The sequence below is a fragment of the Dendrobates tinctorius genome, unplaced genomic scaffold (genome assembly GCF_039654945.1).
Source record: "Dendrobates tinctorius isolate UK_male_01 unplaced genomic scaffold, ASM3965494v1 ptg000003l, whole genome shotgun sequence".
In the NCBI taxonomy this organism is placed as follows: Eukaryota; Metazoa; Chordata; class Amphibia; order Anura; family Dendrobatidae; genus Dendrobates; species Dendrobates tinctorius.
The window spans coordinates 102,767,277-102,911,455 of NW_027361671.1; positions in this window are offsets into that span (position 1 = coordinate 102,767,277).

Here is a 144,179-nt window from a genome sequence, read left to right on the forward strand (position 1 = left end):
TGGTAACAGGTCGTCTTTAAATTTATCCTAAATCTTCATTTGCATTTTTAAGTCACTTTCTATTTCCTTTGTCTTGTGGTAGTTGCTGATGGTTTTTTTGTGCCAAGTTCTGCAAAATTTTGACACAGGGTTCATGAATTGTGTCTAAAATAAAAATGCTGTTTATTTTTGTGACCAGTTTTGCGACTGTTTAGTGCATAAAGTCACACGTTTCTCTAAGTGTATCTGATGTGCATAAAATCATTCCAGGGTGACACTGGAGGACATTTGTGCCAAATTTATCAACTTTTTAAAAAAAGTTGATTATTAAGCCGAAAACATCTGGAAACCCCAAACCTCGCCCACACTGGCATACAAAAACATACAGGTGAATAAATATAGGAAGGTTAAAATTAAAATTGGTCATAAGCAATATGTTCCGGCATAAAAAGTCTGATTATATCCTTAGTCCATAGTTAATGCTTGGTATATACCTGCATTCATTAAATAGTCCAATGTCTATAGTCGTGGGGAGAGCTGCCCCGGCCGGTGACAGCTACTCCCAGTACTTTCTCCAATGAGTGGAGGGCTCATGCCCAGTGAAATAGCGCGCTGAACAGTACAAGGTGATTTCACCATATATAGTTGTATGCGAGTGTTACTACTTACAATACCTCCGATGGTCTGCGTAGGATTCGGTGACTGCGTTCTGTCTGGTGCAGTAAAGTTCTGACCTGGGAGATGCGGCGATATGCTGAGGTGTAGTGTGAGATCAGCGCTCCTGCCCTCCAGCGGTCGGCGGGGATCCGGTCACTATGGTCGATAGCTGCGTCCCGGAGGATGTGCAGTAGGAGCAGGACCAGTGTGATGAGGTGGATCATGTGGTGCCGCGTAATTGCTGCTGGATGGAAGTACGGGTGGCGAAGAGGGCCAAAACCAACGCGTTTCGGAAAATTCGGTTTCCTTCATCAGATCGTGGACATATTGCTTTTATGACCATTTAATATTTTCACCTAATTGTGTGTTCTATGTACATATTAACCCTTTACTTCCTGCCGCTCTTATTTGCAGCCTCTAGGAGAATTCTATTCGGGTACATGCCATCTCTCCTTGGCTAATCAACTGTTTGAGTGCAATACTTGCTATTTCCATTAACTACCATTTTTCACAGCTTTGTACTGGGCGAGTTGCAATATATTTATTAAGATATATTAATCACTATTTTTTCATTTACTCAGGCGCCACTTTATCTCGCTCCTTCATTTTTTGTTTTTAACAATTTTTCCCTGGACCTGTAGAGGAAATTTCCTTAATTTGAATTGCCTCCTATATACAATATGAGGCCGCATATAGCCTCTTATATACAATATGAGGCCACATATAGCCTCCTATATAAAGTGTTTGCCTCCTATATACAGTGTGAGTCCCTATATAGTCTCCTATATCTAACTGCATTCACCTCGGTATCATTCATTTTCTATGAGACTGCTCTGTTCTCATATTGAGCATTTATGCATTTAGTAGGGCTTAATGGAATTCTTGTGCTTGTTACACATCAACTCTGTAGATGCGCTCACTTAAACTTTGGTTGGGGCAACTTTAAAATCTAATAATGATAATGGTCCTGTCTAGTGACAAGTTTATTTTACAGGCTTCTGGAGAAAGGCACAATGCCAGTCATTCAAGGGTTAATTCTTTGGAACATTGTGAGGGACTTTCTAGCCAATGAAACAACAGTATAAAACACCTGTGGTAACTATGGCAACTGTGCTGATGTCATAAACACATGCATCTATGATACAGGAGAAGACTCCAGAACCACAAGTCATTCAGCCGTAGGAGGAGCCGTACTTGATGTGTCTGGAGACCTGGAGCTTCATCACTCCACAATGGGAGGAAGGGGACACCGCCTAGCCAGCCAGATCAGCCATACCGCCTAGCCAGCCAGATCAGCCTTACCGCCTAGCCAGCCAGATCAATGGGGTGACAGATGTTGCAGCCAGATCTCCCTCACGTCCGGTGCTCGCCGCCTTCACCTTTATGTGTACGGCCTGGAGAGGTCGCATTAGGCTTCTCCATAACAAATATGACACAATGTACAAATTCTGGTACAATTTGCTGTTACATGTTGGCATTAACCTTCTAAGCCCAAGGGAAGGGCAGTCCTACAGCCATGGTTCCCTAGAGGTTTCCTCCACAGGTGGTTTTTCCTCTCCTGAGTGCTGAAGGATGATTCTTCGTGAGTCGGGGGTTCTGCCATTTTCAGTGTCTTTTTCATAGTAATTGGCTGATTCTAAATTTCAGACACTGAATTAAATAATAATTATGAGATTTGGAATAAAATTCGGTTGATTTAACATCCAATAAAAGTGTTTTGTGTGTTTCTTTCACAATCTTGGGTTGGTGGGATTTTGTTGGGGATCAGGATCCAGCATCTATGATCAAGCCAGATATGGAGTCGGAGCAATTTAACCCTGTGCTGGAAGACAGGACGGAGCAGAGATGACAAAGTCTTACTGCACAATTAGCACAAGTTCACACTCTTCTTTGCATTCAGATACACGAGGGGATTCAGGGCCGGACTGGGACTAAAAAGCAGCCCTGGCACACAAAATTCACCAGCCCACATACAATAAGTGTCCTCAACCCAAATCGTAGAACACTGATAGGTCATGTAGGAATTTGCTTTATCCATTACCAGGGCCAGAACAAAGCATTTTGGTGCCTAAGGCAGATAAAGCCGAAGGCGCCCATTTTGCCTTTCTACCCAGCTAATTGTTCCCTTTTCCATTAGGTCTGTGACATCATGTGATTAATAACTGACGAGCAGAATCCTTCTAAGTCAGGGACATATACAGTGCCTTGCGAAAGTATTTGGCCCCTTGGAACTTTTAAACCTTTTCCCACATATCATGCTTCAAACATAAAGATACCAAATGTAAATTTTTGGTAAAGAATCAAAAACAAGTGGGACACAATTGTGAAGTTGAACGAAATTTATTGTGGAAATTCAAAAACTGAAAAGTGGGGCGTGCAATATTATTCGGCACCTTTACTTTCAGTGCAGCAAACTCACTCCAAAAGTTCATTGTGGATCTCTGAATGATCCAATGTTGTCCTAAATGACTAATGATGATAAATATAATCCACCTGTGTGTAATCAATAATCGTATAAATGCACCTGCTCTGTGATAGTCTCAGGGTTCTGTTTGATGCACAGAGAGCATCATGAAGACCAAGGAACATAACAGGCAGGTCCGTGATACTGTTGTGGGGAAGTTTAAAGCCGGATTTGGATACAAAATGAATTCCAAAACTTTAAATATCCCAAGCAGCACTGTGCAAGCGATCATATTGAAATGGAAGGAGTATTATACCACTGCAAATCTACCAAGACCCAGTCGTCCCTCTAAACTTTCATCTCAAGCAAGGACAAGACTGATCAGAGATGCAGCCAAGAGGCCCATGATCACTCTGGATAAACAGCAGAGATCTACAGCTGAGGTGGGACAGTCTGTCCATGGGACCACAATCAGTCGTACACTGCACAAATCTGGCCTTTATGGAAGAGTGGCAAGAAGAAAGCCATTTCTCAAAGATATCCATAAAAAGTGTTTAAAGTTTACAACAAGCCACCTGGGAGACACACCAAACATGTGGGAAGAAGGTGCTCTGGTCAGATGAAACCAAAATCGAACTTTTTGACAACAATGCCAAACGATATGTTTGGCGTAAAGGTAACACAGATCATCATCCTGAACACACCATCCCCACTGTCAAACATGGTGGTGGCAGCATCATGGTTTGGGCCTGCTTTTCTTCAGCTGGTTAAAATTGATGGGGCTGTGGTCTACCAGGGGATATGGAACACATCTGGTGGACTTGTCCGGCGGTCTCGGACCTCTGGCATAGAGTGAAACTCATAGTAGATCAATTGACAGGCAGGAAAATTCCTCTAGAACCTCAGGTTTTTCTTCTTGGGGCAAAACTCCCATCTCTTCCTAGAGGTCTCCATAGATTGGTAAACTTCCTTTTCATGGCTACCAAAATTCATATAGCAGCAAAATGGAAATCCCCAACGTTATCATTATTACTTGTTAAAGAAAGGAAGAACAATATTATGCTCTATGAACGCATTGAAGCTACTAGAAACGACATGTGGGATCAGTTCTTTAAGATTTGGGGGCTATGGATGGATTTGGAATCAAATACACAAATGGACCAGATCTTGCGCATATCACCGTAATTAGAGTTGAGCGAAACAGGTCGGCCAGATTCATAAGTCGCCGACTTATGGCAAAGTCGGGTTTCTCCGACCGAAACCCGACCACAGCGTGAAGTCGGCCATGCGGTCGGCAAAACGAGTGCTAAAGTTGGATTTCCCATAATGCTTGCACGTGCACGTGACTTTTTTCAGCCACTGAGCAAGGACGTACACTGTGGGCAACGAGATGACATGTGCAGCATCCGGGGAGAGAGAGAGAGATTTCGCGCACTTTAAAAAAGCAGTCCGGCATGTAGGTGTGTTTACTGTCCTCCACTGCCGACTTTGCTTCCCCATTGACTTGCATTGGGTTTCGTGTTTCAGTCGGACCTTCGACTTTTCCCGATAGTCGGCCAATTTCGTTCGACTCGACTTTTGAGAAAGTCGGGTTTCATGAAAAAAAGGCAAAGTCGCTCATCTCTAACCGTAATATCTCCTGACTGTGAAGGTGGAGAGTTGGATCTAGACTTAGAACTAAAGTATATAATCATTATATGTTTGTCCTTGGTTCATGGTGCAGTTGAGGTCAGACTGAAACAACCATTAAAACTAGGCTATCGAAAAAATACTAAAGTTACTATAATGTACACTGTGGATTTAATGTTCCTTTTCCCTACTATTTTATCCTCTTGTTGTAACTGTTTTGTCTTTCCCTCTATAGGTTATATGTTTGTCATGATAAGTTAAAAATTCCCCTGCGAGGGAATATGTTTCTAAGTATACTGTTTTCTAAAGTTATAAATTTCAATAAAACCATTTTGAAATTAAAATTGATGGGAAGATGGATGGAGCCAAGTACAGGACCATTCTTGAAGAAAACCTGTTGGAGTCTGCAAAGACCTGAGACCGGGACGGAGATTTGTCTTCCAACCAGACAATGATCCCAAACATAAAGCAAAATCTACAATGGAATGGTTCAATATTCCCATCGTCCTTTATTAATTACTGCTAACGTCACTTCAATTCATACATTATCTATAATCAATTATGGGAGGTACCATAAGAGATAAAAAAGTGAAAGGGACAAGGATATATAGTTAAAAATCAAATTTTTATTTAACAATTTTAAAATAAGGGGTGAAAGGAATAAAAAGACAGGCCTGGAATGGACCTCCAAAATAGGGGGGAGATAGGAGCCAGCAAAAATGTGGAATAGATAATCGACTAGTTCTTAAATACGTAATCAATAAACATAAAGTGCATAAGTTGCAATTAAAACTAAATAAATTCATAAATAGTTAATTACGTAAGACTATACATATGCAAGGTGCACAGAGTAATTGTGTCCCTTACACAAAAATTGAAGGTATATACTATGCTGAAAAAATTACAACATAAGTAAATATACAGCTAAGAGTAGTAGGGTACCGTCACATTTAGCGATGCACCAGCGATCCCGACAACGATACGACCCGGTCAGGATCGCTGGTGCATCGCTAAATGGTCGATAGGGAGCTGCCAAACAGGCAGATCTCACCAGCGACACAGCAGCAGTCGGCGGTCATTACTTACCTGTCAGACGCGGCGATGAAGACGCCCTCCCGCCTGCGTCCACGCGTCGCTCGTCGCCACAGCAGGAAGCCCAGCAGGAAGTGACCGACAAGAAACGGCCCAGGACGTTCTCGCGCGATCAGCGATAGCCAGCGGGGGAGCCGGTCGGAGGTAAGTATCACACATAGCGATATCGCTAGCAATATCGCTGCTGCGTCACAAAATCAGTGACACTTAAGCGATAGCGATAACGACCTCGCTTAGTGTGACGGGACCTGTAGTGGTAGTAGCAGAATGTATGCTTAAAGACCACAAGTGATAACTGCACTATTCATCCAAGAGGATTAACTTAGCCAAAAAGAAAGGTGTAAAGGGCCCATTACACATAGCGATATCGCTAGCAATATCGCTATAACGTCACTGGTTTTGTGACGCAGCAGCGATATTTCTAGCGATATCGCTACATGTGATGCTTACCTCCGACCGGCTCCCCCACTGGTTATCGCTGATCGCGCGAGAACGTCCTGGGCCATTTCTCGTCGTCAGCTTCCTATTGGGCTTCCTGCTGTGGTAACGAGCGACGCGTGGACGCGGGCGGGAGGACGTCTTCATCGCCTCGTCTGACAGGTAAGTAGCGACCGCCGACCGCTGCTCTGTCGCTGGTGAGATCTGCCTGTTTGGCAGCTCACTAGCGACCACTTAGCGAAGCACCAGCGATCCTGACCGCGTCATATCGTTGTCGGGATCGCTGGTGCATCGCTAAGTGTAACGGTACCCTTAGAGGCACAAATAAAGGACATACAGTAGATAAGGTCTAAGATAAACAGGTAGCAGGATATTCCATTACCTTAATATGGCCGAATGAGTGAATAGATGTCACAAGAATCTGTGCACCAGAAATAGATGCTGGACAGGCTCCCCACCCCCCGACAAGCGCTGTTTCGCAAGTTGCTTCTTCCTGGGGCGCTCATCGGGCGGTGAGGAGCCTGTCCAGCGTCTATTTCTGGTGCACAGATTCTTGTGACATCTATTCACTCATTTCTGACTTTTTTCCCATGCTCATCAGTTCACCTCAGGTCAATCCCCTGGTTGACCTAAGGTGAACTGATGAGCGTGGGAAAAAAGTCAGAAACTTTCCCACGCTAATTACTTCATCTCCAGGCAGCGCAGCAGGGAGCTGAACTAATTCATTCTGAAGTAGTTTACAGTGGGGCTGGTCACATTAGCACCGGTCCTCATTGTAAACTATTTAACCACCTGTGAAGAATTACAGCGTGGGACCTGACTGAATGGCGGAGAGGTAAGGATATTGTTGATTTTTTATGTTATTTTTTTTGCAGATCATGGTTTTATTTATGGATTAGCAGAGCAATTAAATGTGGTCAAAAACTAGGTGTCTTTATTTCATTAAAATAATTTTTAATTAATGTCTGTGTGTTTTTTAACCATTTAATAGTCTAGAGTTAATAATGGATAAGTGTCTTATTGACACCCCTCCAATATTAATCAGCTTAATGTCACCTTCCAATTGCAAGTTGACATTAAACCAATAATGTTAACCCATTCGCCACCGCTACAGGGTAATGGGAATAGAGAAGATAAGTGCCAGATAAGGCGCATCTTATAGATGTGCATTTTCTGGGGTGTCTGGGGGCAGATTTTTGTAGCCGGGGGGGGCAAAAACAATGGTCTCTCTCAAGGCTATTAATATCTGCCCTCACTCACCTGCTTTACCTCTCTGGTTGCAATTTTACAGCGGGAGCCACGCATTTATTCCAATTAATTAACCCCTTAATTTAACACCTAGACGTCCCAAATTTTACACACAAACCCTAATCTAATTATTAGTCAAGGACGTATAAAAAAAATATATGAAATTAAATGGTTTACTGTATGTGAACCATGTGTCATTTCATGTGGGGTTTTAGAATGATTTTACAAAAGCCGGCAATTGAATTAGCGCCTTTTGCCTTTTGTTCAATCTTACTGTGCAATATAAATATATATACTGCATGGTGGCCCGATTCTAATGCATCGGGTATTCTAGAATATGTATGTAGTTTCTTTCTGAAGATTTAATAATAATGCAATAATGCACCCCCCAATCCTGGTATGCATGGTCCTCTCACCCCCAGTCCTGATATGCATGACCCTCTCACCCCCCCTTTGCTGGTATGCATGGTCCCCTCACCCCCCTTTACTGGTAGGCATGGTCCCCCTCACCCCCCTTTCCTGGTATGCATGGTCCCATCACCCCCCTTTCCTGGTATACATGGTCCCCTCACCCCCCTTTCCTGGTATGCATAGTCCCCCTCACCTCCCCTATCATGGTATGCATAGTCCTCTCACCCCCTTTCCTGGTATGCATGGCCCCCCTCACCCCCCCTATCCTGGTATGCATGGTCCTCTCACCCCCCCATCCTGGTATGCATGGTCCCCCTCATCCCCCTTTCCTGGTATGCATGGACCCTCACCCCCTTTCGTGGTATGCATGGTCCTATCACCCCCCTTTCATGGTATGCATGGTACCCCTCACCCCCACATTTATACTCACCCATCTTTCTTGTGGTCCAGCGCTGTCCCGTTCTGCCGGAGGCTGGGGGAGGAGTGTGGCACTGGAGCTGGAGTACGCGCATGCCCACACCGCGCTGCCCGGCGCCATTTTCCTGAAGACACACTGCGAATGTGTGCGCGTACTCCGGCGTCAGTGCCACACTCCTCCCCCAGCCTCCTGCCCCGGTCACCGTAAGAAGAGAAGCGCCGCAGCAATGCTCCTCCCGGTGAGGTAAGTATGTAAGTATGGCACCGGAGATCGCGATCTCCGGCGCCATACCCATTATCATACAGTACCTGTCTGTCTGTTTGTCTCGGAAATCCTGCGTCGCAGATTGGTCGCGGCCGGCCGGGCTCAACCAATCAGCGACGTGGGATTTCAGTTACAGACAGACATGATAAGATGATTATATATATATAGAGATATATATATATATATATACTGTATAATATACATACATATCATATATATATATATAAGATATATAATATGTGAAAAAAGGGAAAAAGCAGCACAAAAAATGAACAGACAATGTGGGTGCAAGCCTTCCAGGCATATTCCAAACCTCAAAAATAGTCTTCAAGACGAAAGCAGCACACCAAAAGAAATCCAGTCAAAGTGCTATTTATTAGCCCATCTGGCTAGTTGCCCATACAGCGACGTTTCGGTCCTGGGAGTTGTGGACCTTCAGCTTGAGAAAGGTCCACAACTCCCAGGACTGACACGTCGCTGTATGGGCAACTAGCCAGATGGGCTAATAAATAGCACTTTAACTGGAATTTCTTTTGGTGTAAGATATATAATATATATATATATATATAACATATATATATATATGTAGAATCATAGAATCATAGAATCGTAGAGTTGGAAGGGACCTCCTGGGCCATCTGGTCCAACCCCCTGCTCAAAGCAGGATTCGCTAAATCATCCCAGTCAGATGTCTGGCCAGCCTCTGTTTGAAGACTTCCATTGAAGGAGAACTCACCACTTCTCGTGGCAGCTTGTTCCACTCATTGATCACTCTAGCTGTCAAAAAGTTTTTTCTAATATCTAATCTGTGTCTCCTCCCATTCAGTTTCATCCCATTGCTTTTAGTCTTTCCTTGTGCAAATGAGAATAAAGTTGATCCTTCTACAATGTGACAGCCCTTTAGATATTTGTAGATGGCTATTAAGTCTCCTCTCAGTCTTCTCTTTTGCGAACTAAACATTCCCAAATCCTGCAACCTTTCCTCATAAGACAGGGTTTGCAGACCGGTCACCATTCTGGTCGCTCTTTTCTGAACTTGCTCCAGTTTGTTGATGTATTTTTTAAAATGTGGAGCCCAAAACTGGACACAATATTCCAGATGAGGTCTGACCAAAGAGGAGTAGAGGGAAATAGTGACTTCACGTGATCTAGACTGTATGCTTCTGTTAATACATCCTAGAATTACATTTGCCTTTTTTGCTGCTGCATCACACTGTTGACTCATATTCAGTCTGTGATCTATTAGTATACCCAAGTCTTTTTCACATGTGCTGTTGCTTAGCCCTATTCCTCCCATTCTGTATATGCTTTTTTCATTTTTATTGCCCAGATGTAGTACTTTGCATTTTTCCCTATTAAAAACCATTCTGTTAGTTGCTGCCCACTTCTCCAGTTTATTTATATCTTTTTGAATCCTCTCTCTCTCTTCTCTAGTATTAGCTATCCCTCCTAGCTTTGTGTCATCAGCAAATTTAATCAGTTTACCCTCAATTCCTTCATCTAAATCGTTGATAAAGATGTTGAACAATACAGGGCCCAGGACAGAGCCCTGTGGTACCCCACTTGAGACATTCTTCCAACTGGATGTGCAGCCATTTACGACCACTCTTTGGGTCCGATCACTAAGCCAGTTATGAATCCACCTAACAGTTGCCTTGTCCATTCCATACTTAGTCATTTTTTCAATAAGGATTGTATGAGATACTTTGTCAAATGCTTTGCTGAAGTCAAGATATACTATATCTACAGCATTTCCTTGATCCACCCAATCAGTGATTCCATCATAGAAGGAAATTAAGCTAGTCTGACATGAGTTATTAGTTACAAACCCATGCTGACTCTGTTTAATCACTTCATTCTTATCCAGGTACTGACATACATGTTGTTTAATAATTTGTTCAAAGATCTTTCCTGGTATAGAAGTCAGACTCACCGGCCTATAGTGGCCTGGGTCCACCTTCTTCCCCTTTTTGAAGATAGGAACAACATTTGCTCTTCTCCAGTCTTCTGGGACTTCTCCTGTTCTCCAAGAATTTTCAAAGATTATGGAGAGGGGTTCAAAAATTTCTTCTGCTATATCCTTCAGTACTCTGGGGTGTAATTCATCTGGACCTGGAGACTTGAATTCATTTAGGTTAGCTAAGTGTTTCCTCACTATCTTTCTGTTTATAGATATCCTGGATTCTTCTATTCCCTTAAAAGGACAGTGAAGAACAGTTGATGTTACATTTCCTTTCTGAGAGAAAACAGATGCAAAATAGGAATTTAAAAGTTCGGCCTTCTCAACATCCTGTCTTACCAATTCATCATTTTCATCCTGTAAAAATCCTATAGCATCTTTGACTTTTCTTTTACTTTTGACATATCCCCAAAATCCTTTATTATTGTTTTTGACATCTCTTGCAAGCCTCAATTCATTTTCAGCTTTAACTAATCTGATTTGTGCCCTGCAGGTTCTGCAGACAGCATTACATTCTTCTTTAGATATGCCTCCCTCTTTCCATTTTATAAACATTTCTTTCTTCCTTTTTAGCATATATATATATATATATATATATGTCAGTGACAAATACAATTACCATAGTATAGTGTTGCTGTCTATAAATAATAAGGGGGACCCCACACCATTTTGTTCCTTGAAATAATCATTTATTAAATAAATACATGTCCATAATTTAGAACCAACACTAGAATAAGGCCGGGGTCACACTGGCGATTAAAACGGACGAATGCAATGCGATAAAAAATCGCATTGCATTCGTCCCAATGTTATTCTATGGGGCAGCTCACATCATGCGATTTTTGATCGGATCCGATCCTCGGACCGAGACAATCGCAGCATGCTGCGATTGTCACCGATTTTCGGATCGGATTCGACAATGCAAGTCTATGGGGGCGTGAAAAAATTGGATTGCAAACGGACCCGATGTGTGAGTTGCGATAAAATCGCACCAAAAGCCGGCATTTTTTTTTCCAAAATACAGTAAAATCACAATGACCGGTTAAATAAAGAAACAAATTAATAGATCTTGACACATTAAATAAATATATATATTTATATATATATATATATATTTCATACATGTCATAGAGACAAATTTATATATATACTTCTAATTCATACAGTTCTTAATTGCAGAATAGCCGCTGAAACATTAGCCGGCTTTTGTATAACATTCTCACCCGCTGAAGTCCCCGTAATTTAATACAACAAATTAACCCCTTAAATGAACCCCTACAACTCCAAAATTTTACCCACAAGCCCTCATATAATTAATAGTGATAGACATAAAAAAAAACATGAAATGAAATGGTTAACTATATGTAAACCATGTGTCATTTCATGTCGGGCAGGAGAATGTTATACAAAAGCCGGCTAATGTTTCAGCAGCTATTCTGCAATGAAGAACTGTATGAATTAGAAATATATATATATAAATGTGTCTCTATGACATGTATAAAATATATATATATAAATATATATATATATTTATTTAATGTGTCTAGATCTATTAATTCGTTTGTGTGCGGAAACCTGTCATTGGGCTCCATTATATGTCCATTTAGCTATCCTGCGAGAAAATCTCGCAAGAAGGATGTCAAAAGGATCCTTACATGCGATTAAAATCGCATCAATGAAGAAAAATCGCATAAAAAACGGATCACTGGTTAAGATACTTTTGTGCGATTTCGGACCGTTAAAATGGGACCGATTTTTTATTCGTTGTGTGTGACTCCAGCCTAATTGTATTTGTCACCAACATGTATATATATATATATATATATATATATATATACACTCACTGGCCACTTTATTAGGTACACCTGTCCAACTGTGTGTTAAGACTTAATTTCTAATCAGCCAATCACATGGCGGCAACTCAGTGCATTTAGGCATGTAGACATGGTCAAGACAATCTCCTGCAGTTCAAACCGAGCATCAGTATGGGGAAGAAAGGTGATTTGAGTGCCTTTGAACGTGGCATGATTGTTGGTGCCAGAAGGGCTGGTCTGAGAATTTCAGAAACTGCTGATCTACTGGGATTTTCATGCACAACCATCTCTAGGGTTTACAGAGAATGGTCCGAAAAAGAAAAAAAAACCAGTGAGCGGCAGTTCTGTGGCCGGAAATGCCTTGTTGATGCCAGAGGTCAGAGGAGAATGGGCAGACTGGTTCGAGCTGATAGAAAGGCAACAGTGACTCAAATTGCCACCCGTTACAACCAAGGTAGGCAGAAGAGCATCTCTGAATGCACAGTGCGTCGAACTTTGAGGCAGATGGGCTACAGCAGCAGAAGACCACACTGGGTACCACTCCTCTCAGCTAAGAACAGGAAACTGAGGCTACAATTTGCACAAGCTCATCGAAATTGGACAGTAGAAGATTGGAAAAACGTTGCCTGGTCTGATGAGTCTCGATTTCTGCTGCGACATTCGGATGGTAGGGTCAGAATTTGGCGTAAACAACATGAAAGCATGGATCCATCCTGCCTTGTATCAACGGTTCAGGCTGGTGGTGGTGGTGTCATGGTGTGGGGAATTTTTTCTTGGCACTCTTTGGGCCCCTTGGTACCAATTGAGCATCGTTGCAACGCCACAGCCTACCTGAGTATTGTTGCTGACCATGTCCATCCCTTTATGACCACAATGTACCCAACATCTGATGGCTACTTTCAGCAGGATAATGCGCCATGTCATAAAGCTCGAATCATCTCAGATTGGTTTCTTGAACATGACAATGAGTTCACTGTACTCAAATGGCCTCCTCAGTCACCAGATCTCAATCCAATAGAGCATCCTTGGGATGAGGTGGAACTGGAGATTCGCATCAGGGATGTGCAGCCGACAAATCTGCGCCAACTGTGTGATGCCATCATGTCAATATGGTCCAAAATCTCTGAGGAATGCTTCCAGCACCTTGTTGAATCTCTGCCACGAAGAATTGAGGCAGTTCTGAAGGCAAAAGGGGGTCCAACCCCTTACTAGCATGGTGTACCTAATAAAGTGGCCAGTGAGTGTATATATACATATGTATTATATATATGATATTTATATTATATATATATGTATATATAATATATTAATATATTAAATATATAATATATATATATACTAGCTGCTGGCCCGATTCTACAGCATAGGGTACTCTAGAATATGGCCAGCGGCAAATTAAAATAAAAAATGTGATATACTTACCATCCGACGGCCCCCGGAATCTGTCCCTCCTCTCCACGCTGCCGGCATCTTCCGTTCCCAGTACTGCTTTGCGCCAAAGACCGCTGCTGACGTCCTCTCGTGAGAGCGCGACATCATCAGCGGTATTCCGCGCAAAGCAGTACTGGGAACGGAAGATGCCAGCAGCGTGGAGAGGAGGGACAGATTCCGGGGGCCGTCGGAAGGTGAGTAGATCACTATTTTTTATTTTAATTCAATTTTTTACACGTTTATGGTACCGAGGGTCCGAAGGAGTCTCTTCTCCTCTGGACCCTGGGTACCGGCTAGCGCCGGGCATCTCCGGCTGCGTCACCGCTGACGCCCGTGCGCCCGGAGATGACCTGCGGCAACCATCGGGAAATCAGTGGCTAGTGCCGCTGATCTCCCGACGGCACGATAGCGGTGGCGTGTGTCCTGCTAATTGCGGACTGCGCCTGCGCACTGCGCCTGTTGCTGATTGGTTGCGGCCTGGCGGAGGCTTGGCGGCCGCGACCACTCAGCGCAGCGGGATTTCGGTTACAGACAGACATGATAAGGCGTTTATATATATATATATAGATATATATTGTTTGTGACTATATATATTATATATATATCATGTTACATATATAATATATATTATGTATATATATACCTATGTGTGTGTCACTGACATGTGTATATATATATATATATATATATATATGTACTCTACTTGTATATATGTACATATAAAAAACTAAATGAAATAAAATGGTTTACAGTATGTAATCCATGTCTCCTATCATGTCGGCTTTTGCAATCATTTTACAAAAGCCGACAAATGAATTAACGGTTATTCTGCTATCTATGTCTCTCTCAAATATATATATATATAGTTGTGGCCAAAAGTATTGACACCCCTGCAATTTTGTCAGATAATACTCAGTTTCTTCCTGAAAATTATTGCAATCACAAATTCTTTGGTATTATTATCTTCATTTAATTTGTCTTAAATGAAAAAACACAAAAGAGAATGAAGCAAAAAGCAAAACATTGATCATTTCACACAAAACTCCAGAAATGGGTCAGACAAAAGTATTGCCACCCTCAGCCTAATACTTGGTTGCACAACCTTTAGCCAAAATAACTGCGACCAACCGCTTCCGGTAACCATCAATGAGTTTCTTACAATGCTCTGCTGGAATTTTAGACCATTCTTCGTTGGCAAACTGCTCCAGGTCCCTGATATTAGAAGGGTGCCTTCTCCAAACTGCCATTTTTAGATCTCTCCACAGGTGTTCTATGGGATTCAGGTCTGGACTCATTGCTGGCCACCTTAGAAGTCTCCAGTGCTTTCTCACAAACCATTTTCTAGTGCTTTTTGAAGTGTGTTTTGGGTCATTGTCCTGCTGGAAGACCCATGACCTCTGAGGGAGACCCAGCTTTCTCACACTGGGCCCTACATTATGCTGCAAAATTTGTTGGTAGTCTTCTGACTTCATAATGCCATGCACATGGTCAAGCAGTCCAGTGCCAGAGGCAGCAAAGCAACCCCAAAACATCAGGGAACCTCCGCCATGTTTGACTGTAAGGACCGTGTTTTTTTCTTTGAATGCCTCTTTTTTTCTCCTGTAAACTCTATGTTGATGCCTTTGCCCAAAAAGCTCTACTTTTGTCTCATCTGACCAGAGAACATTCTTCCAAAACGTTTTAGGCTTTTTCAGGTAAGTTTTGGCAAACTCCAGTCTGGTTTTTTTATGTCTCGGGGTAAGAAGTGGGGTCTTCCTGGGTCTGCTACCATACAGTCCCTTTTCAATCAGACGCCGACAGATAGTACGGGTTTACACTGTTGTACCCTCGGACTGCAGGGCAGCTTGAACTTGTTTGGATGTTAGTCGAGGTTCTTTATCCAACATCCGCACAATCTTGCGTTGAAATCTCTTGTCAATTTTTCTTTTCCGTCCACATCTAGGGAGGTTAGCCACAGTGCCATGGGATTTAAACTTCTTGATGACACTGCGCACGGTAGACACAGGAACATTCAGGTCTTTGGAGATGGACTTGTAGCCTTGAGATTGCTCATGCTTCCTCACAATTTGGTTTCTCAAGTCCTCAGACAGTTCTTTGGTCTTCTTTCTTTTCTCCATGCTCAATGTACACACAAGGACACCGGACAGAGGTTGAGTCAACTTTAATCCATGTTAACTGGCTGCAAGTGTGATTTAGTTATTGCCAACACCTGTTAGGTGCCACAGGTAAGTTATAGGTGCTGTTAATTACACAAATTAGAGAAGCATCACGTGATTTTTCGAACAGTGCAAATACTTTTGTCCACCCTCTTTTTTATGTTTGGTGTGGAATTATATCCAATTTGGCTTTAGGACAATTCTTTTTGTGTTTTTTCATTTAAGACAAATTAAATGAAGATAATAATAACAAAGAATATGTGTTTGCAATAATTTTCAGGAAGAAACTGAGTATTATCTGACAAAATTGCAGGGTTGTCAATACTTTTGGCCACAACTGTATATGTGTGTGTGTTTTGAAGATTCTTTTGTTTTAAAACGATGTGTACAGTTTGTTTTTTATAATGCTATTTTAACATGAGTTTTTACATGGAGAGAACTGCTCTATGTAAAGCCTCATGTTAAAATCACATTGAATATGGATGTCATATGCACGTCATATGGAAAAAATCGCACTGAAATCGCATGACACTCGCATAGAATCGGTCCGTTTTTTTCCATCCAGAAAACGGACCGTTTTTTTCTCGCAAATGGGGATGAGCCCTAAGATGGATATTTTACCTAGAAATAATATACTAATCACTTACCTGAAACTCTTGAACAAATCACCTAGCTTTGTATCTCTCTCCGACTCTCTTTATATATTTCTGCTATTCACACTCGGCGCATCATCCATATACTGAAAAAAACCTCAACTATGCCTTGGTCAAAGCAAGAGAGACTGCCAGCATAATAAGGTGTCGGATACTGGGCAAATTTAAGTCTATGGAGATAGAAGGGGGCCAGTAAGGAACATTGAGCACAGTAATAAACCAGGCAGATTGAGCTGCAGCTTCTAGCAAATTTATTTTACAGCTAATCAGATATGTACCACTGTATAATTGTGGGATTAATTCTTATTATTGTATTTATTGCATCAACTACTATTTACTGCTGTTTTGTAGTGCATAAGTTTCTGTCTCCAGCAATAGAGTTATATTGCCAGTAAAGCACTATTACTAAAAAAAAAAAAGAACCAGGAAGTTCCTGCGCTCACTGTGTGTGTAGCTGGAGCACATTTTACTTTCATGTTGACAGACAAGATGCTAAGATCTTAAGCCATAAGAAATACCAGTTGTAAGCTGTGTTATCTTTGTTCCTGAATAAATATAAATTCACTGTTGAATGACTGGACAGTACAGAGATTAATCCACTGCCAATAGGTTAAGGGCCCAGAAACCCAAAGATACAGAGAACAGAGCAGGAGAGAGAGAACAACAGTGTACTAAGAAGAATAAGCAACTCTCCAAATCTGACTAACCAGAACTTCAAGGTTTAGATGCTGCTGATAAGAGAAGGTAAGTGGAAATACTCACAGGTGTCTAGACCTGACCAACTATTAAAAGACTTGGTAAAGAAGGATCAAAAAGCACCAAGCGCTATCTCCCTCAGTATAGATGATGATCAGATGTATGTAAATGTGAAGCTGCAAAAGAAATGTAGGAACCGCTACAGAAAGTGCATGAAAGCATAAATCTCAGCAATAAGCTTTATTTAATGGGAAAACTGTATCAGTCTAAGCCAGGAATCTCAAACTCGGCTGGGCATATTGGCCGCATATAGAAAAAATTTGAATTTGGGCGGTTCGCATTCTTTGAAGGACAAAGTGACATTTTAAGTGTTATCATTTTTCTATACACCTTTTAAACATTTTTGCCGTGTTTTTTAAAAAATTTATAGAGCTTAGTTCATTATGGATGTAGTGATAACAAATGTGCACTCATATAGTAGTTATGTGCCCATATCCAGATCCCCATATTGTAGTTATGTCCCCATCCTGGTCCTCATATTGTAGTTATTTCCCCATATTGTAGTTATATCCCCATCCAGGTCCTCATATTGTAGTTATGTCCCTAGGTTTTGGAAGAGGAAAACAGAAATGAAAAGTGAAGCAAAAAATATGGTCAATTCTAATATCCCCCATCCTGGTATATATATGTCCCCAATCCAGGTATACATGGCCCCCTCATCCCTACCTTGGTATGCATGTCCACCTTCATCACTATTCTGGTATGCACGGCCGCCCTAATCCACATCCTGGTATGCATGGCCCCTTTCCTCATCCTGGTATTCATGGCTCTGTCATCCCTATCCTGGTATGCATGGCGCCCATCCTCGTTCCTATCCTGGTATGCATGGCGTCCATCCTCATTCCTATCCTGGTATCCATGGCACCCATCACCATCTTTATCCTGGCATGCATGATGCCCATCCCCATCCTGGTATGCATGGTCCCCTCATCCCCTTCCTGGTATGCCTGGCTCCTCATCCCCATCCTGTTATGCATGGTCCCCTTTTCCCCATCCTGGTATGCATGGTGCCCTCATCCCCATCCTGGTATGCATGGCCTTCTCATCCCTATACTGATATGCATGGCCCTCTCATCCCTATCCTGTTGAAGGCAGAGCAAAATACTGCAGTGCACAGTCGCCGAAGCTCTCTGACCTTTTTCAGACTCTTGCGCACTGCAGTACTTTGCGCTTCCCTCAACAGTGCAGAGAAGTACGTCTGTACAGGAGCGCAATGCCGAGGAGACTTCTGTGGATGACGTGGGGATGCGTCATCCATACAAACTAAGAAAGAGGACGCATTGTGAAAAGTTGAGAGGCGCCGGACCAACGTAGAGCGACACACCTCGGACCGGACTGCCCCACAGGTGAGTATAATAAAAGTTATTTTTCTTTTCTTGCAGGTCAGGATGGGGGGAAGACATACAGCATTATAGAACGGTCAGTGATAAATCGACCAATAAATAAGTCCAGAGTCTACTGGGAATCGATAATGATTGGAGAGACCTAGACTGACAAGTATGAGAGGTTTTAGAATGTGCAAAGACACTGCTGGTGGATACATACTCCTGGACATCCTGATGTTTCCCTGATCACCAAAAACACTGAGTAAGAAGAAATGTGTTGGCTTTGTTACCGGGATGTATGGCCAAGACTGAATCATGATGATCACTAAGAACTATCAGACAGAGAATCATATGTACAGTTTCAGTAATGGACAGGCAGCAGGGGTTTCCCCCTGAGCCTCAACAACCTATTTCTCAAGATCGGAGCATATAGACGTAATAACCATCCCTTTTAGTAGCATAGAAATCGGTTCACAATTATCTCCACCCCCCCCAGGAATACAGCGAGATAAGGCATCCACCTTAATATTCCTGTTCCACAGCCTATATTTAACAAAAAAGTTAAACCTGGTGAATAACAATGCCCATCTTGCCTGTCGAGGCCTTAGACGTTTTGCAGACTCTAAATATACAAGATTTTTATGATCTCTGTGATTGCCATAACCGGATGAACAGCCCCCTCCAGAAAATGACGCCACTCTTCAAAGACCCACTGGACAGCCAAGAGTTCACTGTTACCAATGTCATAATTTCTCTCCGCAGAAGACAGATTTTTAGAAGAGTATGCATATGGACGCCATTTACCAGGAGAAGCACCCTGCAACAATACAGCCCCCACTTCAAACGCGTAAACTTTTACAATAAAAGGCTGAGTGACGTCAGGTTTTATGAGAATCGGTGCAGATGCAAAATACTCCTTCAAGGTATCGAATGCTTCCCTAGCCAGACTGGACCACTTGGAAAAGTCTGTGCCTTTTGGGGTCATATCCGTCAAAGGTTTGTCCACTACCGAAAAGCCTTTGATGAACTTACGGTAGTTGTTGGCGAAACCCAAAAACCTTTGTAATGCTTTCAAATCCTCAGGACGATCCCAATCTAGTACCGCCTGGACTTTTGAAGGATCAATGTGAAAACCGGTGGACGATAAACCATATCCTGGAAAAAGGATCTCCTTATTCGAAAACATTAATTTCTCTGGTTTTACAAATAATTTATTGTTTCTGATTATCTGTAAGACCTGCCTCACATGTACCTGATGTGACTCAAGGTCAGGTGTATTAATTAATATGTCCTCAAGATAGATTAAAACAAATCTACCTACCTGGTGATTAAAGATGTAATTTACAGAGTGCTGAAAGATGGTGTGAATATTAGTCAACCCAAATGGCATAACAAGGTTTTCATAGTGTCCCTCAAACGTATTGAAAGCTATTTTCCACTCATACCCCTCTTTAATACGAATGACATTATACGCCCCCCTGAGATCTAGTTTAGAAAACCATATTGCTCCTACAATCTGATTAAAGAGGTCCGGGATAAGAGGGAGCGGTTATGGATCCTGAACCGTGATCTGAGGGAGTTGAAAGAAATCTTGGCATGGACGTAACCTCCCGTCTTTCTTCTTTACAAATGCGGATGGTTGAGGATGGTCTGATATGACCCTTTGCCAAACTTTCCACTATATAATCCTTCATGGCCTGTGTTATGAACTGACCTGAGTTGGAGTAGTTATATTGCAACCACTAGGGGCAGCACCAGCAGGTAGCATTGTCAGGATGTAGCCAGAGGTCGGTACCCGGAACAGTAGTGTAGTTGGGAGAATAAGCATGAACCATAGTCAGGAGATATCAGGGCCAGCTGCCCAACAGGCACTCACCGGCGGCAGAGATGGGGCTTGTCTGGAAGTCCAGAGCCCAGGACAGTCAGCGATGGAGGGGTGCAGTGGATGGGAGTGGTGCTAGCGATGCTGTAGGAGCTAGCCGCTCACAAGAGGAGGCAGATAGGACCTGAGATCATGTGACAGTGGGTCAGAGGAGGCGGGTGGAGCCTAACGCCGCTGTTATAGCTGACAGAGCGGGGCTGCTGAGGCTTCGGGGAAATGCTGACGGGAGAGAGGAACTCAGAGAGGCTAAAGGGGCGACGGAGAGGAGATTAGTCACAAACAAGCCAAGGTCAGACACGGAGAGGACGTGGCAGTACACAGGGGCAATCAAATAGAATAGTCAGGACGTAGCGAGAGATCGAATAATCAGAGAGGGCAGTAGACGGTACAGAAACAGCAGGCAGAAATCACAACGGGGAAAGAACCAGATCAAGAACCAGACAAACAGATAGTAGCACAGGCACAGCAGGGTCAGACACACTCAGCCAAGGGTCAGAGTATAAACGACAAAGGATGGCCTCACAATGAGGCTATAAAAAGCCTCCCAGGACCCAGAAAGAGGCCATCCGGATTAACCCTGAAATCAAGTAATCCGAGAACCCAGTAAACCATGACAGTACCCCCCTCTCAACAGGGGGCCTCTGGACCCCCAGGTTTCTCAGAATTCCGAGCATGGAATGCCCGAACCAGATGGTCAGTGTGTACCAATCTGGCCGGCACCCAAGACCAGTCCTCCGGACCGTACCCCCTCCAATGCACCAGATACTGTAAAGACCCCCGAACCCGCCGGGAGTCGTCAATGTGTTGTGCCTCGAAATCCATATGTCTATCGATCAAGACTGGGGAGGGAACGGAACCTGGATCTTCTACCATCGATCCCACGGGTTTGAGCAAGGATCTAGGGAACACGTTATGGAGTTTTAGAGAGGGGGGGAGGTGAAGACGATACGCTACCGAGTTAATAACCTCGATGATCTCATAAGGACCTATGAATTTAGGCCCCAGTTTAGTGGAGGGCAATCGAAGACTTATGTTCCGCGTAGAGAGCCAAACTTTGTCCCCACATTGCAATATCAGACCAGGGTCCCTTTTTTTTATCCGCAAAACGATTAAATATTTCCAGGGCTCAGGAGAATTATAAACGGACTTTTGACCATAGCTCCCTGATTCGGTTGACACAGTCCTCAGCCCCAGGACAATCTAATATAATCGCGAGAACTCACCAAAATGAGGGTTCAACCCATAATTAATAAAAAATGGTGACCTACCGGTAGATTGATTTATGCGGTTGTTGAAGGCAAACTCCACTAACGGCAGGGCATCACACCAGTCGCTTTGCAAGGTAGCAGTCAAGCATCGAAGAATTTGTTCAAGCAACTGGTTGGTTCACTCTGTTTGCCCATTAGTCTCAGGGTGATAAGCTGAGGAAAAAGACAAAGATATCCCCAACCTTTTGCAAAACGCATGCCAAAAACTTAGCCACAAATTGTGCCCCCTATCAGATACAATATTCATAGGTACCCCATGCAGCCGTACAACCTTTGAGAGGAAATGCCTAGCGAGGGTCTCTGCTGACCATAAACTTGCCATAGGTACAAAATGCTGCTAACTTAGAAAACCTGTCTACAATAACCCAGATTACCGTCTTACCCCGGGATGAAGGAAGGTTGCTAATGAAGTCCATGGACACGTGGGTCCATGGTCTTCCCGGAACTGGCAAAGGCACCAATTCCCCGGCCGGCTGGCAATGAGAGCTCTTAGAACGGGTGCACACCCCACACGCAGCGACATGTTTCTTTATATCCGATGCCATTAAAGGCCACCAAAAGACTCTTGCTACTGCTTCTCGCGTGGCTGAAATGCCTGGGTGAGCACTCAATTTTGAATCATGGAACTCAAATAGGAGCTTGTTGCGCAAATGCTTGGAGCTAAAGAGTGGGCCCCCACAATTCTGACGATACTTAGGCTATAACGATACTGGGTTTAAGAAAGGAGGACGGCGGATCGGGGACAGACAGCGGCTCAAAACTACGTGACAACGCATCAGCCATCACGTTTTTAGACCCTGGGCAAAAAGTTATCAAGAATTGAAATCTGAAAAAAGGGACCAACGGGCCTGACTGGGAGTCAGTCTTTTGGCAGATTTAATATACTGTAAGTTTTTATGGTCAGTGATGACCGTGATGGGGTGAGCCGCCCCCTCCAAAAAATGCTTCCATTCCTCGAATGCCAGCTTGATTGCTAGGAGTTCTCTATTACCTACGTCATAATTTTTCTCAGCCTGAATTTTTTTTTTCGAGAAATAGGTGCAAGGTTTGAGATTAGTCAAAGCAGGTCCTTGCGACAACACTGCCCCCACCCCCACCTCTGAAGCATCAACTTCAACCACAAAAGCCTTGGATGCGTCAGTCTGCACCAGAACAGGAGCAGACGTGAAACATTGTTTGGCTAACTGGGACCAGTTTCTAACATCCGCCCTTTTACAGGTGAGATTCGTGAGGGGCTTTACTATCTGTGAAATGCCTGCGATAGTAATTCGTGAATCCCAAGAAGCGCTGGATTCCCCTAAGGTCCCAAGGCTGGACCCACTACATAATGGCTTGCACCTTCTTGGGATCCATTTGAAACCCCTGTGGAGAGATTATAAGACCCAAAAATGATAATTCCTGAACGAAAAACTAACATTTCTCCAGCTTAACAAATAATTGATTTTCGCTGAGTCTCTGAAACACCATTTTAACATGCGATAAATGAGAATGTCTGTCAGCGGAATATATCAGGATATCATCCAGGTAGATTACCACAAAGCGACCAATAAGGTCCGAAAAAAAACACATTAATGACATTTTGTAAAACAGCTGGAGCATTGGTGAGACCGATTGGCATCACCAAGTTCTCAAATAACCCCTCTGACGTCATAAAAGCTGTTTCCAACTCATCCCCTTCCCATATTCTTATCAAATTATAGGCCCCTCTAAGGTCCAATTTTGAAAACCACTTGGCCCCAGAGAGCTGATTACAGAGATCTGGAATCAGAGGCAGAGGTATGTGTTCCTGACTGTAATTTTATTACTTTCTCGAAAGTCGAGGCAGGGGCGTAGGCCGCCATCTTTTTTCTTAACAAAGAAAAACCCACCGCTACTGGGGACACAGAAGTTCTTATATGCCCCTTACGAAGACTCTCCGTGATATACTGCTTCATAGCGAGGCGCTTAGGGCCTGACAAATTAAATAAACGGGCCTTGGGCAATTTGGCTCCAGAAATAAGGTCAATAGTACAGTCAAATGGCCTATGCGGGGGTAACGCCTCAGCCTCACTTTCAGAAAACACGTCCTTTAGGTACTCCGGAATACCCTCCAGACCAACAGAAGACACCGAGACAGGTTTTGCAAGTTTCACACAAAAACAGATTTATGGCAACAATCGACACATTTGGATCCCCAGTTAACAATCTCCCCTTTTTCCCAGTCAATCACCGGGTTATGCCGTTGAAGTCACGATATGCCTAACACCAGCCCTGCGGGCAGTTTGTCCATAACAAAACAATCTATCTCTTCCTTGTGTGAAGAATCGATTTGCAAAGAAAATCTTTCTGAAACGTAAAGAATCCCTGTTCGGGTAAGAGGGGAAGAATCGATGGCCACAACTTTAAGTGGTGTCTCCAGCTTGACTGTCCCTATCTTGTGTTGGGAGACGACACAGAAGCTGACCAGGTTGAGAGATGAACGACTATAAAAATGATAATTGTCTACCAACAGTTCCACCTTTATCAAGACTTTAGGACATGAGGAAAAAAGTACCTGAAGGTCTGGGCAGGCTCCTCGACCAATACCCCGACCTAGTCGTTTCCCGTCATCTTAGAGGATGACAGACAAGAGCTCCGGGCTCCCCCAATAGAAACAGAGTTTCTCCCGGCGACATTTTCTCTCTTTTTCTTTAAGCGAGGTGACGCCAATCTCCATGGGCACAGGAGTGACCTTAGTCTCTTTGCTGCCAGAAAATAGTGATGTTTCACACTGCATGACACCCCTGGCCCGTAACCTGCAGTCCATTCGCACGGCCAGGGTAATGGCGTCCTCCAAAGAGTCACGTGGAGGATGAAGGGCCAGAGCATCTTGGAGGCATTCGGACAACCCTCTGCAAAATAACCCTCGAAGGGCAGCATCATCCCAGGACACATCTGCGTCACACCGTCGAAACTCCGAACAGAACCATTCGGCTGAATGTTTATCCTGTCGAACATTCATAACCATGTCCTCAGCCATATGGACTCTGTCAGGTTCATCATAGATGCGACCCAGGGCTTCAAAAAAGGTATCAACAGTCATCCTCTCAGGAGCAGAAGAAGAAAGAGAAAAGGCCCAAGCTTGTGGAGCCCCCCTAAGTAGGGAAATGATGACCCCCACCTTCTGGAATTTGTCTCCAGAAGAACAAGGCCTCAGGGAGAAAAAAAGTATACACCCCTCCCTGAAGGCTATGAACTCCTTTTTGTCCCCTGAGAAGGGATTGGGCAGTTTTACTGGAGATTTGGGAGACACCAATGATACATCCCTACCCCCAGCACCCAGAGTCCCCGTGGCGACAGCCCCCTGTACGGTATCCACCAGCTGCTGCTGGGTATGGGCCATCGTGCGCTGCTCTACATTTCATTTCTGGAACATTTGCGACAGATGTTTCACCTTATCTGCTAATGCCTGCATGGGGTCCATGAAGCTAACTCTCCTTCCCCTCTCTCCTGAGAGAAAAAAACTGTAACGGTCGTTTATAATATCAGGGCCAGCTGCCCAATGGGCACTCACCGGCAGCAGAGATGGGTCTTGTCTGGAAGTCCAGAGCCCAGGACAGCCATCGATGGCGGGGTGCAGTGGATGGGAGCAGTGCTAGTGATGCTGTAGGAGCTAGCCGCTCGCAAGAGGAGGCAGATAAGACCTGCGGTCACGTGACCGCGGGTCAGAGGAGGTGGACGGAGCCTAGTGCAGCTTTTAGAGCTGACAGAGCCGGGCTGCTGCAACTCCGGGGGGGGAATGCTGAAGGGAGAGAGGAACTCAGTGAGGCTAAAGGGGCAGCGGAGAGGAGAGTGGTCACAAACAAGCCAAGGTCATACACGGAGAGGACTGCGATGTACACAGGGGCAATAAAATAGAAAAGTCAGGATGTAGCGAGACATCGAATAACCATAGAGGGCAGTAGACGGTACAGAATCGGCAGTCAGAAATCACAACGGGGACAGAACCAGATCAATAGCCAGACAAACAGACAGTAGCACAGGCACAGCAGGGTCAGACACACTCAGCCAAGAGTCAGAGTATAAATGACAAAGGATGGCCTCACAATGAGGCTATAAAAAGCCTCCCAGGACCCAGAAAGAGGAAATCTGGATTAACCGTGAAATCACCTAATCTGAGAATCCAGTAAACCTTGACAGGAGATAGCCAGAGGTTGGTACATGGAGCAGCAGTGTAGATGGGAGGATAAACAGGAATCATAGTCAGGAGATATCCAGAGGTCGGCACATGGAGCAGTAGTGTAGTTGGGAGGATAAGTAGGTATTATAGTCAGGAAATAGCCAGAGGTTAGTACGCAGAGCAGCAGTAGAGTTTTGAGGATGAGCAGCAGGTGGAAAGAAGCTAGACTAAAGGCTGGAAGCTCAATAATCTCGCAAGGAATGAAGTGCAGTGCCAGGTTTAAGTAGGGAGTTAAGTCAGGAGATCACAGGGTTGAGCGAATCAGGAACTTGGGGTGGAGCCAATTAGAAACTCAATGTTGAGACCATCAGGAACAACAAAGGTACTAGTATCTGATTTAGCAAGGAACTGTCCAGCGAGCTGAATAGCTCAGAGGGAATAGCTGCCACCTGGTGCACAAGAGCTGCTGGGTTTGAATCCTGACAGCCTACCTCTCTGGATCATATTATATAGTCTGCTCTTTGGTAGCTTGGCCTCAGGGACAAGATTAACGGCGCAGTCATGAGGATGATGGGGAAGAAGTTCTTGGCACCCCTGCTCTGAAAACACAACCCCAAAGTCAGACAGGTATTTAGGCACAGACTGGGTACCACCCTTGCAAGCCCGATATCCAACCAGTGTCCTTGACAATACTCTCTCCACTTTACCACTTTCCGAGTCTGCCAATCTACCACAGGGTTGTGCAGAGTGAGCCAAGCAGGTCCAAGAACCACAGGAAGGGGCAGACCGTCTGGCACATAACAGTCAATACCTTTTGAGTGCATGGCCTCTACCATTGGAGTAAAATACCCCTGTCTCAAGGGTGCAGAGTCGATGGAGATTATGGGTATAGGTCTGGACAGTGTCGAGTGAGGCCCTGCACCTGGAAAATCCAGCGTCGATCAAGTTAAACTCCACCCCACTGTCAGAAAGACAGAAATAACCACCTTTTTTTGCCCAGGGAGATTTCAGCATACAGAAATAATTGTGTCATACCCACGGAGGAGATATGCTCACCCAGGTTGCTAACCCCCCTGCATTCTGGGAACTGTAGTCTTCCGGTGGCTGTTTAGAGTGAGATAGTCAAGGACATGCACCCACAAAATGACCCCTTCTTTTACAGTAAAAACATACTCCCCCTTGGTGCCAAACAACAGACTGCTTTCCAGAACGAGTTGCCCCACCAAACTGCATAGGTTCCTCAGATGACTCAGACCCGGTTTCCCTTGGTCCCTGAACCTCTTGCACATTGGGATGTCTCTTTTATCCACCCGGATAGCCAGAGACATAGCTGCCTCAAGGGAAACTGGAGTCTCATACAGGGCTAAGGCATCTTTCACCCTTACTGATAGCCGTTCACAGAACTGGCTACAGAGCGTGGGGTAATTTCTCTTAGTGTCAGTGGACCACCTCCGAAACTCGAAGCAGTACTCCTCCAACGGCCGGTCTCCCTGCCACAGCTGGTGTAGTGTGGATTCAGCTAGGGGTTGGGTCGTCGTATATATGACCCAGTGCCAGAAAAAATCCTCCACTGTCTAAAGCGACTTGGAGTCAGACGGGTGAGAGAATGCCCATACTTGGGGGGTCACCCTGAAAGAGAGAGATTATTATCCATGCCTGTTGCTCCTCAGTTCCTGAGATACAAGGACATACCTTCAAGTATAGTTTACATGCCTCTCTGAAAACGACAAACTTGCCACACCCCCAGAGCACCTGTCCACTAAGGGCTGCATGGGAGTCACAGTCCCCAAACCTGATGTGTTAGGATACTGTAAAACCACAGTGCATAGCTCTGCCACCTCCAGGCTGAACTGCTGCAGTTGACCTGTCAGAGCAGTGATAGGATCCATAATGGATCAAAAAACGGTTTCTGTCAGAGCTAGTGTCACGACTCAATTGTCGGGTGTACCGGGACCAGGGGCTCCTTCCTTGTCCCTAACCCTAGGGGCACCCTTGCTCGCCCTGCTCCCTAGAGTACTTCTGGTGGTGAAGACGTCGGGGTCTCGTAGCTTGCTTTAGCTCCTAAATCCGCCCTCAGTCTGCAGCCTTCCCCCACCCAGGGAATAAGGGAGTAGTAGTGTAACGTAATCCTGAGAAAATTAACTTCTATCACCCGAGGAGCCGCCTGCTTGAAGTTATATTGCATAGCGAGCTCTCAATCAAACTGCGCAGTAATGATTACAGTCGCTGCTCACAGTATAGTGAGCGATGGCTGAAAACTTTCTGTTAATGACAATGTGAAGAGGCTACTTGGAGGATATAAGTTAATTATCTCCCTGTAGCCATGCTTTCAGTAAGGAAGCCAGGCAGCATTTTAATGCTATTTACCTTCAAAATAACTCTACATCTACAGGTAAATATTTTTGAACATGACAGATTTCCTTTAAGCAAATATTAAAATAATTTCACCTGACGAATGAGCATTTTGCTCATTAGTCGTTTATTGGCCAAAACGTTCCTAGGAATGCTTGTTACTGATTACACAAGTCTAAAAATGTTTAAAAGTTGTCTGGTTCAGAAATAAAAAGTTCCATTTCTCAATGATTTTAATGTGCTGAATTCAAATATCGCAATGAAGACTACCAATTAACTCTTGTTTCTATAGCTAAGAGATTTTGTTTTACTACTACGTAAATTATGTAAATAACTAGAGGTGTGCCCGATGCTATCGCATCGGGAGGGAAGTGTGGCTGTGTGAGTGTGTGTGTGAGTACGTGTGTGTGCGTGAGTACGTGTGTGTGAGTACGTGTGTGTGTGAGTACGTGTGTGCATGTGAGTACATGTGTGTGAGTACATGTGTGTGTACATGTGTGTGTGTGAGTACATGTGTATGTACATGTGTGTGTGAGTACATGTGTGTGTACGTGGGTGTGTACGTGTGTGAGTATATGTGTGTGTGTCCCGCAGCTGCCTGCCCACCCACCTCTGTGCAGTCACAGCCAGCAGGAAAGAGGGTGGTTTGCGGCCTGTGCTGGAGATGTGAGTACGTGTGTGTGTGTGTGTGAGAGAGAGTACGTGTGTGTATTTGTGTACGTGTGTGTGTATGTGAGTACGTGTGTGTGTACATGTGTGTGTGTGCGCATACATGTGTGTGTATGTACATGTGTGTGAGTACATGTGTGTGTACGTGGGTGTGTACATGTGTGTGGGTGTGTACATGTGTGTGTGTGTGTGTGTCCCGCAGCTGCCTGCCCACCCACCTCTGTGCAGTCACAGCCAGCAGGAAAGAGGGTGGTTTGCGGCCTGTGCTGGAGATGTGAGTGCATGTGTGTGTGTGTGAGTGTACGTGTGTGTATTTGTGTACGTGTGTGTGTATGTGAGTACGTGTGTGTGTACATGTGTGTGTGAGTGTGCGTACATGTGTGTGTATGTACATGTGTGTGTGATACCCCCCTTGTTACACCCCCCTTGTTGGCAGCGGCAGGTCCGGCGGGGGGGTCCGGCGGCATGGCCAGCAGCGGCGGTGGGGTGGTCCAGTGGAGGGGGGGGTCCTGGCAGCGGGCAGCCGGCAGAAAAGACCGCTGCTTGCGGCCTGTGCTGGAGAAGATGGGGTGCGGCGCCCCCAGAGGGGGCCCGCACCCCATCTCCAGCACAGGCCGCAAGCCGTGGTCTTTCCTGCTGGCTGTGACTGCACGGAGGTGGGCAGGCAGCAGCGGCGGTCCGGCGGCGGGTCCAGAAGCGCAGGCGGCGGGTCCTGCAGCAGCGACAGCGGGTCCAGCAGTGGCGGCGGGTCCAGCAGAGGTGGCGGTGGGTCCAGCAGCGGGGGGGTCCGGCGCCAGTGGAGGGGTCCGGCAGCGCCGGGGGGTTCCGACGGTGTCCCGCTGGTGGTACTATGGAAGGAATTGCAAACCACCTGGTGCAAAAAAACATATTTGTATGAGTCAGGACCTAATAGTCCATCTATATCTCATTGCAGCTCATATTAATAGCATACTATGGCAAATTTGGGCTCCTATTTCTCACCCCAAATTTTAGCATACATTAAACATGTCGCAATTCAGAAAAAATATTTGTTTATCAGCCATGGATGAAAGAAACAAACATTCAATATAGAGCTTATTTGCAATGCATAATCGGTCTGTCAAACAAAAACATCAGAAAAATCGATACTTATCAGCCATTGATGTAAAAAGAACGCCCGAAGCGTTTCCCCCCTCCTGGTCATTGAGGCTTCATCAGGAGCAAAACCATTGGGGTCTCATCACCCCCCAGCCGAAAGAGCAGTGCAATGTGCGGCGTGTTCTATACCTGAGACGCCGTCATTTGAAGATTCCCGCAGCCCATACACAGCATCATTTCCGGTCACATGCTGCCAGATGAATGGAGCGCACAGTGCGCTCCACAAGATGGAAGTACGTCAGAAAGGGGGCGGAAACTGTGCCACGTTACTCACGGTCACATGTTGGCACAGAAATGGAGCGCAAATGCGCTCCAAAAAGCGGAAGCGCCTCAGACTGGAGCAACAGATATGTAAAAATCAATGGCCTGTGATGATGTCAGTGGAGCGCAGAATGCGTTACAAACCACACATGAGCACCCAAGTAGAGCGATATAATTCATTGATATATTCTAAGTATAATTAGCATTAATAAAATATATATCAGAGCAATGTCCATAATAATATCCGCTAGAATTCATCAAATCACAGGACAATAGATCAGAAAAAACGATCTGACAGAGAATATGTATATTATTTATTAATTTATAATTCTCTCAAACAAAAATAGCCCCACGTAAACACAAATAGAACACGTCTATGTACCCAAAACCAAGAAAATTAATATATATACACATATTTGACAAAATTGCCATTGCTCTAAAACAGAGACATAAACATATATAAGTATACTAGCACCTGTCAGAAAATCACATCATTATAAATAGCTCACAAAATTCAATTGTTCATTTAGGCCACTCGGGCTATGTGATTCTAACCAGAAGATCCAGCGTGTTTCACGCTGTAGGATCCTCCTGTCCCAATCTCCCTGTCTCACTGTGGGTTGGATTCTCTCAATTACACGGAAGTAAATTTGTGTCTCATCCCCCCATGTACCAATTTCACAAGACGGGCGAGTGGAGTATCCCTATTATACCTGATATCCCCCAGATGTCCAGCGGTGGGGTGGGGTCCTGGCAGCGGGCAGCCGGCAGGAAAGACCGCTGCTTGCGGCCTGTGCTGGAGATGGGGTACGGCGCCACCAGAGGGGGCCCGCACCCTATCTCCAGCACAGGCCGCAAGCCGTGGTCTTTCCTGCTGGCTGTGACTGCACGGAGGTGGGCAGGCAGCAGCGGCGGTCCGGCGGCGGGTCCAGAAGCGCAGGCGGCGGGTCCTGCAGCAGCGACAGCGGGTCCAGCAGTGGCGGCGGGTCCAGCAGAGGTGGCGGTGGGTCCAGCAGGAGTTTATCTTCTGCTGTCTTCACTCCGGACTGGTCATGCGGGGGTTAATCTCCTCAGCCTCGTTCTGGAGCTAGCTGGGCTATTTCAATCCCTCACAGCCTGCTGACCAGTGTTAATGATAGCTCAAGCTTGCAGTTTAGAGCCGCTGACCCTTGTACCCTGGTGATCCTCCTGCCTTTGACTGATATTCACGTGTATGACCCGGACTGATTTCTGACCCCGTCTCTTGGTATTCGTCTCTGCTGTTACGTTCCCGCCCTGGCATCTGACTACCTGGCTTGTACCCCGACCACGTATTTCGTCTCACGTTTTGGACCCCGTGCTCATGTTCTGGCTTTCTGACTCTCGGCTTTGGTATTTTGACTACGTGTATTGCTGCTCCTTCTGGTACATCTGCTCCTGTTAGTTTCTGACTCGGTTCGTCTAACTATTCTCTCTCGTTACCTGTGGCACCTGTGCTGTTGCTCAGGGTTGCTGCTCTTAGTGTATAACCTCTCTTCCCTCACCAGCTCCCCCTGGTGGAGGTTTCACTACATCGTGGTCTTTCCTGCTAGCTGTGACTGCACAGAGGTGGGTAGGCAAGAGCAGCGGGTCTGGCGGCGGCGGGTCCAGCAGTGGCGGTGGTGGGTCCAGCAGAGGCGGCGGGTCCAGCAGCAGGGGGGCCGGCGGCAGTGGGGGGGTCCGGCAGCGGCGGGGGGGTCTGGCGGTGTCCCGCTGGTGGTACTATGGAAGGGCTTGGTATCACCAGCGGGAGCCGTATTGGAATACCCATCACTTGGGTATTCCAGTATGGCGGTCGGCGTACTTCCGGTGCGGCGCAGTGGATTGTGGGATTCGGGGACATCCAGACGGAAGTGGATGACGGACAATTTAAGGCAATTATATATATAGCTGCTTGGAAATTGAAACATTACTTTTAAGCATTAATATTTCTGCCAACATAAAGATGCACATAGAGGAAACTTAGCTGTAATTACATTTATTATAACATAGTTAAACCCCATTGAGAATTAAAATTGGAATGCATCATGCAGAAATAGCAATCGTCAGTGTGAACAGTTCACTTTGTCTCAACCATTAGGACTGCAAAAGGCATGGACTGCCTATTTTAATTCAACCATTGTATAAGATGTAGTGCACATCTATTACAGCATATTTGAGATGCCCAGCTATTGTCCTGAGCTCCTTTTATGCAGCCAAAATACAGATTGAAAACTTTTCTTATCATGGTTGTTAAGTTTTGCTTTAGTAAAAAGACTTCATCACATATACAGGGTGGGCCATTTATATGGATACACCTAGATAAAATAGGAATGATTGGTGATATCAACTCCCTGTTTGTGGCACATTAGTATATGGGAGGGGAGAAACTTTTCAAGATGGGTGGTGACCATGGCGGCCATTTTGAAGTCGGCCATTTTGGATCCAACTTTATTTTTCCCAATGGGAAGAGAGTCATGTGACACATCAAACTTATTGAGAATTTCATAATAAAAACAATGGTGTGCTTGGTTTTAACATGACCCCTTCTTGATCTAAATGTTTGGTAAGGATAACATAAAAAAGCCTATACTCACCTCCTGTGTCGGTGCTTTCCAGCGGTATTGTGATGTCCGTCCGCGAATCTGGGCTCCAATAGGGACAGCACCCCGAGAAACCCCGAGACCCTTAACCCCAATACAGGGATTTGGAATTGTAGCAAGGCCTAGGGGGTTGCTGTCTAGAGAAGCAGTGGACCAGAGCAGGACGGTCGCCAAGGGAAAAAGGCAGGGAACCAAAAACGTAGACAGAAATTGGGAGAGCAGCGGAGGTACCGAATCAGCAGGCAGTGGCACAGTAGACAGTCCAGGCCAAGGTCACAAAACGGGAAAGTGGCAAAGGTACAAAAACGGCAGGCAGTAGCAGAGTCGAATATCCAGGCCAAGGTCACAAACCAGGAGAGTAGCAGAGGTACAAAATCGTCAGGCAGTAGAGGGGTCAGAAATCCAGGCTGAGGTCAGAGTCAAACAATAGCAAATCACACCGTAGCACACATGGGAACCAAGAATATATCCGGCGACTTGCAAGACCAGTCCCAAGGCATTTGAGTGATGAGGCCATCCCTCACAGGTTCCCGGACTGATGATGTCCAGGCCAGATGGTGATGCACCAACCCCTTCATGACTGACAGAGGAGCGGAGCCTGCGTCCACCAGATGCCTGCGCAGGAGCCCCTTCTCTGTCGCCGCCATCACTCGGGGGGCGAACCACGGCACCTCCCAGTGGCCGAGGCAGGAACAGCAGGCCCCGAGTCAGACGGCGACGTAACAGTCCGGGGCCTCCTGGTGGACGAGATTGGGACAGCAGGCCCTGAGTCTGATGGCGATGTGACAGTCCGGTGCCTCCTAGTGGCCGAGGCCGGGACAGCAGGCCCCGAGTCTGACGGCGACGTGACAGGTATCTGTACTCATGTTCCTAGAGCTCTCGTGCCATTGTCATGACAAGTGAGCCTAGCGCCCAATCAGCGTTGGCGTCACTGTCTACACCTTTAGACAAATAGAACATCAGAAGGAAGTGAGAGCAGTAACTGCAGCCCTGGCTTCCTCTGTATGTTCGATTTGTCCGAAGGCGGGGCCAGTGACGCCAGCGCTGATTGGGCGCCAGGCTCGTGTGGCGCCCCTGAGGGTTCAGTCGCCACAGAGGTACTGCACCTCCTCCTGAGGTGTTGTACCCCACTATCCAGGTAAGGTGGAGACACCTGACCACACTCCAACACCTGCACCCAGCACAGACACTTTAGAATAGCGGAGCACCTTGTAAGTCAGCTGCTTTGGTTCACAAAGGGTGCTGGGGAAGCGGGTGGAGCTTAGACTGCACAACAGAGCGGAAGAAGATTAGGAAAGGGTCAGTTAGTGAGAGAAGATCCCCGGAGAGGGATGGAGTGAAAGCAAGTGCTGCAGCAGACTCCTGTGATCTGGAGCTGCTGGCACGGGAAAGAGCAAGAGAAAGCCTAATTCTTCAGAAGGAAGATAGACTAGTACGGAACGTGGGGAGAAGAGAACTGAGGACAAGGGTGAGAACAGAGCCCTTCCTTAAGTTAAAGCGCATAGTTCGGAGTCCGGTATCCGAAGTTGTATGGATGCTGATGGTCCTGCAGCAGAAACCGGAGGAATAGAAGTTGTCACCACTTTATTCCCACCTAAGACTTGGGGGCACAATAGCAATAGCAACGTGTGTGAGCCGGGATCTGAGAGTAGGAAGTCCCCAAAGCGGGCTACAGCTATCTGCCATACGAGTGGAGTTCCAAGTAACATCTAGAAGGAGGAACTTGAGTTTAATTTACAACTACAAGTACTTCAGTTTAGGCACTAGTGAGGAGAAGTTCAGGAAAGGCATATGTTGGAGAAGTGCTGGAAAGGTGTACTCTATCTTTCCTGGGTGTTGGCTGAGCCCCTGACCTGGAGGACACGGCACCGAAGTGGGCACCTGTATGCGCAACAGACTGAGTAAAGCCTTGGAACTACAAGCCCTTGTGTCCTCCACTTATTCCTGCGCCATTCGTCTCGCACTGCTACATCTCTGTGCCTAACACTGCACCATCTACCTCAACACCTATTACTACTGCCCTGGGACTTCTGCTTCACCTGTGGGGAGCTTCAACATCATTGCTGCACCACACAATCTGTCCCAGAGAAGCAACCCTGCAGCGCTGGCCAAGCTGACCAGAAACCACAGGTGGCGTCACGAATCATCTCGATAACTTTACCCCCATCACTCTACCCCTTTTACATTGACTGCCTGAGGCCACGGACCGGGTCACTGCCACTGTGACATCTCCCATTGAAATCAATGGGCCCGGTACCGAGTACCCCACGGCCTCCGGGGGCTAGTCACTCACGTGTCATAACAATCGCATGAGGGCTACAGGACCACAAATGCCGGCACTGCTGGAACGTTGTAGGCATGATAGGTGAGTATAAGCTTTTTTATTTCATCATGGCCAAGTGTGGGCTATGAGAGGGGATTGTCCAAGTAGTGGACAACTTCTTTAACTCAACTGGTGCCTTTAGCTCATTGGGAATAAGAGTGAGGCTAGACATAGTGGCACTGTTGGCCTGATTCATTAACAATAGCATTGCATCACTGGCGTAACTACCGGGGTAGCAGCCGAAGCGGTTGCTTTGGGGCCCGGCCTATATAGGGGCCCGGGTCCCCGGCTCCGATCGGCGCTACCCGGGTAGTGCAATTAAGTACATACTTACCTCTCCTGCATGTCTCTTGCAGCCCCCCTGCTTATTCCATCTTCTCAGCACTGTTCGTCCTGCTTTCAGCGGCCGCTCATTACATATGCACATATGTAATGAGCGGCTCATTACATATGCGCATATGTAATGAGCGGCACCACGTGGACACTGAAAGCAGGAAGAACAGCGCTGAGATTGAACAAGCACGGGGGGAGGCTGCAAGAGACATGCAGGAGAGGTGAGTATAACGGAGGGAGCCATATTCACCTGTCCCCCGTTCCACCGCTGTGCATCGCTCTGCTGTCGTGCTTCCTCTGGCAGTGACGTTCAGGTCAGAGGACGCCATGACGTAGTTAGCAGGTGCCCTCTGCCTGAACAGTCACTGTGCAGGGCAACGCTGAGGAGCAGCAGCTGCAGCTGCAGGGACGAGGTGAGTATATAGGTTTTTTTTTTCTTTAATTGAGGCAGCAGCATTGTAAGGGGCCACTAATAACCGTGCAGCATTACAAGGGGCCAGTAATCACTGTGCAGCATTACAAGGGGCCACTAATCACTGTGCAGCATTACAAGGGGCCACTAATCACTGTGCAGCATTACAAGGGGCCAGTAATTACTGCAGAATTACAAGGGGCCACTAATCACTGCAGCATTACAAGGGGCCAATAATCACTGTGCAGCATTACAAGGGGCCACTAATCACTGTGCAGCATTACAAGGGGCCAGTAATTACTGCAGAATTACAAGGGGCCACTAATCACTGCAGCATTACAAGGGGCCAATAATCACTGTGCAGCATTACAAGGGGCCAACAATCACTGTGAAGCATTACAAGGGGCCACTAATCACTGCAGCATTACAAGGGGCCACTAATCACTGTTCAGCATTACAAGGGGCCAGTAATCACTGTGCAGCATTACAAGGGGCCAGTAATCACTGTGCAGCATGACAAGGGGCCAGTAATCACTGTGCAGCATTACAAGGGGCCACTAATCACTGTGCAGCATTACAAGGGGCCACTAATCACTGCAGAATTACAAGGGACCACTAATCACTGCAGCATTACAAGGGGCCACTAATCACTGTGCAGCATTACAAGGGGCCACTAATCACTGTGCAGCATTATAAGGGGCCACCAATCACTGCAGCATTACAAGGGGCCACTAATCACTGTGCAGCATTACAAGGGGCCACTAATCACTGTGCAGCATTACAAGGGGCCACTAATCACTGTGCAGCATTACAAGGGGCCACTAATCACTGTGCAGCATTACAAGGGGCCACTAATCACTGCAGCATTACAAGGGGCCACTAATCACTGCAGCATTACAAGGGGCCACTAATCACTGTGCAGCATTACAAGGGGCCACTAATCACTGTGCAGCATTACAAGGGGCCACTAATCACTGCAGCATTACAAGGGCCAACTAATCACTGCAGCATTACAAGGGGCCAGTAATCACTGTGCAGCATTACAAGGGGCCACTAATCACTGCAGCATTACAAGGGGCCACTAATCACTGTGCAGCATTATAAGGGGCCACTAATCACTGCAGCATTACAAGGGGCCACTAATCACTGTGCAGCATTACAAGGGGCCACTAATCACTGCAGCATTACAAGGGGCCACCAATCACTGCAGCATTACAAGGGGCCACTAATCACTGTGCAGCATTACAAGGGGCCACTAATCACTGTGCAGCATTACAAGGGGCCACTAATCACTGCAGAATTACAAGGGACCACTAATCACTGCAGCATTACAAGGGGCCACTAATCACTGTGCAGCATTACAAGGGGCCACTAATCACTGTGTAGCATTACAAGGGGCCACTAATCACTGTGCAGCATTACAAGGGGCCACTAATCACTGCAGCATTACAAGGGGCCAATAATCACTGTGCAGCATTACAAGGGGCCAATAATCACTGTGCAGCATTACAAGGGGCCACTAATCACTGTGCAGCATTACAAGGGGCCACTAATCACTGTGCAGCATTACAAGGGGCCACTAATCACTGCAGCATTACAAGGGCCAACTAATCACTGCAGCATTACAAGGGGCCACTAATCACTGTGCAGCATTACAAGGGGCCACTAATCACTGCAGCATTACAAGGGTCCACTAATCACTGCAGCATTACAAGGGGCCACCAATCACTGTGTAGCATTACAAGGGGCCACTAATCACTGTGCAGCATTACAAGGGGCCACTAATCACTGCAGCATTACAAGGGGCCACCAATCACTGCAGCATTACAAGGGGCCAATAATCACTGTGCAGCATTACAAGGGGCCACTAATCACTGTGCAGCATTACAAGGGGCCAGTAATTACTGCAGAATTACAAGGGGCCACTAATCACTGCAGCATTACAAGGGGCCAATAATCACTGTGCAGCATTACAAGGGGCCAACAATCACTGTGAAGCATTACAAGGGGCCACTAATCACTGCAGCATTACAAGGGGCCACTAATCACTGTTCAGCATTACAAGGGGCCAGTAATCACTGTGCAGCATTACAAGGGGCCAGTAATCACTGTGCAGCATGACAAGGGGCCAGTAATCACTGTGCAGCATTACAAGGGGCCACTAATCACTGTGCAGCATTACAAGGGGCCACTAATCACTGCAGAATTACAAGGGACCACTAATCACTGCAGCATTACAAGGGGCCACTAATCACTGTGCAGCATTACAAGGGGCCACTAATCACTGTGTAGCATTACAAGGGGCCACTAATCACTGTGCAGCATTACAAGGGGCCACTAATCACTGCAGCATTACAAGGGGCCAATAATCACTGTGCAGCATTACAAGGGGCCAATAATCACTGTGCAGCATTACAAGGGGCCACTAATCACTGTGCAGCATTACAAGGGGCCACTAATCACTGTGCAGCATTACAAGGGGCCACTAATCACTGCAGCATTACAAGGGCCAACTAATCACTGCAGCATTACAAGGGGCCACTAATCACTGTGCAGCATTACAAGGGGCCACTAATCACTGCAGCATTACAAGGGTCCACTAATCACTGCAGCATTACAAGGGGCCACCAATCACTGTGTAGCATTACAAGGGGCCACTAATCACTGTGCAGCATTACAAGGGGCCACTAATCACTGCAGCATTACAAGGGGCCACCAATCACTGCAGCATTACAAGGGGCCAATAATCACTGTGCAGCATTACAAGGGGCCACTAATCACTGTGCAGCATTACAAGGGGCCAGTAATTACTGCAGAATTACAAGGGGCCACTAATCACTGCAGCATTACAAGGGGCCAATAATCACTGTGCAGCATTACAAGGGGCCAACAATCACTGTGAAGCATTACAAGGGGCCACTAATCACTGCAGCATTACAAGGGGCCACTAATCACTGTTCAGCATTACAAGGGGCCAGTAATCACTGTGCAGCATTACAAGGGGCCAGTAATCACTGTGCAGCATGACAAGGGGCCAGTAATCACTGTGCAGCATTACAAGGGGCCACTAATCACTCTGCAGCATTACAAGGGGCCACTAATCACTGCAGAATTACAAGGGACCACTAATCACTGCAGCATTACAAGGGGCCACTAATCACTGTGCAGCATTACAAGGGGCCACTAATCACTGTGCAGCATTACAAGGGGCCACTAATCACTGCAGAATTACAAGGGGCCACTAATCACTGCAGCATTACAAGGGGCCAATAATCACTGTGCAGCATTACAAGGGGCCACCAATCACTGTGCAGCATTACAAGGGGCCAGTAATCACTGCAGCATTACAAGGGGCCACTAATCACTGTGCAGCATTACAAGGGGCCACTAATCACTGTGCAGCATTATAAGGGGCCACCAATCACTGCAGCATTACAAGGGGCCACTAATCACTGTGCAGCATTACAAGGGGCCACTAATCACTGTGCAGCATTACAAGGGGCCACTAATCACTGTGCAGCATTACAAGGGGCCACTAATCACTGCAGCATTACAAGGGGCCACTAATCACTGCAGCATTACAAGGGGCCACTAATCACTGTGCAGCATTACAAGGGGCCACTAATCACTGTGCAGCATTACAAGGGGCCACTAATCACTGCAGCATTACAAGGGCCAACTAATCACTGCAGCATTACAAGGGGCCAGTAATCACTGTGCAGCATTACAAGGGGCCACTAATCACTGTGCAGCATTACAAGGGGCCACTAATCACTGCAGCATTACAAGGGGCCACTAATCACTGTGCAGCATTACAAGGGGCCACTAATCACTGCAGCATTACAAGGGGCCACTAATCACTGTGCAGCATTACAAGGGGCCACTAATCACTGCAGCATTACAAGGGCCAACTAATCACTGCAGCATTACAAGGGGCCAGTAATCACTGTGCAGCATTACAAGGGGCCACTAATCACTGCAGCATTACAAGGGGCCACCAATCACTGCAGCATTACAAGGGGCCACTAATCACTGTGCAGCATTACAAGGGGCCACTAATCACTGTGCAGCATTACAAGGGGCCACTAATCACTGTGTAGCATTACAAGGGGCCACTAATCACTGTGCAGCATTACAAGGGGCCACTAATCACTGCAGCATTACAAGGGGCCAATAATCACTGTGCAGCATTACAAGGGGCCAATAATCACTGTGCAGCATTACAAGGGGCCACTAATCACTGTGCAGCATTACAAGGGGCCACTAATCACTGTGCAGCATTACAAGGGGCCACTAATCACTGCAGCATTACAAGGGCCAACTAATCACTGCAGCATTACAAGGGGCCACTAATCACTGTGCAGCATTACAAGGGGCCACTAATCACTGCAGCATTACAAGGGGCCACTAATCACTGCAGCATTACAAGGGGCCACCAATCACTGTGTAGCATTACAAGGGGCCACTAATCACTGTGCAGCATTACAAGGGGCCACTAATCACTGCAGCATTACAAGGGGCCACCAATCACTGTGCAGCATTACAAGGGGCCACTAATCACTGCAGCATTACAAGGGGCCAATAATCACTGTGCAGCATTACAAGGGGCCACTAATCACTGTGCAATGCATCATTACAAGGGGCCACTAATCACTGTGCAGCATTACAAGGGGCCACTAATCACTGCAGCATTACAAGGGCCAACTAATCACTGCAGCATTGCAAGGGGCCAGTAATCACTGTGCAGCATTACAAGGGGCCACTAATCACTGCAGCATTACAAGGGGCCACCAATCACTGTGCAGCATTACAAGGGGCCAATAATCACTGTGCCGCATTACAAGGGGCCACCAATCACTGCAGCATTACAAGGGGCCACTAATCACTGTGCAGCATTACAAGGGGCCATTAATCACTGTGCAGCATTACCAGGTGCCACCAATCACTGCAGCATTATATGGGGCATATGTTATTATGGAGCATGTTATAGGGCCACCATTATTCACTGTGCAGCATTTTTAGGCATATTTTTGTATGGAGCATCTTATGAAACCCATCATGAACTTTATGGAGCATCTTATGGGGCCCATTTTATTTTTGAAATTTACCAGTAGCTTCGGCATTTTCCATCCTAGGCTTATACGCGAGTCAGTAAGTTTTCCCCGTTTTTTTTGACAAAATTTGGGGGGTCGGTTTATACACGGGTCGGCTTATACACGAGTATATACGGTACATTACTGCGGCACTCCGGCGGGTGCTGTGTCCAACGCTGTCTTGGGGGCCCGCCGGCCCGGTGTGTGTAGTGTAGGGCAGGGGTCCCCAACCGCCGGGCCGCTGCAGTGCCCTTGCCGGTCCGCGGACACAAGGGGAGCCAGGGGCGGTCAGTGGCATAGCGGGGGCTGGGGCGGCGCGCAGCAGCTCTTAGCGGCGGGCAGGGAGCGATCAAGCAGCTCCGCTGCCTGCAAGAGGGAATAGCAGGAGCGGAGCTGCAAGGACCCGTCCAGCTTCCTGCCTGCCGCCCGCGCTTCCTGTCTCTGACTGACACAGAGAGGAGCGCGGCCGCTGCTGTGTCAGTGCGAGGAAGCACGGGCGGCGGACAGGTGAGAGGAGAGAGGTGGTGTCTGTGTGTATATGTCTGTCTGTCTGTGTGTGTGTGTGTGTATAATGTGTGTACATGTATGTCTGTGTGTGTGTGTACATGTATGTCTGTGTGTGTGTGTTGGTCTGTGTTTGTGTAGCCTGGCCCTGGAGGAGATGGGGACATGAGGAGAAGGCCATGAGGGGAGTGATGGGGTGAAGGGAGTGATGGGGTGAAGGCAGTGATGGGGTGAAGGCAATGATGGGGAGAGGGGAGTGATGGGGTGAAGGCAATGATGGGGAGAGGGGAGTGATGGGGTGAAGGCAATGATGGGGAGAGGGGAGTGATGGGGTGAAGGCAATGATGGGGAGAAGGCAATGATGGGGAGACAGCAGTGATGGGGTGAAGGCAATGATGGGGAGATGGCAGTGATGGGGTGAAGGCAATGATGGAGAGACAGCAGTGATGGGGTGAAGGCAATGATGGGGAGACAGCAGTGATGGGGTGAAGGCAATGATGGGGAGACAGCAGTGATGGGGTGAAGGCAATGATGGGGAGACAGCAGTGATGGGGTGAAGGCAATGATGGGGAGACAGCAGTGATGGGGTGAAGGCAATGATGGAGAGATGGCAGTGATGGGGTGAAGGCAATGATGGAGAGATGGCAGTGATGGGGTGAAGGCAATGATGGGGAGAGGGGAATGATGGGGTGAAGGCAATGATGGGGAGACAGCAGTGATGGGGAGAAGGCAATGATGGGGAGAAGGGAGTGATGGGGTGAAGGCAATGATGGGGAGAAGGGGGTGATGGAGCACTTATTCAAAACCTATGGTGAGTTGAGTCACATTATAAATGTTATTTAATTATAAGTATGCACTGCTGCACTACAACCGTGTCCATAGCCCCGCCCCCTTGTGACCAAAGCCCCGCCCCTGCCACACCTCCATCCCCGCCCTGCCGGGCCATTGAAGAATGGTCTTGCTTGAAACCGGTCCCCGGTGCAAAAAAGGTTGGGGACCACTGGTGTAGGGGATCCGGGGCCCCAGTGGAAAAAATGTACACTATGATTTCGCAGCCTACGCTGCATTTCTGTGCCTGCTGTGCGGAGCGAAGCACATATTGGGCCCGCCTCCCTGCCTGCAGCCAGTGTATTGCTTCAGACTAGTTCAGTCCCGCCCCTTCCCTGAGCCCTCGCTGTCTATTAGCTCTTTGCAGAGCTGCCTGCCGCATGGACCTCTGGGAAATGTAGTTCCTGGAGGTCGGTTTGCGTGGAGGAAGGCAGGCAGCCCTCACTGTCTCAGCTTAATTAATGCCAGGCCAGCCACTCAGCCAACTCTAATATGCATTATCGGTAAGAGGGTGCGTCTTGAAAGGGATGCGTCTAGAAGGGTGTGTGTCTTGAAGGGGGTGTGTCTTTGAGGGGGGGTGTGTCTTTGAGGGGGCCCCGTTTAAAAGTTTGCTATGGGGCCCAATCAGTTCTAGTTACACCCCTGCATTGTATAGTATTAATGAAGATGCCTTTTGGATATGGATGTGCCTAATCCTTTGAGAAGCAAGCTACCTAATGACTTTGGCTCATCTTCACAATGGTAAGTGCCTTTGTGCACCTTGGCAGGAATGTTACTGGCGTAAGAAACATTGCCACTTTGCATGATTTTCATAGATTATGTCCCATCCCACCCTGTTGCTACCTATTTTGTTAAAACTGCATGAAACCGGTGTGAAAACACCAATAGTCACCACATTTTTGCACACTTCGCAACCAGGTCAGGGCCTCTGTGTCTGGTCCTGTCCATAATTTAACAAACGGTATGTGCTTTGTAGGATCTAGTTGGGATAGGTTGTGATCATATGAATTTGATAACAGCGAGAACAAATCTTGACAAATCTTGAAAAAAGCGAGAGGCATAAGGCTGGGCAACTCCGCAAGCTTCGTGAGAGATTATTTTCTAGACGAAGTTCATGGACAGGCAATGATTAAACATTGAATCTGCCATTCAAATTCCACAATCCTGTAAAGTAGTATTGTGGGTTTGATAACAGTGCTTATATGTAAATAAACTAAAGTCGGTCGGGAGATATGCCATCGCAAGGCAAACAAATTGAGGACTTGGGTTTACTGTGTATTGAAATGGATTAAAAGCTTCTCTGCTGATTCATGCTTGAACTTTCATATCAACAGGAAATAATAAAAAAATTCCATTCCTGCTTATATATTACAAAACTGTAAGGGACTGCTGCACTACATTGTCGGATACGCTGTACATTACACTTGTACCAACGACAGTATGTAGTTTTCTTTCTCTCCATACTTTTGCTAAACCACCATCTAAAATCATAGGACATTTTAAGTCATGCTGTTATATCAGGGAACACCTTCAACTGTCCCAAAAACTGCATCATTAATACAAATTAACATAAACACAGCCCCCACTAAGGCCCCTTAGATTAAATTTTGCCGATACCGCCAATGTAAGCAGGTTCGGCTGACAGTCTACTGGGTGTGAAAGCCTCTGGACACTCCCTTAAAAGGCAAGATAAGCCACCGTCAGCACCTCTCGAAGAAGAAAAAATAGAACCTTCGCCGACCAAGAGCTCCTGTGAATGGAGGAGTTAGGAGAGATAGTTGTCGGACGAAAAATCAGCCAAACCATCATTCAACCGACAGCTATTGTGCTCCTTAGGCCTGTTTCACACTTCCGTTTTTGTGTCCGCCAAACGGATCCGTTTCCATTTTTTTGACGGAAACTGATGCAAACGGATCCGTTTTTTTAAAAACGGATCCGTTTTTTTGACGGATCCGCGGTAACCGTAATGGAAGTCTATGGGACAAAAAAACGGATCCTGCAAAAAATGGCGGATCCGTTTTTTTACGGAAAACAACGGATTTTGACGGATTTGAAAAAACGGAAGTGTGAAACAGGCCTTAGGGCTCTTTCATATGAGCGTATAATTCAGACGTGTGACGTCTGAATGCAAATCAGAAAGCACACTGACCAATGTAATTTTTTTTTTTTAACTGCAAGTTTTTATTAAAATGTTATCAATTATTGACAATTATAGAAAAGTCAAAAACATCATTTACCAAACCTTACAAAAGGGATGGGAAGATTAACAAAATCCCTCCAACACATATATTGGAAAGACCTATAACAATTTAATATGCATGTGTCCCTATTGTGGACAAACAAAAAGACAAGGCACACACTAAAGGGAGGAAAGGGAAGGGAATAGAGCAAAGACCAGTGGGAGAAGAATCAAGGTAAGGTTCAGGTATTGATCTAATCAGGTCTCTGTACCCAGAAGTAGTCCCAGGGAGCCCAGACCAAGTCGAAGTTTTCCACACTTGCATTTAGGATCGCGGTCATATACTCCATCCTGCAACTATCATTAATTCTATGTAGGAGATGGAGGAAGGGCGGCGGAGCCACCTGCTTCCAGTTAAGGGCGATCAGACATCTAGCCGTGGTAAGAATGTGTAGAAGCGGTTTAGCTGACCTTTTCCCCATCCCTTTAAGGGTAAGATTTAGCAGGTAAATAGTCGGATTTAGTCCCACTTTGGCATAAAGCACCAACTCTGAATCTTTGGACACGTCCAGAAAATGTGATACAGCGTATCCACATCAAGACCACAACACCAACACACATCTGAAATTGCGGGATTCAGTCTGTGTAGGAGATCAGGTGTGTAGTTCCAGAACATTAAAATCTTCTGACCAATGTAATTTATTAGAGCATTTCAGATATTTTTTCCAGCTGATCAAGTGTCAGCAAGAAAAAAAAATTGCAGCATGCACTATATTCTTTTCAGATCAGAGTTGCCTATTCATGGGTGTGCACTACATTATCGGAAGCGCTGTACATTATACTTGTACCGACAACTGTATGTAGTTTTTCTTTCTCTCCATATTTTTGCTAAACCACCATCTAAAATTATAGGACATTTTAAGTCATGCTGTTATATCAGCATACACTATATTCTTTTTAGATCAGAGTTGCCTATTCATGGGTGTGTAAAAAATAACTGGGTCCTACACGGATCATTTATGTAGCATCTGATTTTTAATAATACATTAACATTATTAACATAGGAAATTTTGATTTCATTATCTATGTTTTATAGAAAATCAGATGGCACACAGACGCAAAAAACAGCCACTGGATGTCACATGTATGATGATATGGATGAAAATTGACCAAGTTTTCTGGATGAACTTGGATCGTTTTACATATGGTCATCTTACCCCACACCTAAAGTGCTTAGGTACATTTGTTTTCTATAAAGTCCCGGATACACCCTTTACCAATACAGTATGTAAACTGACTCCAAATCTGGGGTGCACATTAGTGATGAGTGAGTATGCTCGTTGCTCGGGTTTTCCCGAGCATGTTCGGGAGGTCTCCGAGTATTTGGAAGTGCTCAGAGATTTAGTTTCTGTCGCCGCGGCTGCATGATTTTCAGGTACTTGATAGCCTGAATAAATGTGGGGATTGCCTGTTTGTTAGGGAATTCTCACATGTATTCAGGCTGTCAAATAGCCGCAAATCATGCAGCTGCAGCGACAGAAACTAAATCTCCGAGCACATCCACCAAATACTCAGAGATCACCCGAGCATGCTCGTGGACACCCGAGCAACAAGTATACTCGCTCACAACTAGTGCACATCACTGTTACAGTGAAGGCCAATTCAATATATCATTTAAACGTCAAGTTGTTTTTCTATTGTAGTTTGTATTAAAACTGTAATCTGCATTGCTGCTAATAGAGTTGCCATTGTTCCAAATCCTCTATAACTATAAACACACTGTTACTATGAAGCAAGAAAGTCTAAAATCTTGAAAACAGGAAACTAAACCCCCAGAGAGGCAATATTTTCATATCTTCTGTAAGCAATAGCAGTTTTATATATATATATATATATATATATATATATACATACACAGGTGCTTCTCACAAAATTAGAACATCATCAAAAAGTTAATTTATTTCAGTTCTTCAATACAAACAGTGAAATTCATATATTATATAGAGTCATTGTTATGACTTCCACTCTGTTTCTGTCTTTTTGTTACTTTGCTTGTGCCTGCTCCATGTGAACTGTTTTGTCTCTCTGGCTTTCCTGACCTCGGCTCGTGTATTGGACTTCGTCTCTGACTTCCCTTTGTCGTACTGCGCAATTTCCTGGTCCTGACCTCGGATTATTTGACCTCCCTTTACTTACAGCAAGTAGTATATAGCTCTTGCAAAAATTAAGAGACCACTGCACAGTTTTTTAAAAATCAGCTTCTCTACATGTCTGACAGCCATTACATTCCAGTGTCAGTTGAATTCCAATCAGAGTACACCTTATTCTACTTAATGCGCTTCTGATTAGGTGATCACCTGAACCAAATCTTACTTAATGAAGGAATGTATAAAAAAAAACCTGCTGTGGTGTTCACAATCCTCTTGCAATAGGACAAGCTGGATGGCAAAACAAATGCTAGTAATATCCCAAAAGTAATAGGAATGAAAAAATAACTTTTAACCATGCCAAAGGAGTTGAAAAGAAAAGTCTTGAGTGAGGAAAAAAAGGGCTCATTTCTGGCTTTACTAGCAGAGGGATACAGTGAGCGTCATGTTGCCTCCATCGATAAAATTTCTAAGACGGCAGTCCATTACAACAAGGTCAAGCAGCAGACATTGGGGACAACAAAGCTACAGACCAGCAGAGGGTGAAAACGACTCTCCACTGACAGGCATGTTCGTCATCTTATTAGAATGTCACTCAGCAACCGCAGGATGACAACAAGTGACCTAGAAAAGGAATGCAAATGGCAGCTGGTGTGAAGTGCACGGCAAGAACAGTTTGTAACAGGCTCCTAAAGGCAGGGCTCAACTCATGTAATGCTAGAAAAAGCCTTTCATCAATGAGAAGCAAAGGAGAGCCAGATTGAAGTTTGCCAAAGACGATAAGGATTGGACCATAGAGGACTGGAGTAAGAGGTAGGTGGAAGGTGGAAGATCCTTAAAGATGATTTCAGGGAATAAGGCCTCTTTCACACATCAGGTTTTCGCCGTCAGGCGCGATCCGGCGCTTTTGACAGAAACCGGATCCGGCAAAATGCAATGCCGGATCCGGTTTCCCCCCCATTGACTTGCATTTGCGCCGGATCGCGCCGTATGGCCATGCGTTTCATCCGGTTTTCGCCGGATCCGGCAATGTGTCGCGATCCGGCGTCTGGAAAAAACGGCTACTGTAACGTTTTTTGTCTCCGGCGAAAAAGCCGGACACGCCGGATCTGGCACGTCCGGCTTTTTCACACAATGAAAGCCTATGAGCGCCGCAATGCACCTGATCCGGCGAAAGCCGGATCCGGTGGCCGGATCCGGTTTTTTTGGTCTGAGCATGCTCAGTAGCTCTGCCCACAAGACATATATAAAAGCAAGACAGTGGGACCCACAGCCACACCCAACATGCCACCCAAGAAAGCAACCAAGCGAAGCAGGAGAAGGCAGGAGACCACTGCAGCACCATCAGCACCACCACCACCCCAAATGGAGCAGCAAATGGAACATGCTGAGGAGGGGAGGCCAGCAGCAGATGAGAGACGGTAATTATCAAATCCCCCATTCCTCCAAACTAGGGCTATTGAATATCAAGATATTCATTGGCCCTTTGTTTCTCTTTATTCAACAGCCGCCCAATAGATGCAGCAGCAGCAATGGCAGCAGCTGGAACACCACCCACAGGCATGGAGTGTGGCCACCAGGAAGACAGCACATCATCTTCTGGGAGCCCTCCCTCGCATCGTCAGCGTTTGACGGTAAGTTTTTATTTCCAAAATCCATCATCTCTGTAATATATGTCTATTCATTGCCTTTTATTTCAAAACAGGATTCACAAGATGAAGAGGAGCTCCCAGAAGAAGAAGGAAGGGGTGGACAGACACCTGGAGTGGGCTCACAATTGGTAAGTTTTTTGCATCAAACGCAGAAACACAACATCACACTACACACAACACATAGAAAACAATGTTCTGCAGACCACACACAGCAAACAAATGCCTACATCCAAAGACATAACATTTTTTGTTTTCTTCTCTAGTCTTCCCAATCTGGTGCTCGGCCAAGAGGTCCTCGCAGTGCCTCCCAGGGTCGTCGGCGACAGCAACGCGGCGGTCACCAGCGTGTAAGTATAAATATTTTTGCTTTGTTTTTTTGCACTTTTTATTTCATTTCTTTTGTGGAGGCTAATTATGTTATTTTTTTCTTTTTCTTTAACAGCCTTCACAGCGTGCTCCCGACTCTGACGGTGAGGATGGAGGACTCGATGTGGACCACCTCATCGATCTCGTCAGAGAAAGGGAGCCGCTCTGGAATATGGCTGACCGTCGCCACGCTGACCTTATCGTTACCCGACGACTCTGGGAGGAAATCTGTTCGCTCCTTGTGGGCCGCTGGGAGGACCTCGATGTTCGGGCCCAGATTAAAGAGCGTAAGTATATACAGTACCGGTTGCTTGATGTAAAACAGTGTTTCCCGAACTCCAGTCCTCGTGGTCCCCACGGATCATGTGTTCAGGATTTCTATTTACTATGGAAATCCTGAAAACATGACCCCTGGGGACCATGAGGACTGGAGTTTGGGAAACACTGATGTTGTATACTAACCACTTTGTCCTTTCTCGTTTCAGGGAACAGAATTGGGAATCGGTGGCGGTCTGTGAGGGATCGTTTCAAGAAGGAGTTCAATAAAGAGATGCGGGCCCCGAGTGGATCTGGAGGACGCAGGAGCAAGTACAAGTACGCAGAAGCCCTGTCGTTCCTCCGGGAAACAATGGTCACTAGAAGGTAAATATTACACACCACATGTGAAAAAAAATGTTAGATGTAAAATTTTTTTTTCAGCCAGGGCCATACCATGTCAGTATTTTAATTGTTTTTTTTTCTCTTTATTCCACAGCACGGTGAGCAGCACTCGGGAGCCTGCACGATTGGACCCTTCTGAGGCGATCCCTGAGGAGACCGGCACCAAGGGACACTTCGACCGCCCCGGTACATCTGCACCTTCCCAGCCTTCCCACACATTCGACCCATCTGTCCCATCCACCAGCACAGGAGCATCGTGGCCGCCTACATTACATGAAGCTGCTGGTGAGGAGATCGCTTTCCCTTTACCCCACCCTTCTGCCCCTGCCACCTCTAGTACACTTGCGGGTACTGGGCGGCAGCGGCAGAGGGGTCAGGAAAAGACTTATGCACCAGAGTTCTTGCATCTGAATGCATCTTTCCAGAACTGTCTAAAAGTCTTGTCAGAGCAAATCTCCGCAGGCTATCAGCAGATCAACTCCAGCATTCTGGAGGTGAAGACACTTCTGCAAACCATGCATTCAGAAGCAAGATCTTCGCCAAACCACACCTTTTTCAGGTCTGTTGTGGAGCGCATGGAAACGCTCTCTCCTGCCCAGCAGATGCATGTAATGCATTCATGCCACGCTGCTCTCCAGCAAGTTACCTCCCAACCTCCTCCTCCCACCACAGTAGTTCCTCCACCTGCACCCCCTTCAGCCACTTTCCATCCTCCCCCTCCTATTACATCTACACCCCCTCCAGCCACTTTCCATCTTCCCCCTCCTATTACATCTACACCCCCTCCAGCCACTTTCCATCCTCCCCCTCCTATTACATACCATCCACCTCCCCAGCACCATCCACCTCCCCAGCACCATCCACCTCCCCAGCACCATCCACCTCCCCAGCACCAGCAACCTCCCCAGCACCAGCAACCTCCCCAGCACCAGCAACCTCCCCAGCACCAGCAACCTCCCCAGTACCAGCAACCTCTCCAGTACCAGCAACCTCCCCAGTACCAGCAACCTCCCCAGTACCAGCAACCTCCCCAGTACCTGCAAACTCCCCAGTACCAGCAACCTCCCCAGTACCAGACATCTCCCCACTTTCAGCAACCTGCCCCGTACCAGACATCTCCCCACTTCCCGCAACCTGCCCCGTACCAGACATCTCCCCACTTCCAGCAACCTGCCCCGTACCAGACATCTCCCCACTTCCAGCAACCTGCCCCGTACCAAACTCCTTCCCCATACAACTTGCCATCAACATCATCTGCTCCTACAGTCCCTGCCCAACCCTCCACTCCACCACCCACCACCTCTTCTGCTTCCCACATGTCCACCCATTCTGTAGTTTTTTCCACACCTTCACCTCTAACTGTTCCTTCCCCACCACGATCCCAGTCCTCTCTCCACACTCCCAGTGTCGAAGTGTCCCGCAGCCCCTACAGCAGTATTTCCACCACACACTACACAGATTTATAATGTGTGTATTTAAATAAAAATGACCAGTTTTATGGTTTCAGTTTTATAGTTTCAAAGCTTTATTAAACAAGTTTATTAAAATTTTAAAAAAGTTTACTAAAAAAAACATTTTTCAATAAAAGTTAAATTATTTTACACTGGTTGTCTGTCATTTCTTTCTGCGGCGAAAAAGGTTAAATACAGGGTATTTAAAAGGTGAAATGGTATTCAAAACTAGGTATATAACTGTGGGTAAATTTTAGCTTTTTGCCACAGTTGTGTTCCTGGTTGTGTTTGAAGCAAAGTATTTCACCTAAAAAGTTGTGTTTATTGTTGGTGATTTCCTAACAATGTACACAACTTTTGTTAAAAGGTGAAATACTTTGCATAAAACACAACCAGGTACACACCTGTGGCCTAAAGCTAAAAATAGAGACCATGACAAGATAGCCAACTTTGGTTGGCAAAGGTATATACTGTTGGTACAGAAGGTACACAAGTTTGGTTGGGCACAAATCTTTCACACTCTGTCATCCTGCCAGTGTACTCTGCCTTGAGGTGACATAAAGTATAGTGCAAAATTGTCCCTCATTACTGAAACCGTCACAGAACATCTAGTGGTAATGTCATGGTAATCTTGCAAGGTGGTTTCTTCAGAGGTGTCCTCAATGGAAATGGGCCAAGCAGTTTGGAAACTGACATATCTGTTGAAACTTGTCAGCAATTTCAATCCACCTCTCTGTTGTGGGCTCTGGTAAAAACTCTTCAGCTAAGGAGTCCCACAGTGCACGGCATGTGTACTTCACAATTCCAGATATGATGGAAATCCCGAGTCTGTACTGGAAATGCAGTGACGAAAGGGATTCTCCAGTTGCAAGAAATCTGTGGGGAATTAAAAAACAATAAATTAGTTTTAAATCACAGCATTACATACCAAAACTGACCTATAACACTTGGAGATACAAACTACCACCAACAAGATTGCAGTGAAAGTGTGCTCTGATGCGAGCATATCCAATAAATGTGGCTTACCTTAAAGTCACCATCAGACGCTCTGCGGGTGAAACAGAGAAGCGGCAATAGGTGTCCGCTTTTCTTATGAGGTGTGCAATGCGCTCCACCAAGTAATCAAAATTCTCCATTTTCATCCTAACATATCCAAAAAATGTATCCGGGTTTCGTCGAAGGTCCATGCAGAGTGTAGAATAGACCCCACGCGTCATTCTCTTGGCTGTGATGGGGTGGATCCACAAACGTCGTCTACGATGCCTGATGCGCTGCTGTCTCGCTCTCTCCTTCTCCAGAACAATCACCCTCAAACGATTTGCCTCCACTATAAAATCCGCCAAATTCTTCAAAATATTTCCAATCACAACATCCATCTTCGCCAGTAACTTGCTCTTCTCTCCAACCTGCACTTTCTCCTCTACAACCTGTCAAAGAAGGGCTGTAGGAACATGCTATATATAGTTTTCCAGTAGCCAATCCCGTTCGGAAGGCCACAAGGGTCAATTTTAAAAACCGGATCCGGCGTAATCCGTCGAAAAACGGATAGAAAAACGGATGAACCGGATGAGACGGATCCGGTTTTGTCTGTCAAGAAAAAGACGGATCAGGCAGAAAACCGGATCCGTCACATCCGGTTTTACGAAACATTTGCCGGATCCGGCGTTCCGGCACGACGCCGGATCGCGCCTGACGCCGAAAACCTGATGTGTGAAAGTAGCCTTAGGCTGCAAGCTTAAAGCAAGGACCTCCAAGATGGTATTTTCAGAAATACTTCCTGTATCATGTGCCACGCCAGAGAGGCAAAGGGAGATTAGGGAAGTTAATAAGTGGCTCAGGAATTGGTGTAGGAAGGAGGGTTTTGGGTTCCTGGAGAACTGGGCTTTCTTCTCAGTTGGCTACAGGTTCTACGCTAGGGACGGGCTGCACCTCAATGGGGAGGGTGCAGCTGTGCTGGGCGAGAAAATGACTAGAAGATTGGAGGAGTATCTAAACTAGGGACGGGGGGAGGGTATTCCTTTTATAGGAGGGGAAAACAGTGCTGATAGAGACCTGGGCACAAATAATGAAATTGGGGGTGGGGGTGGCATGGGGGGTGGGGTTAGAACAGTTAATAATTTAAGAAAGAATAGAGGTACAGAGAGATACATAAAGTGCATGTATACTAATGCCAGAAGCCTCGCCAACAAAATGGAGGAATTGGAGTTAATGTTGTTGGAACATAATTATGACATGGTGTGGATATCTGAGACATGGCTGGACGAGAGCCATGACTGGGCAGTTAATTTACAGGGCTATAGTCTGTTCAGAAATGACAGTACAAATAAGCGAGGGGAAGGCGTGTGTTTATATGTAAAATCATCCTTAAAACCCATCCTGCGTGATAATATATATGAATCTAATGAAAATGTAGAGTCCCTGTGGGTGGAGATAAGGGGAGGGGGAAAAATAATAAATTTCTGATAGGAGTTTGTTATAAGTCTCCAAAAATAATAGAAGCATCAGAGAATATCCTCATAAAGCAAATAGATGAAGCTGCGACTCAAGGAGAAGTCATTATTATGGGGGACTTCAACTACCCTGAAATACATTGGGGAACCGAAACCTGCAGTTCCAGCAAAGGTAATAGGTTTCTGACAACTATGACAGACAATTACCTTTCACAACTGGTTCAGGACCCAACAAGAGGGGGGGCACTGCTAGACCTAATATTAACCAACAGGCCAGACCGCATATCAAATATAAGGGTTGAGGGTCACTTGGGTAATAGTGATCACAAGATAATAAATTTTCATGTATCCTTTAATAAGATGTGTAGTAGAGGGGTTACAAGGACACTAAACTTCAGGAAGGCAAATTTCCAACATATGAGAGATGATCTGGTACAATTAACTGGGACGATATCCTGAGACATAAAAATACACAAAGAAAATGGGAGATGTTTATTAGCATCCTGAATAGGACCTGTGCACAATATATACCGTATGGGAATACACATGTTAGAAATAGGAGGAAACCACTATGGTTAAATAGAGCTGTAAGGGGCGCAATAAGGGACACAAATAAAGCAAGTAGGTAGTGATGAGGCATTAAATAAATACAGAAGATTAAATAAATTCTGTAAAAAGTAAATCAAGACAGCAAAGATTGAGACAGAGAGACTCATTGCCAGAGAAAGTAAAAATAATCCCAAAATATTCTTTAACTACATAAATAGTAAGAAGCTAAAAAATGATAGTGCTGGCCCCCTTAAAAATAGTCTGGGTGAAATGGTGGATGAGGATGAGGAAAAAGCCAATAATAATGACTTTTTTTCAACAGTATTTACACAAGAAAATCCCATGACGGATGACATGATCAGTAATAAAAATTCTCCATTAAATGTCACCTGCTTAACCCAGCAGGAAGTACGGCGGTGTCTAAAAATTGAAAAATCCCTGGGCCCGGATGGGATACACCCCCGAGTACTGCAGGAATTAAGTACAGTCATAAATAGACCATTATTTTTAATCTTTAAAGATTCCATAATAACAGGGTCTGTACCACAGGACTGGCGTATAGCAAATGTGGTGCCAATATTCAAAAAGGGGACAAAAACTGAACTTGGAAATTATAGGCCAGTAAGTTTAACCTCAAATGTGGGAAAAATCCTGGAGGGTTTTCTAACAGATACTATACTGGAGTATCTGAAGGAGAATAACCTCTTGACCCAATATCAACATGGGTTTACTAGGGACCATTCCTGTCAGACTAATCTGATAAGCTTTTATAAAGAGGTAAGTTCCGGACTGGACCAAGGGAATGCATTGGACGTGGTGTACATGGACTTTTCAAAAGCTTATGATACGGTACCACACAAAAGGTTGATACATAAAATCAGAACAATGGGGATAGGGGAAAATATGTGTAAGTGGGTGAAGAGCTGGCTCAGGGATAGGAAGCAAAGGGTGGTTATTAATGGAGCACACTCAGACTGGGCCACGGTTAGTAGTGGGGTACCACAGGGGTCCGTATTGGGCCCGCTTCTTTTTAACATATTTATTAAGGACCTTGTAGGGGGCATAGAGAGTAGAATTTCAATATTTGCAGATGACACTAAACTCTGCAAGGTAATCAATACAGAGGAGGACAATTTTATATTGCAGGAGTATTTATGTAAACTAGAAGCTTGGGCTGATAAATGGCAAATGAGCTTTAATGGGGATAAATGTAAGGTCATGCACTTGGGTAGAACGAACAAGATGTATAATTATGTGCTTAATTGTAAAACACTGGGCAAAACTGTCACTGAAAAAGACCTGGGTGTATGGGTGGACGACAAACTCACATTTAGTGGCCAGTGTCAGGCAGCTGCTGCAAAGGCAAATAAAATAATGGGATGCATTAAGAGAGGCATAGATGCTCATGAGGACAACATAATTTTACCTCTATACAAGTCACTAGTGCGACCACACTTAGAATACTGTGTACAGTTCTGGTCTCCAGTGTATAGGAAGGACATAGCTGAACTGGAGCGGGTGCAGAGAAGAGCGACCAAGGTTATTAGGGAACTGGGGGGTCTGCAATAACAAGATAGGTTATTACAGTTGGGGTTATTTAGTTTGGAAAATCGAAGGCTTAGGGGTGATCTTATTACAATGTATAAATATATGCGGGGACAGTACAAAGACCTTTCTAATGATCTTTTTACTCTTAGACCTGTGACGGGGACAAGGGGACATCCTCTACGTCTGGCGGAGAGAAGGTTTAAGCATACCAACAGATACGGATTCTTTACTGTAAGAGCAGTGAGACTATGGAACTCTCTGCCATGTGATCTTGTAATGAGTGGTTCCCTACTAAAATTTAAGAAGAGACTCGATGCCTTTCTTGAAAAGTATAATATTACGGGGTATATACACTAGTTTCCTTAATATTGCGTTGATCCAGGGAGCTAGTCTGATTGCCTACGTGGAGTCGGGAAGGAATTCTTTTCCCCAATGTGAAGCTTACTGTTTGCCACATGGGTTTTTTTGCCTTCCTCTGGATCAACATGATAGGGCAAGTTAGGATAGGATATGGGTTGAACTAGATGGACTTAAAGTCTTCCTTCAACCTTAATAACTATGTTCTCTGATGAGTCTAATATTTAGCTTTGCCCAATATCTGGTCATCTAATGGTTAGACAGAGACCTGGAGAGGCATACAAGCCACAATGTCTTGCACCCACTGTGAAATTTGGTGGCAGATCGGTGATGATCTGAGGATGCTTCAGTAACGCTGGAATTTGGCAGGTTAATCTTTGCGAAGGAAGTACAGTTAGGTCCATATATATTTGGACAGAGACAACATTTTTCTAATTTTGGTTCTAGACATTACCACAATGAATTTTAAACCAAAACAATTCAGATGCAGTTGAAGTTCAGACTTTCAGCTTTCATTTGATGAAGGGTTTAGGAGTTTCAGCTCCTTAACATGTGCCACCCTGTTTTTAAAGGGACCAAAAGTAATTGGACAATTGACTCCAAGGCTATTTCATGGACAAGTGTGGGCAATCACTTCATTATGTCATTCTCAATTAAGCAGATAAAAGGCCTGGAGTTGATTTGAGGTGTGGTGCTTGCATTTGGAAGGTTTTGCTGTGAAGGAAAATGCGGTCAAAGGAGCTCTCCATGCAGGTGAACCAAGCCATCCTTAAGCTACAAAAACAGAAAAAACCCATCCGAAAAATTGCTACAACATTAGGAGAGGTAAAATCTACAGTTTGGTACATCCTGAGAAAGAAAGAAAGCACTGGTGAACTCATCAATGCAAAAAGACCTGGGCGCCCACGGAAGACAACAGTGGTGGATGATCGCAGAATGATCTCCATGGTGAAGAAAAATCCCTTCCCATCAGCCAACCAAGTGAACAACACTCTCCAGGAGGTAGGTGTATCAATATCTAAATCTACCATAAAAAGAAGACTGCATGAAAGTAAATACAGAGGGTTCACTGCACGTTGCAAGCCACTCATAAGCATCAAGAATAAAAAGGCTAGACTGGACTTTGCTAAAAAACATCTAACAAAGCCAGCACAGTTCTGGAAGAACATTCTTTGGACAAATGAAACCAAGATCAACCTCTACCAGAATGATGGAAAGAGAAAAGTATGGTGAAGGCGTGGTACAGCTCATGATCCAAAGCATACCACATCATCTGTAAAACATGGCGGAGGCAGTGAGATGGCTTGGGCATGCATGGCTGCCAGTGGCACTGGGTCACTAGTGTTTATTGATGATGTGACACAGGACAGAAGCAGCTGAATGAATTCTGAGGTATTCAGAGCCATACTGTGTGCTCAGATCCAGCCAAATGCAGCCAAACTGATTGGTCGTCATTTCATACTACAGATGGACAAATACCCAAAACATAAAGCCAAAGCAACCCAGGAGTTTATTAAAGCAAAGATGTGGAATGTTCTTGAATGGCCAAGTCAGTCACCTGATCTCAACCCAATTGAGCATGCATTTCACTTGTTAAAGACTAAACTTCAGATAGAAAGGCCCACAAACAAACAGCAACTGAAAACCACCGCAGTGAAGGCTTGGCAGAGCATCAAAAAGGAGGAAACACAGAGTCTGGTGATGTCCATGAGTTCAAGACTTCAGGCAGTCATTGCCATCAAAGGGTTTTCAACCAAGTACTAGAAATGAACATTTTATTTACAATTATTTAATCTGTCCAATTACTTTTGGTCCCTTTAAAAACAGGGTGGCACATGTTAAGGAGCTGAAACTCCTAAACCCTTCATCGAATTTTAATGTGGAAACCCTCAAATGAAAGCTGAAAGTCTGAACTTCAACTGCATCTGAATTGTTTTGTATAAAATTCATTGTGGTAATGTCTAGAACCAAAATTAGAAAAATGTTGTCTCTGTCCAATTATATATGGACCGAACTGTATGAATCAAGCCGCATACAAGGTTATCCTGGAAAACCAGTTGATTCCTTCTGCTCAAGCAATGTTTCCCAACTCTGAGGAATGGTTTTTCAAGCAGGACAATGTACCATGCCACACACCTAGGTCAATCAATGTGTGGATGAAGGACCACCACATCAAATCCCTGTCATGGCCAGCCCAATCTGCAGACCTGAACCCCATTGAAAACCTCTGCAATGTAATGAAGCGGAAGATGGATAGTCACAAGCCATCAGAGAAGAACTGCTTAAATTTTTGTACCAGGAGTGGCATAAGGTCACCCAAAAGCAGCGTGAAAGACTGCCAGGACGCATGAAAGCTGTGATTAAAAATCATGGTTATTCCACAAAATATTGATTTCTGAAGTCTTCCTGAGTTAACACATTAGTATTGTTGTTTCTAACTGATTATGAACCTGTTTTCTTAGCATTATTTGAGGTCTGCAAGCACTTCTTTTTTTGTTATTTTGACCATTTCTCATTTTCTGAAAATAATTACAAAACTTAGTGCTTGGAAATTCAAAGACATATTGTCAGTAGTTTACAGAATAAAAGAGCAATTTACATTTTACTCAAAAATATACCTATAAAGAGAAAAGTCAGACAAACAGAAAATTTTGCTGTCATCTCTTAATTTTTAAAAGAAAATACAGAGCCAACGGCGCTACGTGCGAACCATCATGGTACATAGCTGCAAGTAAAAAGACAAAGACCACTCAACTCGTCCAAGGAGAAAATGCAAATAAAAAAATGTATATAACTTGCGCTAAAAATAATGTACCCAGGTTCAATAAACAAAACCAGTGGTGCCAACAAATACAGTACTGAGCAAAAAGAGGGGTAAATTACCTTGAATGTTGCTTAAATGGCATAAAAGGAAATAGTCCTGAAAGAGGGTCCTTAGTAGCGAGGTAGATGAAAGTTCCTTTCCAATAAAGAACGATAATCTAACAGTAGCTGGTGTCCCAGATGAATAGAAGTAGAAACTCCATATATGACGCTGTCCTGGCCGGTGACTAGCGTACAGCTGGAGATAAGCAGCGGCCGTCTGTGTTGGTTACAGACGCCGCGTTGGAAGGCAGGCCTGCAAGGTGTCACGATGACCCGTCCTGTGTGACGCGACCCGCAGGCCAGTAGCTAATACAACAAGACGCGGCACGTGATACTGTCCTGTGTGACACGGCTCGCAGGCCGGTAATTAAAACAACAAGACACAGGAAAGGGGAAACAGTTACAACGGTGGGCCCTGCGATAGGGAAAGGGGATGTGGAGACCTCCTGCATGCACTCCCCTGAGTCAGTGTCCCTAACGCTCCTAACGTTCCCTAGGCCGGTTCCGCACCGGGCGCCGATCAGGAACCTGTCACCCTAGCACACCCTACACCTATCCCTTGCTAGGGAGCTGGGTGGCGCAGGCACTGGCCCCACCGCTGCACTAATACACACTAAGGAAAAACACAAACAAGGAAACACCATTTAGCTTTACTCTGTTGCACTTGCTCCTGGCAACAGAGTCCACCACCAGAATGCAGCTCTCCTCCTGAATCGCTGCCACCAAGCTCTGTCTGAGCTACAAGGAAATCCCCTATGACTCCTTCCACACCAGGGCTAAGACAGTGTTGCAAGGAACGCTCTCCAGCTCCTTCCTCCACCAAGGATGGTTGAAATGAACACTATCACCAACACTGATTGAAACACCTGTGACTCTTTTATAGCAGAGCCAGAGCAATCACACCTGCATTATAATCATGTGCACTTAACTAAAGAAACCAGAGTGCAATGATGCTCACCACCACCGGGGGCAAACTTAGAACAAACAACACCACAGTGCAATAATCCTAATGGCCACCGGGGGCAAAAACCAAACTTAAGCACACCTTAAGAAAACAAAAGGTTACCTGACTTTTTATCAGTCCTGATCCAGCATGGATCATGACACAAGGTCCAGAGACGCTGCAGGACCTTGCGTGACGTCACAGACACGTGATAGATCACATGACCGGAACTAGAGCGCTACGGAGCGCTGTAGGGCCAGAAAAAACTTGCTTTCCTGCGCGTTTCGGAATTCTCGGATTCCTTCTTCAGGGATGGCCCCAGGGAGCGAGAATGATACTTATATAGCCTGCATGGTCATATCGCTCTGTCAAACATTAAAAGCAAACAATTCAATCTTGCTATTCAAACCATTTGGGATCAGAGTATCTAATTCAAATATCCACTTACTCTCTTCCCTGGACATCTGGTGAATAAAATTGCCCTTCCTCCAACTTTTTTTAACCACTTGAATACCGGTGACTCTAGTGTTCTTTATACAACCCCCATGATGTATGAGATAGTGGTTAGAGAGGGGATGGCCCGTGAATTTCTTACAGATATTGTGCAACACCAGCTTGAAAAATGATTTTAAAATCCAAAATGTTGGACTACTGAAATGTATGTTCAGTAAATGCACTCAATACTTGGTCAGCATGGCATGGAGGCGATCAGCCTGTGGCACTGCTGAGGTGTTACGGAAGCCAGGTTGCTTTGATAGCAGCCTGCAGCTGGTGTGCATGGTTGGGTCTGGTGTATCTCATCTTCCTCTTTACATTATCCCATAGATTCTCTATAGGGTTAAGGTCAGATGAGTTTGCTGACCAATCAAGCACAGTGATACTGTTGTTTTTAATGAGGTATTGGTACTTCTGGCAGTGTGGACAGGTGCCAAGTCCTGCTGGAGAATGAAATGTCAATCTCTAAAAAGCTTGTCGGCAGAGGGAAACATGAGGGGCTCTAAAATTTCCTGGTAGACAGCTGCTCCAAGTTTCCTGATAAAACATAGTGGGCCTACACCAGCAGATGACATGGCTCCCCAAACCATCACTGATTGTGGAAACTTCACACTAGACCTCATACAGCTTGGATTGTGTGCTTCTCCACTCTTCCTCCAGACTCTGGGACCTTGATTTCCAAATGAAATGCAAAATTTACTTTAATCTGAAAACAACACTTTGCACTACTGAGCAACAGTCCAGTTCTTTTTCTCCTTGGCCCAGGTAAGACACTTCTGGGGTTGTCTATTGGTCATGAGTGGCTTGACACAAGGAATGCGACACTTGTAGCCCATGTCCTGGATACATCTGTGGGTGGTGGCTCTTGAAGCAATAACTCCAACAGCAATCCACTCCTTGCGAATCTCCCCCAAATTTTTGAATGACATTTTCCTAACAATCTTTTCAAGGCTGCGATTATCCCCGTTGCTTGTGCACCTTTTTCTACCACACTTTTTTTCCACTCAACTTTCCATTAATATGCCTGGATACAGAACTTTGTGAACAGCCAGCTCTTTTTTAGCAAAGACCTTTTTATGGCTTACCCTCCTTGTGGAGTGTGTCAATGACTGCCTTCTGGACATCTGTCAAGTCGGCCTTCTTCCCCATGATTGTGGAACCTACTGAAAGAGAATAAGGCACCTTTTTAAATGCTTAGGAAGCCTTTGCAGGGGGTTTTTGTTAATTATTCTAATTTACTGAGATAATGACTTTTTGGTTTTCATTGGCTGTAAGCTATAATCATCAACATTAACATAAATAAACATTATATATAATGTTAAAGCAGCTCTGTCAACTTTTTTATTAAATGCATGTACAAGGGGTGTTCATTAAAGATTTCCCCAACCCACTTTTATTTATCACAGGATGCTGAAACTGCATATGTGTAATGATATAAGTCTCTATAGGTTAGGTGCCAATTTGCAACTTAGAACTGATAACAGTCTTGATTTTACAGGTGCTGAAGTGGTGTGAGGTTTGATAATGGACCCAGTGGAATACAGAGCAATCATCAAGTTCCTTTACTTGAAAGGCCGCACACCAAAGGAGATGTTTGATGAGATGAAAAAGGTTTATGATGATGATTCCCCATCATATGATGTAGTCAAGAACTGGCGTCATCAATTCAAATGTTGTCAGACTTCAGGGTAAACAGCTCCAATTCCAGTGCGACCCCACTCTGCTATTGACGTCTATTAGAATCACTGCACACATACACTTAAGGAGTATTTGCTTATTAGTGGAATTTATTGAAAACAAGTGCTCTTATAGTGATTGCGACAGAATGACGTTTCGGTCATTCAAGACCTTGATCACATAAGTCGCCGTAGTAGTTCTGAACTAAGGGCTGTCCTGAATTAGGTAATGGTCACTTATGCCTTTAGGTTAGCCAGGGTCAGAGCGGTCGCTCTATGTGGGGTGGTGGCGAGACGGTGGAGTGTGTTAACACTCAGTTTGCTCTCAGTCCAAATGAAGTGGGTCGGGGAAATCTTTAAAAAAATTTCCAGTTGAGTTTCAACTGTTTATTTAGCTTTTACACACTCTTAGTGTCCCTGCACTTTCCTGGCTGTTTAATGAGATGAGTTCATTTAGGCTGAGGTCACATGAGCAAATGCTATGTGATAAAACATTGCTTAGTACTCAGACCAGTGTTATACTATGGGGCAGCTAACATATGCAATTATTTTCTCATGCCGATTGGCAGTGAGACTATGCTCACAGGCACCCATACAAATTTATGGGCCCGTGTGAATCATATACGCCAAAGCAGGCAATGGAGGAGATGGAGAAATTACTTTCTCTGTCTCCTCTGCACCTGTGCTATGATTTTCTTATGCAAGAGGATCAGAGCACAGCGCACTGATACTCGGCTCATGCTCGCAGCAGAGCTGAAGCTGAGTGTCATTAGCATATTGCATCCGATGCTCTTGCATTGGATGTGTGGCGCCCCTGAGGGTTCAGTCACCACAGAGGTACTGCACCTCCTCCTGAGGTGTGGTACCCCACCATTCAGGTAAGGTGGAGACACCTGACCACACTCCAACACCTGCATCCCACACAACATAGTAGTGTAGCAAAGCACCCTTTGGTGGCTCCCTGCTTGGAACACGAAGCGTGCTGGGAGGCGGGTGGAGTTTAGTCTGCACTAAAAGAGAGGGAAGGGTTTAGGATTTAGTCAGTCTGACAGAGTCAGAGGAGGAGAGAAGATCCCCTGAGTGGGATGGATGAAGGAAGTGCTGCAGCCGACCTCAGTGACCTGGGTCCACTGGCACTGAAAAGGAACTTTGATAGAAAGCCTGACTCTCCATAAGAAGGAAAGGATTAGTACGGAATTTGAGGAGAAGAAGAGAACTAAGGATTAGGGTTAGAGGAGAACCCTTCCCAAGTTCTAAGCGCAAGGCCGGGGTCCGGTCCCCAAGGCTGTATGGATACTAATGGTCCTGCAGCAGACACCGGAGGAATAGAAGTTGTCACACTTTATTCCCACACCAGACTTGGGGGCACAACAGCATCGATAGTGAGCCGGGACTAGGTAGTAAGGAGTCCCCGAAGCAGGCTACAGCTGTCTACCGTACAAGTAGAGTTCATAGGAACATCTGACAGGAGGAACTCCAGTGTAACTCAGTACTGTGAGTACTTCATTAAAGGCGCTAAGAGGGAGACGTTCAGAAAAGGCACATAAGTTGGCGGAGTGCTGGAAAGGAGTACTTCATCTTGCCTGGAAGTTGGCTGAGCTCCTGACCCGGAGGACACGGCACGGATGCGGGCTCTTGTGCCACAACAGACTGTGATTAAAGCTTTGGAACTACATGCCCTGGTGTCCTCCAATTATTCCTGCGTCAACCTGCCCGGCACTGCTACATCCCCTGCGCCCGACACTATACCATCTAAGTGTCACTTCACCTACTCTGCCCTGGGACTACAGCCCTGCCTGTGGAGGGCTATAACATCATTGCTGCACCACATCATCTGTCCCAGTGGATCTGTCTGCAGCGTCGGCTTAACACCTTCATTGCCGAACACCACAGGTGGCGTCACGACTCATTCATTCTAATCATCATCAGCACACTGAACATTCCACTGTTTTACAATGGGCGCCCAGGGCCATGGGCCGGGTCCCAGCTGCCGTGACATCTCCCATTGAAGCTCATCGGGCCTGGTACCAAGAACCCCACGGCCCTGGGAGGGCGAACCAGATGCTATACACTTGCCTGATTCCAGCCTTAACCCCTTAGTGACAGAGCCATTTTGCAGCTTAATGACCAGGCCAATTTTTACAATTCTGACCACTGTCACTTTATGAGGTTATAACTCTGGAATGCTTTAACGGATCCTGCTGATTCTGAGAATGTTTTTTCATGACATATTGCACTTCATGTTTGTGGTAAAATTTCTTCAATATGACAGAAGTATGGCAAAAAATTTTGAAAATGTTGCAATTTTCAAACTTTAAATTTTGATGCCCTTAAATCAGAGAGATACAGTATGTCACACAAATTTCTTAATAAGTAACATTTCCCACATGTCTACTTTACATCAGCACAATTTTGGAAACAAAATTTTTTTTTGTTAGGAAGTTATAAGGGTTAAAAGTTGACCAGCGATTTCTCATTTTTACAATAAAATTTACAAAACCATTTTTTTAGGGACCACCTCATATTTAAAGTCATTTTGAGGGGTATACATGACAGAAAATACCCAAAAATGCAACCATTCTAAAAACTGGACCCCTCAAGGAGCTGAAAACCACATTCAAGAACTTTACTAACCCTTGACGTGCTTCACAGGAATTGAAGCAATGTGGAAGGAAAAAAAATAACATTTAACCTTTTTTTGCAAAAAATTTACTTCAGAACCAATTGTTTTTATTTTCAAAAGTGTTAAAAGAGAAAATGAACCACAAAATTTGTTGTGCAATTTCTCCTGAATACGCCTATACCTCATATGTGGGGGTAAACCAATGTTTGGGTACATGGCAGAGCTCAGAAGGGAAGGAGCACCGTTTGACTTTTTCAATGCAGAATTGGCTGGAATTAAGATTGGACGCCATGTTGCGTTTGCAGAGCCCCTGATGTGCCTAAACAGTAGAAACCCCCACAAGTGACCTCATTTTGGAAACTAGACCCCCAAGGAGCTAATCTACATGTGTGGTGAGCACTTTGAACCCACTTAGAACTGTGAAAATAAAAAATCATTTTTTTCCTCAAAAATGATTTTTTAGCCCGCTGTTTTTTATTTTCCCAAGGGTAACAGGAGAAATTGGACCACGAAAGTTTGATGGAATGTTCTGCTGGCGTCATGTTGCGTTTGCAGAGCCCCTGATGTGCCTAAACAGTAGAAAACCCCCACAAGTGAACCAATTTTTTCCACAAAAGTGAGTTTTTAGCCCCCAATTTTTTTTTCCCAATGGTAACAGGAGACATTAGACCCACAAAGTTGGTAAATAGTGGAAACCGCTCAATTCTAGCTCCAACCCTAACCCCAACACAACCCTAACCCTAATCCCAACCCTAACCCTAATGCTAAATCCCTAATCCTAATCCTAACCTTAACCCCAACCCTAACCCTAATCCTAACGCTAATTCCAACCCTAACCCGAATTCCATCCCTAACCCTAATTCAAACCCTAACCCTAATTCAAACCCTAACCCTAATTCCAACCCTAACCCTAATTCTAACCCTAACCCTAATTCTAACCTTAACCCTAATCCTAACCTTAAACCTAATTCTAACCCTAACCCTAACTCTAACCCTAACCCTAACCCTAATGGAAAAATGAAAATAAATATATTTTCTTTATTTCATTATGTTTACCTAACTAAGGGGGTGATAAACAGGGGGGGGTATTTACTATTTTTGATTTTGATCACTGTGATAGAGTTTATCACAGTGATCAAAATGTACCTGTAATGAATGAATGGAATCTTCTGTTATGGTTCTGCAGCACAGGACTAGGGTAGAAGGGGGAAAACTGACCCTGCACTATGACTAGGCTGATACCCTACGATGGAGTGGGCGACCCATTCCTGCGAATAGACCCACTGACGATCCTAGGTTAGTCTCAAGCGAAGACCTATAGAAAGGGGGAAGGGGGTCCCTGAAATATCTAAGGACTGGGTACAAAAATGGGTCACCTCCTAATATAAAACAAAGAGAAGGCTGCAGAAACAAACTGAAAACATAAACAAAGACTAGCAGAACCAGAGATCCCAGCACTGCGCTAATTAAACACAGAAAAGGCAAAGCAAAGCTCCAAGCCCGAACTCAAACTGATTAACACTGTTGTCCAGCAAGGAGTTTGAAACAGGTGCAGGTTAATAAAGGGTGATACAATCACCTGACCCAAGACAAACCCAGCACCAGAGGAAAAAGACCAGCAGCCAGAACACTACAAGAAAATGGTTGATAGTCACAAACTAAACAGATTCTAACATCTGCGGCCGGCAGATTCGGCGGGCACACTGCGCATTCGCCCGCCATTTTCTTCCCGGACCAAGATGGTGGCGCCCACCAGAGGAGGCAGGAGGGCCCAGGGACCACGAGGGCCACCGGGAGGTACCGGGGGGAGAAATTACATGCAAAATCACAGCTTTTTTTTGCGGTCGCCGTTATACAATTAATAACGGCGATCGTAAAAGTGGAGTCTGTAAAAACCGATCTGAATCATGTTCTCTGGGGTCTCGGCTACCCCCGGCAGCTGAGACCCCGGAGAAAATCCTACTCTGGGGGGCGCTATACACTTTTTCCACAGCTGTGGTTTAAGTACGCTTAACTACAGCCGTTAAAAGGCGTATTGGCGGTCGTTAAGGGGTTAAAGTGAGTGGTGTCACTAACCTAAGTTCTTTTCCCTTAGTATTCTACTAACAAGCTGCCATCTTCGGCTGTAGTCACACAAGCGTATAAGAAAATCAATTCCATTCTCATTTAGAAAAGTAGGACGATTTTTTTTCTCACTTGTCATCCGTGTGCTGTCATAGTGCAATCCGTTTTTTTACTCATCAGCTATTAATCTTTTTCAGGACCATGTATAGGAATTGTAATGTATCCATAAAAATTGGATGCCATACAGGTGATCCGTTTGGTGTGCAATTTTTTTTTCTTACATTGTGCAGATTTAGGAGTCAAATTGCAGAATGCTGCAATTTTTTCCTCATGCCGAATACAGCTGAGAAAAACCCCACAGATCTGCACTGCCTCATTGAATAACAATTGGTCCAAGTTAAATGCCTTTTTATATAGGATTGCACTCGTTCGAGTTATACATTCAAGTGAGCGAGCCATTCATCTGCTATCGGCGCCACTCTGGTCAGTTTTACACAGTTTGTGACCTGCCGGAACGCTCCAGTGCTACTGGGCAAATGGGAGGTCACTACTCAATGTAAGTCTATGAGAGCCAGAATGAGGTTCTCATAGACTTACACTGAGAGCTTGTGACAGTTACCTCTGACTTTTGGTCAGTCAGAAGCTGCGTTCACAAGATGGAGGATTAGGACCAGAGTGGTGCAGTGAACAGCTGAAGATAGCAGTGGGTAAGTATAATGGTAGGGTCAGGGAACTAATATTGGTGGCTCCAGCATAAAATATAAACACTGGAGTGGTGCTTTAAGAATCCATCAGTGAGCTAGCTCTCACAAAAAGTTTATACTTCCATTTTCCACCTTTTTTTGAGTTCCTCTCTCTTTGTCAACCAAATGATTGTGAAATATGTGTTGAGGTGCTTGTCCTTTCTTCCTGTTTCCATCTTGATTCACTTTACTGGCACTAATATGTCGTAAGGTGTAGACAACCTGTAGGGTTCATTAATTCCTATTTTCTCATTACTGGTGTAATTATTTACTACTGTGGCCTCTTCAGTTCTGACTAATATTCTGGTGTTTAAATCACTTATGGATCCAGTATAGTCTATCATTTAGGATATGGTATGCTTGCATGATGCTACTTGGTAATTCAATCGGATTTTTTTTTTTATTTCATGTTATTTTTTTTACCACTATATCCAAATACACAAGTATGCACAATTTGGGTTTATGAACATTTTTTAACATCCAATGACTGATTCTTATGTTTTCTTATGCCCTGATTTAAAAAAAAAAACTTCTCTTTTTAACCATTATGTATGGATTTTGAGCAAAATGCAAACCGTTTTGCAGAAAGTGTGACGTTACGTACAAGGGGGATGAACATGATAAATCTTTATTGTAGCCAATAATTTACACAAAATTATTTATAAAAATGTATTGAACATTCATTCTGCAACTGTATTAGAAATTAATTCTAGCACCTTTTTCTTTTCACTTCAAAGCTTCTCTTGATACCTTTTCTCTTATAGAAGTCCTGCGGCTCTTCTCTGTGAGGCATCCAGCACTAGTCCCCCATCATGCTCACATTCCATCTACCTTGGTATCGTAGTTTCATCTCCTTGATATCCTGATGAAATCTTTTTCCTTTCTTTTCACTAACAGCACCAATGTTTTCAGGAAAGTAGTCCAAAGGGCTTTGAAATATTTCAGCATCTTCTCCATGATGGCCTTAAATTTTGGATCTTTGGTTTTACCTAAACATTTTTTCTCAACTTCTTTAAAAGAATCCCAAGCCCTTTTTTCAACAGCTTTCATTTTTGTTTTGTACACGTCGTCCTTCATGCGTTTCTGAATATCCGACCCACAAAAATGCCTTCCTTTAGTTTTGCTTTGGCTAGTCCCTGAAACTTGGAACACAGAGCCAATCCTTGACCTCCTAACTAAGTGTCTTGAGAATAAAGTCTAAATTCTCATATCTTTCCTTCAAGTGTACAGAATGCATAATTGCCACCATTGTGTGTAGGTTACTAGCAGGTGCGTAGGATGCAGTGACGAGCAGGAGGCAGATCAACTGTTAACGGGTGTTTTTTTATATAACAAGAGGAAATAAGATGACAAAGCTAACACGCAGGGAGTTGATATGTACAAGATGCACAGCAGTATTGTGCAGGCAGATATGTGAAAGTACAGTATAATGTGGTGACAGCCTGACTTCAGCTGTCAACAACGGTAAACAAAACAAAGTGGCTAACGGTGGGGAAGGAAAAACGTAGGGTTCAACGTATCAGACTCTGTTGTCCGGAGGGAGGTGATTGGAAGATCCCACGATGGTGCCGCAGACGGCGCGTCACGTTGAGGAAGCGGTCCTGGATGTACCGGAGTCACTGTCTCTTGGCGGTGGCGAAGAGTCTGGGAACTTTTGGTGGGCCGCTGTATGTCCAGGTACCAGTGACGGTCAAGCGTTGTCCAGTACGGTCAGCGTTTCCGGCCTGCGTTCGCGTAGGATCGGCGTCCGGCAGCGGTAAGAGGTCACTGGTGCTGTTGCTGGATGCAGGATAATACACACTCGAACATAGTATGCCATCTGTTGGATTGCCCTCAGGGAGGGAGCAAACCTTCACCTGCCGCAGTTCCTGTCTTCGCGCCAAAAGCCCCGGGTTCCCGTGCCCAGACCCTTTTATAACAGACCCGCCCTTGGCAGCATGGGTGACAGGTCTGTCCCGGTCAGGTTCTCTGTCCCCCTGCAGCATTAGTGGCAGTCCCAATTTTTCCGACTCAGAGACACCGTTGCCTCTAGTGTTTCGGTCCTTCCTCCCACATGTGCAGTAGCAAAGCTTTCAGATTTTTTTTGGATGAATAAATCGTTGTGGATTTGCCTATGGAAATTTCTGCATGGATTCTGCCTCTCTTAGCAGAAAACGCAGTTGAAATTCCGGGCTTATTTGATGCGGATTTTCATGCGGATTTGTAAGCAAAATAAAGATATATTATTTTAAAAAAAAAGGAATTGTGATGTCATTTCCTTGTTCAAGCTCTTCTTTTTCATTTTCCATTGAAGACCATAATATCATTATATACCATGTTCAAATATAATGTTTACATACACAAAACAAATATAAGTGAATATATATATATATATATATATATATAAATAATGTATGTCAGTAGCTTAGCTACCAGGGGGGTGGTGGCCCCGGGCCCCGCGCTCTGAGGGGGTCCATCGGAGCTACACTACACTACTATTCTGCAGCAGAGCAGGGAGAATCAATCTCCCTACTCTGCTGCCTGGCCGCTATGAGCCGCTGAGAAGGCGGTGGGGGACCCCGGTGCCAGCAGTGGGCCCCCCACCTCTCAGCCAGCAATGTCGTTCCGGGGCTATTCTGTGCACACAGTACCTGTGATGAGGTCACAGTAGGGGCGGAGTCAGGGGTCACATGATCCCTGCAAGTATTTACTCCATTCACTGCTAGCAAGCAGCCTGAATGGTACAACTTCCCACCTCTGCTGCCTCTCTTTTCTGCTGAAATATATCCAAATGGTAATCAACTGAGCCACCCTGCATGTATTTACTCCATTCACTGCTAGCAAGCAGCCTGAATGGTACAACTTCCCACCTCTGCTGCCTCTCTTTTCTGCTGCAATATATCCAAATGGTACAACTCCATACTTCTGCTGCTTTACCATTTTGCTGCATATTTTAATGAGCTTGCTAAAGCTTTTGTATAATTCATTTGTTGCACTGTATGTAATACTTACTGCTTTAGATCCGTGACTGGGGCCTCTCTAGATCTTATCAGGTTGAAGGTGCTATAGCATATTGACACAGCCTGGTCTAGTGCCATTGATCATCTAACCATCCCCTGGTGTGCTGGCCCCAGCTACCAAATTATACCCAACCAGCTCCCACAATCCCTCTCTCCTGACCCTGTAGTGTGGCCTATATATGTAGTAGTTCCCAAGGGGAAGCATGCAGTGTGGGGTGCAGCACGCAAGCATCCCTTAAGCAAAGCATCACAGAAGCTAAGCATCAGGAAAACGGCAGTTATACATGGCAGTTATCAGGGCAGTAGTCAGGTAACCCACACTTTGCTCTCCCCTTTAACCATGTGCTTTATTTTTATCCTCCTGTGTTCCCTTGCCATCCACATTCACCACCCTATCCCCCATCCATCACGACTCATACACATCAGCCCCTCTATACTTCCCTTTCCCATGTACAGCTCCCATGCACTCACCTTCCTGAGAAACCTCAGCCCATCTTGCCCAAACACATCGCAGAAAAAAACTACTTACAATTCCAACAACTATTTGCTCTTTATCTTCCTTCTCCTACTGATTTCAGGGGACATCTCCCCCAACCCTGGTCCACCGTCCCCCAACCTCAACCACTGTCCTACCTCATATCGAAACCACAATAATCTTATTAATATTACTTGCACTCCCTCATCTCCATCTTTTAATTGTGCCCTCTGGAATCCACGGTCTGCTTGTAACAGGCGTCCTTTCATACACAACTACTTTCTGAACAACTCTCTTAATCTGTTGGCCCTCACTGAAACCTGGATTGGATTCAGGATTCTGACACTGTCTCTCCTGCTGCCATTTCCTACGGTGGTTCAAAAAATAACAAATATGTTAATAAAAAAAAAAAAAAGATAAAATAATAATAATCTAGTATATAACAGTATTAGTTTTCCATGCAGAATGTTGAACACACTGAATCTGGAATAGTGCATAGTGTAAACATTTGATTATTTTTGTGTAATGTCATCCATCCTCTTCCATTTCGGTTTGCTCCTGTGCCTCAGCTTCTGGGTCCCCGGGAATAATATTAGTGATGGTGTGAATGAGCTGCTCAATCTGATCCTCTGTCAGCCTTTCTTCACTTTCCTCCACCATCAGTTGAATTTCAACGGCTGTTATAGGTCGGTGGTTAAGCAGCTGCAGTTTTTCTGCTTTGGTTAGCTTATGTCCTTTCAGGGCAATTAGGAAGTCTTGCACTACTTCAGGACTCTGTCGTTGACAGGGACTGTTAGACAAGTATTTTAATGTCTCATACATGATCGTATTAAGATTCTGCTGGCCAACGCTGTTCTTGTTTTTTCTTCCATCTCTTTGCTGTGCTTTTAGGTCAGTAAGTAACTGATATACCTCAAAATTGCTCAGCAGAGCTGCATTTGCATACTTCCATGCTGCCGATTCTCCGCGGTGTTACATTTCCTACGGTGGCTTACAATTCTCTCACTCCCCGAGACCCACAAACAGACATGGTGGTGGAGTCGGCATACTCCTGTCCCCTTAATGCACTCTCCAGGTCATCCCCCCAGTTCTATCACTCTTATTCCCTTCTTTTGAGGTCCACACCATCAGGCTCTTCCGTCCCCTCTCCCTCAGAGTAGCGGTTATATACCGGCCCCCAGGTTCACCCACCCACTTCCTTGACCACTTTTCAGCCTGGCTGCCGCACTTCATGTCCTCAGAACTTCCAACCCTTATCCTGTGAGACTTCAACATCCCCATTAACAGCCCTACTTCCACATCTGCATCCCAGCTTCTATCACTAACCACCTCTCTAGGCCTCTCACAGCTTTCAACTTCTCAGACACACAAGGACGGTAACACCCTTGATCTGGTCTTCGGCCGGCTTTGTTCAATCTCCCACCTAAATAACTCACCACTTCCACTCTCTGACCACAACATTCTCTCCTTCAAGCTCACAAATCCTCGCCCACCCCAGCTCACTCCTACCTACCACACAGTCAGAAATCTACAAGTCATTAACCCTCAGACACTTTCAGACTCCCTACACTCATCACTGTCCCCAATCTCCTCTTTTTCCTGTCCTAATCTGGCTGTTCATCACTACAATGACACTCTTAGAAGTACCCTTGACCAAGTAGCTCCCCTCACCCTCAGAACCTCCAACCACAGAGTAAAACAGCCCTGGCTCACATCGCAAACTCAACTTCTCCAGCGATGCTCTAGGAGTGCTGAACGCCTATGGAGAAAAACCTGCACACCAGAAGACTTCATCCACTTCAAATTTATGCTAAGAACCTATAACGCTGCCCTTCACCTCGCCAAACAGACCTACTTCACCACCCTGATCTCCTCACTAGCCAACAACCCCAAGAAACTTTTTGACACTTTTCACTCCCTCCTCAGGCCAAAAGCACAAGCTCCTATCACAGACATTTGTGCTGATGACCTGGACTCCCACATTACAGAAAAAATAGATAACATCCATCAGGAAATCTGCTCCCAACCACCAAGTACTGTGACTCCCATCCCTTCCTGCATCTCCCCTGGCTCACTTTCCACATTTGATCCCATCACAGAAGAAGAAGTCTCCAGACTCCTCTCTTCTTCTCGTCTGACTACATGCACTACCGACCCCATTCCCTCACATCTCCTCCAGTCTCTCTCTCCAGTCGTCACAACCCACCTAACTACAATCTTTAATCTCTCCCTCTCCTCGGGCATTTTCCCATCCTCCTTCAAACACGCCATCGTTACTCCATCACTAAAGAAACCCGCTCTTGACCCATCCTGCACAAACAACTACAGACCAGTCTCCCCTTCATCTCTAAACTTTTGGAGCGCCTAGTTTACTCCTGCCTTACCCGTTACCTCTCCACTCACTCCCTTCTAGACCCTTCACAGTCCGGCTTCTGCCCCCTACATTCAACTGAAACTGCACTCATCAAAGTGACCAATGACCTTCTGACAGCAAAACGTAACGGTGACCACTCTCTGCTCATTCTTCTTGACCTCTGCAGCTTTCGATACTGTTGACCACCATCTCCTTCTCTCTAGGCTCCAGTCACTAGGCATTAAGGACACTGCTCTCTCCTGGTTCTCTTCCTATCTCTCTGACCGCTCCTTCAGTGTTTTGTTCTCTGGCTCCACGTCATCTCCTCTTCCTCTTGCTGTCGGGGTACCTCAGGGCTCAGTCCTTGACCCCTTCTCTTCTCTCTCTACACAGCCCCAATTGGACAGACCATCAGCAGATTTGGCTTTCGGTACCATCTTTATGCTGATGACACACAACTATATATGTCTTCCCCCGACCTTACCCCCTCTGTACTACAGAACGCCAGTGACTGTCTGTCCGCAGTCTCCAATATCATGTCCACTCTCTATCTGAAACTCAACCTCTCCAAAACTGAACTTCTTCTGCTCCCGCCGTCTACTAACCTCCCTAAATCTGACATTTCCCTCTCCGTGGGTGGTACCACAATAACTCCCCGGCAGCAGGTGCGCTGTCTGGGTGTTATGTTTGACACCAACCTCTCCTTCACATCCCATATACAATCTCTTGCCCGCTCTTGCCGCTTACACCTAAAGAACATCTCTAGAATCCGCCCTTTTCTTACCATGGAAACAACAAAAACCTTCACTGTAGCATTGATCCACTCCCGCCTGGATTACTGCAACGCTCTATTAATTGACCTCCCCGTCACTCGACTATCCCCTCTCCAGTCCATACTTAATGCAGCAGCCAGGGTCGTCCATCTGGCTAATCGGCACTCGGACATGTCCACTCTTCGTCAGTCATTACACATTCATTATAGGATCCAATTCAAAGTACTTGTTCTCACCCACAAAGCTCTCCACGGTGCAGCACCCCCCTACATCTCCTCCCTCATTTCTGTCTATCGGCCTAGCCGATCGCTGCCCTCTGCAAACGACTTTCGACTAACCTCTGCACTAATCCGTACCTCCCACTCCCGACTCCAAGACTTCTCCCGTGCTGCTCCTATCCTCTGGAATGCTCTACCCCAAGAAATTAGGACTAACCACAATTTGCATAGTTTTAGACGCTCCCTCAAAACACATTTGTACAGAGCGGCTTATCACGTTGACTAATCAAAGTCATTCTATGTGTAAGTGTGCGTGTGTAGCCCATTCACTATCTCCATCCATCCTTCACTCCCTCAACATGGCTGGACCTTCATTGTAAATATACAATTGTAAATACACACCTGTACTTTGTATCTCCCTCACCTCATGGTAGATTGTGAGCTCTCACGAGCAGGGTCGTCTTATTTCATCTTATTTCGCTTTAATTATTGTATTGTTAAAGTTGTTACTTATGACTTGTGTTTTGAAACTGTTAAACTGTAAAGCGCTGTGGAATATGTTGGCGCTATATAAATTATAAAGATTATTATTATTATTATTATTATTATTATCAGGGGCTTCAGTGGCTGCAGGACTCTGCTGTTCTGGTTGTCATGGTGCTGGCTGGATGAGGTGAAGTTCCTGTGTGAGGTCAGGAGGGGTTTACAGGGTGGATGTAGCAGAGCTGTGTATGTTTAAGGTGTACAGAGAGGAGCCGTGTGTGTAGAAGGTGTACGGACCAGAGATATGCATGTATGAGGTGTACGGAGGAGCGGAGCTGTGTGTGTAGAAGGTGTACGGAGCAGAGATATGCATGTATGAGGTGTACGGAGGAGCGGAGCCTTGTGTGTATGGGGTGAGCAGAGCCGTTTGTGTACAAGGTGTACGCAGCGGAGCCGTTTGTGTACAAGGTGTTCGGAGTGGAGCCGTGTGTGTATGGGGTGCACGGAGCGGAGCCGCATGTGTACAAGGTGTACGGAGCGGAACCGCATGTGTACAAGGTGTATGGAGCGGAGCCGCATGTGTACAAGGTGTACGGAGCGGAGCCGTGTGTGTATAGGGGGTGCGGAGCAGAGACGTGTGTGTATAGGGGGTATCAGGTGCAGTAATAGGGACACATGCGGCAGCAGCGGCTCAGCATTGGGGTATCAGGTGCAGTAATAGGGACACATATGGCAGCAGCGGCTCAGCATTGGGGTATCAGGTGAAGTAATAGGGACACATACAGCAGCAAAGGCTCAGCATTGGGGTATCAGGTGAAGTAATAGGGACACATACGGCAGCAGCGGCTCAGCATTGGGGCATCAGGTGCAGTAATAGGGACACATACGGCAGCAGCGGCTCAGCATTGGGGTATCAGGTGAAGTAATAGGGACACAAGGCAGCAGTGGCTCAGCATTGGGGTATCAGGTGCAGTAATAGGGACACATATGGCAGCAGCGGCTCAGCATTGGGGTATCAGGTGAAGTAATAGGGACACATACGGCAGCAGTGGCTCAGTATTGGGGTATCAGGTACAGTAATAGGGACACATACGGCACCAGCGGCTCAGCATTGGGGTATCAGGTGCAGTAATAGAGACACATATGGCAGCAGCGGCTCAGTATTGGGGCATCAGGTGCAGTAATAGGGACACATGCGGCAGCAGCGGCTCAGCATTGGGGTATCAGGTTCAGTAATAGGGACACATACGGCAGCAGCGGCTCAGCATTGGGGTATCAGCAGGATGAGGGGTTTGTGCAGGTTGGGGATACATGGTGATGGAGCTGGAATATGAGAAGTGAAACATGTCGTTATTGTATTCTCTGCAGCAGACGCGTGGCTGGAGGAGTTGTCATGTTGGTCTGGGCCTGATAGAAAAGACGTGAAAAGTGAACGATTCCATCAGAAAGATCGTCAGCGGTAAGACACCAACTATAACTGTGTTGTGATCACTTATATGTTTTGTAGGACTGGTATTTACCACTGACCATATGGTGGTAATATCAATTTTGGTCTTTATATAGGGATTATTTTCAGTAACAGCGCAGTCATCTCCTACATCCACTATTAGGGTGCGTCTCCGAGTTGTAATCAAGGTTACCTGGTTAGGGGCCCACTCAGAAGTTTCGCTCCCCCTGAACCAAAACCCTAGCTGCGCCTCTGATGTATGTAATACCATGCCGAGATTTAGTCATGAACACGAAATCTATGTGAAACGCAATATCTGTTTATTTAAAAACAAAAAAAAATTAAATTGCTTGGGCTCCTGCATAATTTTCATAACCAGAAGAGGGAAAGCCAATGGCTGATGTTAATATTCTGGGAAGGAGCCAATAGACATAAAGGGTCCCAGGCAATTAATATCAACTCACAGATGTTTGCTTAGCCTTTACTGCCTATTTTACAGAGGAACCCCCCAACAAAAATTGATATGGGGTCCCCCTATAAAATTGAACCAGCAAAGGCTAGGCAGACAGCTGATATTCATAGCCTGGGAAGGGGCCATGTATATTGGCGTCCCCCAGGCTAAAAACATCAGCTCTCAGCCCCCCCAGATATGGTGCATCTTATAGATGTGCCGATTCTGGCATTTAGCCTTGCTCTTCCCACTTGCCCTGTAGCGGTGGCAAGTGGAGTAATATTTGTGGGGTTGATGTCACCTTTGTATTGTTCGGTGACATCAAGCCCATGGCTTAGTAATGGAGAGGCGTATATAAGACACCTATCCATTACTAATCCTATAGTTATATGGTAAATAAACACACAGCCAGAAAAAAAGTCCTTTATTTGAAAAAAAATCACGCAGACTCCTTTAATAATATTAATTAACCAAACTTACTGAACGTCTAATCCCCGACTCCCTTGTCTCCTGCAACAAAAATAAAATAAATTAGCATATATACTCCCTGTCCGACATAGTCTATTTACCGAGGGTCCCACGACGAACTCACGTGTAGAACAGTCACATTGGGAGATGTGACTGCTCTACCTGGCCTCTGGTGATACACTGACAGGAGGTAATCCCTCCCGTAGTGAATCAAGGCACTGCAGTGAGAGTTCACCGGCCTTGATCTCCAAATGAAATGCAAACTTTACTTTCCTTGTGGAGTGTGTCAATGCCTGCCTTCTGAACATCTGTCAAGTCTGAGAAAATGACTTTTGGGTTTTCATTGGCTGTAAGCCATAATCATCAACATTAACAGAAATACAAACTTGAAATACAGTATGTCACTCTGTTTGTAATGACTCTATATAATATATGAGATTCACTTTTTGTATTGAAGAACTGAAATAAATTAACTTTCTGATAATATTCTACTTTTGTGAGAAGCACCTGTATATGAAGGACTAAGGCCACATTGCCATGTCAGTTTTTCCATTTATAAGAGCTATGTTTTTTTCACAGATAGACTGTTATAGGTATTAGTGCTATGGATCTTTTCACATGCCTGATTTTTTCCTCGAACCTAGTGGTATGTGCAAAATTGAGGAGTCATGTCTGATATTGATTCAAATGTTAGATCAAAATCAGCAATGCAAATCTATGGGTCAGAGAATAAAAAATCTGTCTGTTTTCCACTGACAGATAGAACAAGATGAAGAAACTTTTTTCTCATCAGTTAAAAATTAATAATGATTTTCACACCAATCTCGTTCCATTGTTCTAGTAAGGCCACGTTCCCATGTTTAGTCTTTAGTCAGTATTTTACATCAGTATTTGTAAGCCAAAACCAAGAGTGGAACAATTAGGGGAAAGGTATAATAGAAACATGTTGCCACTTTTAAATTTTTCACCCACTCCTGGCTTACAAATACTGATGTAAAATACTGACCAAATATTGAACGTGTGAACGTGGTCTTAGTAAAAAAAAAAACAACTGACGTCTGAATGATGCCTTCTTCTTCTTCTTCTTTCTGCTGGATCTACTTCTAGATTACGCTCAAATAAGGTCCAACAAAAAACACCCTCTATACAGGGCAGATTTACTGCTCATGCAGACAAGCATATAAATCAGATTGTTTTGTCTGATTTTTCATCGGGTAGCATACGGACAGGACACTGATCCATGTTGTTCAATAGGGCTGTTCAGATTAAGATTTTTTTTCTCGGTCCGACAATCCATGAGACAAAAATCTCAGTGTGCACTACTTTCTTCCGAGTCTCGGATGAGGCTCACTCATTCATATCTATGGATGTGTTAGAGAAAAACAGATCTCACAAAACATCTGAGTGCATCCAGTTTGTAAGGTTACATTTCTATTATAAACCTAGGAAACTGTATTTGATCATGTACATTTTTTTAATGTAGGAGGAGCTACAAGCATAGCAAAAAATTAGCAGGGTGGTTTGACAATCACGGAGAGTGCTGGTCCAGCTGATGAAAACAGCCACATAGGAAGGAAAAAAGCGATCATCTTGGCACTCGCATCCGTATTAAAATAGTAGAGTTTATTAGTTCAAGCTAAAAAAATGTATGTTTTTAAAACTCTACTATTTTTAATGCAGCTGTATGAAAACATTTCCAACCTGGATGTAACACAGATGTAAAAAACGGACACACAGATGAAAATCGGATGGCAATTAGAAAATAAATTGTCTGGGTTTCATCCAGAGAACTCAGATGATTTTTTTTTCTCATAGGCTGGTCTGCAGCTGCACTAAAACTTTTCAAGCCAGTCATGCTGTCAAATTACGTGTCATGGGGATCCTGTGACAGAAAGAGGCCAGAAGAGCACGGCGTCCAGTTTCACGAACTCCTGCACTGGTTAGAAGTACTTCACCATATTATTAAACAGTGCAGGTTTTTAAATCCTTCCTGGCAGGAAGGTTAATCTGTTCAGTTGAAGCTCCTGGAGTTTTCGTACCTGGATTATTTCAGCTGTTCAGAGAATGCTACTCCCCACTGCTATATATGCTCACCTCTTGCACTTAGGAATTGCCAGTGTTAGTTCTAACTGCCTGGTTTGGAGTTGGAGGTGTAGTTTGTGGTTGGAGTTGGCGCTTAGAGATTTGTTCAAGAGATTGTTGCTTGGAGTTTTGCTTGTGTGCACATCCCCATCCTCTCATATTTGTTCCTTCCTTTTACTCTCCTGTGTTCCAGTCTGTTGTTTGGTCAGTGTATTTTGTATGATTGTTGTTTTCATTTATCCCTGTCCATCTACCCTTGTCTGTCAGGTTAGTGCAATCCTATACACTTCTGTTTTCCACCTCCCTTGGTGAGGGATGGGACAGATAAGGGTTGATATAGGAGCATAGCAAAGCACATGAACTCGGCCTCTCCACCTTTAGGAGTAATCCAGGGGACAGGGATAGACTAATTTTACACTGATGGCCTATCTTTAGGATAGGTCATCAATCTCTGATCGGCTTGGGTCAGGCACCATTGCTGATCAGCATCTATTGGTGTCAGCGGAAGCATCCGGAAGTACTTACTTGTGGAACTGGCAATCTACTTCTAGTGGCTGCAGCAGGATACTAGACATCTGCCTCCTATGCAAATCAATAGGAGCAGATATCTAGTACCCTGCTGCAGCCACTACACGAAGACGGCCAGCTCTGCAAGTATGTACTTCCGGACGGCACAGACAACGGCTGCTGGGTTTGAATCCTGACAGTACTCCCCTCCTTCCAGGATGGCCCCTAGATGTTTCTGGTGAAAGGCTCTTGTAAGCCTAGGTGTATGGACGTTGTCCTTCTGCTCCCATGATTTATGTTCAGGTCCATAACCCCTCCATTGCACCAAATATTTAAATCTTCTAGAGTCCATAATTTTATTCACAATATGCTCTTCTTCACCATGAACTTTTTCTGGTGGAGGAGGTGGCTGAGTTCTTCCTGGTAGCGAGTTCTCACTGAATGGTTTGAGCAAGGATACATGGAATACAGGATCTATTTCAGGCTGTTAGGAAGCTTTAAATGGAAAGCAACTGGGCTAATGTGTGCAGAAATTTGAAAAGGTCCTATGAATTTTTGATCCAATTTAGAAGATGGTGTGTTAGTTTTCAGATTTTTGGTAGAAAGCCAAACCTTGTCACCAACCTGAAGGGTAGGAGGGGCTTTGCAATGTTTAGGCTTCTTTTACACTTGCCGTGTTTTTTGCGGCCCGTTTTGCTGTAATTTTCACGGTCTTCTGCAAAAACGGGCTGCAAAAATCTTGTAGGATCGCCGTTTTTATGGTTTGGAATAGTTTTTGGAAAGTAGAAAAAAAGGAAATTGTAAATAAAATTGAAAAAAAACAACATGGAATTGTCAAGGAACAATAAAAAAGAAAAACTAAAAAAAAAGAATCTGCCATTTTCTTCTGGTCTTCACAGTGTGCAGAGCTCTGTGTCCTTTGTTTGTCGCAAACTTTGAAATTCAGTTTTCTGAACATGTCGAGGCATTTTGTTGAAGATGATGTGATTCAGTGTTGGTTGCTTAACCAGCATTTACAGCATGAGCAGAGAGCAGCAGCAGCAACAGGAGCAGCTGAACTTGCACCAAGGAGGCTGTGGGTGCACCCAATTCTGTCGCAGCATTCGTGGAAGGGTAATTTCCATACGATGTACAGTGACTTGCGTCAGCACCCGGAGAAATTCTTTAAATACTGCCGTATGTCCGTGGCAACTTTTGATTTGCTATTGTCAGAGGTGCGGCCCTGGATAACATTCATGGATACCAGAATGCGTTGTTGCATTTCTCCGGAACAGCAGCTTACTGTGATATTGATGTAATGATGACCTTTTTGTAAATAGCTCATTTAGGCTTTTAATGTTTCATAATAGATTACTCATGTCTACCTCCCCCTTTTTTAAAATTACAGATTAATTGCAACAAGCAACTCTTTTTCGGCACTTCATTTTGAGTTCTTGCTAGGGATTACTACAGTTTCCAAGATAGTTGCACATACCTGTTTGGTATTGTAGGAGCGCCTAAAGGAAATTGTTTTAGCTCGACCAAAGCAGGAAGACTGACTAGCTATAGCAGTGGACTTCCATAAAAGTGCACAGTTTCCACACTGTATCGGTATGCTGGATGGGAAGCATATATCTGGGTCAAAAAAACGGCCTTCTCTGGCTCCAAATTTTTCAATTATAAACATTATTTTTCAATTGTTCTAATGGCTATTGCTGACAGCAATTACAATTTTGTTAAGGTCAGCATTGGAACTTATGGGAGCACATCTGATGCAAGGATCTGGGGTAGCTCTCGAATTGAGTGCCATTTGAAGAACAACCAATTAAATATCCCCGATCCTGCTGCATTGCTGGACTACACCAACCACCAATTTCCATATGTCCTGGTTGCTGATGAGAGCTTTGGACTCTCCCCAAATGTAATGCGGCCTTTTCCCTGATGATTTTTAGATTCTCGGAAGAGAATCTTTAATTATAGACTTACTAGAGCATGAAGGTACGTTGAGTGTGCCTTTGGGATCCTGTCGGGAAAGTGGCGTGCACTCATGAGATGCATGGAAGTAGGACCAGAGAGTGCAACAAATATTGTAAAGGCGTGTGTGGTGTTACACAATTTTGTTTGGCAACACGAAATTAACCAAGACCACTTGCTTTCTGTGGAAACTCCATCGGACAACACCATCAACACCTCGGATCAACAAGTTAATTTTGGACGCCCTGCTGCAGCTGCAATTGCAGTTCGAGAGTGTTTTGCAGATTATTTTGTGTCTTCCCAGGGATCCGTCTCCTGGCAGCAGGTGGCCATTTCATCAAATATTTATTGGGACCCAAATTGTGTAAAAACAATATCAAATAGTGAGTTTACGGCATTCACATTCTCTATTAAGTAGTGAGGTTAGGGACCCACAACACAATGAGGAGTCTTAACGCTGGCTTGTGGGCTAAAGGATGTTAATATGGTTGGTAGTCATTCTTCACTGATCATACGTCAATGTATAATCAGTAAAGAGGCTATGCAGCCTTTAACATTCTTTCTAATGCTTCATGAAGAACAGTCACATGATTTCTGTCCCTAAAGTGTGTGTAAAAGCATATGAAAGTCAGCAGCTTTGGAAGAGGAATTTGTGCACATCCACATGTGGCTGAATTGTGGCGGCTGATTTCCCTGCACGTTTTGAAAAACAGACAAGGAAATCATCTTCAAATTTAGTGTTTTTTTCGCTACAGACATTTTTGCTTCCAGCCTGTATGCAGCTACATGCTTACATTACAGACTTGGAAATTAATGTCACTCAGTTCACATGTCACTAATCCAATTTGATCTACTTACTACAATTATCGTTTGTTCCGATCTTGTGTGGCAAACTGAAACTAGAGTACTAATCTAGTCTCAGTCTGCCACACAAGATCTGAACTAATGGCTGCACTTACTGATCCCAATAAAAAAAAAACATTCTCACAAACTTTGTTTTATAAATTTTATTTAACAAAATTATTATTTTTTTGTAATAAAAGTTTTGTACAGAAAATTTTTTGACAATCAAAAAAAATCAATTTTCTACATGGTTTACAAAAAAAAAGATAAACGGCTTTAATTTGGTATTTTGAATAAAAACAGGTCATGTTCACAATTCACATATTGAGAAAGTTCGGGATATCGTGGTCAAGCACGTCTGTGAATTCTCAGAAGATTGAGGATTGCTGAAAAGACTTGATGAGCCTTGAAACTGCAATTTATACCCGGAAGACTGTGGCTGATTAGCACTAGCCTGACGCTGCATAAAAGAATTGCTTACTCTATGCCTCATTGACTACTTAAACCCATCAATAGCCTTCTCCAAATCAATCGAATGGGGTTCGTGAGAACCAGAGGCGTAGCTAGAGTTTTGGTTCGGGGGGGCGAAACTTCTGAGTGGGCCCCTAACCAGAGAACCTCAGCAGATGACCACGCTGTTGCCAAAAATAATCTATATAATTTATATATAAATAAATAATAATAATCTTTATTTTTATATAGCGCTAACATATTCCGCAGCGCTTTACAGTAGTTTGCACACATTTTCATCACTGTCCCCGATGGGGCTCACAATCTAAATTCCCTATCAGTATGTCTTTGGAGTGTGGGAGGAAACCGGAGTGCCCGGAGGAAACCCACGCAAACACGGGGAGAACATACAAACTCCTTGCAGATGTTGTCCTTGGTGGGATTTGAACCCAGGGCCCCAGCGCTGCAAGGCTGCAGCACTAACCACTGAGCCACCGTGCTGCCCTATATATATATATTCCATTATTGAGGCATCAGCGCAGCCCCCCAGTGCGCGCCACAATAATGGAAGAGAGAGCGTCACATGACTCTCCCTCTCCCATCATTACCCTCTTCCTCTGACACACAGCGGGTGCGTGATGACGTCACTTTATCGCGTCCCCGCTGTGTGCCGGTCTGACTGCAGCACAGCTCCTGACATCAGAGCAGAGCCGCCGCTGAAATCAGCGTGGGAGCGAGGAGGAGAGGTGAGTATAGTTTTTTTTAATTCTATAGTGAGTCCTGGTTGCATGATTATGATACCCCAAAATGGGGGGGCAGCAGCATGATACCTGTTTGAGGGGGCAGCATGATATACCCCGTATGAGGGGGCAGCATGATACCCCGTATGATGGGGGGCAGCATGATACCCCATATAAGGGAGAGCAGCATGATACCCCATGAGGGGGCAGCATGATACCCTATGAGGGGGGCTACATTATATTCTTTTGGGGGGCTGTATTATAGAGAAAGAAAGAAAGAACAGAGAGAGAGAAAGAGAGGAAAGAAAGAACAGAGAGAGAGAAAAAAACAGAGAGTGGGAGAAAGAACAGAGAGAGAAAGAATGAAGGATTAGAGAGAGAAAGAAAGATTAGAGAGAGAGAGGGGAAAGAAAGAACAGAGCAAAAGAAAGAACAGAGAGAGAGAAAGAAAGGAAGATGGGAAAGAAAGAAGAGAAAGAAAGAGAGAAAGAACAGAGAGAGAGAAAAAAAAAGATTAGAGAGAGAAAGAAAGAACAGAGAGAGAGAAAGAAACAGAGAGAGAAAGAAAGAAAGATTCTATAAAGAAACTATAGCAGACCGGCTCCCATTGTAGTGCCCACCTGAGCCTCCCGATGCAGGACATATCATGATCTGCTCACATGGCCAACATCCCCCAGTCCAAGGCGATGCCACTGTCCGCGCTGTCGGAGGAGACACGGTGATGGAACTGAAGCATTCCCTGAAGTGCCTCCACGGTTCCGTCAAAATCTCCTCCCGAAATTATCTCATTTCCGGTCAACTTCCAGCACATCACTTCCGGTGGAACATCACATGCAAATTTTAAAGTGCTCCTCGGGGCTCTGCCGTGTACTCCTGTGTCCGCGGGAAAAGTAAGCTCCCGACCGGGGCAGACTCTCTCCCACAATCAAGACGGTTGGGAGGTATGAATGCTCCCCACCAAACACCTTGTACACACATAGCTCCGCACACCCCATACACACACGGTTCCGCTTTTCTATGCCTCGTACACACATGGCTCCGCTCCGTACACCTAGCACACACACGGCTCCATTCAGTACACACATGGCTTCACTCCATAAACCTTGCACACATGCGGCTCCGCTCCGTACACCTCGTACACATGCGGCTCCGATCCGTACACCTCGCACACACACGGCTCCGTACACCTTGTACACACAGCTCCGCTCCGTACACCTCGTACACACGCGGATCCACTCTGTACACCTCGTACACACATGGCTCTGCTCCGTACACCTTGTACACACACATCTCTGCTACATGCACCCTGTAAACCCCTCTTGACCCCACACATAAACTTCCCCTCATCCAGCAGCATGACAACCAGCATGGCAGAGTCCTGCACACACTGAGTCCCCTGATCATGTGACCTCGACTGCTCCCCTCCTGTGACCTCATCACAGGTCCTATTGCAGAGAAGAGAAGAGAACATAGCGGCAGATAGTTACAGCAGCGTAGCCCAGGTGGGCCCCCTCAGAGAGAGCACAGGGCTCTGGGCCACCGCCCTCTCTGCCCCCCGGTAGCTATGCTACTGGTGAGAACATATACAGTATAAAGTATACTATTGATCATACTAATGCAGCTCTGCTTGTTTTCCGGGAGCACAGCATGGAAATATGGGCTAAAGCTCCTTAATAACTCCTCCTCTGTGCCTTGTGGGGGTTTTTTCACCTCAAAAATTCTAGTATTTCCTTGGATGTCTCAGATGGAGGCATCATTTCAAGCACAGCAGAAGCAGCAGCAGCTCTCCGCTTGCCACGTCTATCTCCACTAGTGCTTGGCTGCGACGTTATGTCTACAGTGACCACCTTTTCTGGAGTACATTCCAAGCTCTCTTCTAAAATGATGCTTGGTTCCCTGGAATCAAAAGATGTACTTGCACCACTGCTGCTTGATTGCTGCTGCTGTGAATACTTTTTTCAGTTCTGCAAATGAGAACAGGCAATTAAAGAAGCTAGACAACAAACATCAACATGGAGGATATATATACTGTATATATGTATATATACTTACTCGCGCATGCCAAGGAAAGGAATCAGAAATTGAAGCTGTTTGGTGAATCTGTAGGGATTCTTTTCTTTTCCATCAGCCTCTCCAGATCTCTCTCTCTCGGCTTTGGCCTTTATTTCATGTTTCAATTGGTCCCTTGCAGATCCCCACTTGGTCTTAATGGATTTCACTGTAGTGGATAAAAAACATAATTCAATTTCCCACTTTTTAAATTGTAAAAAACAAGCATATCATGTCATGTGCTGAGTACTTACATATCAAGTTTTGCTCCTTAACCCCTTCCTGACATCCGACGTACTATCCCGTCCACGGTACCCGGGCCCGTATGACCGTGGACGGGATAGTATGTCTACCGCGATCAGCGGCGCCCACGTGGTGAGCGCCGCTGATCGCGGCCGGGTGTCAGCTGATTATCACAGCTGACACCCGGCACTATGTGTCAGGGGCGGTCACGGACCGCCCCCGACACCTTAACCCCTTGCACACCGCGATCAAACATGATCGCGGTGTACCGGGAGTTAAAGGGAAGCATCGGGAGGGAGGGGGCTCCCTCCGTGCTTCCCTGAGCCCCCCACGGCAGCGCAATGTGCAGCGCTGCTGCGGGGGGCTCCTATCCTCCAGGCCCCCAAATCCAAGATGGCGACGGGGGCCTTCGGGGACCTGAGGAAGCTGGCTTCCTCAGTGCCTGCAAACCGCAGGCAAGAGGAAGTCTTCTTCAATGCCTGTGACAGATTGCTGATCTGTCACAGTGATCTGTCATGTGACAGATCAGCGATCTGTCACAGGACAGTGATGTCCCACCTGGGACTATGTAATAAAGTTAAAAAAAAATAAAAAAAAATGTAAAAATAAATTTAAAAAAATCGCCAAATAAATTAGAAAAAAAAAAAAAAATATTCCCTCAATAAATCCATTTTTTGGAAATAATAAAAAAAAAAACAATAAAAGTACACATATTAGGTATCGCCGCGTCCGTAATGACCCGCCCTATAAAACTGTCCCATTAGTTAACCCTTTTAGTGAACCCCTTAAAAAATAAAAATAAAAAACGAAGCAAAAAATAATGATTTATTATCATACCGCCAAACAAAAAGTGTAATAACGCGCGATCAAAAAGACGCATATAAATATCCATGGTACCGCTGAAAACGTCATCTTGTCCCGCAAAAAACGAGCCACCACACAGCATCATCAGCGAAAAAATAAAAAAGTTATAGCTCACAGAATAAAGCGATGCAAAAATAATTATTTTTTATATAAAATAGTTTTCATTGCATAAAACCGACAAAAACATAAAAAAACGACCTAAATGAGGTATCGCTGTAACCGTACTGACCCGAAGAATAAAACCGCTTTATCAATTTTACCGCACGCAGAACGGTGTAAACGCACCCCCCCAAAAGAAATTCATGAAACGCTGGTTTTTGTTCATTCTGCGTCCCAAAAATAGGAATAAAAAGCGATCAAAAAATGTCACGTGCCCGAAAATGGTACCAATAAAAACGTCAACTCGTCCCGCAAAAAATAAGACCTCACATGACTCAGTGGGTCAAAATATGGAAAAATTATAGCTCTCAATATGTGGTGATGCAAAAACTATTTTACAATAAAAAGCGTCTTTTAGCGTGTGACAGCCGCCAAACATAAAAACCGCCATAAATAGTAAGTCAAACCCCCCGTTATCACCCCCTTAGTTAGGGAAAAATAATAAAACTAAAAAAAAAGTATTTATCTCCATTTTCCCGTTAGGGTAAGACTGTGTGCACACGCTGCGGATTAGGTGCGGATTCATCCGCGCAGATTTTGTAAAATCCGCAGGTGAAACCGCAGGTCAAAAGACCTGCGGTTTTACCTGCGGATTGCTCTGCGGTTTTGTCCTGCGGTTTTTCATCTCCTCAATAGAGGAGATGGCAAACCGCAGGGGAATCCGCAGAAAGAATTGACATGTCAATTCTTTCTGCGGATTGAAAACCGCAGATAATCCGCCCGGAAAATTCCGCACCGTCTGCACTGCGGTTTTTGATTCCCATAGGGAATCATGGTACTGTACACCGCAGCAAAAACTGCTGCTGGTCCGCAGCGGCCAAAACTGCTGCGGAACTGCAGCAAAATCCGCAGCGTGTGCACACAGCCTTAGGGTTAGGGCTAGGGTTAGGGCTAGGGCTAGGGTTAGGGCTAGGGTTAGGGCTAGGGTTAGGGTTAGGGCTAGGGTTAGGGCTAGGGTTAGGGCTCAGATTAGGGTTAGGGGTGTGTTGGGGTTAGGGTTGGAGTTATAATTGGGGGTTTCCACTGTTTGGGCACATCAGGGGCTCTCCAAATGCAACATGGCGTCTGATCTCAATTCCAGCCAATTCTGAGTTGAAAAAGTCAAATGGTGCTCCTTCCCTTCCAAGCTCTGCCATGCGCCCAAACAGTGTTTTACCCCCACATGTAGGGTATCAGCCTACTCAGGACAAATTGCAAAACAATTTTTGGGGTCCAATTTCTCCTGTTACCCTTAGGAAAATAAAAAATTGGGGGCAAAAATATCATTTTTGTGGAAAAAAATGATTTTTTTATTTTCACGTCCGAGTGTTATAAACTTCTGTGAAACACTTGGGGGTTCAAAGTGCTCACCACACATCTAGATAAGTTCCGTGGGGGGTCTAGTGTCCAAAATGGGGTCACTTGTGGGGAGTTTCAATAGTTTAGGTACATCAGGGGCTCTCCAAACGCACATGACACCCGCAGACCATTCCATCAAAGTCTGCATTCCAAAACGTCACTGCTTCCCTTCCGAGCCCCGACGTGTGTCCATACAGTAGTTTTCTCCCACATATGGGGTGTCAGCGTACTCAGGCCAAATTGGACAACAACTTTTGGGGGTCCAATTTCTCCTGTTACCCTTGGGAAAATGAAAAAATTGGGGACTAATTGATCATGTTTCTGGAAAAAATACGATTTTTTTATTTTCATGCCCTGGCATTATAAACTTCAGTGAAGCCCTTGGGGGTTCAAAGTGCTCACCTCACATCTAGATAAGTTCCTTAGTGGGTCTAGTTTTCAAAATGGGGTCATTTGTGGGGGGTTTCCACTGTTTAGGTACATTAGGGGCTCTCCAAAGGCAACATGACACCCGCAGACCATTCCATCAAAGTCTGCATTCCAAAACGTCACTACTTCCCTTCCGAGCCCCGACGTGTGCCCATACAGTAGTTTTCTCCCACATATGGGGTATCAGCATACTCAGAACAAATTGGACAACAACTTTTGGGGTCCAATTTCTCCTGGTACCCTTGGGAAAATAAAAAAATGGTGACTAAAAGATCATGTTTGTGGAAAAAATACGATTTTTTTATTTTCACGCCCGGGCGTTATAAACTTCTGTGAAGCACTGGGCGGTTCAAAGTGCTCACCACACATCTAGATAAGTTCCTTGGGGGGTCTAGTTTCCAAAATGGTGTCATTTGTGGGGGGTTTCCACTGTTTTGGTACATCAGGGGTTTTCCAAACGCGACATGGTGTCCGATCTCAATTCCAGCCAAAAACGTCAAATGGCGCTGCTTCCCTTCCGAGCTCTGCCATGCGCCCAAATAGTGGTTTACCCCCACATGTGGGGTATCAGCGTACTCAGGACAAATTGCACAATAACTTTTAGGGTCCTGTTACCCTTGGGAAAATAAAAATTGGGGTGAAAAGATCATTTTTGTGGAAAAAATATGATTTTTTAATTGTACCGCTGTACGTTATAAACTTTTGTAAAGCCCTTGTGGGTTCAAAGTTCTCACCACATATCTAGATAAGTTCCTTGGGGGGTCTAGTTTCCAAAATGGGGTCACTTGTAGGGGGTTTCCACTGTTTAGGTACATCAGGGACTCTCCAAACGTGACATGGCGTCCAATCTGAATTCCAGCCAATTTTGCATTGAAAAAGTCAAACGGCGCTCCTTCCATTCTGAGCTCTGCCATGCGCCGAAACAGTCGTTCCCCCCCACATATCAGGTATCTGCGTACTCAGGACAAATTGCACAATAACTTTTGCAGTCCAATTTCTCCTGTTACCCTTGGTAAAATAAAAAAAATTGAACCTGAATTATTTTTTTTATGAAAAAAGTTAGATGTTCATTTTTTTTTAAATATTCAAAAAAATTCCTGTGACGCACCTAAAGGGTTAATAAACTTCTTGAATGTGGTTTTGAGCACCTTAAGGGGTGCAGTTTTTAGAATGGTGTCACTTTTGGGTATTTTCTATCATATAGACCCCTCAAAGTGGCTTCAAATGTGATGTGGTCCTAAAAATAAAATGGTGTTGTAAAAATGAGAAATCGCTGGTCAACTTTTAACCCTTATAACTTCCTAACAAAAAAAAATTTAGGTTCCAAAATTGTGCTGATGTAAAGTAAACATGTGGGAAATGTTACTTATCAAGTTTTTTGTGTGCCGTATCTCTGTGATTTAAGGGCATAAAAATTCAAAGTTGGAAAATTGCGAAATTTTCAAAATTTTTGCCAAATTTCCATTTTTTTCACAAATAAACGCAAGTTATTTGAATGAAATTTTACCACTAACATGAAGTACAATATGTCACGAGAAAACAATGTCAGAATCACCGGGATCCATGGAAGCGTTCCAGAGTTATGACCTCATAAAGGTACAGTGGTCAGAATTGTAAAAATTGGCCCGGTCATGAACGTGCAAACCACCCTTGGGGGTGAAGGGGTTAAAATCCGCACGCTGCCAGTGGTTTGGGAGAGGAATTGGGCCACATCCTCCCAGGCCCGCTCTTTCATAACACGGTCGTGATAACTCTCCCACCTGGAATCCCAAATTCAGGGATGATCCAGAAGCAAAAAAAGGGGGGTGATCAGCAATAGCATATTTTTGAAAAGCAAACAGCACTGAAATAAAATGATTACTCCGCCATCCCTCTTTTGCACTCTATGCAACCCCTCTTTTGCACTCTCTGCCACCCCTCTTTTACACTCTCTGCCACCCCTCTTTTGCACTCTATGCAACCCCGCTTTTGCACTCTGCCACCCCTCTTTTGCACTCTATGCAACTCCTCTTTTGCACTCTATGCCACCCCTCTTTTACACTCTCTGCCACCCCTCTTCTGCACTCTATATAACCCCTCTTTTGCACTCTATGCAACGCCACTTTTGCACTCTATGTAACCCCTCCTTTTCACTCTATGCAACGCCTCTTTTGCACTCTATGCAACCCCTCTCATGCACTCTATGCAACCCCTCTTTTGCACTCTGCCACCCCTGCTTTGCACTCTATGCAACCTCTCTTTTGCACTCTCTGCCACCTCTCTTTTTCTATCTTTTAACACCCCCCTCCCATCTCTATTTGGCCCCCGTCACAGCAAAAAACAACAGTACCGGGAGCCAGTGAGGGCTCTTCACCCAAAGTCCCCCATAATAACCTGGAGCCTCTCCTACACTCCACTACACCGAAGGGGGAAGGTGGGGGGGCTTTTTAGCACCCTTACATACCTGAACAAGAACAATGATTCTCTCCATGTTCATCTTGTGTCTCTGCAGGCATGGAGTGATAAACTTTAAAGTGAAAAACAGGAAGTACATGGGAGTGTTCTAGTAAAAATATCTTATCTCCAACTCGCTGTGATAAAACGGCTCCCACCACAGAGTCTGAGGGGTCTACTTCGACAACAAACGGCAGTTCAGGATTTGGATGGTCTAGTAATGGTGCGGAAGTAAAAAGTGTCTTTAGTATGTCGAAATCCACTTGTGCCTCTGGAGACCAGGAAAATACTTTGGTTTTCTTTGTGAGTGAAGGAATTGGTAAAATTATTTTTTTTAAGTTTTTAATAAATCTTCTGTAGAGATTTGCAAATCCTATAAAGCGCTGGACATCTTTTAGATTTATTGGGGTAGGCTAGTCAACTACAGCTCTGATTTTACTGGGATCCATGCTCTGACCTTCTGGGGAGATGATATATCCCAGAAATTGAGTCCTGGTTTCTTCAAATTCACATTTTTCGAGTTTGATATAGAGCTGATTCTCCTGTAGACATTTTAGAACTAACTGGACATGCATGCAATGCTCCTCCAAGGTATCTGAAAATATAAATATATAATCAAGATAAACAACAACAAATCGATCCAAGAAATCTTGAAAAACATCATTAACCCCTTCACGACATGCGCCGTACATGTATGGTGCATGTTGTGTCTCCCCCTTTGATGTGGGCTCTGGCGGTGAGCTCACATCTTTCCCGGCATATATCAGCTGTTTTGAACAATGGGACAGTCGTAAGAACGATGAGGAGGCAGTTGATCGGCTTTCTTTTTACTGCAGACCATACTGAACTGCTATTGAGGTGGTAGTTTATCAATTCTGATGAGAAATCTTGGATACTTGAATTTGTTTGAGAACAGATAAATTAGCATGGCAATTGTTCTTACAGTACTCAGAGGGAAAGGTAATGGTCCTTGATGCCCAGTTGATCGACGGGTTATGGATTGAAAACCAGGAAATTCCTAGAATAACTGGAAATTTTGGAGAGGAAATAAGATGGAAATAAATAGCTTCTTTATTATTCGATTCAGTACAGATTTCAAGTTCAATTGTCTCATGAGTAGCAGACCCAGAATATAAAGGTGATCCATCCATAGTTTCTATATCGATTGGTCATAATTCTTTTCCACAGTAGGTGAGGCCCATGCAAGAGCCTCATCAGTCAGGAGAATAATGATGAACAGAACCTTTTTCCTTCACTGGTAAACGGAGAAGGTTGCATCTGAAAATAGATATTGCATTGATTTAGGAATCCACCGTAATGATAACGATCCCCACTGAGCTTTGCGGGCATCGGCATGCGTACATTTAAAGACAATCAGGAACTCAGGGTGGAGACAGTCAGAAACAACACAGGTGCAAGAATCTTGGTTAGTACAGAAGTGTCCAGCGAGCTGAATAGCTAAGAGGGAAAAGCTGCTGCCTGGTGCACAAGATATTCTGGGTTTGAGTCCTGACAACAGCTTTCTCTATCAGCTCTAAGACTTTGACTATAGGGACTGTTGTTCTGCTGTGGAGGACCGAGAGGGAGATACCATGAACCTCTGGGTTTGATAGGAACTCCATATTTAGCTCTGATCTTATTAGGCTAAGAATCCAATTACTCCCCGATATTTCTTTCCAGGCAGGGAAGAACGAAAGCAACTCACCTGGGCTGGAAGTCATTGGCCAGGTTTTGTTTTAATCTTGGGAGAAGGTTCTAAACATGAAACCTCTCCCTTTCTTCTTTCTGTCTATGTGGCGCCCCTGAGGCTTCAGTCGCCACAGAGGTACTGCACCTTCTCCTAAGGTGTAGTGCCCCACCATCCAGGTAAGGTGGGAACTTCTGACCACGCTCCACACCTGCATTCCACACACAGGATAGTTCCGTGGGGCCACCTAACAGCTTCATGCTGGGGGTTAGCAGAGTACCCTCGTGGAACCCTGCTTCGTAACACGAGATGTGCTGGGAGGCGGGTGGAGAGAGATGATACAAAAGAGTGGGAACAGACACCGGAAGAGTAGTGAGCCGCTAACGCCTTGCTCCCATCATAGACTTGGGACACAACAGCAACTGAATAGAGAGCCGGGACGCAGTGAGGAGTCCCCAAAGCAGGCTACAGCTGTCTGCCATACAAGTAAAGACTAGGAACACCTAGAGAGAGGCATTCCAGGGTAACTAAGTACTGGAGTGCTTCGCACCTAAAGGCGCATTGGAGGAGTCGTTCAGTAAGGTACATGTTGGCGGAGTGTGGAAGGGAGAATCCTATCCTGCCTGGAGGTTGGCTGGAGCCCTGACCTGGAGAACACAGTACGGAGGCAGGCAGTTGTGTGAACTGCAAACAGTGAGTAAAGCTTTGGAACCGCACACCCTGGTGTCCTCCAGTTATTCCAGCACCACTACACCTGGGTACCAGCCTCCATACCATTCTGCGCCTCTCCTCATCCATTGCACATACACTGCCCTGGGACTACAGCTCCACCTGTGGGGAGCTATACCATCTCTGCTGCACCACATCATCAGTCCCAGTGGATCTTCATGCAGCGTTGGCTCAACACCTTACTTGCCAAACACCACGGCTGGCGTCTTGAACTATTCTACCATTAACTACATCACCGCGATTGATATTGGGCGCCCAGGGCCACGGACCGGGTCACCGCTGTATCCCGCTGCCCTGGGTGTGCGAGGGCGACCCAATTTTGGCGTCACGAACAGGATGACGAGACCCGATGCCATCGGGTTCTGTGTGCCTTGGATTTACAACTTTTGAAAATGTGCAGAAGACCAAATTTAATAGACTGTAAAATGGACATTAGAAATGGCCGCTGGCGCGGAGAAGAAGGGCGTGATGAGATGGGAGGTCCTAATAAAAGACCGCGAAGAGTCTTGGGCCGTCCCTGCCTGAATTACTATGTGACCGATGCATGGCCCACCCCCGAGGGGTTCGTATACTGGCTTGGTATGGAGGCGCTGGAAGAAGACGCCGCCCCCGGAAGGAGGGGCAGAGAAAGCCAGTGGCGAGCAGAAGGGCGGAGCAAGAGGAAGAACGCCAGAACGCCATCTTGGAGAGTGAGGGAAGGAGGCCTGCGGAGCGCGGGGAACTGAATCTCCCTGGCGCCATGGCTGAAGGCTCCGACCCGATCTCAAGAATGAATCCCCAACAGCAGGAGGACGAGATTATCCAGCTGACACACCGCCTGCGACTGAGGCGAGAAGCGCTATGGACATTAGACCTGCAGCGCGCCCAGGAAGGGCCCACACCTGCGGTACCCGCGACACCGGTACCCGCCGCTGCTGCACCGGATCTTTTCCTGGCAGACCCCACGGAGCTTGGAGCTGCTGCCATGCCACCAGCGGCGTACTCTGTTCCTTCTTTGCCGCTGATACCGGAAGAGTTATACACAGCTCCAGGAGCTAAAGCGGAGGAAGAGAAGCTCCTGCCCGGACCTGGCGCGGCTGCGCAGGTCCCGCCAGCAACCCCTGCGGAACCAGGGCTGCTGCTGGTCCCACCGCTGTCCCCGGTGTCACGCCGGGCAGCACACGTTGCCATCAGACCTGCACCGGAACAGAGGCCGCACCGTTGGGAACTCCCAGGTATTTACCCCGGCCTTCCCAATGGGTTGATGGGGAGGAGGAGGACCATGCTGGTGGGGGTACGGTTAGAGCCGGCATGCCCGATCTGACATCTACAGGTCAGAGGGGGATCTGGATCGTTTTGGGATGGAGATCTCGAGATCCCTTTACTGCCAAATCCCCAGGCAGTTGCTCATCAGCACCAACACACTGCGGAAGCCTTAGGAGCTATACCTCGTACCAGACAAGACCCCATAGCAAGGAACCAGAATCAGGATGAGAACAATTTCAGTTCAGCTATCAGAACCCCAGGAGGGGACCACAATTGAAATAATTTACATTTACTAAATCTCGTCACCCAGGAGGGTTTGTTGCACCAGTTGTGCCTTTGTCTTTTTATTCATCATGTAGCCCAGTGTTTGATTGGCAGTGTTGTTTTTGAAATGGAACTGTGGAGATCATAGACGCTGATTGATCCAAAAACTTTTATTGTAAATAGTTGCACCTCTTTAAGTGCCCTTTCTTGGTTTTACATATAAAGACTCTTTGCAAAGATAATGTTTTTGCATGGACACTTTTCGAAGAATGATGTCTACCTCAAGGGACACTGCAAGAAATCGCGGCTGGGAGCAGTGTTCAGCACTTTGCAAGAATTTTGAATGTTTTATGATAACATATTTGATAATGTTGTGTCTTATGAAAAGTAAATGTCTTTTATAGAATATTTGATGCAGAGAATTAGATAGAATGTGAGAATTGAATAAAAACTGAAGAATTGAAAGTGACAGGTGACAGGCCAAGAGTAGATGGTCAGTGTCTTGCGTCCAGTAGAAGAAAGAAAGAAAAAGAGAATAATTGATAGAAAATGTACTAAAGAAAATGTGTTGGGTATAGCACTTTGAATTAAGAATTGCAGTTAAGTAAATTTTTGATATTAAGATAGGAAGTTAACCTGTTTGTAACGTTTAAGAAATGTGCCTCCTACATTAGGAAGATTAGATAAGTATTGTTGAATAGCATTTAAAACATTTTGTGTGTTCTTGTATTGTACCTTTTGTTGGCTTGCAGCCCGCGGACATGCTGTGTTTAACGGGGGGTATGTGGCGCCCCTGAGGCTTCAGTCGCCACAGAGGTACTGCACCTTCTCCTAAGGTGTAGTGCCCCACCATCCAGGTAAGGTGGGAACTCCTGACCACGCTCCACACCTGCATTCCACACACAGGATAGTTCAGTGGGGCCACCTAACAGCTTCATGCTGGGGGTTAGCAGAGCACCCCTCGTGGAACCCTGCTTCGTAACACGAGATGTGCTGGGAGGCGGGTGGAGAGAGATGATATAAAAGAGTGGGAAGAGTGAAAGTTAGTGGTTAGTTGGTTAGAGGAGAGAGAGGAGAGAAGATGGGTGTCTGAGGGACGTGCTGCAGCAGGTCCCAGTGATCTGGGCTGCTGGCACGAGAAAGACCAGAGAAAGAGACTGATAAGATTGATAACCTAACCTTCCATAAGAGAGAGAGAACAGATCGGAACGAAGGAGAATAGAAGGACGTTGGGAAGCAGGTTGAGAAAGAGAGAGAACCCTTCCAGTCCAGAGAGCGCCAAGGCTGGGGCCCGGTCTCTGAGGTTGATTAGATCTTTATGTCCGGCAACAGACACCGGAGGAGTAGTGAGCCGCTAATGCCTTGCTCCCATCATAGACTTGGGACACAACAGCAACTGAATAGAGAGCCGGGACGCAGTGAGGAGTCCCCGAAGCAGGCTACAGCTGTCTGTCATACAAGTAAAGACTAGGAACACCTAGAGAGAGGCATTCCAGGGTAACTAAGTACTGGAGTGCTTCGCACCTAAAGGCGCATTGGAGGAGTCGTTCAGTAAGGTACATGTTGGCGGAGTGTGGAAAGGAGAATCCTATCCTGCCTGGAGGTTGGCTGGAGCCCTGACCTGGAGAACACAGTACGGAGGCAGGCAGTTGTGTGAACTGCAAACAGTGAGTAAAGCTTTGGAACCGCACACCCTGGTGTCCTCCAGTTATTCCAGCACCACTACACCTGGGTACCAGCCTCCATACCATTCTGCGCCTCTCCTCATCCATTGCACCTACACTGCCCTGGGACTACAGCTCCACCTGTGGGGAGCTATACCATCTCTGCTGCACCACACCATCAGTCACAGCATATCTGCATGCAGCGTTGGACCTGTGGGGAGCTATACCATCTCTGCTGCATCACACCATCAGTCACAGCAGATCTGCATGCAGCGTTGGCTCAACACCTTACTTGCCAAACACCACGGGTGTCGTCACAAACTATTCTACCATTAACTACATCACCGCCATTGATATTGGGCACCCAGGGCCACGGACCGGGTCACCGCTGCTGTGACACATTCCCGCCTGACACCGGCCCGGTACCGAGTACCCCGCTGCCCTGGGTGTGCGAGGGCAACCCATCATCCCACTTGATCTGATCTTTGGAGGGCTTCCTTCGGGCGAACATTCTTTTACTGAAGGAATGCTTGTAGGATGAGATGAACAAGCTAGGAAACCTCTTCTTGTCATCACCAGTCTTCTCTAGAAGTTCATCCACAGCAAGGCCAAACAGGTATTCCCCTCACACGGAATGGCGCAAAGCTTTGATCTGGCCTGGATGTCCCCTGGCCAGCACTTCAGCCATAAGGCCCTCCGGGCAGCGTTTGAAAGGGATGCGGATCTCGCTGCCAAGTGTCTGCTGAAACGTCTAACAAAAAAGCCGCGGCTCCTGGTATCAACGGGACAGTGGACAATATGCTGTCTCTAGATGTCTTATCCCTTAGTTGAGTCGCCAGCTGGTCCAAGCAGACCATTAAGGACCTGGCAGTACACATAGCAGCCACCCCTGGTTTTAGGGCACCTGCTGACATCTCTCAAATCCCTTTAAGAAAGGTATTTACTTTCTTCTCAAGTGGGTCTTTTAAAATTCACATGTCCTCAAAGGGTAGAGAGGATCTCCTAGAAGCATTTGCACTGGCAGCATTCTGCTTTCGGGCTTTATCCCAGTATGATGAAGAAGGTTCATCAAAGAGATACAAAAACAACTTGTCATCTAAAGAGGAGAAAGCTGATGAAGAATATTCGGAGGAGTCGTCATTTTTTCTTAGCCACTATACACCTCTGACTCAGAGGACCCAACCCCTTTATTCTTCTTTCACCTATGGATCTCCTCCTGGGAAAGGGATTTAAAGGATTCTCTATCTTCCGCCCTGATGATAGATTTCAAGTTATTGGCAAAGCTAGGGGTCTCCTCCGCTACAGCCTGTTCAATACATGACTGGCAAAGTCTCTTCTGGTAGGAGTCAGGTAATAGTGCCAAGTGCACATTATTATGTTTAGACTTGGATGTACACTTCATTCCCTAGCAAAAAACTGGGAGAAAGAAGGGGAAGACTACATCATCAAGTGAACTTTCACGAGGATCACTTACCAGTGTGAGACCATCGAATTGGACCAGATTAAGAGGGGCACACATCTCAGCCGAAAGACCATTTCGGGAGACTGATCGCTTGTTCATTCTGCTGGAGCTCCTCTGACTGGATCTACCTGAAGAATCTCATATCTCAGGGGGTCGACGCCGGTTTGTTCGCTGTTAGGGCTTTCCAATGAGCTTTTGCTGCATAAGCTGCTGCTGTTCCTGCTGCTGCCTATGCTCAGGTATCTACATTCTCCTGGAGGGGATAATAAGCAAGAAAGCACAGAGACATGATCGTGTGTGTGACAGTTTTATAGGTTGGATCGTGCCGGATGTGGCGATACCAAACGTGTACTTTTTTTTTTCATAAAAATGCATATTTATGGGTGCAATATATTTAAATTTTTTAAATATTATTGTAAAAAATTTATTTTTACTATTATCTTCTTTTTGACTTAGTCCTTCTATTTGACTTTCACTTTCACAGCTCTTATCGCTGTTATAAAGCATGGCAACACTTTATAACTGTCAGTGCCGTACTGACACAAGCCACTTAGACCAGGAGTGGAGAATCTCAGGCCCACGGCCTTGATGACCTTTTATACGGCCCACAGACAGATGCCCAGGGACCACAGTGTTTGGGCAGGCAGATATATTTTGATGGCCACTGGCCCATTAATTTCTTCTTGCTCTGTGAGCAATTGCACGCAGTATTTAATAATGAATGCTGAGACGAGTGCAATGAAAGATTACATCCTGACAACAATGCCAGCGTCAATATGTATTTTGCAGGCGGAGTTAGTGTGCAACTTTTACGACCCCCCGAAGGGTGGTATAAATATCCAAATGGTCCTGTGCAGATAAAAGACTCCCACTGCTGTCTAAGGCCGGTTTCACATTAGTGTATCTGTGCGCAGCGTATGATCCGCATGTGTCATGCCTACATATCTTTAACGTGTTGTACGCAGGGACATGCTTTTGTATGTGGATGCGTACACATGCGTGGTTTCGCGGTGTGCGGCGAATGCAGCATGTTGCGTTTTTTGAGACGTCAATTATGCACAGCCATGCACATGCGGATGAGTGCATCAAAACAACGTATTACTGTCTATGGGAACGCATTGGTACGCATGCGTACTTCAGACTGACACAGCAAGTTCATTACTCTCAAGACTCTGGATGCAAGCACAAGACTTTGGATGTAAGTATAGAAGCTTTGAAAATGTATGTCTGTCTTTGCAGTCTGTACTAATTTTTTTTATGTTCCTTGTAGACTGTTTGCTGCTCCGGTCCTGGACTGCCATCCTGGTGCTGCCTTCCCGGTGCTGCTGTCCTGATGCTGCCTTCCTGGTGTTGTCGTCCTGGTGCTGCCTTCCTGGTGCTGCCATCCTGGTGCTGTGCTGCTGTCCGTCCTGGTGCTGTGCTGCTGTCCCTGTTCTGTGCTGCCTGACTGCTGTGCTGTTGGACTACTGCCTGTAATGTAAGTATTGGTGTCCTTTTTTTTTTTTGCTTCATTGTGTTTGGCTCTTAACAAGTTTAATTTTTCTTCTCTGTTCTTTTCTCTAGTGTTTCACTTGACTGCTGCCTGCTATTCTAACATGTCATCCAGTGAAGCTTCCGAGAGTGGACATGACACAGATTATGTAATCACATTTGATATACTGATTGGTATGTATTTACTGGCAATACTATACGTGTGGTAAATCATGAATTTTCTTTACAGGTACCTTCCAGTGAGGAACAGCAGGAGCAGTCGAGTGGAAATGAATCTTCCCAGGGTCGTCGGACTCAAGTTTCTGAGGAGGAAAGTAGTCTTTTCTTTATCAGAGTTGTAATTGAATTTGTTTTCAGATTTACTTACAATTTTTTTTAACTTCGTCTATAGGTTCCACAACGTGAGGAAGGCAAACCAGACATTGACAATGACCAACTAATTCAATCTGTGCAAGAGCGAGCAGCGTTGTGGGTCCCCCGTGATCGTAACCATTCTGACTCCGCATGGATTTGACGATTCTGGGAAGAAGTTGCAAGATCGCTGCTGGCTGATTGGGACCGTGCCACGCCACATGCCAGAAAGGAATTTGAAGTATTGCAATGTGGTGTGACGCGGCAGTGAACCTGTTAATGTAGGTGCATTGTTTTACAATTAATTTTTTCCTTTCTTTTCCCTCTTCACAGTGAAGAGAATAAAAGTCCGTTGGAGTTCAATGAAGGATCGCTTTAATAAGTACATGAAAGAGGAGAGTCGGGTTCAAAGTGGTTCTGCTCCAACAATCCGAAAATATAAGTACAGTGCTGTGCAAACTAATTGGGACAAAGCATTTTTTTTAATAAAATCGTAAGTTGGTTACCAGTCAGTGATTCAAACCAGTTTTAACTGCTTTGAACAGGTGTGAGTGCTTGTTCAAAGCAGTTAAAACTGGTTTCAAATCACTGACTGGTAACCAACTTGCGATTTTACTTAAAAAAAATGCTTTGACCCAATTAATTTGCACAGCACTGTACCATCGTCAGCTTTTGTTTCTGAGGCCTGCGGTTGCTCAGCATACATGAGTATCTTTTGTGTTGTCTTACTATTATTTAAACTTTATTTTTTTTATTAATGTTTTTCATTTGTTTTCCACACAGAACCTGGATCAGCACCACACAACCTGGATCATCCTCTGTTGGAGCAGCCCCTCATTGACTATACAAACAACAGGTACAATCCCAATCATCCACCAGTGATGGAGCAACCAGGCAGGCTTCACAGGCTGGGGGACAGGCACCCAGTCCATCTGGTTTTCCTCTCTCCCAGCCGTCTGCCATTACTTTACTTGGATCTGCTCGCCAGCGGCAGAGGACCTGGGAGAGGTCAGTCATGCCCGAGTTTGTTCACTTAGGCTCGATCTTCCAGGATGAGATTAAGGTGGCTGTAGAAAGACTGGATAGTGGGTTCACTCAGGTGAACACACTTTTCCAGGAAGTCCACAGACGCCTTGACCGCCTGGAAGCCGACCTTAATAGACCGGCGCAACATTATTTTTCTGCCATAGATTGGGGCGTGTTGGAAAACCTTAGTCCTGAACTCCTGCTGTATGTGATGAAGGCCTGTCAGGCTGCTTACACTGAGGCCATGCAGCGGTTCCAATATCAGCAGCAGGCACAAAGTTCTTTCCCTAAAGGTCAACAAGCTCCAGCACAGCATCAGTGGCAGAATCCGCCAGGACTTGGATACCAATCTGCTCAACAAGTGACCTATCCACCACCACCGCTGGACATTAGGACTGTTCCTACAGTTCCCAGCTACACCATGCAGCCGAGTGCAGCAGCTCAGCCTTCAACTTCCACCACGCAGCCAAGTTTAGCACCCCAAGAACAGGAAAAAATGCAGAGGAACCAGCAAAATGAAGGCCAGGAAAAGAAAAGTAGCGAAGAAACATTACCCACCCCCTCCACCCTCACCTTAGAATCTGTCTCCGTTTCCAAGTCTCTCCCCACCTTCCCTTGGTTCTCTCCCATCCAATGTGTCAATCCCTTCAAACTTGTATTCCACTCCTAATGTGTCCTCTACCCCAATGTATCCTTTGCCAATATTTCTGACCCAATCCTCCAATTGACTACCACTTCCCCTGTAACAACTTCCCCAACCACTCCTAGCCTACCATCACAGCCCGACACCCCCCCAGGTCCACAATGCCACTCTCTCCTGCAGACCCAAAAAGTAAATCCCATTATTTTTCTTTTTTTTGTGTTAAATTTCAAATTGTTTTTATTATTGTTATTAAAAACTCTTTTGCTTCACAATACCTGTCTCCCTGTGTTTTCTTTATCTCTTTATTTATCCCCTTCCTGACCTTTGACGTCACATAGGCGTAATGAAAGTCGGTGCCAATCTGACCCATGACCCTATCACAGTGATCAAAATAAAAAAAATAGTAAATACCCCCCCTTTATCACTCCCATAGGTAGGGACAAATAATAAAATAAAGAAAATATTTTTATTTTTATTTTTCCATTTTGGTCAGGGTTAGAATTAGGGTTAGGGTTAGAATTAGGGTTAGAATTAGAGTTAGGATTATGGTTAATATTAGGGTTAGGGGTGTGTTGGGGTTACGGTTGGGATTAGGGTTAGGCTTGTGGTTAGGGTTAGGGGTTTGTTGGGGTTAGGGTTATGGTTAGGGTTGGGATTAGGGTTAGGGGTGTGTTGGGGTTAGGGTTGGAGTTAGAATTGAGGGGTTTCAACTGTTTAGGCACATGAGGGGTCTCCAAACACGACATGGCACCATCATTGATTCCAGCCAATTTTGCGTTCAAAAAGTTAAACGGTGCTCCCTCCCTTCCAAGCCCCGACATGTGCCCAAACAGTGGTTTACCCCAACATATGGGGTATCAGCGTACTCAGGAAAAATTGCACAACTTTGGGGGGTTTAATTTCTCCTGTTACCCTTGGAAAAATAAAAAATTGAGGGATAAAAATTATTTTTGTGGAAAAAAAATGATTTTTTATTTTCACGGCTCTGCGTTATAAACTTCTGTGAAGCACTTGGGGATTCAAAGTACTCACCACACATCTAGATGAGTTCCTTGTGGGTGTCTAGTTTCCAAAATGGGGTCACTTCTGGGGTGTTTCTACTGTTTAGGCACATCAGGGGCTCTGCAAATGTAACATGACGCCCACAGACCATTCCATCAAAGTCGGCATTTCAAAACGTCACTTCCCTTCCGAGCCCCGACATGTGCCCCAACAGTGATTCCCCCCACATATGGGGAACCAGCCTACTCAGGACAAACAAATGGACAGCAACTTTTGGTGTCCATTTTTTCCTGTTACCCTTGTAAAAATAAAAAATTGCAGGCTAAAAAATCATTTTTAAGGAAAAAAAATATTTTTTATTTTCACGGCTCTGCGTTATAAACTTCTGTGAAGCACTTAGGGGTCCAAAGTGCTCACCACACATCTAGATAAGTTCCTTAAAGGGTCTAGTTTCCAAAATGGTGTCTCTTATGTTTTTTTTCACTGTTTAAGCACACAGGGTCTCTTCAAAAGCGACATGGTGTCTGCTAAGGATTGGAGATAATTTTCCATTCAAAAAGCCAAATGGCGCTCCTTCCCTTCTGGGCCCTGCCGTGTGCCCAAACAGTGGTTTATGACCACATGTGAGGTATCTGTGTACTCAGGAGAAATTGCTCAGCAAATTTTAGGATCCATTTTATCCTGTTGCCCATGCGAAAATGAAAAAGCTGAGGGTAAAAAAAAAAATTTGTGAAAAAAAAGTACTTTTTTTTACGAATCAATTTGTGAAGCACCTAGGGGTTCAAAGTGCTCACTATGCATCTAGATAAGTTCCTTGGGGAGGTCTAGTTTCCAAAATGGGGTCACTCGTGGGGGAGCACCAATGTTTAGGCACACAGGGGCTCTTCAAATGCGACATGACAACCGCTAAATATTACTAAATATTATTATTTTCCATTCAAAAAGTCAAATGGCGCTCCTTCCATTCTGAGCCCTGCCGTGCGCCCAAACAGTGGTTTATGACCACAGATGAGGTATCGGTGTACTCAGGAGAAATTGCCCAACAAATTTTAGGATCCAATTTATCCTGTTGCCCATGTGAAAATGAAAAAAATTGATGCTAAAAGAAAATATTTGTTGGAAAAATTAAAATGTCCATTTTTTTTCTTCCACATTGCTTTAGTTCCTGTGAAGCACCTGAGGGGTTAATAATCTTCTTAAATGTAGTTTTGAGTAGCTTGAGGGGTGCAGTTTTTAGAATGGTGTCAATTTTGGGTATTTTCTCCATATAGACCTCTCAAAGTGACTTCAAATGTGAGGTGGTCCCTAAAAAATTGTTTTCATAGAATCATAGAATCATAGAATCGTAGAGTTGGAAGGGACCTCCTGGGCCATCTGGTCCAACCCCCTGCTCAAAGCAGGATTCGCTAAATCATCCCAGTCAGATGTCTGTCCAGCCTCTGTTTGAAGACTTCCATTGAAGGAGAACTCACCACTTCTCGTGGCAGCCTGTTCCACTCATTGATCACTCTAACTGTCAAAAAGTTTTTTCTAATATTTAATCTGTGTCTCCTCCCATTCAGTTTCATCCCATTGCTTCTAGTCTTTCCTTGTGCAAATGAGAATAAAGTTGATCCTTCTACAATGTGACAGCCCTTTAGATATTTGTAGACAGCTATTAAGTCTCCTCTCAGTCTTCTCTTTTGCAAACTAAACATTCCCAAATCCTGCAACCTTTCCTCATAAGACAGGGTTTGCAGACCTGTCACCATTCTGGTCGCTCTTTTCTGAACTTGCTCCAGTTTGTTGATGTTTTTTTTAAAATGTGGTGCCCAAAACTGGACACAATATTCCAGATGAGGTCTGACCAAAGAGGAGTAGAGGGAAATAATGACTTCACGTGATCTAGACTGTATGCTTCTGTTAATACATCCTAGAATTGCATTTGCCTTTTTTGCTGCTGCATCACACTGTTGACTCATATTCAGTCTATGATCTATTAGTATACCCAAGTCTTTTTCACATGTGCTGTCACTTAGCCCTATTCCTCCCATTCTGTATATGCTTTTTTCATTTTTATTGCCCAGATGTAGTACTTTGCATTTCTCCCTGTTAAAAACCATTCTGTTAGTTGCTGCCCACTTCTCCAGTTTATTTATATCTTTTTGAATCCTCTCTCTCTTCTCTAGTATTAGCTATCCCTCCTAGCTTTGTGTCATCAGCAAATTTAATCAGTTTACCCTCAATTCCTTCATCTAAATCATTGATAAAGATGTTGAACAATACAGGGCCCAGGACAGAGCCCTGTGGTACCCCACTTGAGACATTCTTCCAACTGGATGTGCAGCCATTTACGACCACTCTTTGGGTCCGATCACTAAGCCAGTTATGAATCCACCTAACAGTTGCCTTGTCCATTCCATACTTAGTCATTTTTTCAATAAGGATTGTATGAGAGACTTTGTCAAATGCTTTGCTGAAGTCAAGATATACTATATCTACAGCATTTCCTTGATCCACCCAATCAGTGATACCGTCATAGAAGGAAATTAAGTTAGTCTGACATGACTTATTAGTTACAAACCCATGCTGACTCTGCTTAATCACTTCATTCTTATCCAGGTATTGACATACATGTTGTTTAATAATTTGTTCAAAGATCTTTCCTGGTATAGAAGTCAGACTCACCGGCCTATAGTTGCCTGGGTCCACCTTCTTCCCCTTTTTGAAGATAGGAGCAACATTTGCTCTTCTCCAGTCCTCTGGCACTTCTCCTGTTCTCCAAGAATTTTCAAAGATTATGGAGAGGGGTTCAAAAATTTCTTCTGCTATCTCCTTCAGTACTCTGGGGTGTAATTCATCTGGACCTGGAGACTTGAATTCATTTAGGTTAGCTAAGTGTTTCCTCACTATCTTTCTGTTTATAGATATCCTGGATTCTTCTATTCCCTTAATAGGACTGTGAATAACAGTTGATGTTACATTTCCTTTCTGAGAGAAAACAGATGCAAAATAGGAATTTAAAAGTTCAGCCTTCTCAACATCCTGTCTTACCATTTCATCATTTTCATCCTGTAAAAATCCTATAGCATCTTTGACTTTTCTTTTACTTTTGACATATCCCCAAAATCCTTTATTATTGCTTTTGACATCTCTTGCAAGCCTCAATTCATTTTCAGCTTTAGATAATCTGATTTGTGCCCTGCAGGTTCTGCAGACAGCATTATATTCTTCTTTAGATATGCCTCCCTCTTTCCATTTTATAAACATCTTTTTTTTCCTTTTTAGCATGTGCTTAAGTTCTGTGTTCATCCATCCTGGTTTCCTTAAATGCTTCCTATTCTTCCCTCTTTTCGGAATTGTTAACAACTGTGCTTTGAGAATTTCATTTTTCAAGATTTCCCATCCCTCCTGGACATTTTTGTCTTTTAGGATATCCAGCCATTGGATCCCTCCAATTCTTTTTCTGAATCCCTTAAAATCTGCCTTTCTGAAATCTAACCTTGACGTCTGAGTCTTCACAGGTCTTCCGCCTCTAGTTATCCAAAATTCTAAAATAGCATGGTCGCTACCTCCTAGGGTCCCAACCACTTTTACCTCCTCAACCATTTCCTCCCTGTTTATAAGGATTAGATCCAAGGTAGCAGTTCCCCTTGTTTTCTCCCTTACCTTTTGGAAGATAAAGTTGTCAGCAAGAGAGGATAAGAATTTCCTTGACCTGTTAGTTTTGCCTGAGAGAGATTCCCAACAAATGTCTGGATAGTTGAAATCTCCCATGACAACTATGTCATATTTTTTGGAGAACTTGGCCATTTGATGCATAAAGAGTTCATCCATATCTTCAGCTTGCACAGGCGGCCTGTAGTAAATGCCTACAATGGTGTCCTTTCTATTGTTCTGTCCTTGTATTCTTACCCAAACAGTTTCCACAGAACTCCCAGTCTCTGAAGCTTCAATCTCTGTGCAGATATACGTGTTTCTAACATACAATGCGACACCCCCTCCTCGTTTATCAAGTCTGTTTCTTGCAAATAAGTTGTATCCTTCTAGTCTTGTATTCCAATCATGTGTATTGTCCCACCAAGTTTCAGTGATTCCAATGACATCATATTTCTTTTCCTGTGTTAGTAGTTCCAATTCTCCTTGTTTGTTGCCCATGCTTTGTGCATTAGTATAGAAACATTTTAGTTTGTGATTGGTTTCTCTTTCTCCAATATTGTTATTAATTAGATTCTTTCGTCTTTGTTCTTCCTTTCCACTTCTAATAGCAGAGTTCTCAACAGCATTTGTCAGGGGTATGGCTTTTTCTGGTCTTTTGCTTCCCTTCCCATGTTGTTCTAGTTTAAAGCTCTCCTTACAAGTGTAGCAAGGCGACTTCCAAATACATGCTTTCCAGTCTTCGTTTTGTAAATTTTGTTGTAAAAATGAGAAATCGCTGGTCAACTTTTAACCCTTATAACTTCCTAACAAAAAACTTTGTTTCCAAAATTGTGTTGATATAAAGTAGACATGTGGAAAATGTTATTTATTATCTATTTTGTGTCACATAACTCTCTGGTTTAACAGAATAAAATTCAAAATTTGAAAATTGCGAAATTTTCAAATTTTTTGCAACATTTCCATTTTTTTTTACAAATAAATGCAAAAATTATCAACCTAAATTAACCACTAACATGAAGCCCAATATGTCACGAAAAAAACAGCCTCAGAATCGCTAGGATCCGTTGAAGCGTTCCTGAGTTATTACCTCATAAAGGGACACTGGTCAGAACTGCAAAAAAATGGCCAGGTCATTAAGGTCAAAATAGGCTGGGTCATGAAGGGGTTAAACATGTGTGTATTGTTGAGTGAAGTATTAACGGGTGTTACAGTCAAGGTGTTAGTATTAAAGTCAGCAAACAATATAGGTACATAACATTACAGATACAGTTTACTTAGTGGCTTAAACCATTTTGTCTTGCCATGCCACATGTCCAATATCTGAAAATTATCCCTCATGTTGGCAACTTCCACTGTAGTCCTCAGAGGGTGATATTGGTAATACTGCAATGTGGTATTAACAGGTTCCTCAAGTTCTAAGTTGGGTCGCTCTTTTGCCAGGATGTAATTGTGCATAACAACACATGCTGTCACAACCTCATCAATTGTCTCAATTTTAAGATTGATAGCTGTACCCAAAATGCGCCATTTAGATAGCAGCAATCCAAAGGCACACTCCACAGTTCTTCGTGCCCTTGTCAGTCGGTATTTGTAAATCCTTTCGGTGTGATTCAAGTCCCGACTTGAGTACGGTTTCATGAGGTTGGCACACATTTGAAACGCCTCATCCCCAACCACAACAAACAGCACTGGCGGTCCTTCAGTGTTCGGAAGTCGTGGAAAATTGAAATCATTACCATACAAACATTGGCTCATGACTGAGTTTTTGAAAGTCTGGGAGTCATTTCTTTGTCCAAAAGAATCAACGTCCACAGCAACAAATCGACAGTCAGTATCTGCAATTGCCATGAGAACAATTGAAAAGTATTTTTTTGTAATTTAAATACTCGAATCCACTTCCAGCAGGTATAATAATTCGAATGTGATTGCCATCCACAGCCCCCAAACAGTTTGGAAAATTGCAAATGTCCAGAAATTTTGCAGCATTTTCCAGCCAGAGTACAGTTGTGGGTTGGGGAGGAATTCTTCATGCAGAATGTCACATAAAGCACTGCAGGTGTCTCCAACTATCCCAGAAAGGGTGGACTGTTATGACTAGGTCACCAAGGAGGATGGCAGGAATAGGCTAGGCCACCAGGAAACCAGAAAGGTTGGTAACTTAGCGGATTGCAGACCCCTAATCCTAACAACTCAACTAGCAGTAGCCGTGGGGCGTCCCCTAGATGCCCTAGACGCCTCGGCATAGCCGGAGAACTAACTAAGCTTAAAGCAAGAAAGGTGAAATCTAAACTGCCCTGGAGCATGCTGAACCCTCACAGCAAAGCAGAAAGAGGCAAAACCAGATCAGATGCAAAGGATTAGCAAATGAACAACTTAACTGAAAAATGCAGGATCAAGCAGGAGACAGCAGACCTCAAAATGCACAGGAAGAAACCAATCACCAGCAGCAACTGAGGGAAGCCTGCTCACTTACATCCTCTCAGTCAGTAACCCCTGATTTCCAATCATCGTCGTCAGGTGGCAGACATCTGTCAACCCAGCCAGCTCCACTACCCGCAGTAACCACCAGAGGGAGCCCCGACTCAGAAGTCAGATCAAGAGAATTCACAACATTGGACACTCCAATGCGGAAAATGTAAAGATGATAAGGTCTCTCCGGTAACCAGGAATCTGCAGTACAGAAAATGTGGAAAAAAACATTACATGGCTTTTAGAACAATCATATTAATGACAGGTGTTTCTTTTTCAACATTACGTACCTTAGGGTCACCAACAGATGTTTCTCAGCATGAATTAATTGACGCAGCTGTGTGTCCTGCCTGGTGATGGATCCTCGGACACGTAGCAGCAAGTCATCAAAGCTCTGTTACAACATTCTCGTGTACTCGAAAAACTTTTCCGGGTTTTCACGCAGCTCAGTGTACAACGAGAGGTAGGCTCCACAGCTCTCTCGGACTTCTAAGATGGGGTGTTGCCAATAGCGATGACGACTTCTCCGTCTTTCTCTTCTTTCTTCTTCACAAGCCACAGCAAAGGCAACAGCCATTTTCAATTGCAAATCCAGATTAATTAGGAAGTTCTCAACGATCCATCTTGCAGCTGGATACAGCTGCAAATACGAGGATTTCATCTGTGCAATATGTCTATATATAGAAATCCCATGAGACACGCCCATTGTTTGTTTCTTGTGTCAACAAAATTCTCATGGAAATGCATTGTCCTATCGAACGCATGGGCATAAATAACGCAAACGCATGCAAAAACGCATACAAACGCATGCACACGCAATTTTTTTTGTTGCCGTTATGCGTAAGATGATGCGGATAAAAAATGCTGCGTAAACATGCGTTTTTGCATGCGTTTGTACATGCAGATGATACGCTGTGCACAGAAACGCTAATGTGAATGTAGCCTTAGACAATGCTCTGCGCATGGTCTAAGGGGCTTACTGTAGTCTTGTGGCCTGGATGTTATCTCGGCAACCTACGGTCACCATGGCAACGATCAGGCTATCGCGACAACATTACGGGGGGCGTTGATTGGAGGGGAGAGGGAGCTCCTTCTCTGTGCCTTTTTAAATGCTGCGATCAATATTGATTGCAGCATTTAGGGGTTAAACTGCTAGGAGTGTTGTGGGCACTGCTCCTGGCAGTGAGAGCCAGGTATCAGCTCTGATGAACACCCGGCGGCGATCGTATGAGCACGGCTTCTGAAAGACCTTCCCTTTCATGACGTATACTGTATATACTGCAACTGTTGTGAAGGGGTTAAAAATGCTGCTTCAGATCTGCATCAAAAATGCACCAAACAAGGCTACGTGCCACGATGAGCGTATCAAAAAGCATATAATCTGCACCTAAGTGTGTCGATAATGATTTGTCAAAGCCAAATTCCAGGTATTTAAGACAAAGCAGCTGTATTTAAAACATGACACTGCAAAAAGTGACAAAAACGCAACTTCAAAAACCCAAAAAAACGCATGTTAAAAAAACGCACACAGGAACACAATGAAAAAAATGGAAGTAAACTTAACCCCTTTGTTACATTGGATGTACTATTCCATCTATGTGACCTGGTACTTAAGTCCCCTGGATGTAATAGTATGTCATACGTGATCAGCTGCACTCACGGGAGGCGTGCAGCTGATCACGGCCGGGTGTCAGCTGATTATCCCAGCTGACAACTGGCACTATGTGCCAGGAGCAGTCAGGGACCGATCCCGGCACATTAACCCCTGGCACAGTGCAATCAAACATGATCGCAGTGTACTGGGGACAAAGGGAAGAATTGCACAGGGAGGGGGCTCCCTGCGTGCTTCCCTGAGCCCCACGGAACAACATGATGTGCTTGTGTTGTTCCGAGGGCCTCCTTCCTGCAGGCTCCCAGATCCAATATGGCCACGGGGGGGGGCATTCGGTGACAGATTGCTGATCTGACACAGTGCACTGTAAAGTGTCAGATCAGCGATCTGACACTATACAGTGATGTCGCCCCCGGGACAATATAATAAAGTTAAAAAAAAAATAAATCATGTGTAAAAATAATTTTTAAAAAATTCCTAAAATAATAACAAAAAATTCCCTAATAAATTCTTTTTTTTGTAAATAAAAAAAACAATAAAAGTACACATATTTAGTATCGCCACGTCCGTAACTACCCGCCCTATAAAAATGTCCCACTAGATAACCCCTTTAGTGAACCCCTTCAAAAAAAAACAAAACAAGGCAAAAAACAATGCTTTATAATCATACCGCCGAACAAAAAGCACAATAACACGCAATCAAAAGGACAGATATAAATAAACATGGTACCACTGAAAACGTCATCTTGTCCCGCAAAAAAACAAGCCACCATATAGCATCATCAGTGAAAAAAAAAAGTTATAGTTCGCAGAATAAAGCGATGCAAAAATAATAATTTTTTATATAAAATTATTTTTATTGTATAAAAGCGCCAAAACATAAAAAAAATATAATTGAGGTATGGCTGTAATCGTACTGACCCGAAGAATAAAACAGCTTTATCAATTTTACCACACGTGGAACGGTGCAAACGCCCCCCCAAAAAAGAAATTCATGAATTGCTGGTTTTTGTTCATTCTGCGTCGCAAAAATCGGAATAAAAAGCAATCAAAAAGTGTCATGTGCCCGAAAATGGTACCAATAAAAACGTTGACTCGTCCTGCAAAAAATAAGACCTCACATGACTCTGTGGGTCAAAATACAGAAAAATTATAGTTCTCAAAATATGGTGGTGCAAAAACTATTTTTTGCAATAAAAAGCATCTTTTAGCATGTGACAGCTGCCAAACATAAAAACCCACCATAAATACTAAATCAAACCCCCCTTTATCACCCCCCTAGTTAGGGAAAAATAATTAAATAAAAAAAAGTATTTATTTCTATTTCCCATTAGGGTTAGGGTTAAGGCTAGGGTTAGGGTTTGGGCTAGGTTAGGGTTTTGAAAAGGGGTGTGTTGGGGTTAGGGTTGGAGTTAGAAGTGGGGGGTTTCCACTGTTCAGGCACATCAGGTGCTCTCCAAATACGACATGGCGTCTCATCTCAATTCCAGCCAATTCTGCGTTGAAAAAGTCAAACGGTGTTCCTTCCCTTCCAAGCTCTGCCATGCACCCAAACAGTGGTTTACTCCCACATATGGGGTATCAGCCTACTCAGGACAAACTGCACAACAACTTTTGGGGTCCAATTTCTCCTGCTACCCTTGGGAAAATAAAAAATTTGGAGCAAAAATATTTTTGTGGAAAAAAATATGATTTTTATTATTTTTATGGCTCTACTTTATAAACTTCTGTGAAGCACTTGGGAGTTCAAAGTGCTCACCACACATCTATATAAGTTCCCTGGAGGTCTAGTTTCCAAAATTGTGTCACTTGTGGAGGGTTTCCACTGTTTAGGCACATCAGGGGCTCTTCAAATGCACCATGACACCCACAGACTATTCCATCAAAGTCTGCATTCCAAAACGTCACTACTTCCCTTCCAAGCCCCAATGTGTGCCCATTCAGTAGTTTACTCCCACATATGGGGTATCAGCATACTCAGGACAAAGTGGACAACAACTTTTGTGGTCCAATTTCTCTTGTTACCCTTGGGAAAATAAAAAATTGAGGGCAAAAATGTCAATTTGGGGAAAAAAATAAGATTTTTTTTATTTTTATGGCTCTACATTATAAATTTCTGTAAAGCACTTGGGGGTTCAAAGTGTTCACCACACATCTAGATATGTTCCTTGGGGGGTCTGGTTTCCAAAATGGGGGCACTTGTGGGGGGTTTACACTGTTTAGGCACATCAGGGGCTCTCCAAATGCGACATGACACCCACAGACCATTCCATCAAAGGCTGCATTCCAAAACGTCATTAGTTCCCTTCCAAACCCCAACGTGTGTGTAACGGGGTCTTCTGTGCTGTAATACCTCTTACATTACCACCCCGTGTTTCAGGAGGTCCACTCTGCTTTTCCTCACTTCTGGATGAAGGACGCTGGCTCGAAAGGCTTTGTAACATGGGAACACATAAAAGATCACTGCTTCTCCACGTATTTCCAGTGTGACAACATTTTACTCACCGGTCTCAGAATATATATACATACAGAGGACAGGACAATCAATATGTGGCGGGCCAGTAGATAACAGGCTCCAATTAAATTGCCAGACATACATTACAATAGCCGCAGGTGGCCGGCGACCCCCCGATCATTTACCGTGGGATTTACAAAGGTTACAAAGGTGGGGGGAGGTCAGAAGTGGGATATCTCGTTTACCTCGGCCCAGGGGTCGCAGCAGGTCGGTTGCTGCATTAGGGGTATGCATCTCACATTGCACCTATCATACATGCATCTCCTATTCGGGGTGCTGAAGGGTTCTGTAACACGGCTCCCCCTTTTCAGCGACGCGATCGCCATACACAGTCTGATCCTTACCGGATCAGCTTGGGGATGACCGAAGTCTATGGGGTTGGTAGAAGTTCCGTTTGTCGACTTAGTCCATCGGCGTTACCATTTTGTTTGCCAGGTCTGTAGTGGATGGTGAAGTCTAGAGGTTGTAGGGCTAAACTCCACCGCAGTAATCTGGCTTTGTCTCCAGAGACCGGATTAAGCCACACTAGGGGATTATGGTTCGTTAGGAGGGAAAACTGTCGTCCATACAAATATGGTTGTAACTTCTTGAGTGCCCATACTACTGTATAACAGCAAGTAAGAAAAAATATAACTTTTAATGCATAGCTTAAAAAATTACCAGACCTAAAGTGTCACCAAATAGTGATTAAAATGAGATGCCCATACATTGGGTGATCCCCAAGGGATAATTGAATACACCCAAAAGCATCAAATAGGAATATAGAATGCAGCTAGTATAGCATCCAAACAGCAATCTATATGTATTGGATACAGCATAAAAAATAGCAGCAAAATGCCATAGCCAATTGCACTCATATGTTTATATACTGGCTAGACCAAAAAAAGGGGGAGGGGGTTCATAGCCACCAATAGATGAGAATAATAAAAGGAACAATCTCACCAATATTTTGCAGACGGTCAGGAGTCTCCAGGGATACTCATCGTACATGTGGGAAGGCAGCAGTGGGAGTACAATACCCTGTCACATCCCTCATAAGCTGACCATTACCTGATCCCCAGAACATCATACGAACATCATAGGTTACCCCCGGCCAAAAGAAGTTTTGTGTCAGACGATGCCTGGTGCAACCAGCGTCGGACTGGCCCACCGGGGAACCGGTGGATTCTCCGGTGGGCCCTGGCATCTGGTGGGCCCTGGCACCTGCAGGCATACAGGGCCAGCAGTTGCCTAGGGCCTCCGCTGCTCCAGGGGCCCCCAGCCAGTGGTGTGTCGCACACCATGCAGCTGCTATGGGGGCCCCTGCCAGCGGAGCAGCAGCGGGTGTCAGGAGGCAGGAGCCCCTGTCCCCGCTGCTAAAGAGAAATGAATATTCACTGCGAAGCAGTGAATATCATTTCAGGTCTCCACCCCCAGAGGCCCCGCCCCCAGCCCAGTAAGCCGCTCTGCATCAGGGCCGGCGCCGCCCTCAGGCCCCTCTGCTCCTGACTCACAGCCAGTGAGCGATGACGTCACTACATCGCGCACCCGCTGTGTGTCTGGCAGAGGGGGCAGCTCCTGACACTGAAGCCGGGATCAGCGTGGGAGCGAGGAGGAGAGGTGAGTATTGTTTTTTTTTTTATATCTCTCGCTCTCTCTATCTGTCTCTCTCTATCTATCTATCTCTATTTCTCAATATATCTCTCTCTCTATCTCTCTTATATCTATCTATCTTTCTATCTCTATCTATTATCTATATCTATCTATCTCTATATCTATCTCTATCTATTATCTATATCTATCTCTATCGCTCTATCTTTATATCTATCTTTCTATCTCTATATCTATCTCTATATCTATCTATCTCTATATCTTTCTATATATCTCTATATCTATCTATTATGTCTATCTATCTATCTCTATATCTATCTATCTTACTCTATCTATCTCTATATCTATTATCTCTATATTTATTATCTATCTAGCTACCATCTATATCTATCTATCTTTATCTATTTATATCTCTATCTAATATCTATATCTATCTATCTCTATACCTATCTATCTATTTATCTATCCGTTATCTATCTCTATATCTTTTCTCTGTATCTATCTATCTCTATATCTATATCTCTCGCTATCTATCGCTCTATCTCTATATCTATATCTATATCTATCTTTATATCTATATCTATATATTTATCTCTATCTCTATCTATCTCTATATCTATCTCTATTCTCTCTATATCTATCGCTATATCTCTATAGCTATCTATCTATATATCTCTATCTATCTCTATATCTATCTCTCTATCTCTATATCTATATATCTATCTATCTTTATCTATTTATCTCTATATCTTTTCTCTGTATCTATCTCTCTATATCTATATCTATCTCTATATATATCTATTATCTCTATATCTATATCTATTTCTCTCTATATCTCTCTCTATATCTATCTATTTATCTCTATCTCTATATCTATCTCTCTGTATATCTATCTATCTTTCTATCTCTATATCTATCTCTATATCTATCTATCTTTCTCTATCTATCTATCTATCTATTTATCTCTATCTATTATCTATATCTATCTCTATCTATCGCTATATCTCTATATCTATCTTTCTATCTCTACATCTATCTCTATATCTATCTTTCTATCTATATCTATCTATATCTATCTATTATGTCTATCTAGCTATCTCTATTATCTATATCTACCTATCTCTATATCTTTCTATCTTACTCTATCTCTATATCTATCTGTTATCTCTATATTTATTATCTATCTTTATCTATCTATCTCTATCTATTATCTATATCTATCTCTATCTATCGCTCTATCTCTATATCTATCTTTCTATCTCTACATCTATCTCTATATCTATCTTTCTATCTATATCTATATCTATCTATTATGTCTATCTAGCTATCTCTATTATCTATATCTACCTATCTCTATATCTTTCTATCTTACTCTATCTCTATATCTATCTGTTATCTCTATATTTATTATCTATCTTTATCTATCTATCTCTATCTATTATCTATATCTATCTCTATCTATCGCTCTATCTCTGTATCTATCTTTCTATCTCTACATCTATCTCTATATCTATCTTTCTATCTATATCTATCTATATCTATCTATTATGTCTATCTAGCTATCTCTATTATCTATATCTACCTATCTCTATATCTTTCTATCTTACTCTATCTCTATATCTATCTGTTATCTCTATATTTATTATCTATCTTTATCTATCTATCTCTATCTATTATCTATATCTATATCTATCTCTCTATCTATTTATCGATCTCTGTATCTATCTCTCTCTATATCTATCTCTCTCTACCGCTCTCTCTATCTCTATCTATCTTTATATCTATATCTATCTATCTCTATATCTATTATCTCTATATCTATCTACCTATCTATCTCTATATCTATCTCTATATATATATATCTGTTTCTCTCTATATCTATCTCTATATCTCTCTCTCTATAGCTATCTATATATTATCTCTATATCTATCTATCTATATATTATCTCTATATCTATCTATCTCTATATCTATCTATCTCTATATCTATCTATCTATCTATCTATCTCTATATCTGTTATCTCTATATCCATATCTATCTCTATATCTATCTATCTATCTCTATATCTATCTTTCTATCTAACACTATATCTCTATATCTATCTCTATATCTCATTATCTATCAATCTCTCTCTCTCTTTATCTATCTATCTATTGATCTATCCATCTATCTCTATATCTATCTCTATATCTATCTATTATATCTATCTATTATCTATATCTATCTATCTATCCATCTATCTAGCTATCTCTATCTATCTCTATATCTCTCTATATCTATCTTTCTAAATCTATATCTATCTATCTCTATACATATCTCTATATCTAGCTATTATCTCTATATCTATCTCTATATCTATCTTTCTATATCTATCTGTCTCTATATCTATCTCTATATCTATCTATCTATCTCTATATCTATTATCTCTATATCTATCTATCTCTATACACTCACTGGCCACTTTATTAGGTACACCTGTCCAACTGTGTGTTAAGACTTAATTTCTAATCAGCCAATCACATGGCGGCAACTCAGTGCATTTAGGCATGTAGACATGGTCAAGACAATCTCCTGCAGTTCAAACCGAGCATCAGTATGGGGAAGAAAGGTGATTTGAGTGCCTTTGAACGTGGCATGATTGTTGGTGCCAGAAGGGCTGGTCTGAGTATTTCAGAAACTGCTGATCTACTGGGATTTTCACGCACAACCATCTCTAGGGTTTACAGAGAATGGTCCGAAAAAGAAAAAAAATCCAGTGAGCGGCAGTTCTGTGGCCGGAAATGCCATGTTGATGCCAGAGGTCAGAGGAGAATGGGCAGACTGGTTCGAGCTGATAGAAAGGCAACAGTGACTCAAATTGCCACCCGTTACAACCAAGGTAGGCAGAAGAGCATCTCTGAACGCACAGTGCATCGAACTTTGAGGCAGATGGGCTACAGCAGCAGAAGACCACACTGGGTACCACTCCTCTCAGCTAAGAACAGGCATCTGATGGCTACTTTCAGCAGGATAATGCGCCATGTCATAAAGCTCGAATCATCTCAGATTGGTTTCTTGAACATGACAATGAGTTTACTGTACTCAAATGGCCTCCTCAGTCACCAGATCTCAATCCAATAGAGCATCTTTGGGATGTGGTGGAACGGGAGATTCGCATCAGGGATGTGCAGCCGACAAATCTGCGCCAACTGTGTGATGCCATCATGTCAATATGGTCCAAAATCTCTGAGGAATGCTTCCAGCACCTTGTTGAATCTCTGCCACGAAGAATTGAGGCAGTTCTGAAGGCAAAAGGGGGTCCAACCCGTTACTAGCATGGTGTACCTAATAAAGTGGCCAGTGAGTGTATATCTCTATATCTATTTTTATTTATAGCCATCTATCTATATATATTTATCTCTATATCTATCTATATATGTCTATATTATTATTATTATTATTATTATATCTGTATATCTCTATCTATTATCTATCTCTATCTATTATCTATCTCTATCTATATATCTATCTATCTCTATATCTTTCTATCTATAGCTATCTATCTCTATATCTATCTATCTATCTATCTATCCATTATCTATTTTCTATCTATCTCTATATCTATCTACCTATCGATCTATCTATCTATATTTCTTTCTATATCTATCTTTATATCTATCTCTATCGATCTCTATCTATCTCTATGAATCTTTCTATCTATATCTATCCATTATCTACTTTCTATCCATTATCTACTATCTATCTCTATATCTATCTATTTCTACATCTATCTTTCTATCTATTTCTATCTAACTCTATATCTATATATCTATATAGCATTATACCCTATGAGGGGGTGCATTATTCCCTATGAGGGGGCAGCATTATTCCCTATGAGGGGGCAGCATTATACCCTATGAGGAGGCAGCATTATACCCTATGAGGAGGGCAGCATTATTCCCTATGAGGGGATGCATTATACCCTATGAGGGGGGCAGCATTATACCCTATGAGGGGGGCAGCATTATACCCTATGAGGGGGCAGCATTATTCCCTATGAGGGGATGCATTATTCCCTATGAGGGGGGCAGTATTATACCCTATGAGGAGGCAGCATTATACCCTATGAGGGGGTGCATTATTCCCTATGAGGGGGGCAGTATTATACCCTATGAGGGGGGCAGTATTATACCCTATGAGGGGGGCAGTATTATACCCTATGAGGGGGCAGCATTATACCCTATGAGGGGGTGCATTATTCCCTATGAGGGGGTGCATTATACCCTATGAGGGGGGCAGTATTATACCCTATGAGGGGGGCAGTATTATACCCTATGAGGGGGGCAGTATTATACCCTATGAGGGGGTGCATTATTCCCTATGAGGGGGGCAGTATTATACCCTATGAGGGGGGCAGTATTATATTCTATGAGATGGCTGCATTATATTCTATGAGATGGCTGCATTATACTATGTGAGGGGGCTGCTTTATATTCTATGAGGGGGCTACCCCAACTCCTGCTACATAATTAAGACATGTACAACCTTATATTATACCCGGATATTAGCGTGTTTTACCGCATAATTGGTGGTCTGGTATTTAACTCTATGCAGCTACATAGTGGGCCCCAAGAATGATTTTCTCTGGTGGGCCCAAGGTGTTCCAGTCCGACGCTGGGTGCAACTGACGCCGAGGTGCCCGCCAAGGCCATGAGAGATTCGCAGTAGCTCCTGCCTATACTTCTTGGGCCCTACCAGCTGTCGTTTTATAGTGGGGCTCGTCCCTGTGTGGCGTTGCTCTTTAACCCGGTAGAGGAGTAACTGATGCCATACAAACTGTTCCCCTTCCTCCCCTTCCCCTATCCCTACCCTCCTCATGGGAGATTTCAACATCCCCATTGCTCTTCCCCTCTCCCCATCTGCTACTCACCTTTTATCTCTAACCTCCTCATTTGGCCTTTCGCAGCTTACTAAGTCTCCAACGCATGAAGACGGAAACTCCCTCGACTTGGTCTTCTCTCGGCTTTGTGCAGTGGATGATTTTGCAAACTCCCCTCTCCCGCTCTCTGACCACAATCTTCTTTCATTCTCTATAAAGAACTGCCAGGCTGCTCAGGTCACCCCCACTGTCCAGACTTATAGAAACACACAGGCCATTAACACCCAGAAACTTATGAAGAACTTGCAGTCTTCATTGGCCCCTATCTCCTCCCTCTCATGTCCTGATTCTGCATTGAAGCATTACAATGAAACACTTCAAACTGCCCTGGATGAATTTGCACCCCCTATAAATAGAACACCACAACGCAGACGGCGACAACCCTGGCACACGGTGCAAACACGTTTCCTGCAGCGGTGCTCCAGGTGCGCCGAACGTCTGTGGAGAAAATCCAATCTACACGAAGATTTCATCCATTTTAAGTTTATGCTTAGAACATACAACACTGCCCTTCACCTCTCCAAACAAACCTATTTCAACACCCTCATCATCTCACTGTCTAATAACCTGAAACGTCTCTTTGACACTTTTCATTCTCTACTCAATCCAAGAGTACAGGCCCCAACCACTGAGCTCCGAGCTGACGATCTGGCCAATTACTTCAAAGAAAAAATTGACCAGATCCGACAGGAAATTATCTCCAAATCCCCTCATACCATGCACTGTCCTCCCTCCCCCACTGCATCTAACTCACTCTCTGATTTTGAACCAGTCACAGAAGAAGAAGTAAGCAGGCTCCTTGCATCTTCTCGCCCAACTACTTGCACCAGTGACCCATTTCCGTCACATCTCCTCCAGTCCCTTTCCCCTGTTGTCACCCCTCACCTAACTAAAATATTTAACCTCTCTCTCTCTTCTGGTATTTTTCCCTCCTCATTTAAGCATGCCATCATACATCCACTACTTAAAAAACCATCCCTCGACCAAAACTGTGCCGCTAACTATAGACCTGTCTCTAATCTTCCCTTCATCTCTAAACTCCTGGAACGCCTGGTCCACTCCCGTCTTATCCGCTATCTCTCAGAAAACTCTGTTCTCGACCCTCTCCAATCCGGTTTCCGCTCTTTACACTCCACTGAAACTGCCCTCACTAAAGTCTCTAATGATCTGCTAACAGCTAAATCAAATGGTCATTACTCCATGCTAATTCTCTTGGATCTCTCTGCAGCATTCGACACTGTGGATCATCAGCTCCTCCTCACTATGCTCCGTTCCATTGGCCTCAAGGACACCGTTCTCTCCTGGTTCTCCTCCTATCTCTCCGACCGCTCCTTTACTGTTTCTTTTGCCGGTTCCTCCTCCTCTCACCTTCCTCTTACTGTTGGAGTTCCTCAAGGATCGGTTCTAGGCCCCCTCCTCTTCTCCTTGTACACTGCCCCTATTGGTCAAACAATCAGTAGATTTGGTTTCCAGTACCATCTCTATGCTGATGACACCCAATTATACGCTTCTTCTCCTGACATCACGCCAGCCTTTCTAGAAAACACTGGCGATTGTCTAAACGCTGTGTCTAATATCATGTCCTCACTATATCTGAAACTGAACCTATCAAAGACTGAACTCCTTGTGTTTCCTCCCGCTACTAATGTACCTACACCCGACATTGCCATTTCCGTCTGTGGTTCCACTATTACTCCCCAGCAACATGCCCGCTGTCTTGGGGTCATACTTGATTCCGAGCTTTCCTTTGCCCCCCACATTCGATCACTGGCTCGCTCTTGTCATCTGCACCTCAAAAACATTTCTAGAATTCGACCTTTTCTTACTTTTGACTCTGCAAAAACTCTTACTGTTTCTCTTATTCATTCTCGTCTCGACTATTGTAACTCTCTTCTAATCGGTCTCCCTCTTACAAAACTCTCCCCTCTCCAATCTGTCTTGAATGCTGCAGCCAGGATCATATTCCTCACCAATCGTTACTCCGATGCCTCTACCTTGTGCCAGTCATTACACTGGCTACCCATCCACTCCAGAATTCAGTATAAACTTATTACCCTCACCCACAAAGCCCTCCATGGCTCAGCACCACCCTACATCTCCTCCCTTGTTTCAGTATACCACCCTACCCGCGCCCTCCGTTCTGCTGATGACCTGAGGTTAGTATCCTCAATAGTCAGAACCTCCCACTCCCGTCTCCAAGACTTTACACGTGCCGCGCCAATTCTTTGGAATGCACTTCCCAGGTCAATACGATTAGTCCCCAGTCCCCACAATTTTAAGCGTGTCCTGAAAACGCATTTATTCAGACTGGCCTATCGCCTCAACACATTAACCTAACCTATCCCTGTGTGGCAGAGCCAAAAATTTTACCATAACCAGGTTCCCAGCATCATGTTCCCACATGCTTTATGCATCCATTAGCCCTCTGTGTCTGTACTGTTACACACTTAACATTATGGCTGGTCCATACAATCAGGGCAACTGTTACCACCCACCTTTCGTGTCTACCTCTTTCCTCATAGACTGTAAGCTTGCGAGCAGGGCCCTCACTCCTCTTGGTATTTGTTATAATCTACTGTATGTGATTATTGTTATGCTGTAATGTCTATTGTCTGTACAAATCCCCTCTGAAATGTAAAGTGCTGCGGAATATGTCGGCGCTATAAAAATAAAATTTATTATTATTATTATATTCCTCTCCCCTCCTGTGCCTTCCCACAATACCCCTGTAATGAGGGATCCTCAAGTACCTCCTTTTTAAACTCAGCTGGGGTGGCCTAAGAAATGTGTCTGGCTATGGGAATACGTGTAGGGCTGGGGTGTCTTACCTGGGCCTCCTCTGAGTGTGATTCTGCCTCCGCAGCTCGAGCTTGTCTCCGGGTGGTCACAGGATAGATCTCAGCCAGAGGGGCGCCCAAGAATGCAGACAACATGGGCCCCAAGTCATTTCCCAGCAAGACGTCTGCAGGCAAATCCTTCATCAGGCCAACCTCAACAAGGCCATCCCCGACTCCCCAGTTCAGGCGAATCCTGGCAGTGGGCAGTCGATGTATGGCTCCACCGGCTACACAGACGGCCACTGTCCGGTCCATCTTCTCTTGGTCCCGGACGAGATGAGGCTTCACAAGGGTCAAAGTTGCTCCGGAATCTCTTAGTCCCTGCATACATTTCTCATTAACCCACACCGCCTGTCGATGCTGTTGTCGATTATCAGCCCGGGATGCCTACACGGGGTCTACTTCATGCAGCACTACCTCCATCTCTTGCATCCCCGGATTAGTCCTAGCCCCCAATGCCGGGTCAGCTTCGCCTTGGTAGTAGTGTACAGCGGCCCGGTTGACGGTAGCCACTCCCGCCTTTGGCCACTGGGTACGCTGAGTCCGGTTGGGACATTGTCGGTGCAGGTGCCCCAGCTGATGGCAGGTGTAGCATCGCACCCCAGGGGGACTCTGGTAGGCCGGGGTTTTAGCTGGTCCCTCGACAATCTTCTGTGGTTTCGGGGCCTCCAGACCCATGGGAGGGCCCCAATGGTGACAGTCTTTGATCCTGGCAACTGAGACCTCTTGGCATAATGATGTTCATCGGCCAGACGAGCGGCCTCCTCAAGAGTCATTGGCCATCTGTCCCGAAGCCATTCTTGTGTCTTGGGGTTTAGTCCAGTAAAGAATCGCTCTAACAAGAAGAGCTGGAGGACGTCCTCCTTAGTGGTTGCTTGGCTCCCTTGTACCCACTGTAGCAGTGACCGCCGTAGTTTACAGGCCCATTCAGCGTGGGTATCTGTTACCTGTTTTATAGGTCCGCGGAATTTTTGGCGGTATGCCTCTGGTGTCAGCGCATACCGGGCCAAGATCACTTCTTTGACCCGCTCATAGTCCATGCAGTTCTCATCAGGTACCGTGCGATAGGGGTCCGCTGCCCGGCCTGTCAGCTTGCTGGCCAGAACCTGAACCCAATCCTCCGGCTTCACTTGATGAAGGGCACACTGCTGCTCAAAGTCCTGCAGAAAGCCATCAATGTCTTCCTCTGCCTCCCCCACCTGTCGGAAGACATTATACTGGAATTTTTTGTAGTTTACTGCTGAAGGTCCCTGGGCGGAGGCCAGAGCTCCCCCTGCTCGCTGACTCTCCTCTCTCCGCTCTGCCATCTCCATCTTGGCTAGCTCTATCTTGGCTAGCTCTATTTTGGTCCGCTCTGCCATCTCCATCTTGGCTAGCTCTATCCTGGTCTGCTCTGCCATCTTTTCCTTCAGATCAGTACGCACATCAGCCATCACCTCTTGTACGATCTCTACTGCAGGGTTTGGGCCATGGAACGCCAGTCTGCTCTTTACCTCCCTCTGGAATTCAGTCTCTTCCACGTTCACATTGGGAGGTGCTGCACTGTAGTGTTCTATGATGGCTGCTATCAAATCCGCTTTTGTTGCTGGCGATTAACCCTCGAGCTTCCACCAGGTCTTTTAATGTATTCCTCTTTAACTTCTGGTAGTTTGTTTTCCATTCAGTCCTTTACTCTTATGGATGGGGTATCATATCCCGCTGCTGCCACCAGTGTAACGGAGTCTTCTGTGCTGTAATACCTCTTACATTACCACCCCGTGTTTCAGGAGGTCCACTCTGCTTTTCCTCACTTCTGGATGAAGGACGCTGGCTCGAAAGGCTTTGTAACATGGGAACACATAAAAGATCACTGCTTCTCCACGTATTTCCAGTGTGACAACATTTTACTCACCGGTCTCAGAATATATATACATACAGAGGACAGGACAATCAATATGTGGCGGGCCAGTAGATAACAGGCTCCAATTAAAACAACAGACGTACATTACAATAGCCGCAGGTGGCCGGCGACCCCCCCGTCATTTACCGTGGAATTTACAAAGGTGGGGGGAGGTCAGAAGTGGGATATCTCGTTTACCTCTGCCCAGGGGTCGCAGCCGGTCGGTTGCTGCATTAGGGGTATGCATGTCACATTGCACCTATCATACATGCATCTCCTATTCGGGGTGCTGGGGGGTTCTGTAACAGTGTGCTCATACAGTAGTTTACTCCCACATATGGGGTATAAGTGTACTCAGGAAAATTGAACAACAACTTTTAAGGACCAATTTCTCCTGTTACCCTTGGAAAAATAAAAATATTGGGGATCATGTTTGTGGAAAAAATATGATTTATTTTATTTTCATGCTCGAGCGTTATAAACTTCTGTGAAGCACTTGGGGATTCAAAGTGCTCACCACACATATAGATAAGATCCTTGGGGGGTCTGGTTTCCAAAATGGGGTCACTTGTGGAGGGTGTACACTGTTTAGGTGCGATGTATTGACATCCAATCTCAATTCCAGCCAATTTTGCGTTGAAAAAGTCAAACAGTGCTCCTTCCCTTCCGAGTTCTGCCATGCGCCCAAACAGTGGTTTACCCCCACATACGGGGTATCAGCATACTCAGAACAAATTGCCAATAACTTTTGGGCCCTGTTTCCCTTGGGAAAATAAAAATTGGGGGTGAAAAGATCATTTTTGTGGAAAAAATATGATTTTTTAATTTTACGGATGTACGGTATAAACTTCTGTGAAGCCCTTGGAGCAAGGTTCAAAGTTCTCACCACACATCTACATAACTTCCTTGGGGGGGTCTAGTTTCCAAAATAGTGTAATTTGTGGGGGATTTCCACTGTTTAGGCACATCAGGGGCTCTTCAAACGCAACATGGCGCCTAGCCATTCTGCGTTGAAAAAGTCAAACGGCGCTCATTCCCTTCCAAGCTTTGCCATGCACTCAGTGATTTACCCCCACATATGGGGTATCAGCGTACTCAGGACAAATTGCACAATAACGTTTGGGGTCCTGTTTCCCTTGGGAAAATAAAAATTGGGGGTGATCATTTTTGTGGTAAAAATATGATTTTTTAATTTTACGGCTGTACGTTATAAACTCCTGTGAAGCCCTTGAGGGTTCAAAGTTCTCACCACACATCTAGATAAGTTCCTTGGGGGGTCTAGTTTCCAAAATGGGGTCACTTGTGTGGGCTTTCCACTGTTTAGGTACATCAGGGGCTCTCCAAACGCGACATGGCGTCCGATCTCAATTCCAGCCAATTTTGCGTTGAAAAAGTTAAACGGCGCTCCTTCCCTTCAAGCTCTGCCATGCGCCGAAACAGTAGTTGCCCACCACATATCAGGTATCAGCGTACTCAGGACAAATTGCACAATAACTTTTGCAGTTCAATTTCTCCTGTCACCCTTGGTAAAATAAAAAAAATTGAACCTGAAGTATTTTTTTTGTGAAAAAAAGTTAAAGGTTAATTTTTTTTTTTAAAACATTCAAAAAATTCCTTTGAAGCACCTAAAGGGTTAATAAACTTCTTGAATGTGGTTTTGAGCACCATGAAGGGTGCAGTTTTTAGAATGGTGTCACTTTTGGATATTTTCTATCATATAAACCTCTCAAAGTGACTTCAAATGTGATGTGGTCCCTAAAATAAAATGGTGTTGCAAAAATGAGAAATTGCTGGTCAATTTTTAACCCTTATAACTTCCTAACAAAAAAAAATTTGGTTCCAAAATTGTGCTGATGTAAAGTAGATATGTGTTTTTTCTTAACATTTTGTGAGGCATTTTTTTCTGGTGTGGGTTTTGATGCATTACTTATACTGTAATTTGAGGTGTACTGATAACGTGTGATGGTTGCATATTTCTTCTGCAAAAACCTCACAAAAAACAACAACATAAAAACCTAACAGATTTGGGGGGGTATGTGCTCACAATGTCAGATTCCGCCAAAAAACGCGTCCCATAAAACGAACATGCGGACTCTGCGCAAAAAACACATGAAGTACTTAAAACTGCTGTCGTTCCAGTCAGCATGTGGATTTCTGAAAGGCTCCTTGAGGGCAGTTTCACACGTCCAGATAATTCCGGTACCGGAAAAACTGGTACCGGAGCTATCCGTGTCCGTGTGCCCGTGTGCTATCCGTATGTCCGTGTGTACCATCCGTGTGCTGTCCGTGTCCGTGTTTTTGAAAAATTATTTTCAATGTTAACCCTTTGACTTTTAAAAACGCACACGGATTGCACACGGACAGCACATGGACAGCATCCGTGTGCGGTACGTGTTTACACGGACCCATTGACTTGTATGGGTCCGTGTGATCCGTGCTGTTGCACAAAAACGGACATGTCAGCGTGTTTTGCATTCGAATGTGTTTACGTGTGTCAGTGTCTCCGGTACATGAGAAAACTGTCACTACACGTACCGGAGATACTGACGTGTGAAACTGCCCTAAGGGTGTGTGCACACGTTGCGGATTCTGCTGTGGATCCGCAGCGGATTTGGCTTTGCGGATCTGCAGCAGTTTTTGCTGCATTGTACAGTACCTTTATTTTCTATGGAAAATGAAAACCGCAGTGCACATGCTGCAGATTTTTACACGCAGATTTGCTGCGGTTTTAAATCCGCAGCATGTCACTTCTTTGGGAATCTGCAGCGGTTTCACACCCGCTCCATTGTACAGGTGTCAAACCGCAGGCTAATCCGCAGATAAAATGCAGGTCTTTTGACCTGCGGATTTAGCAAAATCTGCGTGGAAAAATCCGCAGCAGAATCTGCAAGGTGTGCACACACCCTCACAAAGATGGGTCAATGGCGGAAACGTCAATGAATATTCCTCAACAAAGTACTTCTGCTAAACGCACAGAAAACGCACCAGCTACACAGGACTGCACAGACTTTAGGCTGAGTGCAGATGTACTTTTTGGCCCTGCGGATTTTTCCGCGCAGAATGGAAGAAATCCACAGGTCAAATGACCTGGATTTTTCCTGCGGATTTCTTCCATTTTTCATGTGGTTTTTGTGCGGTTTTCCATCGCGGTTTTCCCCCTGCGGATTTGGTGACAGGGGAGATGGAAAACCGCACAAAAGAAGTAACATGCTGCAGATTTTGTACCGCGCGGAAAAATCCGCAGCGTCTGCACAGCGTTTTTTTTTTTTCATTGATTTAAGGCTACTGTACATCACAATGCGGATATGAAACGCTTCTGCGCGGTAAAATCCGCTGCGGAACTGCTGCAAATCTGCATCGTGTGCACACAGCCTGTGAGAGCAGCGGCTTTTGTTCTGAGAACACCCTGTGCTATAATGTGCACACGTAGTTTTTAGTCTCTGCGGATTTTGTAGAGAAAACCGCAGGAAATCCGCAGGACAAAGTGCTGCGGTTTTTCTGCGGTTTATCTGCGGATTATCTGCGTTTTTTCTGCGGTTTTGCCCTGCGGTTTTACACCTCATAATGGATGAGGTGTAAAACCGCAGCGTTTCTGCACCAAACAATTGACATGCTGCGGATTGTAAACCGCAGCAAAACCGCGCGGAAAAAAACGCAGCATGTGCACAGCTTTTTTTTATTTCCATAGGAAATAAAGGTACTGTACAACGCAGCAAAATCTGCTGCGTTTCTGCAGAGCCAAAAACGCTGCGGAAACGCAGCAGAATCTGCAGCGTGTGCACATACCACTGCACTCAGTCTGTGCAGCAGGAAGCCAGAAAGCATCATGTGCTGAGGAAAATCCACCGACTCAGGAATCAGGGAGGCTCTGAGGGAAGGAACTACTTGTTAACTGTATCAGGACGTCACATTACAGCGGAAGAAGCAGAAGGAAACAACTGGATCAATGCGCAGCGACCTAATTGGTTTGTGTGACTCTTGTGAAGTTTTTGAGGGAGAAGTCAGACAGCGCGGACTGCGGACACTTGGTACCGTGAGCTCTGCTGTGCCGGTGAGTAGGATCAGCTATGGCAGCCGTAGTGCGTGGAAGTCTGTGGGGACAGAAGCCCTAGCTCCGTGGTGCTGACATGGAGTGTGCTTACGGGCTTGTGCACATTAGTCTTTTAGATGCTGCACATGAATGCAGTTTTTGAAGCAGTAGACACTTCAGGGAAATTCCCGGCTATTTGTTCGCGGAATATATTTTTTTTTTACCGGTGCTGTCAGTGCATCTGCGAAACTGACAACCAGAGTAGCCCTGAGCTGCACAGTTCTGCTCCTCCCAGGATTCGAGAAAGCTTCACTCTACAGAGTTTTCTCATGCAAACAACTGTAACGATCTTCCATCCTGGACACATCTTTGCTAAGGTGTTTTTGTCAGAGAGGCTTGAATAGTGCTCATCCCTACAATTGCCTTTTGGACCATTTGTGATCCACTAGGGTATGTGCACCCAGAGTTTTCTGAGGGGGCTTTTGGAGTGAGTCCACTCTGAATTTTTTGTTCATCACATTGTTCTTCAGATTTTGGAAAATGCCTATAGGGGAAAAAATGTCACTTCTAGGAAACAAACTCCTTGAGATTCCCCCACCTCCTAAGAAGAATCATTTCTTGAAGCAGTTTTCCAATAGAAAACTTGTGTTGTGTGTTTTTTTTTTTTTTTTACTCCACAAGAAAGAAAACTGTGTGTGTACATAGCCTAAGGGTGAGTGCACACGCTGCGGATCCTACAGTACCATTAAAAGCAATGGAAAGTGAAGACTGCAGTGCACACATTGTGGATTTTTCCGTGGGGATTTGCTGCGGTTTCAAAACCGCAACATGTCAATTCTTTGTGCGGATTCCGCAGCGGTTTCACACCTGCTCCATGACAGGTGTCAAGCCACAGGGGGAAACCACAGGCTAACAGCAGAAAATCTGCAGATTTAGACAAAACCGCGCTGAAAATTCCGCAGCAGAATCGGCAACGTGTGCACCCACCCTTGGGGTATGTGCACACGCTGCGGACTCTGCTGCGTATTTTTCCGTGTGGAATTCCAGGTAATCCGCAAGTAAACTGACTTGCGTTTTACCTGCGGATTTGCCTGCGTTTTCCCCCTGTTTTTTGACACCTGTACAATGGAACAGGTGTCAAACCGCAGTGGAATCCGCAGAAAGAATTGACATGCTGCGGATTTGAACCCGCAGCAAATCTGCACGGAAAAATCTGCAGCATGTGCACTGCGTTTTTGAAAATAGACTTGAATGGAAATGCAGCAGAATTTGCTGCGGATCTGCAGGGCCAGATCCGCTGCGAATCCACTGCAGAATTTGCAGCATGTGCACATATCCTTATTGTGACAAGACTGGCACCACCAAACGATTCCATGGCACTGTGAAATATCAAACCATGATTGTGAGCTAGAGATAAAGTGACTATCAGGGTAGGGTCACACAAGTATATAAAAAATAAATAAATAAATTGTTCAGCGTTTCATGCAGAATAGTGACAATTTATTTTTTCTCGCGTGCCCCATGCATATACAATATTATTTATTTTTCTGAAGCAGCATGATGGCTCAGTGGTTAGTATCCTTGCTTCGAATCCCACCAAAGACAATATCTGCAAGGAGTTTGTATGTTCTCCCCGTGTTTGCGTGTTAAAATCGGACGCTACACAGTGTCTCAACGTGGCAGTCATGTCTTTGAGTCTAAGGCCGGGGTCACATGCGAGATAATGGGACCGCTTCTGCTAATGACATTCCGCTTAAAATGTCAGATGAGAGAGTTGTATTACAGGTGGGGAGATGACGGAGAACTTAATTTCCCCATTGTCTCTATCCGTGGATGTCGGACTGCACCCAGATGTCAGTCCGATGTGTCACAGGCACCCATAGACTTGTATGAGTGCGTATGGTTCGATTATCGTATGCACGTGCATGATGTTAGCCTATAAAAGAACACGAAGATTGAAGCCCAAATCGGTAGTTCAAGTAATATACGACTCTCCACAATAATATGTGAAAGTTACATATTTTATTAACAATATTATATCAAAAATACATTAGAATGAGTTTATATGGTAGATATTAATACAAGGTCAACCCAAGTACATATACAGAAAAGGTAGCAGGTAAATATGTAAGTTACTAGCAACTAAGTGGACTCGGCTTTAAAAAAAGCCTACATAGCACATGAACAGTTTGCAAACTGTCAATAGGTGGCAATTTACATATAGATATTGGGCCCAGGCTAATCAATATAAAAGGTTATAAATAGGTAAAGTGCTCAAAATAGTGCCAATCATATGTAATGCATAGTCAAAGGTCCAGAGATCACATGGAGGTGACAGCTAACTCCTAGATGTACAGGGAAATGCTCACTAACATAAGTAAATCATGCTACCACAAAAGGAGCCATAAGCAAAACGGCACCTAAACTGAAAAAGGTTCCTTACCCATGTGGGGACCCAGTGAGACCTGCGAGATGTCGGCAGCAATGCCAGGTTTTCATGTGAGAGACTCGCACGAAAATTGTGACAGTCTCTCGCAAGTGAGTATGAGCCCTAAGGCACGGCATTTATCCTGTGTATTAGGCTACTTTCACACATCCGTTTTTTTAAATCCGGCATGATGCGGCGAAATTTGTGTAAACCGGATCCGGAATTGGATCCGGTTTTTTCACATAGAATATAATGATCGCCGCATCATGCCGGATGGACATGCGGCGCCTCCGGGTTTTGCCGGATACGGCAAACATGTGCCGTCCGGCGTCTGCAAAAAACGTTGGCTGCAACGTTTTTTTGCAGCGCCGGACCGGCTTTTTCAACTGCGCATGCCCGGGCACTATGAGTTTTAACCCCACAAGTGCCCGGCGCGCATCTCTCTCTCTCTCTCCCCCTCCCCTTCTCTCTCTCCATACGCTCCATACCTTTCTTTGGCTGGCTCTCTCGTCCCCCGCTGTCTCTTTGGCTGCTCTCTCGTCCCCCGCTGTCTCTTTGGCTGCTCTCTCGTCCCCCGCTGTCTCTTTGGCTGCTCTCTCGTCCCCCGCTGTCTCTTTGGCTGCTCTCTCGTCCCCCGCTGTCTCTTTGGCTGCTCTCTCGTCCCCCGCTGTCTCTTTGGCTGCTCTCTCGTCCCCCGCTGTCTCTTTGGCTGCTCTCTCGTCCCCCGCTGTCTCTTTGGCTGCTCTCTCGTCCCCCGCTGTCTCTTTGGCTGCTCTCTCGTCCCCCGCTGTCTCTTTGGCTGCTCTCTCGTCCCCCGCTGTCTCTTTGGCTGCTCTCTCGTCCCCCGCTGTCTCTTTGGCTGCTCTCTCGTCCCCCGCTGTCTCTTTGGCTGCTCTCTCGTCCCCCGCTGTCTCTTTGGCTGCTCTCTCGTCCCCCGCTGTCTCTTTGGCTGCTCTCTCGTCCCCCGCTGTCTCTTTGGCTGCTCTCTCGTCCCCCGCTGTCTCTTTGGCTGCTCTCTCGTCCCCCGCTGTCTCTTTGGCTGCTCTCTCGTCCCCCGCTGTCTCTTTGGCTGCTCTCTCGTCCCCCGCTGTCTCTTTGGCTGCTCTCTCGTCCCCCGCTGTCTCTTTGGCTGCTCTCTCGTCCCCCGCTGTCTCTCCGGCTCCTTTAAATGTCCTCCAAGCCGCATCATGGGCCGCATGTACATCCGGTGTCACCGCTGCAGGCCGGATCCGGCGGCCCGGCTATTCACCGCAGGCCGCCGGACCCCTGACACCGGATGTCTAAAAGAGGCCTTACTCTGGGTTTCTGTGTAAATCTCTGAAATATCTGTTTTTGACTTAACCTTCAGCAGAAGATTCCCTGTAATGAGGCAGATGGGGGCACTGGACGCTGTCTGGCCTATGATCCAGCGATGTTTGTCTTTTTGGGTGTGCATAAAAGCGTGGTCCGCTACACTTTTGTGCACTTTTGAAAATAAGGACAACTCTGAACAGAGTCAAGACCAGAGTACAAAGTAATTCTACTGCCTCATTATAGTGAATGGATCACTCTGGAGTTTCATGTGAATCGCGTCAGTCAGAGTTAGATGGAAAACCCCCTCATTTCTGTGCCTCACAGTGCACCTAAACCACATTTGATGTCCACATTTTTGGCATTTCTGCAGCACTGAGCTTGCCTAATTTACAGGTGCAAATAGCGCTTTGTCCTTTCCGAGTCTCGCTGTGTGGCTTGGCAGTTCTGTACAGCCACATAAGGGAAGTTTCCATTGTGACTTTATATTTTGGTGCCATTTTTACACATTTTACCCATATAAAATCTAAAATCTTCGGATAAAACAACAATTTTGTGGTAAAAATTGAATTATTTTTTCTTCACTGCTCAGTGGCATAAATTTCCATGACACACCTGTGGTGTCAATATTGTTACTGCACTCCTTGATGAATACGTTGAGAGGTGGGGGTCACTTATGGGGGGTCTGCTGTTATGGCACCTCAGTGGGTCATGGCACCCACAAACCATAACAGTAAAATCTGCACTGTAATATGGTGCTCCTTCTGAGCTTTGTGCTGTGCCTCAAAAATACGGTAGTTTTCGACCACATATGGGGTATTGGTATACGCAGGAAAAACTGCACAACAAATTTTGGGGTCCATTGTCTCCTGCTATCATTGTGAAAATGAGAACATTTGGGGCTAAAACAACATTTTTATGGGGAAAAAAATATATATATATTAGTCCTCAAGATAAAAGCACACCAAAAGAGTTCCTGTCTGTTTCAGTCCTGGGCATTGAGAAAGGTCCACAATTACCAGGACCGAAACGTCGCTGTATGGGCAACTGGCCAGATGGGCTAATAAATAGCACTTTGACTGGAACTCTTTTGGTGTGCTGCTTTCATCTTGAGGATTATTTTTTTTGAGGTTTGGTATATGCCTGGAAGGCTTGCACCCATTTTGCCTGTTCATTTGTTGTGTGTGTGTGTGTGTGTGTGTGTGTGTATATGTATATATATATATATATATATATATATATATATATATATATATATATATATATATATATATATATATATATAATTTTATATATATATGTGTGTGTGTGTGTGTGTGTTTCGGTCCTGGGAATTTGTGGACCTTTCTCAATTCCCAGGACCGAAACGGGGTGCTGCTTTCATCTTGAGGGGATATATATATATATATATATATATATATATATATATATATATATAATTTTTTTTTTTTTTTTCCTTCACCGCAGTTCAACGTTGGAAAATTTTGTGACACACCTGTGGGTTCAAGTTGCTCACCACAGTTCTAAATAAATTCCTTGAGGGATCTAGTTTTCAAAATGGGGTTACTTGTGTGGCATTTCCCCTGTTGTTTAGACATATCAGAAGCTAGAATCATAAAATGGTGGCGTTGGAATGGACCTCTTGGGTCATCTGGCCCAACCCCCTGCTCAAAGCAGGATTCACTAAATCATCCCAGACAGATATCTATCCAGCCTCTGTATGAAGACTTCCATGGAAGGAGAACTCGCCACCTCTCGTGGCAGCCTGTTCCACTCATTGATCACCCTAACTGTCAAAAAGTTTTTTTCTAATATCTAATCTGGTTCATCCCATTGCTTCTAGACTTTCATTGTGCAAATGAGAATGAAGGTGATCCTTCTACAATGTGACAGTCCTTGAGATATTTTTAGACAGCTATTAAAGGTAATCTGTCACCCCATGTCACCCCATTTTAGCCCTATCAGCTGCCGACACCGCCATCAGGGGCTTATCTACAGCATTCTGTAATGCTAAGCCCCCGATGTAACCTGAAAGAGAAGAAAAACAAATTAGATTATACTCACCCAGGGGCAGTCCGGTTTTGGTCTGATGGGTGTCGCGCTCCGGTCCGGCGCCTACCATCTTCTAACGATGACGTCCTCTTCTTTGCTTCCCGTTGCGGCTCCTGCCCAGGCGCACTGCTCCGCTTTGTTGAGGGCAGAGTAGTGCAGTGCGCAGGCGCTGGGAAAGGTCTGGGTGAGTATAATCTAATTTGTTTTTCTTCTCTTTCAGGTTACATCGGGGGCTTATCTACAGCGTTACAGAATTCTGTAGATAAGCCCCTGATGGCGGTGCAGGCAGCTGATAGGGCTAAAATGGGGTGACAGATTCCCTTTAAGTCTCCTCTCGGTCTTCTTTTTTGCATGCTAAAAATTCCCAAATTCTCTAACCGTTCCTCATAGGATTGGTTTGCAGACCGGTCACCATTCTGGTCGCTCTTCTCTGAACTTGCCCCAGTTTGTTGATGTCCTTTTTAAAATTTGGTGCCCAAAACTGGCACTGTATTCCAGATGAGGTCTGACCAAAGAGGAGTAGAGGGCAATAATGTCTTCACGTGATCTAGACTGTATGCTTTTGTTAATACATCCCAGAATTGCATTTGCCTTTTTTGCTGCTGCATCACACTGTTGACTCATGTTCAGTTTATGATCTATTAGTATACATTTTTTAATTTATTTATTTTACTCGCTTAAGTAGTGCCATTAATTCCACAGCGCTTTACAAACATTATTGGCACTGTCCCTGATGGGGCTCACAATCTAAGTTCCCTATCAGTATGTCTTTGGAATGTGGGAGGAAATCGGAGTACCCGGAGAAAACCCACGTAAACATGGGGAGAACATACAAACTCCTTGCAGATGTGGGATTTGAACCCAAGACCCCAGCGCTGCAAGGCTACAGTGCTATCTACTGAGCCACCGTGTACCCAAGTCTTTTTTCACAGGTGCTGTTGATAGCCCTATTTCTCCCATGCTTTTTTTTCATTTTTATTGCCCAGATGTAGTACTTTGCATTTTTCAACCATTCTGTTAGTTGCTGCCCACTGCTCCAGCTTATTTATATCTTTTTGAATTCATTCTCCCTCTCTCCCAGCTTTGTGTCATCAGCAAATTTAATCAGTGTACCCTCAATTCCTTCATCTGCATCATTGATAGAGATGTTGAACAATACAGGGCCCAGGACAACCCTGTGGTACCGCACTTGAGACATTCTTCCAACTGGATGTGCAGCCATTTACGACCACTCTTTGGGTCCAATCACTAAGCCAGTTATGAACCTACCTAATAGTTGCCTTCTCCATTCCATACTTAGTTATTTTTTTCAATAAGGATGGTGTGAGATACTTTGTCAAATGCTTTGCTGAAGTCAAGATATACTATATCTACAGTATTTCCCTGATCCACCCAGTCAGTGATTCTGTCATAGAAAGAAATTAAGTTAGTCTGACATGACTTCTTAGTTACAAACTCATGCTGACTATGGTTAATCCTTTCATTCTTATCCAGGTACTTGCATACATGTTGTTTAATAATTTGTTCAAAGCTCTTTCCTGGTATAGAAGTCAGACTCACCGGCCTATAGTTTCCTATGTCCACCTTCTTCCCCTTTTTGAAGATAGGAACAACATTTGCTCTTCTCCAATCTTCTGGGACTTCTCCTGTTTTCCAAGAATTTTCAAAGATTATGGAGAGTAGTTCAAATTTTTTTTCTGCTATCTCCTTTAGTACTCTGGGGTGTGATTCATCTGGACCTGGAGACTTGAATTCATGTTAGCTAAGTGTTTCCTCACTATCTTTATGTTTATAGATATCCTGGATTCTTATATTCCTTTACTGGGACAGTGAAGATCAGTTGATGTTACTTTTCCTTTCTGAGAGAAAACAGATGCAAAATAGGAATTTAAAAGTTCGTCCTTCTCAACATCCTTTCTTACCATTTCATCATTTTCATCTGTAAAAATCCTATAGCAACTTTGACTTTTCTTTTACTTTTGACATATCCCCAAAATCCTTTTTTATTGCTTTTAATGTCTCTTGCAAGCCTTAATTCACTGTCTGCTTTAGCTTATGTGATTCTTGCCCTGCAGGTTCTGCAGACAGCACTATATGCTTCTTTAGATATGCCTCCCTCTTTCCATTTGATAACATTTCTTTGTTCCTTTTTAGCATGTGTTTAAGTTCTGTGTTCATCCATCCTGGTTTCCTTAAAGGCTCAGTATTCTTCCCTCTTTTTGGAATTGTTTACGATTGTGCTTTGAAAATCTAATTTTAATTTTTTTTTCAAGATTTCCCATCCTTCCTGAACATTTTTCTCCTTCAGGATATCCAGCCATTAGATCTCTCTGATTCTCTTTCTGGTTCCCTTAAAATCTGCCTTTCTGAAATCTAACCTTGACGTCTGAGTCTTCACAGGTCTTCCTCCTCTAGTTATCCAAAATTCTAAAATAGCATGTTCGCTACCTCCCAGGGTCCCAGCCACTCTTACCTCCTCAACCATGTCCTCCCTGTTTATAAGGATTAGATCCAAGGTAGCAGTTCCCCTTGTTTTCTCCCCTACCTTTTGAAAGATAAAGTTGTCAGCAAGAGAGGATAAGAATTTGCTTGACCTGTTAGTTTTGCCTGAGAGAGATTCCCAGTTGAAATCTCCCATGACCACTGTCAATTTTTTTGGAGAACTTGGCCATTTGATGCATAAAGAGTTCATCCATATCTTCAGCTTGCACAGGCGGCCTGTAGTAAATGCCTATATTGGTGTCCTTTCCGTTGTTCTCGCCTTGTATTCTTACCCAAACAGTTTCCACTGAACTTCCTGTCTCTGAAGCATCAAACTCTGTGCAGATATACGCTTTTCTAATATAAAATGCAGCACCTACTCCTCTTTTATCAAGTCTGTTTCTTGCAAATAAGTTGTATCCTTCTAGCCTTGTATTCCATTCATGTGTATCGTCCCACCAAGTTTCAGTGATTCCAATGACATCATATTTCTTCTCCTGCGCTAGTAGTTCCAGTTCTCCTTGTTTGTTGCCCATGCTTTGTGCATTTGTATAGAAAAATTTTAATTTGTGATTTGGTTTCTCTTTCTAAATAAAAAAAAATATTGGAGATTTTTTTTTTTTGTCGTTCTTCCTTTCCACTTCTAATAGCAGAGTTCTCAATAGTATGTCAGGTTTATGGCCTTTTTCTGGACTTTTGCTTCCCTTCCCACATTGTTCTAGTTTAAAGCTCTCCTGATGATTGGAGCAAGGCAACTTCCAAATACATGTTTTCCAGTCTTCATAAGTCCATCGTATAGGTAATTCACTCCGTGATCCAGAAATCCAAATCCTTGCTGATGCCACTATCGACGTAGCCAGTTGTTCACCTGTAGAATCTTATTCCACCTCCTTGTTCCTGCGCTCCCAGTTCTTTCACTTTCTTACCTAAGTTTTAAAGTCACTGCAGATGGTTTCCAGGTCTTTTATTGCGGTGTCATTTGTCCCCACATGTACAGTCATGGCCAAAAGTTTTGAGAATGACACAAATATTATATTTTCACATGATCTGCTGGCCTCTGGTTTTTATGTGTGTTTGTCAGATGTTTTTATCACATACAGAAATATAATTGCAATCATATTATGAGTAGCAAAAGGTTATATTGACAGTTACAATGAGTTAATGCAGCAAGTCAATATTTGCAGTGTTGACCCTTCTTCAGGACCTCAGCAATTCTCCCTGGCATGCTCTCAATCAACTTCTGGATCAAATCCTGACTGATAGCAGTCCATTCTTGCAAAATCAATGATTTTATTTTGTCTGAATTTGAAGGTTTTTGTTTGTCCACCCGTCTCTTGATGATTGACCACAAGTTCTCAATGGGATTAAGATCTGGGGAGTTTCCAGGCCATGGTCCCAAAATCTCTATGTTTTGTTCCCTGAGCCATTTAGTTATCACCTTTGCTTTATGGCAAGGTGCTCCATCATGTTGAAAAAGGCATTGTTGATCGCCAAACTGCTCTTGGACGGTTGGGAGAAGTTGCTCTTGGAGGACATTCTGGTACCATTCTTTATTCACGGCTGTGTTTTTTTTGTAAATTCTTTATTTTTGAGTTTTAAATATCACCATTAAACACAACACCAGTTCTCAGGTACAGTTGGCGAAATGTTAAGTAAGGGTTGGTTTAGGGCGAGGAGGAAGGAAAAAATGAGGGAAAAATAGGTAGGGGAGAAAAGGGAAACAGAAAGGGAAGGGGAAAAAGGGTACATAGTCATATACAGTATCAACAACATTAACATCATGTGGTTGACGGCATGAGCACAAACATTGAATGGGTGCACTTCAGAAAATAACACATCACACTACATTACATTTGGGCTATCTAATTTGGGGCAGTGAGGCTAGGAACCCCAGAGCAGAAGCCATCAGATCCAGTTAAACTTAAGAAACTCTAAAATGCCCTTAAGGAGGATTGTCTTCTAAATACCTATTCCACGGGGCCCAAGTCAACACATAAGCTCTATGATTATAAATTTCCCAGCTAGACAGCTCCTCTAAGCGAGAGATCTGATTTATTTTAGCATACCATTCTCCCAACGTGGGAGGAGCTACATCCTTCCAATGGGCAACTATTAACTGTCTCGCCGCACTCAACATCAGTGGGAGAAGCCCATGTTTTTTTGGTAAAAAGTCTTTCGACGGACATGAAAGGAGAGCCTCCGTGGCTCTAAGATTAACCTTAATTAGTCTTAATTTTTTGAGAACTAGTTCAACTCCCTCCCAAAAAACTCTCAATCTAGGGCAGTCCCAGAATATATGTGAATGGTGTCCTCTAGAATTGAGGCATCGCCAACAATCGTCATTATCCGCGAGGCCCAACTGGAATAATTTAGCTGGAGTTAAATGCCACCTAGTTAATATTTTATAAGAATTCTCCTGCAGGAGTACACATCTGGAAAAACCCCGAGCATTTGACAGCATTTTAGATATTTGGTCCTCTGTAAACGTGGTATTGAGTTCCATTTCCCAAGAGTGTATAAACGAGGGTTTAGAATGTACATTCGGAGAGATGAGATGTGAGTAAATGCGAGATATAATTTTTAGCCGTGGGGATGGAAGTTTAATCATAATATCTAACCAGGACCAATTAGATTTAGACTGGAATCTCAGTTCAAACTGTAAAAGTGTACGCCTGATGTGTTGTTTTTGGAGAAAATTTGTTGGTTTAGTCAACGCACCCGGTGGCCAAGACCCCTCCCGCAAGATGCTATTACCATAAAAACTATTCAACGTTTCTCTAGGGAGGTTGGACCATAAATTGTATGGGTCTTGAAAATCTAATTCTAACAGATAGGGTATTGAGCCGATCGGTGTCAATGTCGAGGGGAAGGTATCTTCCGGGAACTCTCCCATCACCAATCTTTTAATACGCAACGTAGTTGTAGTTACTTCATCCAACCTAAGAGAGGCTGGCGGTTTAGCTTTAGTCCAAAGATACGGTAAACCCCTCAGGCCCAATAGAGCCCAGTCAACACTATCCCCCTCCTCGCTTCCAGCACAGGACACCACCTTTAACCATCTACTGAGATGAATAGCCTTATAGTATAAAAGAAGGTCCGGGACCCCCAATCCTCCAGAAGAGAGAGGGCGAGAAAGAAACTTATATGGCAACCTAGCCCTTTTTGATTTCCAAATAAATTTTCCAATAAGGGATTTTAACGTTCCAAAAAATGTCAGGGGAATCCGAATCGGAACCATGTTCATGGTATATATTATAATAGGCATTATATATGCCTTAAACACATTAATACGACCTATCCAGGATAAAGTGGGTAGGCTATATTTCTGCATCAGGCTTTTGACCTTTTGAATTAAAGGAATGTAGTTATTGTGAAATAGGTTGGCGGGATCTCTAGTTATCGTTATTCCCAAATATCTAATAGAATTAGTAGCCCAAGAGAATGGAATCTGCGTACGAATAGTGGAGATCTGAGAGTGGGGGAGACCAACGCTTAGCACTTCAGATTTTGTCAAATTAATTTTGAAATTAGAAAGGAGACCAAAGTGATGAAAGGCCTGAAGGATAATTGGGAATGCTTGGGATGGATTGGAGATAAGGAAAAGCAGATCATCTGCGAAAGCTAGAGTTTTAAATGACCTCCGACCCACCGACAACCCCTCTATGCGTTGGTCTTGTCTGATGCTTTGTATAAAAGTTTCTATAACTAAAATGAACAAAGATGGCGACAAGGGACAACCCTGTCTAGTCCCGTTATTAATCCCAAAACTATCTGACAGGGTGCCATTGACTCTGACCTTGGCCGTCGGTTGAGAATAAAGCGAGAGGACTGCTGTTATATATTGAGGGGGGAAGCCAAACCTAATCATTACTTGTTCCATGAACCTCCAGCTCACTCTGTCGAAAGCCTTCTCGGCATCCGTCGACAGGAGCATCAAGGGAATATCCCGAGTCTTAGCAAACATTATAGACTGAATGACTTTAGTAGAATTATCCTTCCCTTCCCTGCCTCTTACAAAGCCTGCTTGATCTGCATGAATTAGCTTAGGTAAGAAATTGCTTAATCTGCCCGCTAATATTTTAGCCCACATCTTAATATCTGCATTAAGCAGTGATATTGGTCTGTAGCTAGCGCACAGATTGGGGTCTTTACCCTCCTTCGGGAGGACTGTGATGTATGCCTCTAAGGATTGTCTAGGGGGGAGCTGGCCTTCTAAATAGGAATTAAACAAAGACACTAGGTGAGGTAACAGTGGTTTTATAAACTTTTTATAATAGATAATGGGAAGACCATCTGGACCCGGTGCCTTTTCGTTCGGAATAGTAGAGTGTCTAAAATTTCTTTGGGGGTAACTGGGGCAGTCAGCAAGGACTGGCCTTCAAGAGTTATTTTAGGGAGATGTAGTGGGGTCAGGAATTCTTTTATTTTTGCTAAGGCTGTGGCTGGCTCCTGCATGCTATCCGGTATATTTAAATTGTATAAATTTTCATAAAAGGTTTTAACCTTCCTGGCAATATCTGCAGTCTCGAGAATTGGAGAGCCATCTAAAGTTCTGAGTTGTCTAATGAACGTCTTTTCTTTTTGTTTCTTAAGTAGGGATGTCATAAGCTTACTACTTTTATTGACATGAAGATAGAACTTCTGCTTACTTCTCATGTAAATTTTTGCTGATTGAATGTTTAAAAGGTTTTTTAATGAAGTTCTCAGATCTGTCAGTTCAGATAATGTTTTATTTACTTGAGATCTCTTATGTAGTCTCTCGAAGGAACTAATTTGATGTAGAATAGACACAACCTTTTTTGTTCTCTCTTTTTTCAAATAGGAGCCTAGGGCTATAAATTCCCCTCTCATTACTGCTTTATGTGATTCCCATACCATAGGCAAGGGCGGGCCTGAGTGCAAATTATTTTGAGAAAAGAAGTCAAGAGTGTTTGTCAGTTTTGCAATGTGGGAATCCGAGTCCAATAATGTCTCATTCAGTGACCATGACCCAGCCGGCCGTGGTAGAGTTTTTATCTCTATGTCAAGAAAAATGGGAGCGTGGTCTGAGAGAGAGATGATATCTATATTAGCTTTTTTAACTAATTGGAGATTAGCTGTTTGTATCAATAGGTAATCAATTCTGTGATGGCTATTATTCGGATGGGAATAAAAAGTGTAATCTCTGCCCGAAGGAAAAAGTGTTCTCCAAGGGTCTATCAGATGCAATTTTTGTAATGAAAGGTGTAACCTTCTCAGCGCCCTTTGAGAAAGAGCCGACCTGCCCGACGAAGTATCTAAGGCTGGGTTCAAAGATACATTAAAATCCCCTCCCACCAACAACAGACCCTCAGTAAAAAGTTCTAGAATATTCATTGTTTTACACAGCCAACCTATCTGGTTCCTATTTGGGGCATATAAATTGCACAGGGTAATCTTAGTGTTGGCCAAAAAGCCCTTAATTATAATGTACCTGCCTTCTGAATCTGATAAACAATCACTCAAAATAAAGGGAACATTTTTTTTTTATAGCAGTGCTCACTCCACTGGACGCTGAACCGCCCGCACTGTGATACCAGGTCGGGTAGCGAGATCTAGACATATCTGGGACTCTCCCTTTTTTAAAATGTGTCTCCTGCAGGAAAACTATACTAGACTTCTTTGAATGCAAAAGATTCATTACTTGGCTTCTCTTACTCGGGGAACATAAGCCCTTTACATTATACGAGGCCACTGTCATAGTGGCGAAGTTCACCTTATCACCCATAGTTTGGTAAAGGAAGTAATAATAAAGATTTCTCTGTCATCAAACCACCGAAATTAAAAAAAAACAAAGAAATGAAAAAAATAACAAAAAACCTAAAAATTACTAAGATAAAACAATAGAAATATAACAAGAACCAACTACCTGTCTGTAGCAGAGGTAGGGGGTCAAACATACCTCCCATAACAGAGCAGGAAATAACATTTCCGACACACGAGTGGCACATGTTAACTTATACGGCAATTGAATGATATCAACACATGAGTAAATGTCAAACTTCGCAAGCTAAAGTAAGATAGAACATGTCCGAGTGGACCGAGGGGTCCGGCTCCAGTATTGGAAAAATGCAACCGAAAGAAACACAAGAAAGCTCAGGGGGGTATCTCCTTCTCCATTCCAGATTTCCCTCTTTTAGGAGTCAAGCGTTTCTTTCCTAAGACCCAGTCACCCTGCCCTCCAGTATAAGCATGGACAGGGGGAGGTGTGCGATGATCCATGTCCAGAGGTAGCCAGGAAGGAATATCCATAGGGGCAATGTCAAAAGCGTCCCATATTTTGGCTAAATCTTCAGGGGTCCGAACCATTATTTGCCTACCATCTCCATGTATAGATATACCAAACGGAAACAGCCATTTATATAAGATTTTACGTGAGCGTAACACTTCCAGGAGGGGCCTTAGGACTCTTCTTTTTGCAAGGGTCGACGGCGCAACGTCCTGATAAAGATGAATAGCAGATCCCTCATAAGAAAGATTTTTAATGTCTCTTGAGGCAGACAAAATAGCATTGGTATCCAAATAGCTCAATAGGCCGCAAATCACATCCCTCGGGGGTTCCGCTGGCTTCGGCTTTGGTCTAAGTGATCTATGCACCCTTTCTATTACAATTCGGTCACATTTTTCTTGTGGAATTAAGAGGGCGAAGATCTCCTTCGTAGATTTTTCTAATATTTCTGTAGAAACACTTTCAGGCAAGCCTTTTATCCGTATGTTCTTCCTACGACTCCGATTTTCCTGGTCCTAAAGGGCCAGAAAAGAGTTGTTAAGCTGTGCTCTGTGGTAGTCCAGATGCTCTCTCATGGCATTGGAGTGGCTAATGATAGAGGACTGGGATGACTCCAAGGACTCCACTCTATTACCAATATGTAGCAGGTCCGCTCTCATACCAGATATCTCATTAACTAATGGTTTTATAGCTTGTGCTAATAATTTTTTAAAAACCGATCTAGAAAGTTTCCCAGAGTCCGATTGAGTAACATCGCTGCCTGAAGCATCATCGCTGGAGTCTGAGTCCTTGACATGCTCCTCTTCCACAACCTCTGCAGGGAGCCTTTTAGCATTAGGCCTAGTCGATGCAGATTTATTTTTCAAAAATTTATCCATTTCACCCTGTTTGCTTCGATACGCCTCTGCAGCCAACGGTTTTGCACGCTCTTTGTTAGTTTTGACCATTTTGCTTGATTGAAGCGTGCCTTTAATTCACCACCCGTGCGTCAAGAAAAGTCTAGTAGTACATTTTTCTATATATAAATAACCCCATGCAGCTTGAAGGGTGAGGGGCTAATATATGGAAACATCCGTGGAGGCCCGCTGGAGCCAGCGGGGCAGGGCAACGCCAACTTCCCCCCCCCGTGGCGCTTCAGAAATGACACAATGTCCTCCTCACCAATGTCACATAGATCTGCAGACAGCAGCACCCCTATGGGGGGAGAGCGATATCCCCCGGTCCAAGAACAACCCAGTCCCGGGGAAATGTCTCAGCAAAACAGGGGGCCGTCAACAACCCCTCTGGCCCAGAGCCAGCGCTCCCCTCCACTGCACGTAGCGGTAGTGACCCCCGCAGGCCCCACAGACAGCTCACCGGGGGCTCCCTCTCATCGCCTTTTGCTCCAACGGGCGAGACCGCTCCTTATTCCGCGGTCTCACGCCTCTATCGAGGGCCTCCTGCGGTCCGGTTTCCAGGCCTTGTTTGCAGGGGGATGTAAAGATGGCGCCCATCTCTCTCCAGCGCCGCAGCACTCTCCACGAGGCCGCTCTGCGCTCCGGTGTCACGGCGGAGAGCAGCAGCCCCTCTCTTCTCTCCACCGCCCCTCACCTTCTTCTCCAAACCCGGGGCACTCTAAAATTTGTTTTTGCCACTTTCGTCCGGGTCCAAATAAGTTAATTTTGTGG